This window comes from Lethenteron reissneri, chromosome 14, assembly GCF_015708825.2.
Source record: "Lethenteron reissneri isolate LAM-NWPU_2019-01 chromosome 14, ASM1570882v1, whole genome shotgun sequence".
In the NCBI taxonomy this organism is placed as follows: domain Eukaryota; kingdom Metazoa; phylum Chordata; class Hyperoartia; order Petromyzontiformes; family Petromyzontidae; genus Lethenteron; species Lethenteron reissneri.
In genome coordinates this window covers 171,339-315,517 of record NC_083792.1, presented here as the reverse complement: position 1 = coordinate 315,517, position 144,179 = coordinate 171,339, and the positions used below count along the sequence as shown (strand labels likewise).

At 50.6% G+C, this 144,179-nt stretch overlaps 1 protein-coding gene across 8 annotated transcripts; it reads left to right on the top strand.

Moving 5' to 3' along the window:
• Positions 1-35,910: 35,910 nt before the first annotated feature.
• PPP1R21 (protein phosphatase 1 regulatory subunit 21) lies at positions 35,911-143,627 on the top strand. Of its 8 annotated transcripts, XR_009755106.1 has the most exons (24): positions 35,911-36,184; positions 39,023-39,227; positions 71,888-71,956; positions 73,075-73,221; positions 77,210-77,320; positions 77,868-78,035; positions 80,588-80,646; positions 84,905-84,999; positions 86,880-86,932; positions 92,411-92,560; positions 96,938-97,039; positions 97,599-97,687; positions 98,456-98,592; positions 100,600-100,692; positions 100,928-101,055; positions 107,557-107,709; positions 109,957-110,049; positions 111,844-112,104; positions 113,758-113,793; positions 123,029-123,145; positions 127,599-127,697; positions 132,230-132,358; positions 136,961-137,064; positions 139,839-143,627. XR_009755106.1 is itself a non-coding variant. In XM_061551208.1 (23 exons), the coding sequence occupies exons 2-23, from the start codon at positions 39,174-39,176 to the stop codon at positions 136,985-136,987; spliced, it is 2,370 nt and encodes a 789-aa protein (XP_061407192.1). In that variant the 5' UTR covers positions 35,911-36,184; positions 39,029-39,173; the 3' UTR covers positions 136,988-143,627. The 8 variants fall into 8 exon arrangements, 7 of the variants coding, with proteins under 7 accessions (XP_061407192.1, XP_061407191.1, XP_061407193.1 ...); XM_061551208.1 differs by having other exon boundaries at positions 39,029-39,227; positions 136,961-143,627; XM_061551207.1 differs by having other exon boundaries at positions 39,026-39,227; positions 136,961-143,627.
• The last annotated feature ends 552 nt before the right edge of the window (positions 143,628-144,179 follow it).

Sequence of the window (144,179 nt, the reverse complement as noted above, 5' to 3'; positions counted from 1 at the left end):
CACTGACTCGACGGCCAGTCGCGCAAAACCGCCGACCGACGACGAGGATGACGACGGCTTCACCCTCGTCACCTCGTGCAAGCGCAGAATGAAGACCGGCCAAAGCGGAGGAGGCCATGCGGACCCTAACCCAAAGCACGCGGCCACCGCCGATCATGAGCCCTACCCAAAAGTCGCAGAGCAGGACAAGCAATGCCTCCCAGCGAGCAACGTCCTAGATGGCGCTGCGGGAGATGAATATGAAGATATGCTACCACCGCACGCCGCCTCAGCATCCTCAGGGCAAGAGGAACCACCACCAGCCACAGTGCGGCGCCTAACGGCACCACACTGCAGGAAGGCGATGAAGGGAAAGCAACAGAAGCTCCACTACCAGAGGGTGTGATGCCACCGCCACGGAGTCGATCGGTGGATGCCTCCACCTACGATCCCGCCGTCCCGAGCAGCGAGGCCGACGCTGCTTCCCCCTCACCACCCCCCACCTAAACAGACATACTCACGCATCTCCCCCCACACATGGAGCGCGAGGGGAGACCTCCTGGCTGACAGATTTTTACCCGAACGCTAACGCGCACCGCGGCGTCGTGGCTCGAGTGCAAAGTTGCATGGTCACGACGGGGCCGCCCAGCCACCGCGGTGAGGACGCGCACCCCCACCCCCCCACGGATCGACAAGGCAGACAGGGTATACGGCTAATTAGCGTGGCAGGGGCACGTGGAGGCCACCGTCGCCCAACTTCCCACGACGAGCCTTTTGTTATGGGAGTTACGACTAGTTAGAGTGGCAGAGGCACGCGGAGGCCCCGTTGCACAACTTCCCACGGCGAGCCTTTGTTACGGACGCCGCCGCATAATTGACATAACAAAAGGCGGCTCGGGCGCGTATGCGCCCATTGTTAGGGCAATTAAAAGATGAAGATGGGGAACGCCACGACCTGATTGGCTAGGAAGGCGTACGAGTCGGGATCTCTTTGTAGTTTTGGGTATAAAAAGAGGATACAGAGAGGTGAACTCGCTCTCACTCCAAGAAGCCAGCATTCGAGGCGGCTCCCAGCTCGGCCATCCGGACATCCGTGCGACGTGTCGAGGTGAGCAGCGAGGAAAACCAACGGAACGCCGAGTGCTTCAAACCGTGAGTAAGGAAGTAAAAGCGTATCGTAAGCAGATAAATCCGGAATAGACCCAGGGGCATCAGAGTAGGCCAGCCTTGTCGATTCACATTGATTTAACAACAATTCGCAGGCAGCCGATAATAAATCATTAATAGCTGATCGTGGCCTCGTGTGATCTCGCTGAGAAGTGTGAACGCGTGTGGTGCTGGGTATACATTTGCTCGCCACGTGTGAGCGTTTGGAGTGCGCGGTGCTGTGTGTGTGTAGTAAGTATATATGGAGGCTTGACGACAGGATCGGAGGCACACTTATTTATTACACCAACACAGTTATTACAGGTCACTTGGCTACAGGGATTTCTCGACAGCTAACCCCTCTAACCTATACCAACTCCTCCACTACGGGACTAGGGGAGGCTATCTGTCCCAGCTTGGTTAAGCTGGGATCCCGGCTCCCTGAGTCACCAGACCAGCTTCGTCTGGGCTCTCGGGGCCACGCCACCGGCTTGCCCTGGTCGGCCCTTAGAAGGACAGCGAGCCAGGGGAGCTCCGGGGCCTATATTAGCAGGTCTTCGTTCTTCTCTGGTTAAAGCTGAGTCCCGACTCCCGAGCCTTTCGGCTCATCACCTTTTATAGGACTTGCCCCCAAGGGGGGCCCGTGGGGGATACACATGCGGACGTCGGTGCGAGCGCCACCCTTGTGTACGGCCGTAACCCCGCCCCTTGTGTTTGTTGGCCATCCGTGGCCATGCATAATCACACCTCAACATTCGTAGACATGCGCAATTACACCTCTACATCACCCCCCCCTGTACAGCTCGCAGCCGTCCCCGGCTGCAAAAAAAATCAGAATAAAGGTGCATCCCTCACAAAAACCCCGTGTGTGTGCCTCGCGTAATTTTTAACAAGAACAAGAAAACTTCAACAAGAACAACGAGAGGAAGAGAGAGAGAGAGAAAAAAAATAACCCGACGCACCCTCTCCGGATAACACCCCAAAACCAACATATATATACACTCCGGACGCCACCTTTCCCATTGTCCGCAAGGCCCCCCAACGGCCGACCTCACAACACCCCTCCCCTTTTGTCCGCAAGGCCCCCCAACGGCCGACCTCACAAAAGTCTGCGCGTTTTGGCGCGCGTTCTCGCGGCGGGTCCGTCACAAGGGCCCGTCCCGGCACGCTCAGTGACGGTTGTTGACGGTCCGGGTGCAAGAGGGTCAGGCTTCGCTGCCGAGTGACCCCCGACCCCTCCGGGAGGGGTTGGTGGGCGTGGGCCCGTCACTCCTGTTTCACCTGGGGACGGAACAGTTGGCGTCAGGTTAGGCGAGTGCAGCGACGACGGGGAGTCGGCGACACCCTCACACGTTTGGCCATGCGTGTGTGTGTGTGAACCCCGGGGCGGCGTGACGAATGGTTTTAACCTTGAGGGGTGCACATACCACCGGCGCCTCCCCCATTTGACGCGAACACATTGCGGCCGCAAAACCTGCACGACCTCCACTGGCCCCCGCCACGGCCGTACCAATTTCGACGAGGTTGCCAGCGGCACCTGAGGACAGTGCAACCACGCCCTGTCCCCTGGTTCCCATTTGACCACCTGCACCCGCCCCAACCGAAGCCTCTCGTTCGCCTTCTGGCGGAGTTCAGAATTTTGCACGGCCGCTTCCCGCGCCTCAGACAATTGAGCGATGTTAAATTTAACGTGTTCGGACAAATTAGACTTCGCCTGGAGCGCCGAGAGCTTCAGCTGGGTCGCCACAGGGGGGTTAACTTCGCGCCCATACATTAAAAAGAAAGGGGAAAATCCGGTGGCCGCATGGGGAGCCATTCTGTAGGCCTGCAACACACCGGCTATGCGGAGGTCCCAATCCGTCTGGGATACCGACACCTGCTGGGACAGCATGGACGTGATGGTCCGATGCAGCCGTTCCACCATCCCGTCAGTTTGTGGGTGATACGGAGAGGTCCGAACCTTCTCCGTACCCAAGAGGTCGCACACCTCACGTAGGAGTTTACCAGAAAAATTCCTACCCTGGTCAGTAAGCAGCCGTTCCGGAGCACCCTTGTCGAGGACATAGCCCTGGACAAAGGCCTCCGCGATGGCTGCTGCCGACTGGTTCGCCAGGGGCCAGGCCATAGGCCATCTCGTGAAGTATTCAACCCCCGTTAGTAAATACCTATTGCCCCTGGGTGTAGCGGGAAATGGGCCAAGTATGTCCAGAGCGACGAGCTCGTTAACCCGGGAAACTTTTATGGACTCCAGCGGAGGGTTGGACCCCCTAGCAGGTGGCTTCCTCTGCGCGCATTGCGTGCATGACCCCAAGAGATCCCCCACGTCCTTTTCCATGCCCGGCCAGAAGAAATCTAGCTGGAGCGTGGCAAAGGTCTTATGAACCCCCAAGTGCAGAAGCCGCTCATGAACAGCCCATACCACCTTACCCCTTAAAGCAGCAGGCACCACGAGCCGCTGGCGCCGGGTTTTACCATCCCAGTGCATTAAAAGTCCCTGGAACAACCCCCACGAGTCAACGTTTTCCACCCCCTGGCCAACCCCCCCGGCGCGACGGCGCAGAGCGAGGAGGGAGGTGTCCTCCATTTGGAGGCGACCCCATTCCGCAACCGACAACCCCAGCAACGAATCCCTCCCTTCTTGCTCGATAGGACCCGAAACCGAAGGCGCATCGGCAGCGGCCACGAGGACCGAATCGGTGGTGACGTTCGGAGACCTACAACGCCCCGAACCCAAGAGGCACGCGCACTCCGAAGTGGGTGGCAATCGCGACAGGGCGTCAGCGTTCGTGTGGCGGAGACCCTTACGATATGTGGTGACAAAGTCATAGTCTTGGAGAATCTCCAACCATCGAGACAACTGGCCCGATGGTTGTTGAACCCGCAGGGCGTATTGTAGGGCCGCATGATCTGTACGGACGGTGAACCGCCGACCGTACAGATACGGGCGGTACTGCTGAATGAAATAAACAATCGCCAATAATTCCCGACGGGTAACGCAGTACCGCTGTTCGGCTGGAGACAGTACCCGACTACCGTAAGCCACCACATGCTCTACGCCCCCAATGAGCTGGGACAGCACGCCCCCGATGCCCGTGTTACTTGCATCTGTATCGAGCAAGAAGGGTTGTGAAAAATCCGGGTAATTCAACGGCGGAGCCCCCACCAAAGCATTCCGGAGGGCGCGAAAAGAAGCCTCCTCCTCCGGCCCCCAATGAAACCTGACTCCCTTGGACGTCAAGGCATGCAATGGTTTCGCAATCGTAGCAAAGTCAGCCACAAATCGCCGATAATACGACGCGAACCCAATGAAACTCCTGACCTCTCCCACAGAGGTGGGAGTCGGCCAGGAGCTGACGCATTCCGTTTTGGCGGGATCAGTGGATATCCCCGAGCGCCCAACAATGTGACCCAAATATCGCACCGATTCGCGGAGTAAATGGCACTTCTGTGGTTTAAATTTCAAATTGGCAGCCCGCATTTTGAGAAAAACAGCACGCAACCTCTGGAGGTGTTCCTCGAAGGATTTGCTAAAGACGATGACATCGTCTAAGTAAATCAAACACGAATCCCATTGCAAACCTGCCAAGACCAATTCCATTAACCGCTGAAAAGTTGCCGGCGCAGAATGTAAACCCATCGGCAAGCGGTTAAATTGGAAGAGACCTTGCGGTGTACGAAAAGCAGTCTTAGGTTTCGATTCGTCATCCAGAGGAAGCTGCCAGAATCCTGATAGCAAATCGAGGGTGGAAAAGAATCGCGCACCGGCCAAGGCGTCGAGCGACTCATCCATCCGAGGAAGCGGGTACGCATCTGCCACAGAGATTTTGTTGAGACGCCGAAAGTCGACACAAAATCTCAGTGAGCCGTCATGTTTTTTCACCAAAACGATCGGCGCGCCCCACGGGCTGTTGGAAGGGGAAATGATATCGGCGGCTAGCATGTCATCAACAGCCGATTTGACATGATCCTTTTCGGCGGGACTCAACCGAAAGGGATTTTGGCGGATTGGCGCGCTGTCACCCGTGTCAATATGGTGTCGCAGCAATTTAGTACAACCAATATCAAATTTGTGTTGACTAAAAACGTCAGCAAATTCGCTCAGGAGAACTCGCAGCTGCGCGCGCTGCGAGTTGGACAGGTCCACGAACCCGCGCAAAGCGCATCCAACCATCCGTCATCACAGTCCGAATGTGGTCGCGACGGAGGATCGGTGGATACCTGACCCACGAGTGGTTCCTCATAGGGCACCGGCGTTGCGTGTGCAAGCACGGTCCCTTGAGGAACCACGGCCGTTCGCGATCCCACATTAAGGACTGCAATGAAGGGGTCCCCATCCCCTCTCACCATGGTCTGAGCCGCGAGCAAATCGGGTCCATTGACCCCGGCCCGAGATGGACCCAACAAGACCCCCCGATCCGCAACCCCTTCATCAAACGGCCGACGCAACCTAAGAGGGATGAGCATCTGAGCCCCCGGAGGCACGCGCACCGTTTTAGTGACGAGCGCCTGCACGGTGGCAAACGCCCGACGCTCCGTGGTGGGGGAAGACAAAAATGTAACGCGTCGGCCCGATGGGAGCTCAATGCACCCCTGGTCAATAAGGATACGGATGGGCATTTTGGCCAGAAAATCCGTCCCCAACAGGCACGGGACCGCGAGTGAGGAGGAAACCAAAACAGGCCCGGATAATTTAATGTCCCCAATGCAGATAGTGGCGCGGATTTGGCCAATAATGCCCAGCGAGCCCCCGTTAGCGGCATAGCACGGCACGTCAACAGGGAGCAAGGGACGACTTTGAACGGGAAGGATGTTATAAATTAAATCAGATATAATGGTCGCCGATGCCCCTGTGTCAATTAAAATCCGCACCTCTACCCCATCAATGTGACCGACCACGACCGATGATCCCGCCGACGCAGCAACGACACGATGGGCGAGCTCCGACCACTGACCCGGTTGGAGCGCTCGCTGCATTACCGAACAATCGCGCGCGACGGATGGGGAATTTGGAGCCCTGTTTAGTTGAGCGCGTGAGTGTGTGTCGGATGTGTGCGTGGGCCAAACGTGTGAGGTGCCGCGACTCGCCGTATTTCTCTGCTGGAGCTTGGGAGGAGACGGCGTGGCGTCCTGACGAGGTGTCGCCCCGCGCTGACGGGGAGCCCGGCATCCTGACGCAACGTGGCCTTGCAGGCCACAGTTGTAGCAGCGTGTGAGCGCCCCCGATGTCCTGGGCTGCTCCTGGCGGCTCGGTCCATTCCGAGCCTGTGGTGCCGCCGCTCTCCATTCCCCTCGCCGCTCCACCCCGCAGACCTCCTCCGATGGGAGGGCGGTAGCCGCCATGGCATGGCTGGCCGCCCCCTTTGCCGCCTTTCGACGAAGGGACCGCAAGCCCCCGTGGATGTGGCGCGCGACCAGCAGGGACGACATCTCCGCGTCGTCTTGAGCCAGGACGTTGACGTCCAGCTCATCAGCGAGTAGCAGCAGCTTCTCAGCCACCATGGCATCCACTCCTTCCTCGTCCATCCGTGGAAAAGCAGCCTTCGCTAGGGCCAGGAGAGCCGTCCGGAAGGCCAGGGGCGATTCGTTGGCGCCCCGATGCCGATCGTGGAACAGCTGCCTGCAGTCCGAAGGCGGCCCATAGACGGCTGACAGCAGCTGCAACGCCAGGTGTAGAGTGGCGCGCTTTTCCCTCGGCGCCGAGGTGAGGGTAGCCAGGGCGTCGTTGTCCAGCATCGCTGGCAGCGCGCGTAGAGCCTCGGCGTCCGACCAGTTCGCCATCTCTTGATGAGCGATGAACCGCCTCTTGAAGCCGCCCCAGTCTCCGTCAGCGCCGACGAATTCTTTAAGAGGCGGCAGACGCTGCTGTAAGGCGGCGTCCGTGGCTGCAGAACGCTCTCCGTTGCTCCCCGCCGATGATACAGTGTGGGCGGGCCGTGAGCATGGCATCGCCGGTCGCTCCGATGTTGACGCGCCGGCCGGCGTTGATGATGTCACGGCTTGTGCTTGGCGCTCAGCAGACACGTGACGCGGGCCGGCCCCGCCCACCGCTCGTACTGTAGAGATGGCGGGAAATTTGACCGCGAGCCGCGTCGGGGTGGCGGGAACCGTCGCCCCGCGCCGGCTGCCGTCGTCGACCCGCGCTGCTCCTCCAGCCCCCAGCCGCGTGATCTCCTCCAACGCGGCGGCCGCGGCGTAGAGCAGGTCCGCCAGGCGGGAGTGGGCCAGCCGGAGTCCTTCGGCCGACGCATCCCCCTCCTCCTGTCGTAGCGGCGCGGGCGTACTCGGCCCTGGCTGCTCCGATTCGACCCCGGCCATCTCTGGTGGTGATTCGGCCCCGGCGTCTTCCATCTCCGACTCCCTGGTACGTGTCGTCCCTCGTGTGTCCATCGTTGGACGTTTTACTTCTGACACCAGATGTAGTAAGTATATATGGAGGCTTGACGACAGGATCGGAGGCACACTTATTTATTACACCAACACAGTTATTACAGGTCACTTGGCTACAGGGATTTCTCGACAGCTAACCCCTCTAACCTATACCAACTCCTCCACTACGGGACTAGGGGAGGCTATCTGTCCCAGCTTGGTTAAGCTGGGATCCCGGCTCCCTGAGTCACCAGACCAGCTTCGTCTGGGCTCTCGGGGCCACGCCACCGGCTTGCCCTGGTCGGCCCTTAGAAGGACAGCGAGCCAGGGGAGCTCCGGGGCCTATATTAGCAGGTCTTCGTTCTTCTCTGGTTAAAGCTGAGTCCCGACTCCCGAGCCTTTCGGCTCATCACCTTTTATAGGACTTGCCCCCAAGAGGGGGCCCGTGGGGGATACACATGCGGACGTCGGTGCGAGCGCCACCCTTGTGTACGGCCGTAACCCCGCCCCTTGTGTTTGTTGGCCATCCGTGGCCATGCATAATCACACCTCAACATTCGTAGACATGCGCAATTACACCTCTACATGTGCATAAGCTCGCGGCGTGCGTAATCGGCGTTCCACAGGTGCGCGATCATAACGTGAGTATTCAGTGTTGAGACGAGTGCCGTGTGGGGCTGCGTAAAGAGGGAGTATGAACGCGAGCGGGGCTGTGTATACATATACTCGTAGCGAGTGAGTGCTGCGCGAAGCTGCGTGAGGAGGAGTATTGCGTTTGATTGATGATGCTGTGCGTACGTACGCTCGCAGCGTAGGAGCGCTGCACGGGGCTGTATGAGTAGGGGTGTCACGGTCGAATGCCGGCGAAACCCTAGCGGGTATTAGGGCGGTGCGGTAACGCAAACGAGCTCGGAGATGCAGACGAAGGAGACCCCGGGGGCCAACGGCCCCCACAAGGGCAGCCACCCTGTTCCCCATGGGGCCCTGCCATCACCAACGGCAAAATAAGTTTCTGCCGAGTCGCAGTTTGACGACCTAGAGGACTCTGAAGACGAGGTGTCAGAGACCGAAGGAGAGGACAACGTGAGTGAGGTCAGCGACTCACAAGTCAACGTCGAGTGAGATTACTCACCTGGGGACATCCACAGCTTCCTAGGGCAAACTTTCAGGAGGCGTAAAGTCAGGGTTGGGGCTGTTTTCCCTAACCTCACCACTTTCCTAAAAGCATTCCAACCAATTTGCCGCAACTGCGACAGGTTTGGTTTCACGACACAGGAATGCTACCGCCTAAAAGCGTTCATACGCAAGGCGAAGAGGGAGCTTACTTATGCTCAGAAGTAACCCGCTCCCCTGCAGCTACTTGTTACCACTACCACCACCACTACACAAAACATGATGGCTTCAGCTATTAAGGTTGCTAGTCTGAAGTGTAACAGCGCTCGCAGCGACAAGAGGTGGGACCAGATCTGCCGCTTTGTCGGGGAACACAAAGCAGATGTGACTCTCCTCCAGGAAACTCACCTCGATGCCACTCTGGAGGCTCAACGCCAGCCTTTTCTAAGTGGCCGGGCCTTCTTCAGTCACGCCGAGGACAACCTCGCTGGCGTGGCGATTGTGCTCAGTTCGTGGTTTGTGTAGTGACATAAGAAGGGAGGGGCTGCTGGGGGCTCCGGGTTCCCGGGCGGGTCCAGATGCTTAAGCCTCTGGGCGCCAGGCGTTGGGTTCCCAGGGGTCCAGACGCTTAAGCCTCTGGGCGCCGCCAACGGGGGGGAGCTGTGTGTGCTCTGTGGGATGTCTGGTGGCGCACACGGCCCCACCCCTCGTTGGACCAGGCATAAAAGGAGAGCTCCCTGGACGATCAGGGCCCAGTTGTAACTCAAGACCCAAGACCCACGACCAGCCATCTGAAGACCCTGGGATGCTGTGAGAGCCAGTGGTGGGACTCTGGAACTCCCGACTCTACGACCTTGTGAGGGCGAGTTCCGGAGCGTAGCCAGAGTAGAGTATCTAGGCTGTGTGGCTAGGCTGTGTACCTAGGCTGTAACAGAGTATCAGGACTGTTGGAGAGTTGGACTGTTGGAGTGTTGTATTGCCATAAAGAAGTTACCTCTACAAGTGTCTCCGGAACCCGTTACATTTGCACCAAAGAACGTCTCCTTCAAAGAAATCATAAAAGGTCACTTGATTTCTGTCGACTTTGTCCTGAATAACTCCAGCCTCAGGTGCTTTAACGTGTACGCGCTGAGCAGGGCCCCCGAGAGGAAGCTCTTCTTCGGCACACTGTGAGACGTGCTTGCAACAGACGACGTGGACGACGTGCTCACCATCGTGGGGGGAGACTTCAACTGCACCCTCAACCCGGCTCTCGACCGCAACGCCGCCGAACCTCACCCTGAATCTGCACGGCTGCTAGCCGACCTTGTGCGAAGACTGGATCTGTGGGGCAACTACAGCATCCAGCCCAGCGGCAGTACTCCTGGTGCCGCTGCGGTTCTCAAGGCAGGATAAGCTTTGCCAAGCTCGACCGACTGTACATCAACGCCAGCAGCGGTAACCTGCTCGAGGACAATAAAATCGTTCTCTCTGGGTTTTTCGATCACCACTTGGTCTCCGTGCTGCTGCGAATTCCCAGAGCGGAGCAGCACAGCGCCTACTGGAGACTCAATGTACAGCTGCTTGACATCGACATAAGGGAAAACTTCAAAGCCTTTTGGGCTCAGTGGCTGCCTGCCAAGGGCAGCTTCAGCTCCCACCAGCTATGGTGGGACAACACAAAGGCGCAGGTCAGGGCTCTCTGTCAGCAGTTCATGAGCCAGCACGCCGCCGCCAAGGATGAGGTGGCACACCAACTGCAGAACGAGCTGTTGGCGCTAGAGGCGGAGCTGAGCTAATCCCACGGCACACAGCAGGGTAAGACACTATTGGAGAAGCCGCGGCTTGTCAGGTCCATCACGGACGAGCAGGCACATCGTGCTTTTGTGTGCAAAAAGATGCAACACCTGTCACAGATGGCTCTCCCTCTAAGTTTTTCTTCCACTAAAACAAAGCACTGACAAACACCAACTAAATTTCCAGTTTGCGAACCCCAGATGGACAAACAGCCACATCTGAGAGCAAGACCGCCAAGGCCGCCAGGGATTTCTACTCGCAACTTTTCGCCACCTAAACCATACACAACGAGGCTGTCCAGGAGCTACTGGACGGGGGCCCTACCTTAGGAGTTCCCGAGCGGGATTGTCTGGACAACCCCGTCACCCTGCAGGAGCTCCATACCGCTGTGAACGAGCTCGCAGCTGGTAAAGCCCCGGGGATTGACGGCTTGCCGGTTGAGTTTTATGCGGCCTTCTGGGGCGAGCTTGGCCCTCCACTCCTGCAATTGTTGATGGAGAGCCTGCAGAAGGGTGAACTCCCACAGAGCTGCAGGAGAGCACCCCAAGAAGGGGGACCTGCGCCTCATCGCGAATTGGCGACCCGTGTCCCTCTTGTGCGCCGAATACAAAATCTTCTCCAAGGTGCTGGCAAACCGTCTCAAGACAGTGCTGGGTCAGCTGATCCTGCCGGAACAGTCGTATTGCATCCCCGGACGGTGCATATACGACAACATCGGTACGGTCAGAGACATAATCTCCCTTGCAGAAGCGCACAACATGGACTTGGGCCTCCTCTTCTTGGATCAGGAGAAGGCCTTTGACAGGGTGAGCCTTCATTTCGCACATTAGGCTCCTGTACACGGGCACATACAGCCTCTTGAAGATAAACAAGTGGCTCGGCGCCCCTTTCCTTGTGACAAGGGGGGTCACACAGGGATGCCCCCTCTCGGGGCTGCTGTACACCATGTCCATTGAGCCACTGCTACGCCACTTGAGACAAAATATATCTGGCCTCAAGGTCCCGGGACCTGAGAGCACGGTCGTAAAGCTCTCGGCTTACGCAGACGACATATGCGTCGTGCTCAATGACGCGCATGACGTCTCCGTGCTCTGCCAGGTCGTTACAGTGTACGAGAGGGCCTCCTCTGCCAGGGTCAACTGGGCCAAGTGCGAGGCCCTGTGTTTGGGGTCGATAGGCGGCGTTCGCTCTGTGCTCCTCCCAGGAGGAGTCAGTTGGCAGGATGACGGAGTCAAGTATCTGGGGGTTTACCTGGAGAAACCACACGTTGTCTGAACAACTGACCCGAGCTGGCCAACACAATCGAGGCTAATTACTGACATGGGCACGCCTCGCTCTGCAGATGTCCCTCAGGGGCCGAGTGCTTGTCGCTAACACCCTGGCAGCATCCGTGCTGTGGCACAAGACCAAGACCCTCCAGCCTCTTGCTTGGCTACTCACCAGAGTCAACCGCTCTCTTGCGCACTTCGTCTGGCATGGGAAGCACCAGGCTCAGGCCGGGCATTCTCTGCCTGCCGGTGGACGAGGGTGGCCAGGGTCTGGTGGACGTCGGCCGCCAGGATCATGAGTTTCAGGCTCATGGCCGTCAGGCAGCTGCTCTATGACCGGGAGGAGCTACCCTGAAAGTCGCCGGCCCTTGCCCTGCTGAGGAATGCAGGGGGGTGCCTGGGATATGGAAAGGAGCCCTTCTTGATGGACCTGAGCCTGGTCGACTACTGCCAGGTTATCACCAGAGCCTCTTGGACGCTTGGCAGAGCTTCGAGTGGAGCAGAACGCGCTCGCTATGACCTCACGCAGTTCCTGAATGACCTCTTGTTCTGCAATGGCCTCTTCCAGGGGATCAGAGGAGAGAGGACCCTGGCTCTATGCCTCACATCAGAAGGGCTGCGTACAGTCTTCCACCTCGTGCAGTCCCACCAGTGCAAGTGGAAGACCGCAGCTGAGATCGCCAGCACCGCGGGACTCTGCTCCATGCTCGCCGGAGAGAAGCTGCTGCAGGACGTGCTCTCCACCATGAAGGAGCTGCGCCTGAAGCTGGAGGTGCCGGGGAACAGTGGCGGCACGCCCCCTCCTCCTCCTTCCCGGAATTGTGCTTCTCCTGCACGCAGTCCCCTGGCCACAGCGACTCCGGCAAGCTACTGAAGCTCCGAGGCTGCAGGAACGTGCCCCTGAAGAGCGCCCCGAACAAAGCGCTCTACACGTGCTGTGTCAAGGTGCTGCATTCTCGGAACCTGGCCGACCTAGCGGACACAAAATGGAGAGACCATTTCACACCCCTCATTGCGGCCGCCCCCCAGTGGAAACAAATGTACAAGTCTCCCGTATCCAAACGCTGCAGTGACCTCCAGTGGAGATTGGCACACTGCACGCTGACATCAGCTGTGTGGCTCAGCCGAATCTTGCCAGGGATAACAGACTTTTGCATTTCCTGCGGTGTCAGGGAGGATCTGCCCCACCAGTACTTACGCTGCCAGCGCCTCAAACCAATGTTCCGCCTTTTGGGGGACATCTTCAGGAAACTGGGGATGCCCTTCTACAACAGCAGCTTCGTATATGGGGTGCCGTACCTGGCTAACAAGCGCCATGACCTCGCCAACTTCGCCTGTGCTCAGGTGAAGATGGATGGTGGTGTACAGAACGAGGAAAAAGATGCTGGAAGGTGACACTGATGGCTGCTCTGTGCTTCCAGTGTGTAGGGGCCTAATCAAGGCACGGCTCTGGCTGGGGGGCCGGACAACCCCTCTGTACCAGCGTGGACGGCACCCTTCTGAAATGCTCGCTCGTCGCCGTGGCGCGCGCGATGGCCACCACCACCACGTGACTTTTCTTTTGTGTTGTGCGCGGAGCATTTAGTGCCACAGCACGTGGATTGATAGTGTTTGTTATTTGTTTGCTGGTGACTGTGTATTTCGTATCGGAATCGCCTCCAATGCTGTTGCTGCTGGTGGCAATAAAAGTTGTTTAAAAGTAAAAAGTCTCTCTGTGTGTGTGTCTCTCTCGGTCTCTCTCTCTCGGACTCTCTCTTTCAGTCTCTCTCTCTCGGTCTCTTTCTCTGTGTGTGTGGCTCTCTCTCCCCCCTCCTCTTTGTGCCCAGTTTCGCTTTCCGTCTTTCTCGTTCTGTGACCCCCTCTCACTGGAATCAACTTATCCTTGTACATTAGGCAGCCCCCTCCTTAACCTCCTTCCGTTCCTCTATGAAAGCCTCTGTGATGCCACAGCGGCAAAGCCGCTCTGCCGGCGCCGACGCTGCTCTTTCCTCACCACCCCCCACATGAACACACACACCCCCACATAGGGCCTCGTGGGGAAGTCACCTGACCTTTGGGTTTTTACCCGGGGGGTCCCCTCGTGGGAAAGGCTCCAACGGTTTCCTAGGGTCAGGAAATTGGCCGCTCGAACATCCGTGTGATGAGTCGAAGTGCTGTGAGCACGAGAGAGAGAGATAGTGAATAGCATAGGAACCCCTCGAGAGAGTAATTCGAAGATAGTCGGGCAAATTGGGTTCAGACTGTCGAGAGACAGAGTGGTTTCCTCGCCGATTTCAGCTCCGAGTCACGTAGAGGGTAATCCCAGTCATACGGAGAATAAACCATTAGTAATCAATAAACCGTTTCGTGTGGTTTCTGCGAGAGAGAGAGTGGTAACGTGGTGTGTGCACGGGCGTACATAGAGAGCGCGTGCGTATTCAGTGATAAAAACGACCACACGTCGGTGGTTTGCGCGCGAGGGCGTATTTACCCACGTGTTTGCGCTCGCCCATGCATGTTCACTCGGGGCTTAATGCGCATTCCTTATCATCCGTAGTGTGCGGTTGCCCTGGGAATTAACAGGCAGGTCCTCCGGCTACTGATCCACTACTGCACGGGAGCGGCAGCGTAGCGTTCACCGCCCGCGCCGCGCGGGTGTCGTGTAGAGATAAATCGACAAACGGGTATTCCGCAATCCCAGATTGCTTAATTAGTTCCGAGCCGCCCCGAGGAGGTAATCAGTAACTAAGCCGTGTTGACGCAACGGTTTAAAGTCCTGCCGGTAAAGCGCGCCGATTAATTAATAGATTCCGAACGGCTGCGACGGCGGTGGGTGCCGCGTGTCTAGAGCTGCGCCGCGAGGTATGCGGGTACACGCGGGAGTATTCATACAGAGGGTGTTGCAGTTCTGGCATTGGTAGGTGTGGTGGCGGGTATTGTGGTGGTGGGGGTTATTGTGGTTAGTCGTACGGCCAGTGGGCTCGCGCTGCGCCGCGGCCGCGCATCCTCATACTGCTATTTTTAGCGCGAGTCGTAGCGGACGAGGTGAGCAGTGCGCGGGCAGCTGCCGCGCTATTTTTAGCGTGTGCACGGGGTTGAGCAGCAGCGTGCGGGTAGTTCTTACCAATGTTTGAGGGAAGGCACGCAGAGGGTGTGTGAATGACCGAGGTGGCCAAGGGCCAGCCGAGAGTTATGTCTCACAGAGGGGAAGCGGCAGCAGCGAGGAGTGCAGAAGAAGAGGAGGAGGGAGGGGGAGAGGAATCGGGGGGCATCAGCCTCAACAGAATGTGTCAGAGGTGGTACGATTCCTCGCACCTCCAAGGGAAAGAGGTGTTTCACCCCACGCTAAGGTAAGACATGTGTAGTGGGTTCGAATTAGGTGCACACACACACAGCTTGGAGGCAACACTATTTATTAAACGGTAAGTAATATAACACTGTACATGAGGTGGTGACCACCTACCTCAACTCACTAACACTTTGGAACACGACACAGAGTGGACCAGGCAGGCAACGGGCTGCCTGGTCCAGGACGACGACCCAGGACTTGAGGACCGATGATGTCGTCTTCACTTCGGAGTTCAACAGCCCCGCTCTGCATCCACACCCCGCTTATATCTGCTCTGGCGTGGCCGGCTCTGCCCAGGCCATGCCTCCCTTCCCCCACCTCACGGGAAGGTCTGGGACCCTCCACCACGTGACCCCCCAGGCACCCCCTTGGGGCCCCCAGCCCTCGTACGGGCTGACACAGTAGTGACGTCCTATGTCACTACATCACCCCCCCCCCCTGTATAAACACACAGCCGTCCCCGGCTGTAACACAACTGTGAAACATCGAAAAGGTGTGCCTCCGAACCAGCAACATCAATAAATGACCGGCGACCGATAAGAAATACAATCACGTAATATACACAGAATCGACGAGAGTAAAAGGAAGGGAACCGCATAGAAAATGGGGAATTAACAACAACAAATATACATGTAAACTGGCTAACCCACTTACGCTCCAGCACAGCCTCCCCGTGAGAATCACGCATGCACCGACATGTGAGTGTGGCCATTTGAATGACGGCATAGGCAATGAGCAAGGCGTCTGAGAGCCATGTAGAGCAGCCAGTCTTCCACGAGTCCATGTGGCCGGGCCCCCCAGGGGAGGTGCACACACTCCCCCCTGGAGGCCCTGGGGAACCAGAAGCGGCCCAAAGACCACGACCCCTCCCCAGGAGTCAAGAACAGGAGGAGCAGGAATAGCTGACGCATGCTCCACTTCCTCCCCCCCCAGTCCATAGCCGGTCGGCATAACCGGCGACTCCAAGGTGCCAGGTAGATACTGCCTCCTGTGACGAGAAACAAACCCTCCTGAGGCATCACTCAACAAACACTCGCCTCCGCTCTTCGGACATGACAGTCACCCGGCCCCAGGGTGCACAACCAACACCGGTAATCGAACCGAAATCACACAACCACCCCATGGATGGCAGGGTTCCACACCACCCTGCCACCGTCCCATCCGTCAGGTGGTGAGAAGGCGAAGACCAACATGTCTAGCACCCCTCTACACACACTAATTAATATTCCAGACGTCTGTCTACGTCCCGGGTCGAGAAGTCGTACTTCAGGGTCGACCCATGTACTGTACTGGGCAAAGAAGTCGCACTTCAGGACTGCTCCAGTATCTACATTTTAAAATATATATATATATAAAATTGACATAACACAAACAAAATAAATCTGCCTGCTCTTGCCCAGAAATGGCGGCCAAAACGCGCGAACCGCATCTCCAAGGCACCCCGTGCTTGCGTCCCAGCAGCCCTCCCTTAGGACCACCACCGACATTACATGTCACCCGCTAGCACCCCCTGCCTTTCCGACGTGGCATCTCCATCCTAAAACCGTGCACGTCGGCCATATCTGAGGGAGGGGGGGGGGGGATTTCCATGTTACCACCCCACCGCCTTTCCGACGCGGCGTCACAACCAGTAGCACGCGTCGGCCATATCGGGGGAATTTTAACCCAGTCTCTCTCCAAGACTCGCACCGCAGCATATAGCTGTACCGACCGAGCTGAGACGACCCATTGTTCACTCACTGCACAACATGCACCCTAACAACTGAGGGATACAGTCACAACGTAACGGGACAACTCCACCTGAACACTACGAATCTTCAGTCCACTGTTTCAACAGCATGACGGGACCACAACGTTCGTGTTAGACACGCTACACTCACTGGGCCATCCTGGTCAAGATCTGCGCCCCAAGATAGGTGACAGCCAGCACCACAATTCCAAATCCCTGGCAGCATGTCACCATCACAATTGAAATGCTCCATACCAATGACGGCAGAGCCACAAACCAAGGCAGTCATCACCCACACAATCGCAATTTAACACCATCACAACACATACAATTTGAATTAGGATCCCCCACTGAACTGATCCAATGCCGAACAGGTACGCACAATTTGTGACGATCCCGAATAGTCAATGGTCACAACAATGCACCTCACATCCCGTATCCATACACATCATCTCCGAGACTCGCATTGCAGCATGCAGCTGTACCAACCGAGTTGAGAGAGCAACGCAATTTGGCGGCAATTAACTGAAACGCACCCCCGATCCATGTAGAACACATGGGGCATTCCCGCACAAAATACATAATCTGTGCAACAATGGACAGGAACCAACCAGTGAGTTTTAAACAGACCGAACCTGTCATTTCAAAATCCCCTTCAACATTAACCATGGGACTCAGGGCATTCGAATTTTGAGAGCAAAAAAAACTAGATAAAACCCAAGAATCGCCGAATTGATTAATACAGTATATGCAATATACGCAGTTCGTACAGTCAATCATTTGGAGCAATGCTCCATCCAGTCTCCACATGGCAACACACACAATCAATACTCCAGACAATCCGTACATAGTAAATAATCACAAGCAAGTACCCAACAGTCCATACATTGTTAACACTCTCAAGCAAAGCTCCATGCGGTCTGTACCTTGGCAACAATGACGATCAAAGTTTCTGACAGTTACACGTGAACAATCATGAGCGAAGCTCCATACAGTATACACAATAACAATCGCGATTTCGCAACAAAACGATGTAACAACACGAGTCATTAACACGGCAACCCACAGGATATCAACGGAGCTCGGGACACCCAACAACGAATTAATCATTAACTGTTCCCTGAAGATAACGATCTCGACGCCGTAATTAACAACAAACACTGTTACAAGCAGACACCCGCACGGACGCCGCGTCAATTTGTCACGCACACAACCGGACGAACACGCTCCGCAAACCAGCGAGTTAAAAAAAACACACGCAATCGCAACCCGGCACACGCAAGATGGGTGAAGTTATTATTATTATTTTTCGTCGGGCCAGGTGCTTATGTCATGTCACGACTCGCCTGGCAAACTGTGAATAGCGGAGGGCGGCAAGGTGGAGCACTGGGACGCCCTGAAGAATCTTGCATGGTGAATACGGCCTCCTCTTGCGAACCCATCCACCTCTCGCGCTCGAGCAGAAGAAGGGGGCGCCACCCGAACGTGTGGAACTCCCCCTCCGCAGGTGTTGATGTCGGTGGGAACGGCATTTTGGCGGGAACAGCGCCACGACCAGCCGCTGAGTTGGCGGGAGCGGCATTTTGGCGGGAACAATGCCACGACCAGCTGCCGAGTTGGCAGGAGTGACATTTTGGCGGGAACAGCGCCTCGACCAGCCACCGACGTGCCGGGAGTGGCATTTTGGTGGGAACAGCGCCACGACCCGCCGCAAAATTGGCGGGAGCGGTAATTTGGCGGGAACGGTGCCACGACCAGCCGCCGGAATTGGCGGGAGCGGCGTTTTGGCGGGAACAGCGCCCCGGCCAGCCGCCGAAATGCCGGCCCCACCATGTGGCCCGCATGCCCGGGCCTCCCCCCGCCAGCCCCCGCAGCGACGACGGTATCCTCTCCCCGCGGCTCCGTCGCTCCGTTCCCGATGGCGGCGAAGCAGCGGTGCGATGCCCTTCCCGCCGCTCCGCGTGCAGCGCCATCTCTCTCTCTGTCACCGGGGCTGCCATCCCCGGGGCTGTCCGAAGGATGATCGTCACACCGTCCCCGTCGTACAAAGGCGTCCAGGTGAGTTTTGTTTTTGTTTTTCGTGTGCCCATTTTACTTCCCGAGGATAACACCTAGCAATATTTATTTTTCCACAACTTCTGATGCCAAATGTAGTGGGTTCGAATTAGGTGCACACACACAGCTTGGAGGCAACACTATTTATTAAACGGTAAGTAATATAACACTGTACATGAGGTGGTGACCACCTTCCTAAACTCACTAACACTCTGGAACACGACACAGAGTGGACCAGGCAGGCAACGGGCTGCCTGGTCCAGGACGACGACCCGGGACTTGAGGACCAATGATGTCGTCTTCACTTCGGAGTTCAACAGCCCCGCTCTGCATCCACACCCCGCTTATATCTGCTCTGGCGTGGCCGGCTCCGCCCAGGCGTGGCCGGCTTTGCCCAGGCCACGCCTCCCTTCCCAGGCCACGCCTCCCTTCCCCCACCTCACGGGAAGGTCTGGGTCCCTCCACCACGTGACCCCCCAGGCACCCCCTTGGGGCCCTCAGCCCTCGTACGGGCCGACACAGTAGTGACGTCCTATGTCACTACACGTGTATTCACCGCACACCTCTCGTTCCGTGCCATCGTACGGGCTGTCGCACATCTGGCGGCCTCTCGCGCCTCCATAACCCGTTTAAGCGAGTCCCGCACGTGGTCAGGCAAGGAAGGGGATGGTTGTTTCCCCGCTGCACCAAGTTGCACATCAATCGGTGGTACATTCTCACGGCCATACATAAGGAAAAATGGTGAATATCCTGTGGACGTGTGCGGGACCATGCGGTATGCCGCCAGGACGCCCGGTATGTGCAAGTCCCAATCGGTTTGTTTTTCACTCACCGTGTGACAAAGCATGGCCGAAAGGGTGCGGTTAAATCGTTCCACCATACCATCCGTTTGCGGATGGTAAGGGGAAGTGCGGATTTTCTTTGTACCCAAGGCAGAGCACACGTCTTTGAGCAATTTAGAGGAGAAGTTATGTCCTTGATTCGTGAGCAGCCCTTCAGGTGCTCCCTTATCCATGACGCACCCATTCAAGAAAGCCTCGGTGATGGATGAGGCCGTTTGATCAGGTAGAGGCCAGGCCATAGGCCAGCGAGAAAAATATTTGACCCCGACCAAAAGGTATTTATTGCCCCTAGCCGATGGAGGGAACGGGCCCAGGATATCCAGAGCAACCAGCTCATTAATACGGGATACCTCGATCGATCGTAGGGGCGGGACATCATTTTGACGTGGCGGTTTCCGCTTCGCACAATCATGGCATGACCGGATATAGCTGGTGACATCCGCTGTCATGCCTGGCCAAAAGAAATCTTGCTGCATTGCGGCCAATGTTTTCTGCATTGGCCGCAATGCATCAGCTTGTCGGCGTGCAGCGCGCGGATCAGATCGTGGCGAAGGGACGTCGGCACAACCAGGCGTGAACGATCTGACAACCCATCCGTACACATTAGCAATCCCACCTGGCCCTGAAACAACTGCCATTTCCATCCTGCCAAATGAGATCTCGGTTTCCCGACCAATTCCCGCAGTGGAGCCAAAGAGGCATCAGCCTCTTGCTCGCTTAGCCACACTGAGTGCGGCAAATGCAGCGTATTGTCGGCTCCAACGGGTATATCCTGGCCTTCATCCTTTGACATCGCCCCAATGACTGGACAGGGCGGGGTAGGCAGCACTGCACAGCGGTGCGTACCCGTCAGACAGGAGCAGGGAGGGGTCGCGGGCAACCTAGAGAGAGCGTCTGCATTGCCATGGCGAGTACCCTTGCGGTACGTGATCTCGAAGGAAAACTCCTGCAGCGATTCCAACCACCGAGCCAATTGACCGGACGGTTGTTCCAATTTCAATGAATACTGCAAGGCAGCATGGTCAGTGCGCACGAGGAATTTCCTTCCATACAGGTACGGCCGGTACTGGCGAACAAAATGGACGATTGCCAGCAATTCCCGTTGCGTCACGCAATAGCGCGTCTCGGCAGGAGACAGAACCCTGGTGCCGTATGCCACCACTCGCTCGACCCCGTCTTTCCGTTGCGACAAAACGGCCCCTATGCCGATGTCGCTAGCATCCGTGTCAAGGATGAACGGTTGGGAAAAGTCTGGGTAGTCGAGTGTCGGAGCGGTGGCCAGGCGATCCCGGAGAGACTGAAAAGAGGGCTCCTCTTCCGGGCCCCATTTATATCTCTAATTCTTCCCTGTTAGAACATGCAGCGGCTTAGCCAGCGTCGCGAAATTCTTAACAAATCGGCGATAGAAGGATGCGAACCCTATAAACCTCCGTACGTCGCCCATTGAAGTGGGCGTGGGCCACTCCCGGACACAAGACGTTTTCTGGGGGTCCGTGGACACACCGTCAGAGCTAACGATGTGTCCAAGGTAGCGGACAGATCGTTACAAAAGGTGGCACTTCTTTGGTTTAAATTTTAGGTCGGCCAACCGCATCCTCTGAAAGACAGTCTCCAGCCGTTGGAGGTGTTCTTCGAAGGTGCGACTGAATACAATGATATCGTCCAAATATATGAGGCACGTTTCCCACTGCAGCCCCGTTAGCACCAGTTCCATCAGACGTTGGAACGTCGCCGGTGCTGCATTCAAGCCCATAGGTAGGCAGTTAAACTCAAAGAGGCCCTGCGGCGTGCGGAACGCCGTTTTCGGTCTGGACGCGTCTTCGAGGGGAAGCTGCCAAAACCCAGACGACATGTCGAGGGTAGAGAAGAAATTTGCCCCTGACAAAGCGTCCAACGAGTCGTCCATCCGTGGCAAGGGGTATGCGTCCGCCACGGATATCTTATTCAATCGGCGGAAGTCTACACAAAACCTCGTTCTGCCATCCTTCTTTTTAACCAACACCACCGGCGCGCCCCAAGGACTGTTGGACGGCGAAATTATATCGGCCGCCAACATGTCGTCCACCGCGCCACGCACGTGTTCCCTTTCTGCAGGGCTCATGCAATGTGGGTGCATACAAATCGGTCTCGCCGCACCGGTGTCGATATGGTGCGACAAAAGCGAGGTATGGCCCAAATCCAAATCGTTTTTACTGAAAACGTCAGCGTACTCCGACAATAGTGAATGCAAGGCGCTCCGCTGCGTGGCTGACAAGGACGTATTTTCCCGGCACAATTCGGCGATCCATCGATCGTCCAAACGATCGGATTGTGGCATGCCAGCGGCCATTTTTGTGGGTTGGTCGCCCTCAAAGCTGGTGAAATCGGTAGTGGCGTGAGCCAATACCGAGCCAGCCGGAATGACCACCTGGTCCGGGCCCCCATTTAACACTTGTATGAACGGGGCCTGACCAGGCTGAACGATAGTTTGAGCCGCCACGAGGGAAAACGATTTAGCCACAGAGTTTGACGGGGACAACAACACACCCGTCGCATCATCCGCGGCTTCCAACCGCTTCCGGTAACGCAGCGGGATAAGCATTTGTGTGCCCGATGGTATTTCTACCGTGACAGCAACAATCGCGTTAACAGTGTTTCCTGGGGGCGAACGGCCCAGCAGGGACAGCAGGAAAGACATTCTATGGCCCCCTGGCATTTCCAAGCAACCTTGATCGACGAGTATTTTAACAGGCATCTGACGAAGGAAATCGGTGCCCAATAAGCATGGGACGGCCAACGAACGCGAGATCAAAACTGGTCCCAACGCGGTGATATTCCCTATAGAAATGCGCACATCTACTCGTCCCAAAATACCCATGCTACCCCCATTCGCAGCAACGCATGCATCGTTAGCCGGTCGGATCCGCGACGTAGGAATGGACAGGAGATGAAAAATAACATCGGAAATTATGGTTGCAGACGCGCCGGTGTCCACCAAAATATGGACATAGATCCCATCAATAGTACCCCGTACCGTCGAGGACCCCGATGCGCTTCCACCACCCTTCGAGCCAATTGTTTCCATTGTGTAACCGAGTGCGGCATCGACCCAGGTGACCCACAATTCCCTTCAGGAGTGCAAACATGGGTGCGATTGGATGCGTGATGTGTCAAGACCTGCCGGGTGTCCGATGTGTGCCGACTTGCCCGTGGGTGCCGTGCATCCGCGTCCGGTGGAGGAGATGGAAGTCAGCCCGACAGGAGCTGAGGAGGTTGGAGTCGGCAGCGAAAATCCCGGGCAAAATGGCCTCGTCGGCCACACTTGAAACATGTGGCCGCCTCCGCCCTGCAGTCGGTCGCCCCGGTCCCCACTCGTGGACGTCCGGCCCCGTCGCGCTGCTCGCGCGGCCGGCATTTCAGGACCCAGCGAGGAACGGCTGCAACCACCTCGTCATCGCTGGAGTCGTTGGAGCCGTGGACGACACGACGTGGAGCCCATCCCAACGGTGGCCCGTCTATCTCAGGATCTCCCGTCCATGCCGCCATCTGGTCCCAGCGTTTGAGGTTGAACTTGGCGTCCAAACAGCGCGCCGCCCATCGAGACGTTAGCGGTTCGTGGCCGCACACCGGCAATGATATGTTAAGTTCCTGGGACAACTCAATCATTCTAGAACGGATGAGAGGATCCAGGAGATCGGCTGATGAATCGGGGTAAGTGGCCATGGCAAGCGCCAACAGCACCCCACGGTAGGCCAAAGCGATTCTTCCGCTCCTCGCGGCTGCTGCATGAATTTCCTGGTAGCCGCTGTCGGTGACTCGTAGAACTCCGCCATTTTCGCGAAAGCGTCACGCAGCGTCTTTTTCTAACTCGCCGGGATGGAGCGGAAGACCGCCAAGGAGACGTCGTCCAACAGCGTGGGCAGAGCCTCCAGCGCTTCTGCCTCCGTCCATCGCACCAACCGGAAGGCTAACTCGAACCGCCACGTGAACGCGCTCCAGTCGCCCCCGGAGACAAATTCTTTAATTTGAGGAAGGCTATGGCCACGGTAAATATCCGAGGCCTCGGGCGTGTCAGATCCCGCTCCCCGCGCAGCACGCGGCTCCGTAAATATGGTGTCCGGCGGCCGCGTGGCAGCAGCCCCGCCCAAGATGGCGTCCGGCGGCCGCGTGGCAGCAGCCCCGCCCAAGATGGAGGGCTCCCCCTCCACGGCAGGAGCAATGGCGGATGGCGTTTCCTGCTGAAGATCTTGATCGTCGGCTCTTGGGTGAGTTCCACGCGGCCGACCGAGGGCCGCAGATGACGCGACCGCCATTGCAAGATATAGCAGGATCGCACGGAGCGACTCTATCTGCTCCGCCACCCGACGCCACCCCTCGTCCACAGCCGGAGACGCCTCCTCGCTGGCCTGTCATCGATGCGCGGCGTCGGGGAGAGCGGCAGACGGCGGCAGAGGACCTGCGACTCCCAGCAGCTCGTCCTCGTCCGCCTCATCATCTTCATCCGACGGAGGATCCGGTGGGTTTCTTTTCTTCAGGTGCTTGGACATTTTCTAATAATTGTCCAAACGGTCTCAAGAAGCACTTCTGACACCAATGTAATAAAGGTCGTGGAAGCGACTTCTGGAATCCGGTCTTTATTTGTCTTTCGTTCACAACACTCCTGTCTTACTCCTTCACGCTGCGAACAGACAGCGTGAAAGGGAGAGAGAGACTCGCGCTGCCACGTGACAGGCCTGGACTCCCGCTCCAGCGTGGCCTCACCCTTTGTTCGTTCCAAATCTGACCACGTGTTGTCCGTCTCCACCCCTTTTAATACCTGGGTCACGTGGTACCTTTCCACCAGTCCTGGTTAACCTCCATGGAATCTTCCAGACTCCATTGTACAATCCCAGGACCACGCCCCTGACTCGTCCCCCCATTGGCTGTGGCTAAAGCCAGCAGATCCAATCATCTACTTACAGATGTCACCTTCCCATTACGTCAGGGCCACGCCCCTAGACTTCTCCCCATTGGCTATGGGCCAGGACTGGTAGAGCCAATCATCGTAACGAGGTGTGATCAATCAACCACCCGGATATATCCTCACATTACAAAAGGTTAGATCGCCCTGTGAGCCATTTGGCTCTTGAATCGGGTGCAACCGCAACAAAAAAAACCAAAAACACGAACAAGAAAACATCTTAAAGTGACTATGTGATTATGTGTAAACAGAAAATCTAAGAAAAGCACCGTACACCAACGCTGTGTGCAAAAATCCCAGTGGGATGCAAGTCAAACAACAACAACCACAAGACAACTTAGATTAAGGCCATCAGTCTAACTCCGTACTACAACAAACCAAAAAACTTTTCGAAATCACCAAAATAAAGCCATAACAGCAATGTAACAGTGATTATAAGAACTGTACACCATGAAAAAATTTGTAAAAAAATTTACTTTTCGGGGGGGGGGGGGGGGGGGCGCAATTATGCATATATTTTGCACGGCAAGTGAGCTGTGACGTCACATCTGTCATTTGACCAGTGTGCGGAAGCGTAACGCAGTGTGCCTGCTCATGTCCCCCCCCCCAACCCTCCGCGGGTTTAAGTGAAATACAAATGTGTTGCAGATCTAAGGCATTCTTCGCACATCATTGCTTTATTATTTCAGTCGTTTACTGCCGTACGCACCCTGAAAGTTGTGTGTCTGCAGCAAGCGCGTGTATGTGGACGCGTGCGCGTGTGTGGGGAGCGGTAGTGTAGTGGTTAGCGTGCTGCCCTACGAACCTGGCGACCCGAGTTTTATTCCTGCTCATGGCCACCACCGGCGACGATTATTTGAACCGGTCCTGGGCCTCCCCTAGGTCGACTCAGCCTCAAACGAGTAACTGGTGTGGTGTGTGAACATCGCCACTGGGGAGACAAAGGCGGCCGGGCGTGGTGCTGGCCACCCACCCCCTCGTGTGCCGTGCCGGCCTTCATAGGTGCTCGCTAACAGCACTTTCCCTCTACAGTCTCACAGGCTACACATGGGATCTTTGTCTTTATCCTGTGTGTGTGGGGGGGGCAGTGATTGCGTAGCGATTCGCGCGCTGCGCTACGAACCCACCGACCCGAGTTCCGCTCACGGTCACCACCGGTGACGATTATTTTAACCGGCCCTGGGCCTCCCCTAGGTCGACTCGGCCTCAAACGAGTAACTCGTGTGGTGTGTGAACATCGCCACTGGGGGGACAACGGCGGCCGGCCGTGGTGAATCCAAGTCCCGGGCGAAGCCGGGTAGTAAAGCTAGTACAGTACCTTATACAGGTGTAGTGGTGGTATTGACGTGCGCCGGCAGTGATGGATCACGGGGCGCGGGGTTGGGCACGCGGTGTGGGCGTGGCATGGACGCGCGCGCCGGTGGTGAGGCGCGCTCACACAAGCTGGGAAAAGAGGATCGTAGCGAGTGCGCAGTGATTGGTCAGATAAGTGGGTACTCTCAGCGACGTCCGCAGGAGGGGTATAAAGGGGGATGCGCGAGAGCACTCGTGGTCAGTGTTAACCAGTTGAAGACCGAAGACGGGGTGGAGGAGGTAGGGGCCCGAGACCCCTAGTCCCGCCGTCCTTGTGGGGACCGGGGCCCTGTGTGGCTCGGAGCCGAGACTGGGGGGACCGTAGCCCGACGCCCGTGTGGGTCGGGACGGTGGTACCCAGAGCCGAGACGGGCACCCCGGCTGGGTGTGTCCCGGAAGGCTACGGGGCGTAAGAGCCCGTGTCAGTACAGCTGAGTGGGTGTTGGTCACCCGTGTAGCTGAGTGGGTGTTAGTCACCCGTGTAGCTGAGTGGGTGTTGGTCACCCGTGTAGCTGAGTGGGTGTTAGTCACCCGTGTAGCTGAGTGGGTGTTAGTCACCCGTGTAGCTGAGTGGGTGTTGGTCACCCGTGTAGCTGAGTGGGTGTTGGTCACCCGTGTAGCTAAGTGGGTGTTGGTCACCCGTGTAATGAAGTTGTAGCTGAGTGGGTGTCCGTCACCCGTGTAGCTAAGTGGGTGTTGGTCACCCGTGTAACGAAGTAGGGTGTTAGTCATCCGTGTAACTACAAGTTGGCGAAAATAAAGAGTGTGCTACCCGTGAAGTCGTCTCCTGCCGAGTTACTACTTTACAACTGGCGTCAGAAGTAAACCTGTCTTCAAGGAGAATGGACACAAGGAAGACTTCTCGTTCCCACGTGCAAGACCGGGGAGACGACGACGTACCGGTGACACCACCCTCGGGAGGAGAGGACGAGGAGTTGCCGCCGATGCAGCACTTCGCGGAAATGGCCGATGCTCCGCCCGCCTCCGACACCAGCCTGCAGGACGCACACTCCCGCCTGGCGGAGTTGCTGCTCGCCGCCGCTGCGATCTTGGCGGAGATCTCCGTTCCAGCGGCCGGTGGAACGCCTGCGGGGTTGGAAGAGGCGGCGCGGCTGGAGGGTTCCCGCCATAAGGCGTTTCGCGCCAAAAGTTTGGGAGTTGGCGCCATTTTTGAGGGTCCGCCTCCGGTTGGCGGGAAACGCGGACACCACGTGGCCAGAGGTCTCCACACAGCGCAGCCCGCGTCATCGACAAGCGCCGGAGCTCTCCATTTTGCGCCTGCAGAGGGAGCCGACATTTTCTACAACCACAGCGGCGCGCGGGAAAATCGTTCCAACGACGACGATCGAGTTCTCCAGCAACGATTGCCCGCGCTGTCGGTGTTCAAGGCGGACGGGGGCGACTGGGGAGCCTTCCAGCGACGGTTCATCGCGCATCAAGAAATGTCGGGGTGGTCCGACACCACTGCCCTGCGCGCGCTGCCAGCGATGCTCGACGACGACGCGCTTGCGGCCTTCACGTCTGCCCCGAGGTCGTCCCGCTCAACGCTCCAGGCCGCGCTGCACCTGTTGGCCAAGGTGTTCGGGCCGCCCTCGACCTGTCGCCACCAGTTCTACGATCGGCGGAAGGTGGTTGGAGAAACAACGCTCGCCTATCGCACGGCGCTGCTCGCCCTGGCGGATTCAGCTTTTCCCCGCATGGACAAGGAGGGGAAGGACGCCATGGTGACGGAGCAGCTGCTGGCGCTGGCTCACGGATTGGGAGTTCCCATTAATACGGCGGACGAGATGGACATCTGCTCCCTGGGGATTGCCACGAGTATCCACGCTTACGAGGTCCTACAGCGGAAGCCGACGGTCGTCTGCGCATCGGTGGAGAACGGGGCACCGGCCGCCACGATCATCGGACCTCAGCCTGCTGTGCCTCGGGAGGAGGCCTTCGCTGGTTCGAGGCCGGGGGAGTGGAGAACGGGAGGTCGTTCGCCCACACGCTCCTCCCGCAAGCTGGAGCAACCGAAACCTACGACGTCCCTCGTCGTCTGCTACAACTGCGGCCTTCGGGGCCACGTCGCGTCCGGGTGCCGGGCCCCGCGTCAACGCACCGCGGGACCACGTCCGGACGACGACCAGGGACTCAAGACATCCCAACTGAACCCGGCAAGTCGCGGCACCTCACACGTTCGGTCCACACGCACGGCACGTTCGGGTCGCCGCTTAGCGGTGGGGGGACCGTGTATGGGCGCCGGGGGTTCGGTTCGGCGAGAGGGGTCCGCGTACGGCCCGAAGGCAGTCGAGTGGTCCGAATTGGCCCACAGGATTGTGGCTGCGTCGGCCGGGTCGTCCGTGGTAACGGGGTACATTGACGGGGTTGAGGTCCGGGTGCTCGTGGACACGGGTGCGTCGGCCACTATTATTTCGGACCTTATTTATAATATTCTTCCCGTACAATGTCGACCACTTCTGCCGGTGGACGTACCATTTTACGCGGCAAACGGGGGATCTTTGGGAATCATCGGCCAGATTCGGGCGAATATTTGTATTGGCGACATTAAATTGGCGGGTCCTATTTTTGTATCATCATCGTTGGCCGTTCCTTGTTTACTAGGCACGGACTTTCTGTCTAAAATGCCCATAAAAATTCTCATAGACCAGGCCTGCATTGAGCTTCCGTCGGGTCGGCGGGTTGAGTTTTTGAAGAGTCCAAATAAGATACGCACGGCTTGTGCGACGGTGCAGGCGCTGGCAACCCGGACTGTACGGGTGCCCGCGGGTTCGCAAATGTTGGTACCCCTTCGGTTGAGAAAACCCCTTGGGGCGGATGCGGGGGCGCAGGGAGTTCTATTGGGGCCGTCTAACAGGGCTAAAGGGGACCTCGACTTAGCGGTGGCCCAGACCATGGTGAGGGGGGACAGTGAGCCGTTCATTGTGGTCCTGAATACGGGGTCGCGGCCGGCCGTGATTACGCAGGGAACGGTGCTCGCTCACGCCGCGCCGCTACCCGTCGAGGAACAGCTCGTTGCTCACGCCGATTCACATGTCGATACGCATCCCCAAAGTGAGGAGGGGACGGAGTGGTTGGACTCGTTGTGTGCCGGGTCCAGTACCTTGTCCAGTGTGCAGTTGGGTGCATTGAGGGGCTTGCTGCTCGAGTTCGCTGACGTGTTTAGCAGGCACAAGTACGACATTGGCTGCACAGACCTGTTGCGCCACCACATAGAGACTGGGGACGCGGCCCCTATTCGACAGAATCCCTTCCGGCTCAGTCCAGCCGAGAAGGAGCATGTGCAGTCGGCAGTAAATGACATGTTGGCGGCCGACATCATTGCGCCCTCTTCCAGTCCGTGGGGTGCTCCTATCGTCTTGGTTAAAAAACAGGATGGATCCCTGCGGTTCTGTGTTGATTTCCGCCGCCTAAACAAAATATCAATGGCCGATGCGTATCCACTCCCCAGGATGGATGAGTCGCTGGATGCCTTGGCAGGAGCACAGTTTTTTTCGACGCTCGATTTGCTTTCGGGATTTTGGCAATTGCCCCTCGATGACGAATCAAAACCTAAAACCGCTTTCCGGACACCGGGAGGCCTATTTGAGTTCAACCGATTGCCCATGGGTTTACATTCTGCTCCTGCCACGTTCCAGAGGCTCATGGAATTGGTTTTGTCAGGCCTTCAATGGGACACCTGTTTGATTTACCTCGATGATATCATCGTTTTCAGCCGAACTTTTGAGGAGCACCTCCAGCGACTGAGGGCAGTGTTTCTCAGGATGCGTTCCGCGAAGCTTAAATTTAAACCGGCTAAATGTTTTCTGCTTCGGGAATCGGTCAGGTATTTGGGCCATATCGTTAGCCGTTTGGGGATCTCGACGGACCCTGCTAAGACGCAATGCGTCGGCTCATGGCCAACACCGACCTCTGTTACTGAAGTCCGCAGCTTCATAGGATTTGCCTCCTATTACCGTCGTTTTGTCAAACAGTTCGCCACCATAGCCAGGCCCCTGCACGCCTTGACGGCTAAAGGGGTGCGGTTTCACTGGGGGCCGGAGGAGGAGGCCGCGTTCTGCTCCCTTCGTGACGCCTTGGTGCAGGCTCCCCCCTTGTGTTACCCCGATTTCACGCAACCGTTTGTGCTCGACACGGATGCCAGTAACACGGGTATCGGGGGAGTGCTCTCACAGGTGGTCGGGGGGGTCGAACGGGTGGTCGCCTACGGTAGCAGGGTTCTGTCCCCCGCGGAACAACGCTACTGCGTGACACGGCGTGAATTGCTGGCGATTGTGTTTTTTATACAGCAATTCAGGCCGTATCTGTATGGCCGTCACTTTACGGTTCGCACGGACCATGCGGCTCTCCAATACGCTATGCGGGTGGCGCAGCCATCCGGCCAATTGTCCCGATGGTTGGAGGTCCTTCAGGACTACCAATTCACGACGATTTACCGCAAGGGGTTGCGCCACTCGAATGCGGATGCATTGTCACGGTTGCCGACGCGTACGGAATGCGCATGTCAGTTGGGATCGGCGCGGTGTAAACCTTCTGTCAATGTCCCCGCGGAAGTGGTGCTAGCCGCCACGGATACTACGGGGGTCGACGCCCCCACGGGGAGGGACTCACTGTTAGCATTGCCTCTCATCGAGTGGGGCCGTCTGCAAATGGCCGACAGCTCCCTACTCGCGCTACGTCGGAAGGTTAACGTTCCCGAGGGCGGGGAAACGCGGGTCGGTTCCTGGGTGTGCAGACAGGGCCTCTTGATGAAGTGGGACTCCATGTCCCGGCGTCACATGCTTGTGGTGCCGGTTGCTGTACGGGGTAAGGTCGTCCTGGCTGCCCATGAACGACTCATGCATCTGGGGTTTCACAAAACGCTCGCCCTCATTCAGCGAGACTACTATTGGCCTGGGATGGGCAGTGACGTGGCGAACATTCTTAAGGGGTGTGTAGGGTGCGCTAAAAGAAAACCGCCACCAATAGCGGCTAATCCACCGCTTCAATCCATTCAAGTTTCGCGCACGAACGAATTGGTCGCGCTAGACATCTTGGGGCCCTTTCCCACTACACCTCGGGGAAATAAGTTCCTGCTGGTTGGCGTAGAGTACTTCACCCGCTGGCCCATGGCGTGGACACTCGCCAACCAGTCGGCTGCGGTAGTGGCGGACGCCTTTGTCCAAGGTTACGTTTTGGACAAAGGCGCCCCCGAACGCTTGCTGACGGATCAAGGGAAAAACTTTTCGAGTGTTTTGTTGCGCGAGGTGTGCGACCTGTTGGGTACAAAGAAAGTACGTACCTCCCCGTACTACCCGCAGACTGACGGTATGGTTGAACGTCTGAACAGGACGATTACGTCTATGCTGTGCCAACAGGTATGCGACGACCAGGTGGATTGGGACTTACAGGTACCGGGGGTACTAGCGGCCTATCGGATGGCACCCCATGCGGCGACGGGGTTTTCTCCATTTTTTCTGATGTATGGGCGGGAGGCTGATCCGGCCATGGACGTCCAACTGGGGATTTCACAGCCACGGGCAAAATCTAAATTGGCAGACCACATTAAGTTTAACATCGCCAAATTGGCTGAGGCGCGAGAGGCTGCGAGATTGAATTCACGCTCTCGGCAGATTGCGAACGAGCGATTGCATGAACGGAAGGTGCATACGCACAATTGGGAACCGGGCGATAAGGCCTGGCTGCATTGTCCACACGCACCGTTGGCTACGTCCCCCAAACTGTTGAGACCATGGAGGGGACCGGTGGAAATTGTGCGGGTTGCACGACCCCAGAGTATACAGATTAAATGGGGAAAACACCGTTGGTACGTGCACCCCTCCCGACTGAAACCCTACGCGGCGCCGCGTGACCCCGGGTTGTGCCGTGACGACCGAGCGTGTGATGTGACCGTCGACTCGGGGAGGGATGTGTCGCAGGCTGATCCTCACGTGTCTCCACCTGACCCACCCCCAGGTGTCTCGGACCTGACGGCTGTTGACCGTCGGGAACCGGATCCCCGCGGCTCGCACGGAGCCCCGATGCCTGGCCCATGCCTTCCTGAACTGCCGGCGCCGCCGGATGGCCAACTGCGTCCTGTGCCGTACGACGGTCCGGCAAGGCGGACTCGGTCAAGGACGCAACACTTTTCATGAAAAAAAAAAAAAAATTCTTTTTTTGTTAAAGCCCGACTTCGTTGCCGGCTTCCCCCTCTGCCGGGGTAATGTCCCGTTCAAGGGACGCTCGGACATTGGGACGCTGCATGAGTCGGAGAGAAAAGAAGAGAAAATGATTAAAGAAATTTTTTTTTATTGTTACTCTTTCCGCATACACAGTATCGTTGCCACTCGCCGGATTGTGCATGTTGTTCTTGTTGCGGGTGTGGCGGTTGCTGGGTTTTGCGGATTGCGGTGTTCATGTTGTGTTGTTAGGGTTTGTGTTATGTTACGGGGCACACATGGGAGTGAAGGGGTGTTGTATGTTTTATTAGCAGCCGGGTCGGCTGCGAGCTATGTGGTAGGGGGTGATGTAGTGGTGGTATTGACGTGCGCCGGCAGTGATGGATCACGGGGCGCGGGGTTGGGCACGCGGTGTGGGCGTGGCATGGACGCGCGCGCCGGTGGTGAGGCGCGCTCACACAAGCTGGGAAAAGAGGATCGTAGCGAGTGCGCAGTGATTGGTCAGATAAGTGGGTACTCTCAGCGACGTCCGCAGGAGGGGTATAAAGGGGGACGCGCGAGAGCACTCGTGGTCAGTGTTAACCAGTTGAAGACCGAAGACGGGGTGGAGGAGGTAGGGGCCCGAGACCCCTAGTCCCGCCGTCCTTGTGGGGACCGGGGCCCTGTGTGGCTCGGAGCCGAGACTGGGGGGACCGTAGCCCGACGCCCGTGTGGGTCGGGACGGTGGTACCCAGAGCCGAGACGGGCACCCCGGCTGGGTGTGTCCCGGAAGGCTACGGGGCGTAAGAGCCCGTGTCAGTACAGCTGAGTGGGTGTTGGTCACCCGTGTAGCTGAGTGGGTGTTAGTCACCTGTGTAGCTGAGTGGGTGTTGGTCACCCGTGTAGCTGAGTGGGTGTTAGTCACCCGTGTAGCTGAGTGGGTGTTGGTCACCCGTGTAGCTGAGTGGGTGTTAGTCACCCGTGTAGCTGAGTGGGTGTTGGTCACCCGTGTAGCTGAGTGGGTGTTGGTCACCCGTGTAGCTAAGTGGGTGTTGGTCACCCGTGTAACGAAGTTGTAGCTGAGTGGGTGTCCGTCACCCGTGTAGCTAAGTAGGTGTTGGTCACCCATGTAACGAAGTAGGGTGTTAGTCATCCGTGTAACTACAAGTTGGCGAAAATAAAGAGTGTGCTACCCGTGAAGTCGTCTCCTGCCGAGTTACTACTTTACACAGGTAGGAACAATGTTCCACACTGCCCACCAGGGATTTATTGTCTGTCTGTCTGACTGTCTGTCGTGCATAAATAAATATATAACATAAACAGCTCTTTGATTGGTGGAGACCTACTGCCGGGTACGGAGAGGGGAAGTGCCTAAGGGAGGAAGGTCAGTGGAGGGGCCTAAGGAAGGGGGGAGTCAGGAGAGGGCCTGAGGGGGGGGGGTCAGGGGAGGGGCCTGAGGGAGGGGGGGGTCAGGGGAGGGGCCTAAGGGGGGGTCAGGGGAGGGGCCTAAGGATATGGGGGGGGGGGGGGTGCTCAGGGGAGGGGCCTAAGGGAAGGGGGGTCAGGGGAGGGGCCTAAGAATATGGGGGGTGGTCAGGGGAGGGGCCTAAGGGAAGGGGGGTCAGGGGAGGGGCCTAAGGGAGGGGTGGGGCGATAGTTAAGGGGGCTGTCTGCCTGGCTACCTAAAGTCAAGTTATCTTTTACTGGTAGGAACGAAGTGAACCAGCCTACAATAGATTATATCGTCCGTCCGTCCGATGTCCGATTAGGTGTAGCAACATCGCCCCCTACTGCAAACACTTGGCATGACCCTACAAAAACCTTTAGACTCAGTGAGGCTTTCCTGGCTGAACAAGTGTAACATTCCCTTATAATTCCCAGAGATAGCTTTTAATTAAAACATTTAAATTATGGAGGCTTTCCTGGCTAAACAAGTGTAACATTCCCTTATAATTCCCTGAGATAAATTTTAATTTAAAAGTTTTAATTAAAAGCTAACTCACAGCGGCCTAAAGCCTACAGCTAGGCCTAAAGCCTAGAACTAGACCTCAAACTCTCCCTTCGTATCGTACCCCTGCGTGTGTGCAAGGGAGTTAATGTTTAACAATGTTACATTCCCTCATGTTTTTAAATAGAAACATTTAAATTTAAAGCTTTTACGTAAATAATAACATTCAAATTAAAAATTAACTCACAGCGGCCTAAAGCCTACAGCTAGGCCTAAAGCCTAGAACTAGGCCTCAAACTCTCCCTTCGTATCGTCCGATTAGGTGTAGCAACATCGCCCCCTACTTCAAACACTTGGCAGGACCCTACAAAAACCTTTCGACTCAGTGGGGCTTTCCTGGCTAAACAAGTGTAATAATACATTGTTTATATTCTTTGGTAATTCGTTCCTACCAGCCCACCCCGCAGGGTCCTGTTATACAGGTAGGAACAACAGGTTCCACACTGCCCACCAGGGATTATTTGTCTGTCTGTCGTGCATGGCCCCGCCCCACCAGAGCCCTCCCATTGGCTCGGGGGCGCCGACCAATGGGAGCGGTGGGTTGGGGTTGGTAGAGGGGGGGGGGGTTAGTGGTTGGGAGGGGGGGCACCGCCGCGACTCGGGCCAATGAAGAGACGGGCGATGTTTCATTCACAAAATGGAACTAGGGGAGGGTGGCTCCATTCATAAAATGGAAGCCTTGAAAAGAAACAAGTATAACCCGTAAAAACAAAGTTTTTCACTCTAAATCCTTTATTTGCGTGGCGGCTAGTCCTCTCGTCCTCTGGCTTGAGATGGCTGCCACCTATGGGTCAGATGATTGCATGGCAGCATTAAGCAATTGGTAATTAAACATAATATTTTTGTCCTAAAAAGTGTAAAATTTTGAAAAAAAATTCACGAACATTAATTGTCATGCACAACGAGTCTGTGTGCAAAATGTCAGCTCGATTGGATCACGGGAAGTGGGTTAAAAAACGACCGAAAGATTTGCACGGTCGTAAGCACGCAAGCAAGCAAGTGAACTTATAATATAAAGGATTTAATAATATATTCACCTGTGGAGGACGCGGGGATCGATCCCGCGACCTTTGGCATGGGAAGCGAGGGCGCTACCAACTGCGCTACTCCGCCAGGGCCTGTGACGTTCAGCCAAAGCCATGAATGAGTTCCATTTGAATAAATGTAAAATACATTTTTTTTGCCTAGAAAGTGTAAAATTTTGGAAAAAAAATTTCACGAACATTAATTGTCACGCACAACGAGTCTGTGTGGAAAATGTCCGCTCGATTGGATCACGGGAAGTGGGTTAAAAAACGACCGCAAGATTTTCACGGTCCAAAGCAAGCAAGCAAGTGAACTTAATATAAAGGATTTAAAAAGCGGATCTTTTGCCTCGTGTTTCTTTCAACATTCCCAGCCTTAAGGTGATTCAGTTGGGGGTGGGAGGGGTGGGGCTGGGTGGAGAGGGGAGAGTGGGGAGGGGCTGGGTGGAGAGGGGGTGGGGAGGGTTGGGCTGGGTGGGACTGGGTGGGGAGGGGAGGGTGGGACTGGGTGGGGGCTGGGTGGGTTGGGGCTGGTCACCCCCATGGTGCCCTTAAAAACTCAACGTTTAACCTACACTACACTATACACGACACGATACACGACACTTATACAGGTAGGAACAACAGCTTCCACATTGCCCACCAAGGATTATATTTCTGTCTGTCGTGCACGAATGCGCTGTCCAACCAAGTTCCTACCTGCCCACTCCGAAGGAACGTGTTAAATGAAACTGAAATGAAACTGAAAAAACTCCCATCCCTTCCATCGGAGAGCATAACTCCCATCGCAGTGCGACTGGCCAATCACGGGTCTCACGCTCGCCCGCTTCACCTCGTGACCCGGATACGTCGCGGCCCGCGTCGCCAACGCCGCCGCACCCCTCGGTGTGGACGCGAGTGCGGAGCGCCTCCCCTCTGCAACCTTTTCCTCCACCGCGCCCCTCTCTGCTGGTGCCGTCATCTTTGCAGCGCGCCGATGGCGAACAGCCGCGCGCCAGTGGCCCCAAGGCGGAGAGTGTCCTGCGAAACCCGCCCCACCCCCCGTCTTGCCTAGACGCCCTGGCCGGGAGCCTGCGCCACGAACGCCGCCGCCTTGCCCAGGCCTCACCGCGCCCTCCCGGTGCGTGCTTTCTCCCTCCTCTTGAGTTCACACGGCGGCTCTCGGCGCCTTTCCGTGAACAATCGCAGCCGCGATGCGTAGTCCCGGTGATGTCGGCACGAGCCGCAGGGTTCTCTGACGAGTTCGACTTACAAGCAGCGCGCCATGGCACATCAGTGACATCTGTGCCTTGGCAATGCATGGGAGTGATGCGTGACAGTAGCCACTGCAGCGCCGTCATAGTTATAACTATTAATAATACATTAGGACTAATAATCAACATTCGTATCATGACGCGCTTGACTGGCACCTGAAACGATGTTTGCGAGCTTGCGTGAAACGGCTTGGATACAGAGCGCAACGGGTAGCTAACACGGGGTTTACATTGAAATTCATGAGCCATTGAAACCTTTATTCTCTTCAGGCTTTTGTATCTAGTGTGTAGTATTTCATTTGGCAATGTCTGTTAATGTCCCACGTGTCATTTTATTTAACATATTTTTGGTTCGCCGCACTACGTTGTTGCTTTGTTAAAATGAATGCCCTCTCTCTAAAGAAGGGTCCTCGATTCGAAACGTCAGACCTAGATTTAATATTACAAGGCAACGTTCGAAACGAAAGGCATTGTGCTAATTATTTCTATGAGTAGGCCCTGCTCTACATGTTCGTTAGAATAGTTTCTGAGTGTATTGTGGTGAAATGTGGTTAGGCTTGCAGCTTTAAGAATCCCCGCGGCTACGCACTAACCACAGTGACGTGAGTGGGGAACATCGTCTCCCTCTCTCACCGTCTCGTCATGTTTCTGTATCGCCGTCTCCCTGTCTCCCCGTCTCATCGTATAACAGTTTTGCTGTCTCCCTTTCTCACCGTCCCCCTGTCGTCTCCCTGTCTCACCGACTTTCTCTCTCACTGTCTCCCCATCTCCCTGTCTCACTGCTGCTGCTCTCGGTTGTGCTCTCTGCATTCGAGCGTGGGACATCGTTCTACTCCCCGTTGGTGTGAATTCCACGTTCCTGTGGCCGGCGTATGTGACATCCCACAAAGTAGTAATTAGTAGGTTGTACTTGAAGGGGAATAACCAGTGGCTGTACTAAAGAATCAGAATCTTTATTTAGGCTGGGGGAATCCGATGAGCTATGAAGCTGTTTTTCACAGATTGATCCCGGCCGCAGGAATGTAAAATTTTCACTACTCACCCAAGATTGAGGAGGAAATGACTGCTATGCACAACTGCTGTGAACACGAGGACGCGATTTGTGGAAGAGTTTGAGAGTTATCTTATAAGTGTGTAGGTATCCTGCTTTTCACCTCCAGGCAAAATGAATGGTCCACAAATGAGCTCATATAAATTCGCCTAACTTCTCAAGTAGCACATTATCCCTGATAAGATAGTTTGTTGTCTTAACACACAGGGTACGTACCATGCACACACTTGGAAATCGTGTTTCTTATCAAACAATACAGAAATCACGATAAGTGTTGCCAGGAAGTTACGTGCTTTGTTCAGCTCTGGAATTGAATCGTCGAGGAGTTGGATTGGATCTGAGTTGTGCTAAACTTATTCTTGGTTCTTTCGGTAAAGTCACGTAGAAGGAAAGTAATAAAATAATAAAAAATAAAACATAATTATGATTCGGACGCTGTCTTTCCGACAGCCCTGTTCTTCACCTGAGGACGGCTGCTTGCGTTGTGGGCGAAACGTCGTGAGAATTGTATTTTATTATGTTTTATTATTTTATTATTTCCCTTCTACGTGACTTTACCGAAAGAACCAAGAAGATGAATCCCTGCAGTCACGAAAACTTATCGAATGGCTGTGCCACATCCTCATCTTTGTGATGAAGTGTGAGGTGTATGCTTGTGTTTTAATGCGCTAAATTGTATCGCGTTTAGGTTACTTTACTGAATATAACATAATATTGACACTGCATACAGTATTGGGACGTGCTATTTCGACGCAAGTCCAACATTGCCCTGTCAGCTCATTGACCGATTTCTCCTTAAACTATTTTTATTACTATTTTAATTTTACCAGGTAAGGCTCACTGAGCTATGAGTCTATTTTAAGACTTTTAGCATTGTATACAGTCTGGAAGCTAGCCACATGCCAAATTTCAAGTTTGTAGCATGTTGGAAAGTATGCTAAACATTTCGAGCACACATTTCCCTTTTATATATAGATGTCAGACTGTCTTCCTCTAAACCCAATAAACAGTGCAACTAAAACAATATATAGTTCTAACCTACATATTATTGTAAAATAGTATATAAACATCCCTAGCTATATCAGTAAACGTGAGTCGAGAGAAGGAGGGGGGAGATCCATAGTCGGATCTTGCACCCCCCCCCCCGTTGAAATCTAGAGCTGTGCCCCTGCTTAAGACACAAGCACGAGTTGCTCACCTCATGTTAATGTCTCCGTTGGCACCATTGTGCGTATGTTAACACGAGTTTGCTGGAAAAATATATAACGTATTTACGTCCCATGAGGGTGGGTCTGCCAGAGAACATTTTAACTATTTGCTGGCGAATGTGCTTCGTGTGGAGTGGCAATATAAGTGGTACATGTGCACTATGCTTCACGCTTACAATCCAGGTTCGATTTCTAGCTGTGTTATGCAACATCAAATAACACGCGATTTGAAACTGCCCTGAGCCTCTCCAAGGTTAATTGAAACTAAAACGGAGATCTGGAATAACAGTATTTCGTTATCATCAGCACCGGGGAGAATAACGCAATCAGGCTGGCTATACACCTCATTCTGTGTTGCACTGTCCTTCATAGCTGCCCACTTTCAGCTGTTGTCCCTGTGGTCTGATTGCATGTGGAATGCCTGTGCTGTATCCTCTCGATTCTAGCAGCAGCAGCAGATCCTGTCGACGGCAAGAGCTAGAGTGGTACGGCCGTCTTGGGAAGTGGCTCGTCAGCTGTATTTCCCATCTCCTGGGAGAGATTCAGATTCTGGGATTGTGGGCAAGACCGAGGTGTGTGCGAGAAAACTGCCCGGCCATGGCATCGGAGACTCAAGCCAAGTATCAGAAGCTAGCACAAGAATACGCCAAGGTGAGCATGGAAATGTGAATGATGGAGACTTCAAAACAAGCAAATTTGGGTCTTGGAAGTCTCTGGGGCTGACCCATTTTGGTTGATATGCTTTTGTTTTAAACAGAAAAAATCATCAAACATGTATGTAAGGCAGTGCAGCCCCCCCTCCACCACCTGGCAGCTATGCTGGTTTGACCTCTTTTCAGAGCCGGAAGTAAAGAGTCTTCCTGTCAAGCCGCATGCAAACCATGTCGCTACTCGCTGAACCTGTATTTAGGATCATCAGGGTGGTATCTACCTGCCAGCCGACATAACAAAAAACTGTCCACCAAATCAACCCTTATTTTGGATCACAGCACTGAGGGGACTGGTTTTGGAAAGTAACCATTCTCTGGTTGATGATTAGTCGGGTTTTAAGAAGTAATCTCTTTACCGTAATTGAAATTTTTAGGTTATCAATCAGAGCTAGTCGCCAGAAATTTGCAACTTATAATGAAACGATGTATAACGGGGAATTTTTCTTCCATAAGAATAATAGGAAGTGGGGAGGGGGGATGGCGACCGTGAGAGCATAAATATTGCCTAATAGCAGGAAGTACCCGGCGTTGCCCGGGCAAAAAAGACACACACACATCGACTTACACACACACACAGACATCGACTTACACACGCACATTGGAACTTTTAGAGCAGGTTGGCAACAAATGGATAACTTCGGCACAAAACAAAGAACGCCATCAGGGTGGTATCTTGTGGAGCCCAGGGCCTGTTGTTGGTCATTTCCTTGGGTGAAGTAGATGCGTTGGCCATTTTCAAGTTGAACTGGCAAATGGACGACCTTGGGGGAACGCTCATGGATGGGGGAGCCAATAATTATCCAAATGGCCTAATTGCTGCTGATGTATCTTCCTTGGACAAAAAATTTAACCTCATCCACACTTTGCCCCTCTTTTTGTAAGGCAAAGACAGGTATGTCAGAGCCGTTGTTGATGTATTTGCAAACATATTTGATGGCTTGCACAGAATTGCAGAATTTCACATTAATGTGGGGCTCGAAGATTTTGCACAGAAGAGGGCAGTAGGGAGCGATCCACTGGCTGTCAACCTTCATTTCAGAGTTAGTGGGAGGTCTGAGCGTTGTTTGAAATCCACCATGCTCAGTATTTCTGCCACGATATAGAGGATAGCCATCATGGCCTGACTGAGTGTCTTTCAAGAAGATGCGTGGATACGTTTTGGTACACCTGCGGTCTTGCATACATGGCGAATTTGCATTGAACTGCCCACATGGGCCATGGACCATTTGCTTGCAGACGACATCAAATAGGGCAGGGTCTTGATGGCGGTCAGGTAGCTCAGCACTGACAAATGTGTAAATGTCACTTGCATGAATGTTTTCTGTCATCCATAGCAAAATGTGAGCATGAGGAAGAGCACGTTTTTGCCACTCAATGTTGTGCAAGTTACATATTGTCTTTCCAAAGACACCTCCTTAGTCGTAATAAGCCTCATGAGTTCATCAACTTTGAGTTTGAAGACCCTTGCAATGATGTCATGTGTGCCTGTTGCCTTTTGGTTTGGATAAAGCTCAACTTGGATCTCCTTCCATTTAGACTTGCAAGTGAAGGTGATAAAAAGATGGGGCCTGCCATATTGCCTGATGTACGTCATGGCATCCTGAGTCTTCTCATGCATGTATCTTGGTCCACCTGTGAAGGATGAAGGCAAAATAACTAATCTACTCACATTCTGAACGTTCGCATGTACGTCAGCATTGAATGTGTCCCTGAGATGAGCATACTGTTATATATGCAGGCGTTTTTGATTAATTTGAATGTAAAGAAAGCGCTCACTCTCAATTTTGGCATACTCATCGACAACATACTTATTGGAAGAGGTTGGCGCATCGTAATATGTGGTTACCTCCTTCTCTGTCCATGATCATGAAGGAATAGAAGTTTTTAGAGGAGACAGTTTTGTGAGGATGTCCGTCGTGTAGCTTTGATAATTTGAAGAACTGGATGTGGCACCCATTTTGGACTTGCCACAGTATAATGGGGTATTGTAGGGCATAATATGCTCTGCTTGTGTCAGAAAATCGTTTGATGGTGTTGTTTTGGTATCGAAGCACAATGTCTCATACCGACTGTGGTGGTACCTGCTTTCACTACAGCAGTGCATCCTGACTGGTGGTACCTGCTATGATTACAGCAGTGCATACTGACTGTGGTGGTACCTGCTATAATTACAGCAGTGCATACTGATTGTGGTGGTACCTGCTATGATTACAGCAGTGGATACTGACTGTGGTGGTAACCTGCTATGATTACAGCAGTGCATACTGACTGGTGGTACCTGCTATGATTCCAGCAGTGCATACTGTGGTGGTACCTGCTATGATTACAGCAGTGCATACTGACTGTGGTGGTTACCTGCTATGATTACAGCAGTGCATACTGACTGTAGTGGTACCTGCTATGATTACAGCAGTGCATACTGACTGTGGTAGTTCCTGCTATGATTATAGCAGTCGTCTCCCGACGCGTGGCGATCGCGCCACTCTCCCCGTACTGCCCAGCGTGGCCTCCTCCCGTTTCACTCCGTCTCAACTCCCCGATCCCCTTCCGGTTCTCTCCCTAAATCCTCTCCCCCACGTGACCCTAACTCCTCCCTCTCCTCACGTGACCCAGACTCTGCCCCCCTCAATCCTTGCTCGCATTACACGACCCCCCCCCCCCCCTGATGAAAACCCAGCCGTCCCCGGCTGCAACAGAATAAAATAATGCGAGCAACATTTTAACCATCTGGCATCACCGGACAACGGAGATTATAACAAAACAATCAACGAAAGGAAAGGGATTTGGAACGCGTGCGGGTCGCCGGCCCGTCCCGAACGGGCGGCGGCCCCCCCATAGACCGAGAACGCGACGGGGTTTTAAGAGCGACGGGATTAGAACTGCCCGCCGCTGTTGGAGGCCCGTCAACACCAAGGTCCCGTTCCCCAGAGAGACCCAAGTCCGGGGTCTCCCGCAACCGTGTCTGTGGTGGGGTTGGAGGGGCAGCGGGGTCAAGTGTCCCCGTCGCCGTGGTAGGCCCACCCAGAGCAGGATTCGCCGCATCCGCCTGCGTCACGGCTGGTTCGTCTGTAGAAGGCACGACAGGCGCGCTTGCAGGGTCAACAGGCAAAGGCAGAGGTGCGTCGGGTGCAACAGACACCGGCAAGGCAACATCAGGAGATGACGCATTCGTCAGCGGGGCCACGTAGGGTTTCAACCGAGACGTATGGACGTACCAGCGCCGCGATCCGAACCGAACACGCGCGGACTGCGGGTTAGGGACCTCAATAAGCTTAACCGGCCCTTGCCATGGTTTGTGAAGCTTAGGGGAGGTCCCCGGCCGCACCTGCGGGCAGTGCAGCCATGCCATGTCCCCCACTCTCCAGGGGCATTTACCGTTCGAGTGCCAGGCGCAGTGTTCGTTTCGCGCCTGGGTCTTGGCAGTAGCCAATCGGGCCCCCTCCCGTGCCTCGGTGACGCGTCGAACAGTGTCTTGAATGTACTCGGGAAGAGGCTTAACAGGACCCTTCACCCCCGTACCCAGCTGTACGTCCACCGGCGGCACATTTTCGCGGCCGTACATTAGAAAAAATGGAGAATACCCTGTGGACATATGAGGCGTCATCCGATACGCGGAGAGTACCCCAGGTATATGCAAATCCCAATCGGCTTGTTTCTCGTTAACCGTGTGACATAGCATGGCCGACAGCATCCGATTAAGCCGTTCCACCATGCCATCCGGTGGTAGGGAGACTTTCGAACCTTCTTGGTTCCCAGAGCAGCGCACACTTCCGCCAACAATTTAGAAGAAAAATTTTGCCCCTGATCCGTGAGTAGCCTTTCCGGCGCCCCTTTGTCCATTACATATCCAAACAGGAAGGCATCCATGATAGACGCCACTGACTGGTCGGGTAAGGGCCAAGCCATCGGCCAGCGGGAAAGATATTCCACCCCGACCAGCAAAAATGTATTGCCCCTAGCGGATGGCGGGAAGGGTTCCAAAATATCCAACGCCACCAACTCGTTAATCCGAGACTCCTGTATCGACTGCACTGGCGGCACATATGGGTTTTTAGGCCGCTTCCGCCGGGCACACTCGGGACACGCCCGAATGTGTCCGACGACATCCGTCGTCATGCCGTGCCAGAAGTAGTCTCGCTGCAACGTTAACAAAGTTTTCTGCACCCCGAGATGTAATAAAGTGTCCGAATCAATTTGTACCGTAACGACGACGGTACCACCAGACGCCAGCGGTCGTGCAACCCCTCCCTCCACATGAGCAACCCATCCCGGAGAGCGGCCCCCGGCGTCCCACCGGATAGCAGTTTCCCCGCTCCCTTCGCAGCCCGACTCCGTAAAGCCCCCAACGAGTCATCAAGCAATTGCTCGCGAATCCATACCGAGCGCGGCAGGTTCAGAACCCCATCGGCCGGTCCTGGGCACACCGGAGCATCAGGCACCTCGACAGCTGACACAACAGGCCGAGGGGGTAGCTGAACCAGCGTACACCTATTCGTACCCGACGCGCAAGCGCAAGGGGACCCCTGCGGTAATCTGGAGAGCGCGTCCGCGTTCGCGTGACGCGACCCCTTCTGATATTGAATGTCGAAGGAAAATTCCTGCAGGGTTTCCAACCATCGTGCTAGTTGGCCAGATGGTTGGTCAACTCTCAGGGCATATTGCAGAGCTGCATGGTCCGTGCGCACAATAAACGATCAGCCCAGCCGTATAGATAGGGCCGATATTGGCGGAGAAAATAGACAATAGCCAATAGTTTGCGGCGAGTAACGCAGTAGCGGGTTTCTGCCGGGGACAACACGCGGCTACCGTAGGCTACCACGCGTTCCACGCCGCCCTTGGACTGTGACAGAACGGCCCCGATCCCGGTGTCACTAGCGTCCGTATCCAGAATAAAAGGTCGATCAAAATCCGGATAGTCCAATGTCGGCGCCGTCGCCAACCGATCGCGTAGGCCCTTAAACGCCGCTTCCTCCGGCGGTCCCCAACTGAACCTCCGACCCTTCCCCGTAAGGAGGTGCAAGGGCCTAGCGATCATAGCAAAGTTCGGAACGAACCTGCGATAATATGAGGCGAACCCAAGGAAGCGACGTACGTCCCCAACTGAGGCCGGGGTTGGCCAGTTGCGAACGCACGCCGTCTTCTCTGGGTCCGTGGCCACCCCGTCCGCACTGACTATGTGTCCCAAATAGCGCACGGATCGTTGCAGTAGGTGACACTTTTTGGGTTTAAATTTTAGATTGGCGGAGCGCATCCTAGCAAACACCGTCTCCAATCTCTGTAAATGTTCGTCAAATGTGCGGCTAAAGACTGTTGTATGTGTTGGGTTATGAAATTTTGATAAAAATAATAAAAATTAATAATTTTCCGAAAAATGCGCAAATCGCATTAATTATGATAGTGTGTGTAATAATATGCATAAATTATGTTAATGCGTGTAATTATCTGCATACATTATGATAATCGCGGAGATAATCGTAGTAATTTATGCGGATGCTTGCGGTTATGTTAATGTGTGCGGTTGTGATAATTAGGCTTAGCTTCGTTTATCCAGAGTTATATCAATCAGGATAACACGATTATCATCGATTAAACATTTGCTGATTATCTTAGTGTGTTTGTTATTTTAGGTCTCCAGGTTCAGATCTCATCACAGGATACAGTTATCAAGAATAAGACAGTTTTGCATGGACTTGGAAAGAAGCACTCGAACAGTTGGTGTTAAGCAATTTTAATTCTAAACAAGCACATGACACTCTCTTATGCGAAAGCAGGTATACGTCAATAAATTCATGGGCAAGATCATGCAGTTAACGAAAATGAATGACTAAAAATACTTCTTCATTGGCGAAATTATGTAGTTAACGAAAATGAATGACTAAACATTTCTTATTCAGGTAACTCGACGGCAGCAACTGCTTTGCACGATCAGTTGATATTGAACGCACCACCTCGAAATGGCAACCCTTTTTGAAACGCAAAGATCACTTTTTGAAAGTCTTATTCGTGTGCGTGCTGTGTGTGCGTTGTCCCCTCGTAATATTAATTGTGTCGTTAGCTTGTGTGGTGTAGGAGGATACAAACAGCGGCCAGGTGTTCCTCTCGATTGGGCGTGGCCGCCGCAAGCTCCTGCTGCTCCCTCGCTCGGACGCGTCTCTGCTTGTGCGCTCTCTTTTTTTCCACTGCTGGATGACGAGTTGGCACGACGCTCGGTGACGCCCGGTGACGTCCGAGTCGTGCTGCTCTTGCGCTCTCTTTCCCTCTGCTGGATGACGAGTTGGCACGACGCTCGGTGACGCCCGGTGACGTCCGAGTCGTGCTGCTCTTGCGCTCTCTCTCTCTCCACAGCCGTTTGACTAGGCTTTCTCCACTGCTTCGCGCTCTCTGCTTTGCACGCTTGGTCGACGCTTGGCGATCTCCGCCCTTTTACAGGTTGATTGCTTGTCGTCACTCGTCACTCTCTCTGCTCCGTGCTTCCCTTGTTCGTGCAGCTGCCAGCTTCACTCGCACTTAACTTCGTTCTGCGAGAAGCGACACCGGCTATCGGCATCAGTGTTTTGTTTCCTCACGACGCTCCGCCAGCCGGAGCACGGCTGAAACCCAGCCCCGTCCCAGGTTGAACTCAGACTTCTGTGACTCGAACGACCCCTCCTCGTTCCATCACTTCTCGAGGCACAACCGCCCCAGCTCTCTTGCGAGCCCCCGTCGCAACGCTGCGTCGCAAGCCGAGTTGCGAGACTGAGCACGACTCAACCCAAGCTGCTCTCAGACTGTCACTTTAACGATGTCTCGTCGTTCCATCTCTCCTCGAGGCACGACGCGCCTCCGCTCTCTTGCGAGCCCTGTCGCAACACCGCGTCGCAAGCCGAGTTGCGAGACTCAGCACGACTCAACCCAGACTGCTCGTCATGTGTGTGTGCCTAACTCCAAACGTGACTCCCCTCTCTCTGCATTCCTTGCGAGCGGGCAACAAAGAAAAACACAAACAGCGAGAAGAAGCAGACACCCCCTCCTCGCGACCTTTCCTAACCCTCCAAGCATTCATGGGCCGACTGTTTGTGCTGCGGGGAGACAAAGGCGGCCGTGCTTAACTCAAACACGCGAGCACCCTCTCCTCTCTCCGCGTCTCTTGCGAGAGAAAACAACCAATGTCAGCACAAACCCCCCCCCCTTGTGACCTTTTTGCTCCCTCCTTGCTTGTCAGACCCCGCTGGAAGACAAAGGTGGCTGAGGAGATGTTTGCAATACATTTATGTGGTCCTGTGTGTTATATTTATTCTTGAATTATATTTTATGAGTTCCTTCGGTCTTAGTATCGGGGTTATCATTCGTCTATGTTTAATGAATATTCGTAATGCTCCTCGTCACATTATTATTTTGGGGCTTCGCCAAGTTTAGTTCTCCAGAGATTGGTGTTTTATTCCGAGTTATATTTTAATGTCCTGAGGTTAAATGTAACTATGTTTCCACTTAAGCTTTCTGGAATTCGTACTCTTTAGTTTTTTTGGAAGGTCGTGTAGGTAGGAAATATATAATAATAGTAAAAATATTATTGTTTGTTGGTTAATTATCTTTGTTAAGTTTCTACTTTTCGGTGAGGAAAACGTTAAGAAAACGCGAACTTTCAACCGTTATTTACTCTGCACATTATCTGTACATCTCCAGATGTCTTGGGAGGTTTAGTCCATACATCTTTTTGTCCGTCTGGATGTCTATGACCTCTTTGTGACCGAATTCTCAACATTTTAACCGCCCTCCATGTTTCATGGATTCCTGGTGTTCTTGTGAGGAGAAGTGAGTTGTTTTCATTTGTTTAATTAAAAAAAATATAGATAAAATAAAATATAAATTTTTTTTTGAATTGTTCTTAATAAAAAAAAGGGTATAGACACAACAAGACGATGACATCGTCTAAATAAATCAAACATGTCTCCCACTGCAGACCCGTTAACACCAGCTCCATCAACCGCTGAAAAGTGGCGGGGGCAGCATTCAAGCCCATCGGAAGACAATTAAACTGAAATAAGCCCTGTGGCGTACGGAAAGCCGTCTTTTCCCCCGAGGACTCATCCAGGGGAAGCTGCCAGAATCCCGAGGAGAGATCAAGCGTTGAAAAGAACTTCGCCCCGGACAAGGCATCGAGGGAATCATCCATACGCGGCAGGGGGTACGCGTCTGCCATGGACACCTTGTTTAATTTTCGAAAATTGACGCAAAATCGCAGTTTCCCATCCTTTTTCTTCACAAGGACTACCGGTGCGCCCCATGGACTGTTAGACGGGGATATTATGTCAGCAGCCAGCATGTCCTCCACTGCACTGCGAACCTGATCCCGCTCCGTCGGGCTCAACCGATGCGAGTTCAACCGAATCGGAGCGGCGTCCCCCATATCAATGTGGTGGGAAAGCAAGGAGGTGCGTCCCAAGTCAAAATCATCGGAGCTGAACACGTCGGAATAGCTTAGCAACAGCGCGCGAAGCGCGGACCGTTGTTCTCCGGTCAGGGATGAGTTCTCCCCGCACAACTCGGCAACCCATCGATCATCCTGCCCCGTGGGCCCCGAAACTCCCCCTAATGTCCCGGCGGCCCCGGTCGTCATGGGCCGTGAACGCGGTCGTGGCGTGAGCCAAAACCGTTCCGGCCGGTACGCGAACATTCTCCGCACTCCCATTCAGCACTTGTAAAAACGGAGGCTGGCCTGGCCGGACAATCGTTTGTGCCCCAACTAGCGCCGAGCTGCCCGTTATAGCCGTGGACGGCAATAACAAAACCCCCGCCGCTCCCTCAACGCCAGGCACTGGTTTAAGATATCTCAACGGGATAAGCATCTGCGAACCAGGTGGAATGTCAACAGATACCTCGGACAGCGCCTGCACCTAGCAAACAGGGGCAGACTGGCCCCAGGCCGACGGCAAGAACGAAATTTTCCGACCCCCCGGTAATTTAATGCAATTTTGATCAACCCTTATTTGAATGGCCATTTTTGCCAGGAAATCGGTCCCCAACAAACAGGGCACCACGAAGGACCTGGAGATCAAAACGGTCCCTGAAGCCGATACCCCCCCCTAATCGATATGTTAGCGTCCACCTGGCCCACAATGCCCATACTTCCCCCGTTCGCCGCTATGCACGAGTCATAAACCGGTCGCACTCTCCCCGGCGGAATGCTCAAGAGATGGAAAATGACGTCCGAAATATTGGTCGCGGACGCACCGGAGTCTACCAAAATACGCACCTCGACCCCCTGCATAGAACCCGGTACAGTGGACGACCCAGTAGTGGCCGCAACCCCCCTCCGTGCCAATCTCCGCCATTGCGTCAGCGAGCAACACGGGTCAATCGGCGGCCCCTGGTTAACGAAACACGGACCGCGCTGCGATGGTGATGCATGAGGTGACAGGCCTTGCCGGGTGTCTGATGCGCACCGACTTGCCTGTCCTGGATGGTCCTTTCGCGTCACGTCCGTGGCCGAGGCCTCTTGCTGGGGCGGCCCCGGGATGCGAGCACAACAATCCCTGGCGAAGTGGCCCTTACGGCCGCAGCGGAAACACTCCACGTCGTTTCGGCGCGCGGCACCCCCTCTGTCCCGACGCTCCCGCGTCGGCGGCCCGAACCTCAGCCCCGCTCCCCCCCGAGCAGGCCACTGGGCGGAGGCGGCCGTCAACTCCTGCGGACCCTTGTCGTCAGGAACATAGACCGCCTTCTTAGGATCCCACCCCGTAGCACCGCCTTCGACGATGGGGCCCCCCGTCCAAGCTGACACCTGTTTCCAGCGTCGGAGGTTAAATTGAGCATCCAAGCACTTAGCTGCAGCACGAGACGTCAACTTATCATGGCTGCACACCAGCATGGGGATCCCCAAGTCTAGATAATTCCAACATCTTGCCCAACACGAGGGGTTCCAACAAATCCGGCTCAGTCTCGGGATATGCGGCCATCGCCAGTTCCAGAACCGCGCCTCGGAATGCCACCGGCGATTCTTCGGGCGCCCGTTGCCGCTGTACGAATCTACGATGGGCATCGTCCGGAGGTTCATACGCATCCGCCATTTCCTCAAAGACACCCTGTAGCGTCCTATTCTTGTCGGCCTTGATGGAGCGGAAGAACCTGACGGACTCGTCGTCGAGAAGTGTTGGTAGGACTTCCAGGGCCTCCGTGTCAGTCCATTTGGCGGATCGTACAGCCGCTTCAAAACGGCAGGCGAACGCGCTCCAATCGCCGCCGATGGAGAACTCTTTAACAGTTGTTAAATGACGGCTGCGGGTCCTTGCTCCGCCGTCCTCCGCCGATGGTGACTCGCGCGGCAGCGACAAGATGGCGTCACTCCGCAACGTGTTCAAGATGGCGGCTTCCCGCGGTGGAGGGCGCAAGATGGCGGCTTCCCGCCGTTCCTCCTCGGCCACGCCCAAGATGGTGTCTTTGTGCCGCGTGGTGGAGAGGGCTGACGGCGACGGCAAGGCCCCGGCCCGCTGTTCCCCGCCGGGCCTCCCCGAAGTCGTCGCCGGCGTCACGGGGTCGCACAACTGCGCCAACACCGTCTTCAGGGCCTCCAGTTGGGCCGCCACCTGTCGCCATCCTTCATCAGTGTCCACTCGCGCGGATGGACCCACCGAAGCGGCAACGTTCTGCACCCCCGGACCGTCGCTCGTCCCAGCGTCGCTTCCCCCCTCCATCGTCGGTAGCGCCACCGCTGGAGGGAGGTCGTCTTCAGAAGATGCTGCAGAAGATGGTGCAGGGACGTTCTTCTGAGCTGTTTTAACATGCCGTTTCACTTCTGACACCAATGTAATAAAGGACTCTTTCTCAGTGTCGATCTCCGTTGTCCTTTATTTGGGTTCGTATAAATCTCGCTCACACGGCGTCCTCGCTCAGGGCCGCGTCTCCTCCGACGATCACTCCACAGCCACTCTGCTGCTCCGTTCTGCAGCCTCACTGCTGCTCCGCCCTGCAGCCACACTGCTGCTCCGTTCTGCAGCCTCACTGCTGCTCGCCCTGCAGCCACACTGCTGCTCCGTTCTGCAGCCTCACTGCTGCTCCGCCCTGCAGCCACACTGCTGCTCCGCTCTGCAGCCTCACTGCTGCTCTGCTCGGCAGCTAGCCTTCCACAGCCCGCTAGCCCTCTGCATCCTGACACCGATGGCTGACGGTGCCGACGTCTCCCGACGCGTGGCGATCGCGCCACTCTCCCCGTACTGCCCAGCGTGGCCTCCTCCCGTTTCACTCCGTCTCAACTCCCCAATCCCCTTCCGGTTCTCTCCCTAAATCCTGTCCCCCACGTGACCCTAACTCCTCCCTCTCCTCACGTGACCCAGACTTCGCCCCCCTCAATCCTTGCTCGCATTACATATATGCAGGCGTTTTTGATTAAGTTGAATGTAAAGAAAGCACTCACTCTCAATTTTGGCATACTCATCGACAACATACTTATTTGAAGAGGTTGGCACACCGTAATATGTGGTTACCTCTTTCTCTGTCCATGATCATGAAGGAATAGAAGTCTTTAGAGGAGACAGTTTTGTGAGGATGTCCGTCGTGTAGCTTTGATAATTTGAAGAACTGGACGTGGCACCCATCTTGGACTTGCCACAGTATAATGGGGTATTGTAGGGCATAATATGCTCTGCTTGTGTCAGAAAATCTTTGATGGTGTTGTTTTGGTATCGAAGCACAATGTCTCATACCGACTGTGGTGGTACCTGCTTTCACTACAGCAGTGCAAACTGACTGGTGGTACCTGCTATGATTACAGCAGTGCATACTGACTGTGGTAGTACCTGCTATGATTACAGCAGTGTATACTGATTGTGGTTGTACCTGCTATGATTACAGCAGTGGATACTGACTGTGGTGGTAACCTGCTATGATTACAGCAGTGCATAGTGTGGTGGCACCTGCTTTCACTGCAGCAGTGCATACTGACTGTGGTGGTTACCTGCTATGATTACAGCAGTGCATACTGACTGGTGATAACCTGCTATGATTACAGCAGTGCATACTGACTGTGGTGGTACCTGCTATGATTCCAGCAGTGCATACTGTGGTGGTACCTGCTGTGATTACAGCAGTGCATACTGACTGTGGTGGTTACCTGCTATGATTACAGCAGTGCATACTGACTGTGGTGGTACCTGCTATGATTACAGTAGGACATACTGAGTGTGGTGGTATCCTGCTATGATTGCAGCAGTGCATACTGACTATGGTGGTATCTGATATGATTACAGCAGTGCATACTGACTGTGGTGGTACCTGCTATGATTACAGTAGTACATACTGACTGGTGGTAACTTGCTATGATTACAGCAGTGCATACTGACTGGTGGTATCTGCTATGATTAAAGCAGTGGGTACGGACCGGTGGTACCTGCTATGATAACAGCAGTGCATACTGATTGTGGTGGGACCTGCTATGATTACAGCAATGCATAGTGATTGTGGTGGTACATGCTATGATAACAGCAGTGCATACTGTGACTGGTGGTATCTGCTATGATTACAGCAGTGCATACCCACTGTGGTGGTACCTGATATGATTACAGCAGTGCATATAGTGGTGTTTCCTCCTATGATTACAACAGTACATACTGACTGTGGTGGTACCTGCTATTATTACAGCAGTGAATTCTCACTGTGGTGGTACCTGATATGATTACAGCAGTGGCATACTGATTAAGGTGGTATCTGCTATGATTACAGCAGTGCATACTGACTGTGGTGGTACCTGATGATTCCAGCAGTGCATACTGACTGTGGTAGTACCTGCTATGATTACAGCAATGCATACTGACTATGGTGGGATCTGCTATGATTACAGCAGTGAATACTGGCTCTGGTGGTACGTGCTATGATTTCTGCAGTGCATACTGCCTGTGGTGGTGCCTGCTATGATTACAGCAGTGCATACTGACTATGGTGGTATCTGCTATGATTACAGCAGTGCATACTGACTGTGGTGGTACCTGCTATGATTAAAGCAGTGCATACTGACTGGTGGTACCTGCTATGATAACAGCAGTGCATACTGACTGGTGGTATCTGCTATGATTACAGCAGTGCATACCCACTGTGGTGGTACCTGCTATGATTACAGCAGTGCATACTGACTGTGGTGGTACCTGCTATGATTACAGCAGGGCTTAATGACTTTGGTTGTTCCTTCTATGATTACAGCAGTGCATACTGACTGGTGGTACCTGCTATGATAACAGCAGTGCATACTGATTGTGGTGGGACCTGCAATGATTACAGCAATGCATAGTGATTGTGGTGGTACATGCTATGATAACAGCAGTGCATACTGACTGGTGGTATCTGCTATGATTACAGCAGTGCATATGGTGGTGTTTCCTCCTATGATTTCAACAGTACATACTGACTGTGGTGGTACCAGCTATGATTACAGCAGTGCATACTGATTATGGTGGTATCTGCTATGATTACAGCAGTGCATACTGACTGGTGGTACCTGCTATGATTCCAGCAGTGCATACTGACTGTGGTAGTACCTGCTATGATTACAGCAGTGCATACTGACTATGTTGGTACCTGCTATGATTACAGCAGTGAATACTGACTCTGGTGGTACGTGCTATAATTACTGCAGTGCATACTGACTGTGGTGGTACCTGCTATGATTACAGCAGTGCATACTGACTATGGTGGTATCTGCTATGATTACAGCAGTGCATACTGACTGTAGTGGTACCTGCTATGATTACAGCAGTGTATACTGACTGGTGGTATCTGCTATGATTAAAGCAGTGCATACTGACTGGTGGTACCTGCTATGATAACAGCAGTGCATACTGACTGGTGGTATCTGCTATGATTACAGCAGTGCATACCCACTGTGGTGGTACCTGCTATGATTACAACAGTGCATATAGTGGTGTTTCCTCCTATCATTACAAACAGTGCATACTGACTGTGGTGGTACCTGCTATGATTACAGCAGTGAATTCTGACTGGTGGTACCTGCTATGATTACAGCAGTGCATACTGATTATGGTGGTATCTGCTATGATTACAGCAGTGCATACTGACTGTGGTGGTACCTGCTATGATTCCGGCAGTGCAAACTGACTGTGGTAGTACCTGCTATGATTACAGCAGTGAATACTGACTCTGGTGGTACATGCTATAATTACTGCAGTGCATACTGACTGTGGTGGTACCTGCTATGATTACAGCAGTGCATACTGACTATGGTGGTATCTGCTATGATTACAGCAGTGCATACTGACTGTGGTGGTAACCTGCTATGATTACAACAGTGCATACTGACTATGGTATCTGCTATGATTACAGCAGTGCATACTGACTGTGGTGGAACCTGCTATGATTACAGCAGTGCATACTGACTGTGGTGGTACCTGCTATGATTAAAGCAGTGCATTCTGACTGTGGTGATACCTGCTATGATTACAGCAGTGCATACTGACTGTGGTGGTACCTGCTATGATTACAGCAGGGCATAATGACTTTGGTTGTTCCTTCTATGATTACAGCAGTGCATACTGACTGGTGGTACCTGCTATGATTACAGCAGTGCATACAGTGGTGTTTCCTCCTATGATTTCAACAGTACATACTGACTGTGGTGGTAACTTGCTATGATTACAGCAGTGCATACTTACTTTGGTAGTACGTGCTATGATTACTGCAGTGCATACTGACTGTAGTGGTACCTGCTATGATTCCAGCAGTGCATACTGTGGTGGTTTCTGCTTTCACTGCAGCAGTGCATAGTGACTGTGGTGGTACCTGCTATGATTCCAGCAGTGCATACTGACTGTGGTGGTAACTTGCTATGATTACAGCAGTGCATACTGACTGTGGTGGTACCTGCTATGATAACAGCAGTGCATACTGATTGTGGTGGAACCTGCGATGATTACATCAGTGCATGCTGTGGTGGTACCTGCTTTCATTACAGCAGAGCATACTGACTGTGGTGGCACCTGCTATGAATACAGCAGTGCATACTGATTGTGGTGGTACCTCCTATGATTACAGCAGTGCATATTGACTGTGGTGGTAACCTGTTATGATTACAGCAGGACACACTGACTGTGGTGGTACCTGCTATTATTCCAGCAGTGCATCCTGACTGGTAGTTACCTGCTATGATTACAGCAGTGCATACTGACTATGGTGGTATCTGCTATGATTACAGCAGTGCATACTGACTGTGGTGGTACCTGCTAGGATTACAGCAGTGCATACTGACTGTGGTTTTACCTGCTATGTTTAAAGCAGTGCATACTGACTGTGGTGGTACCTGCTATGATTACAGCAGGGCATACTGACTTTGGTACCTTCTATGATTACAGCAGTAAATACTGACTGGTGGTACCTGCTATGATAACAGCAGTGCATACTGATTGTTGTGGGACCTGCTATGATTACAGCAATGCATAGTGACTGTGGTTGTACATGCCATGATAACAGCACTGCATAATGACCGTGGTATGGTACCTGCTATGATTACAGCAGTGCATACTGATTGTGGTGGAACCTGATATGATTACAGCAGTGCATGCTGTGGTGGTACCTGCTTTCACTACAGCAGAGCTTACTGACTGTGGTGGTACCAAAGTACTAACCTGACAGAGTGCCGTCGTGAGACCTATTCCAGTGCAGAGCCCCCGGCTTCTCCTCGATTGCCCAGCCGGCCACGGTGGCACCTCTTGTCAGGCTGGGGGCTCGACCGCTACCTCCCTCACCATCCCCCCACCCACGCTACAATAATGCTATGTAAGTGTACTCTTTGGTTCTTTCGGTAAAGTCACGTAGGTAGAATAAATTTCGACGTTTCGATCGCTACACAAGCAACTGTCATCAGGTGAGAAAGAACTGCTGCAACAAGAGGTTATATAAGGTAGGAGGAAAGCTGCTGATGCAGGCCATTTTTAAAGGGTAGAAATGGGCATAGCCCAAGAGTCATAAACTGCTGCTGCGCGTGAGACAAGGGGGAGATCGACGGCTAGCAAACAGAAGGCTAGCAAACATCAGCTAATTCGAGGCGGGGAGGGAGGGGAGGGGCTGCCATAACGGGCGAGCGGGTGGGGATGCAATTCACATGGGGAGCGGCGGCAGGAGGAGAGAGAGGGGGTGGGGCAGAGCTAAGAAAGGTCTGCGTGTGAATGTGACTCAGAGAGTCAAGAGAAGCTGCTAATATAGGCGGGCAGGAAGAGGACATCACAGCTAGTTATGAACTAAACTGGTTAATAACGTCTTTCCAATGATTGCTCAGTTTGTACCCATCTTCTCGGTTGAAATTTTGTCTGTCTGATTGCTTCATGGAAAAATCTTTGATTGTAGTCCGAAGGTTTGCAGAGTACCTTGGTCTTGGAAAAAACAATATCGTGTGAACCCACTGCGTTAAAACAGTGATCAGCCATGGCAGAGGTATTGGTTCTGCCATGTTTCGAATCTGCCTTTTGTCCGCGAACACGGTCTGGGACATGTCGTTTAATTTCCCCGATGTAACTTCTACCGCAGACACAACTTTGTTTGTATACACCAGGGTATTGCATGTCCGGAATCACATCCTTTACAGATGGGATCAAATCACCGATTTTGTGTACTGTGTTCAACCTGGATCTTGTGTTTGTTCAAGATTTTGGAAATATTTTTGGTAACACCTGCTATGTATGGCAAGGTGATGGTTTTGATTGGGTCCTCAGATGGTTCTCTCCCCATGGTTGGGGATACATCTTTGCGGATTGTACGGTTTGAATATCCATTCATCTTGAGGGCTTGGTGTACGTGTAGTGGGTCGGAAACCAAGGAAGACACCAGTTGCGGCAACACGGTATTGATTAAGCACTCCACTTCTTACAGGGTCCCCGACACAAGGGGTAGCGGCCCCTTCACCCGATACCTGGGGAGGTATGGCCTCCAGACTACACGGGCCTCATACTGGGACCCCACTAATTTCCAGTCCTCCGGCTAGGGGCCCTAAGGGAGGCTATGCTGACCCGACCGTGCCAGGGTCTTTGGGTCCTGACCACTGGCCTCACTCAGCTACGGCCCTTAGAAGGACGACGGAGCTTGGGGTCTAGGGTCCTATCTTCCAGGGTCCTATCTTCCGCCCATGTCTTCTGTCTTCAGCTTGGAGGGGACTGACTCTATCGTTCAGAGGTCCGACTTATATACAGGTCCGGGGCTTGCTCCGCCCCGGCCACGCCTTCCTTCCAGAACCTTCCACCAGGTCCTGGAAGGGTGACGTCATCCCCCAATCCTCCCTCCCGGGGTTTGGGGATTGTGTCCCAGGATCCGTTATCCCAGAGATCACCGTTGGCCCCTTTGGCCATAGTCCTTTAACATTGGCATAGTCACTTCCACCCCCTCTTGATCCAATGGTGATGCTACCCGCTGATAACATGGGGAGTGCGGAATAACACCTCTACATCACCCCCCCCCCCCTCGTAGCACCCAGCCGTCCCGGCTGTATCAAATTTCCAATAAAAGGCGGAAATAACAAACAGAACGCGTGTGCCTCATAAGAAAACAACACAACACTAACAAGAACCCGACATAAATACCCCAACCCCCTGTACAAATACACACTATATACATGTATACAATAGATCGCGTGCTAGCACCCACAAGACCCGCGATGAACACAGCCCGCCCGTGGCAGGAAAACAACCGTCCCTCGACATGGCACGGCAATGGGCATAGTACAAGGTGACCCTGTGGTTCCAAAGCAGGTGAGTCAAGCGGTGTGTGTGCGCGGAGAACACGGAGCGATCTCAAGAGAACCGCAAAGTCTTAGCGTGCGTGCGCATAGCTGGCTCGTCGTAGGGAACAGGAGCCCGAGTAGGTGGCGCAGGCGAGACCGGCTCTCCGGAGGGCACGTCAGGCAGGACTTGTGGCCGTCCGTTGGCAGGGCGGCCGACGGGCCCGGGCCCGAAAGGGCAACGGCGCGATCCATATGAGGGTTAGGCATCAGGGGCGCATCACTTAGCTCGTCGGACACATCACAAGTTCGGCCCCCGCGGTGTGTAAGTGGCATGGGAGTGTGCGGCGCGACGAAAGTCTTCAGACGTGAGGGGTGAACGAACCAGCATTGTGTACCCCATTTAACCTTGATGCATTGGGGACGGATAAGCTGGACGATGTCGACGGGGCCCCTCCAGGGCTTAAGCTATTTAGGTGATGTGGACAAGGTCATCTGAGGACAGTGTAGCCATGCTCTGTCCCCTGTGGTCCACGCATGTGTGGTTGACTTGGGGTTACACAGCCGCTCATTATCTTTCTGCTGGGAACCTGAATTGACGATGAAGGCCTCCCGCACCTAAGCCAATCTCCTGATGTTGAAACGCACGTGGTCTGAGATTTTGGATTTCGGCGCGGGCGATTCAACGTGCAGCCAAACATCCACAGGGGGGTCGGCGTCCCGACCATACATCAAGAAGAATGGCGAAAAGCCGGTGGCAGCGTGAGGAGCCAATCGATATGCGACCATGACCCCGGAAATCTGGAGGTCCCAATCGAGCTGGGAGTCGCTAACCTGGTGGCACAGCATTGACGTCGGTGTCCTGTGCAGACGCTCTACCATACCATCAGTTTGCTGATGGTATGGGGAAGTATGGACTTTTTTTGTTACCAACGGCGCGCAGACATCACGCAACAAGGTGCTCAAATTTTTTTTTCCCTGATCGGTCAACAGCCATTCAGGGGCACCCTTGTCCATGACGTAGCCGTAAACAAAGGCCTCAACGATGGCTGCCGCCGACTGGTTGGGAAGTGGCCAGGCCATGGGCCAACGCGTGAGGTATTCTACCCCAACCAGCAGATACTTGTTACCCCGAGGAGTGGTAGGAAAGGGCCCCAAAATATCTAAAGCCACCAACTCGTTGACGCGAGACACCGTGATGGATTGTAACGGCGGACCGTCGTCGCTGTCTTCACGTCGTAGCTGTCTTCACGTCGTAGCTGTCTTCACGTCGTAGCTGTCTTCACGTCGTAGCTGTCTTCACATCGTAGCTGTCTGCACATCGTAGCTGTCTTCACGTCGTAGCTGTCTTCACGTCGTAGCTGTCTGCACGTCGTAGCTGTCTTCACGTCGTAGCTGTCTTCACGTCGTAGCTGTCTGCTCGGTCATACCATCTCCACGTCAGCATTATCTCATGACGACGTGGTCCGAGTCTGGAGTATATACACTTGCTAGCAGAACAGTTAAAAAATGGGAATGGTTTACAGATTGGACTTTGGGACCCAGTTAAAGGGAAATGCTTTTGTAATTAATGTTTAGACAGCTCATTCAGCAGTTCTTGGGTCTTTGATGTCTGCACCACTCTTGTAAGACACACTTCGAGTCTCTGCAGCTTTTCACGTGATGCTAAAAAGGAATTTGAGCTCAGCGGCGCAGTGGCATTGTGTAGTAGGAGCGCTACACTCGCACGTTGAGAGTTTTTAAGTAGCAGTCATGGATCGCCTCGGCCTGAAATCCCTCTTAGTTTAATAAAAAGTCAACAGTGGTCGTCCCACTGGGGATACTGGCCCCTACCATGGGCACATGAAATTTCCATCGCTGGCGAAGGGCCACCGTTGAAGATTAGCAGTAGCCCATGCTCATTTGAGCCGTGAGTTATTGTAACCTGGATTTCATTGCTGTACTCTTAAGATGTGCATTTGTGTTAGTAAATTAACCAAAGTATGTTCTCATTTGCCTGAGTGTACATTAAGGACCATGCGAGGCAAGAAACATTTTATTCTGAATGGCAAAAAAATTAAAATTATTGCCATAAATGCCACTATCATTACTTCAAGCCTGAATTGTTAAAGTTAATCTCAGTTCTGTAAAAAAAAGTCCCACAATGAGCTGAAATGACATGTCATTTGTAGATGTATAACGGTTCACCTCTCCCCATTTTAATTTAATTGATGCAATTTGGAGCCGTGATTTAAATCCTCCACCACCCAATGGGGTCAATAGAATCTTGTTGTTATGTTGGCAAATGTTCCAATTTATTTGGTCTTTCAGCAAACTGAAATGTTGAAAAGCAAGCAAAATGTTGACAATTTGACACTGTAAAGTGGTATAATTGTATAGATGGTAACCATTATTTAATAAATTATACGTACATATAATTGTGTAATGCGGGCGTAAACGACCTCCCGGAGGTGACGTCATGAGGGGAGGAGTTAAGTCACGTGGGGGAGAGGGGTCAGGTCTATAGAGGGAGAGAAACCGGAAGAGGGGGAGGAGTGACGGGAGACTAGGAACGAGTGAGGCCACGTAGGGCGACAGCGGAGGGTGGCGAGATCGCCACGGACACGGGGAACGAGGTTCGGCACCGTCGGCCAACGGTGACCGACCCGGAGCAGCGAGGAGGCTGCAGGTGGCAGCGGGGGTCTGCATACGGAGTTGGCAGCGGGGGTCTGCATACGGAGTTGGCAGCGAGTCTGCATACGGAGTTAGCAGCGGGGGTCTGCACACGGAGTTAGCAGCGAGTCTGCAAGGAGAGGAAGGAGCCTACAATAGTGATAGCAGCCGGGGGCTGCAAGCAGAGTGTCTCTAAGAGAGTGCCGTGAGGGAAAAGACAAGAACCCAAATAAAGGACACGGAGTCAGAGAGAAGTGTCCGAGTCTTTTATTACACTGGAGTCAGAAGTGTAACGGCATGGCGAAACAACTGAGAAAAAAGAATATTCCGTCTCCGGCATCGGCTTCATCTTCCGACGACGATGATCTTCCTCCTGAAGTCGGCCTGACTCTGGCAGAGGAAGAGATCCGTGCTGGGACGAGTGCGGGTCCGGGAGTCCAAGAGGTCGCCGTGTCGGCGGACCCGTCTGCTCCAAAGGACGCGGATTTAAGATGGACCCAGATGGCGGAGCAACTTGTAACTCTTAAGAACGTCATTACACAGTTGTGTGACCTTGTCACGCCGAGGGCGGCGTCGGAAGGAGATGTTGGTGGTCCGCAGGAGCCCGGGTTGTCTTCGATGTCGCCGCCATCGGCCACGCGGCACGAAGACGCCATCTTGGGCGTGGCGCACGACGAAAAGCGGGAAGCCGCCATTTTGGGACCGCCGCGACGGTCAGCCGCCATCTTGTCGACACCGCGTTGCGACGCCATGTTGAATTTGCCACCGGAGGAGTCAGCGGCTGAAGGAAGCAAGCCAAGGAGTCGCAGTCGTCACCTAACAACTGTCAAGGAATTCTCCATCGGGGGCGATTGGAGTGCGTTCGCCTGTAGATTTCTGGCAGCGGTACGCTCAGCGAGGTGGACGGACGCCGAGACACTGGAGGTGCTTCCAACTCTTCTTGATGATGAGTCCGTTCGTTTTTTTCGCTCTATACAAGCCGCGAAGAAGAAGACTCTGCGAGGGGTGTTCGACGAAATGGCGGACGCGTACGAGCCGCCGGATGATGCCCATCGCCGGTTTGTGCAACGACAACGCGCACCCGAGGAGTCACCGGTAGCGTATAGGGGCGCGGTGTTGGAACTTGCTTTGGCCGCTTACCCGGAGACGGAGCCTGACCTGCTGGAACCTCTCATCCTGGGGAAAATGTTGGAATTGTCCCGGGATCTCGGCATTCCTATGCCGGTGTGCGGTCATGAAAAGCTCACGTCCCGGGCCGCTGGAAACAAGTTACGGCGTGGACAGGTGGTCCTGTCGTCGAGGGGGGTGCCTTAGGGTGGGACCCTAAAAAGGCCGTGTACGTGCCGGATGGGAGCAGCCAGCAGAAGCTGTCAGCTGCCTCCGCTCCGTGGCCGACCCGGGGTGGGCCGGGGCCGCGGGCTGCGCCGCCGGTACGGCCGCGTCGGGACGGGGTGCCCGCTGCGCGCCGCAACGACATCGAGTGCTTCCGCTGCGGGCGTCGGGGCCATTATGCCAGGGACTGCTGGGCCCGCGTTCCGGGTCCGCCCCAGCAGGAGGCCTCGACAGCGGACGCTCCCAAGAAAGATTCTTCAGCACAGGCAAGTCGGTGCGCACCAGACACCCGGCAAGGCCTGACACCTCACTCATCGCCGTTGTTGTGCGACGCGGATGTTGTTAAATACGGGAGGCCATTATCTGCGCCTTGTCGCTCGGTAACGCAGTGGCGCAAGTTGGCTCGGCGGGTTGTCGCGGCCGCTACCGGTTCGTCCATTGTACCTGGGTCGATCCAAGGGGTGGACGTATGTATTTTGGTGGATTCCGGTGCGTCCGTGACCATCATTTCGGACGTGATATTCCACCTTTTGAACATCCCACCGGGGGCCGTGAGGCCGGCTTACGCTTCCTGCGTCGCTGCGAACGGGGGTAGCATGGGCATCGTGGGCCAGGTGGACGCTAACATATCTATCGGGGGAGTGTCGGCCTCGGGAATTGTGTTAATTTCGAGGTCCCTTGCGGTTCCTTGCCTGTTGGGTACTGATTTTTTGGCCAAAATGCCCATTCTAATTCGAATCAATGAAAACTGCATTGAACTACCGGGGGGCCGTAAAATGGCATTTTTACCGTCCGCCTGGGGGCGACCTGCTCCTGTCGCCCAGGTGCAGGCGTTATCGGAAGTTTCTGTTGATATTCCACCTGGCTCGCAGATGCTCATTCCCTTACGATATCGGAAGCCGGTGCCTGGTCGGCAGGGAGCTTTTGGGGTTTTGCTGTCGCCGTCCGCCGCTATTACGGGCGGATCGGCGCTGGTGGGGGCGCAAACTATTGTCCGGCCAGATCAGCGGCCGTTTTTGCAGGTGCTTAACGCGAGTACTGAAAGCGTGTGTGTGCCGGCTGGTACCGTTGTGGCACATGCCACTACGGCGTTTACGGCTCAGAGTGATCTGCCCAGCGGGGGGCTGGTTGGTGGTGTTTCACACGATGGAGCGGTGGATGATCGTTGGATCGCTGAATTGTGTGGGGAGAATTCAGCCCTTTCCGGCGAACAGCGTTGTGCGATTCATAAATTATTATCGAGTTATTCGGATGTGTTTAGCTCCGACGATTTGGACTTGGGACGCACCTCGCTGCTTTATCATCATATCGACACAGGGGACGCTGCCCCTATTCGCTTAAACTCGCGTCGGATGAGTCCGGCTGAGCGAGAGCATGTTCGAGGGGCAGTGGATGACATGTTGAAAGCGGACATAATATCTCCGTCTAACAGCCCATGGGGCGCGCCTGTTGTGTTGGTTAAAAAGGATGGCAAATTGCGATTTTGTGTCGATTTTCGTAAGTTGAATAAAGTGTCGGTAGCAGATGCGTATCCCCTGCCGCGTATGGACGATTCTCTCGACGCCTTGTCGGGGGCCAAGTTCTTTTCAACGCTAGATCTCTCTTCGGGCTTCTGGCAGCTCCCCCTTGACGAGCCCTCGCGAGAAAAGACTGCTTTCCGTACGCTGCAGGGGTTATTCCAATTTAACTGTCTTCCGATGGGGTTGAATGCGGCCCCTGCCACTTTTCAGAGGTTGATGGAGTTGGTATTAACGGGGTTGCAGTGGGAGACATGTCTGATATATTTAGACGATATTATCGTCTTCAGCCGCACATTTGATGAGCATTTACTGCGGTTGGAGGCTGTATTCACCAGAATGCGTTCTGCTAATTTGAAATTCAAGCCAAAGAAATGTCACCTACTGCAACATTCCGTTCGATACTTGGGGCATATTGTTAGTGCGGACGGGGTGGCCACAGATCCGGAGAAAACAGCGTGTGTCCGTGATTGACCAACCCCGGCCACGGTGGGTGAGGTGCGTCGGTTTTTGGGGTTCGCCTCTTATTATCGGAGGTTTGTTCCAAATTTTGCTACGATCGCGAGGCCTTTGCATCTCCTTACGGGGAAAGGACACAAATTTGCTTGGGGACCGCCGGAGGAGGCGGCGTTTCGAAGCCTGCGCGATCTATTGGCTACGGCACCGACGTTGGATTATCCGGATTTTGAACATCCCTTCATTCTGGATACGGATGCGAGTGACACTGGTATTGGGGCGGTGTTGTCTCAGTCAAAAGGTGGAGTTGAACGCGTGGTGGCGTATGGTAGTCGGGTTTTGTCTCCCGCGGAAACCCGCTACTGCGTCACTCGCAGGGAACTTTTGGCCATTGTTTTTTTTCCTTCGCCAATTTCGACCGTATCTGTACGGTCGGTCGTTTATTGTCCGCACGGACCATGCGGCCTTGCAGTATGCTCTTAAGATGGACCAGCCATCCGGACAATTGGCAAGGTGGCTGGACACGCTGCAAGAATTTTCCTTCCAAATTCACCATCGGAAGGGTGTGCGTCACACTAATGCGGACGCACTTTCCAGGTTGCCGCAACAATCCCCTTGCGCGTGTGCGTCGGGGACGCATAGGTGTGGACCGATTCAGCTTCCCCCTCAGCCTGTCGCGCTGGCGGTTGATGTGCCTGAAGCTCCGCTTAAGCCGGGACCGGTTGATGGGGGACCGGCTGATGGGATTTTGCGTCTCCCGAGGTCTGTGTGGATTCGGGAGCAAATGTTGGATGATTCCTTGGTAACGTTACGAAAGCGACCGGAGAAGTTAAGTAGGGGACTCGGTGCGGGTGGTGTACCGGAAACCGCTCTCCGAGATGGGTTGCTGATGTGGAGGGAAGGGATACAGGAACGCTGGCGTCTTGTTGTACCGGCATCATTGCGGTACGAATTGATTAGGACTCTGCATTGTGACACACTTTTACATTTGGGGGTGCAGAAGACCCTATTGACGCTGCAGCGAGATTACTATTGGCACGGCATGACGACAGATGTCGTCGGTCACGTTCGCGCGTGTCCTGATTGTGCCCGCCGGAAGCCACCTAAACATCCATATGTGCCGCCGATACAATCTATTCAGGTATCTCGAGTTAATGAATTGGTGGCGTTAGATATTTTGGGACCCTTTCCGCCATCCGCTAGGGGAAATAAGTATTTGCTAGTGGGGGTGGAGTACCTCTCCCGCTGGCCGATGGCCTGGCCTTTGCCTGACCAGTCAGCGGCGTCTATCACAGACGCCTTTCTATTTGGGTATGTTATGGACAAGGGGGCGCCGGAGAGGCTCCTTACAGACCAAGGCCGGAATTTTTCGTCTAAATTGTTGGGGGAGGTGTGTGCGGCTCTTGGAACTAAAAAAATACGGACATCCCCCTACCACCCACAAACGGATGCTATGGTGGAACGGTTAAATCGGACCCTGTCCGCCATGCTGTGTCACACGGTCAGTGAAAAACAATCAGATTGGGATTTGCATATCCCTGGGGTGCTTTCGGCGTATCGCATGACGCCGCACGCGGCTACTGGATATTCGCCGTTCTTTCTCATGTACGGCCGTGAAAACGTGCCGCCGATTAATGAGCAGTTGGGAACCGGAGCGAGGGGACCTGCTAAACCTCTTCCTGATTATATTCAGGATAACGTTCGCCGTGTCACTGAGGCGAGGGAAGGAGCCCGTATGGCTACGGCCAAAGCCCAGGCCCGGAACGAGCGGTGTGCTCGACGTTCAAAGGGGGAGTGCCCCTGGAAAACGGGGGACCTGGCCTGGCTTCATTGCCCACAGGTGCGGCCAGGTACCTCTCCTAAATTACATAAACCATGGCAAGGACCGGTCCGCCTCATCGAGGTTCCCAACCCACAGTCGGCGCGTGTTCGGGTTGGTTCGCGGCGCTGGTTCGTCCATACATCTCGGTTGAAGCCATACGTTGCCCCGCGACCTGATGCGTCATCTCCTGAGGTTGCCTTGCCGGGGTCTGTTGCTGCCGACTCGCCCTTGCCTGTGCCTGCTGACCTTGCAAGAGCGCCTGTCGTACCCCTTACAGACAAGCCGGCCGTGACGCCGCAGGAGGGGAGGACGTTCCGCTCGCGGGATTCCGACCAGGGCCACGGAATCTACGGGACCTGCAGCCCTTCCTACCCCGCCACGGACGCGATTACGGGACGCCTCTGAACGGGACCGGGACGGTGGCAGGCCTCCAATGGCGACGGACGAACTTGCTCCTGTCGCCCTTAAAACCCTGCCACGTTCCCGCTCGGCGGGTGGGCTGCCGACCGTCCGGGACGGCCCGGCTACCCGTACTCGCTCGAAATCCCTCACATTTCGTTAACTTTGTGTTGTGTTCTTGTTATATTGTTGTTGTATGCTTCGTGTCCTTTAACGTATTGGTCTTTTACACCCGCATTACTTGTTAAGTTGTAGTTCAGCCGAGGTCGGCTGGATTTTCTCTACGGGGGAGGGTGGTGTAATGCGGGCGTAAACGACCTCCCGGAGGTGACGTCATGAGGGGAGGAGTTAAGTCACGTGGGGGAGAGGGGTCAGGTCTATAGAGGGAGAGAAACCGGAAGAGGGGGAGGAGTGACGGGAGACTAGGAACGAGTGAGGCCACGTAGGGCGACAGCGGAGGGTGGCGAGATCGCCACGGACACGGGGAACGAGGTTCGGCACCGTCGGCCAACGGTGACCGACCCGGAGCAGCGAGGAGGCTGCAGGTGGCAGCGGGGGTCTGCATACGGAGTTGGCAGCGGGGGTCTGCATACGGAGTTGGCAGCGAGTCTGCATACGGAGTTAGCAGCGGGGGTCTGCACACGGAGTTAGCAGCGAGTCTGCAAGGAGAGGAAGGAGGCTACAATAGTGATAGCAGCCGGGGGCTGCAAGCAGAGTGTCTCTAAGAGAGTGCCGTGAGGGAAAAGACAAGAATCCAAATAAAGGACACGGAGTCAGAGAGAAGCGTCCGAGTCTTTTATTACAATTGTATCAACATTCCGGTTTCATGCATGAACACATTCATTTGCATATTTGACTGTGACAACTTGGCTCATTTTCGTGGTGGAGGGTTATAGTTAAAGACTAACATTATGCCCACACGATCTTATCCAAAATGAACTAATTATCAATAATAATGCAGGCAGACATCACTTTGCGCTCAAGATGCATTCCTGGAGAAGTGAATTTGTGCTATAAGAGGTCATCGTACAATTATATACATGGGGGGGGGGGATGCATTCCCAACAGCATTTATTTATTTCGTATGAGCAATATATGAGGGCTTTATTGGGGTATCAGTAATAGCTAATAATAATGCAATTTATAACGCGCGCAAATTTGCGGATGTAACGGCCGCAACTCAGAGGCGTGGAGCCAAGCTCAGAGTTGCTCTAAAGCATGGTTATAGAGGTGAGTTTTTAAGTCTCTCTTGAAGGAGGCGATTGAGGTGATGCTGCGAATGTGCAAAGGGATAGTGTTCCAGACTGTTGGGGGCTGCCACCGAGAAGCGGCGCATAGACATGACCATCCTGGATCTTGGTATCAAGAGGAGGTCGTGAGTCGTACTGAGCAGGCATCTGCCGTGTGCTGAGCTGCAAGTTGTCAATAATGAAGAAAGGTATGGCAGGCAGGCAGATGTGAAGGCATTGTGGCAGAGGCAGGCGATCTTGTATATGACCCTACTGGCGATGGGTAGCCAGTTGAGGGCACTAAGACAGGCTAGTGAGTCGAGACGGGAATGAGTGTGGCCAATGACGACGCGTGCTAGGTTGTTTTGTAGTCTTTGAAGTTTTTTTAGGTTAGCAGTGGAGGTCCGGACTAGGACGGAGTTGCAATAGTCAAGGCGAGACCCAACTATGCAACATGCCAATGTGTTGGCAATTTCAGTGGAGATGAGGATGTAGGTGTCTGAGAGCCTTCAAGTGAAAGTTACATGAACTGATGATATGATTGGTTTGACGGTCTAAGGATAAAGTTGAATCTAGGATGACACCGAGGTAGCTAAAGTGATCAGTGAACCTGATGCTGTGACCGAAGATGTGTATGTGTGTTGGGAGTGCTGATGAGTTGAGACATTGCTTGGTACCTAACATGATGGCCACTGACTTTTTCGGATTAAGGGCTAGGTTGTGTGCAGTGAACCACTGTTGCAAGGCGGTGGTACATTCCGAGAGCCTCTCAAATCCAGATGCATTGCTAGAGTCGATGGCGGTGAATAGAATAGTGTCATCCGCGTACGAGTGGTGCTTAATCCCGAAGCTTGCGATGAGCCGGCCGATCGGGGAAGTGTAGGCTGTGAAGAGCAGGGGACCTAGTACAGAGCCCTGGGGAACCCCGCATAATGCTTTTGTTTCAGGCAATGTGGACGTGCCCACCCTGACTGAAGATCGCTCGTCAGAAAGGTACGAAACTATCCACTTGAATGCTGAGCCACATATACCGAAGTCGGATTTCAGGAGGGAAGTAAGGAGCGAGTCGTCGATTTGTGTCGAAGGCTGACGAAATGTCCAGACTTACAAGTGCAACAGTGGAGCCAGAATCAATGATCATTAAAATGTCATCGAGCACTCTAGTGAGTGCTGTTTCGTTGGAGTAGTTTTGACGGTAAGCTGACTGGAAGCAGCAGTAGTTTGCGGAGGAGGTGATGTGTGGCTTTAGCTGGGCGAGGGCTGGTTGTTCAAGGAGTTTAGAGAGGTTCGAGAGATTAGTGATGGGATGATAACTAGGTGGGTCATCTGGGTCGAGACTTGGTTTCTTTTACAAGGGAGGAACCAGTCCAGATTTGAGGTTGGACGTAAAACACCCCATAGAGAATGAGGCATTTGCCATGTTCCTGATCATGATGGCGAGTTCCAAGGCACATTGCTTGAACAAGGAACCTGGGAGCACGTCGAGTGGAGATGACTTCAATTGAAGTGATTCAATTAAAGAGAAAACGTCTTTTGTAGACACCGGCTTTAGTGTAGTTAGAAAGGTGTCTGGGTGAGTGCTTACAATTTCAGGTAACTTGAGCGGGGTACAATGGTGCGATGTGTGAGTAGATGTGCATGAGTTTGCGACGGTGATTAGCTTGTTGGTGAAGTAAGTATTAAAAGAGGTGGCAAGTTTCAGTGAGACCAGGGGATCGCTAAGGTGAGGGACCATGGTGCTACCAGGATGTAGAAGATCTTTGAGGGTTTGCCATAGAATGTGTGGTTTTATGGTTGCTGTTTTGATGCGTTCTTCAATGTAGGAGGAGCGTGAGACAAGGATAAGTTTGTTAGTTTTCCTGCAGGCAACTCTGTAGGCAAGTCGATCAGCACGTAGACCACTACGGGATGCGATACTTTCAAGGCGCCTACTGGTTCGCTTAGCAATGATGGCGTCTCTAGTGTCGTGGGAAGACTGCCTAGCGGTTCGTATTGTAATGGAGCCAGTTTGTCCAGCGCCGCCCTCATGTCAGCTTCTAGTTGGAGAGCGCAGACGGTTGGATCCGATGATGGAGATTGAAGTCGAATTTGCAAGGAGGTGGCGTAAAGCAGAAAACGCGATACCCTTGAAATTACGCGAGTTGCGGGTGAATTTGATGGTGATTAGCTTGGGAATTTGGAGGGAAAAAAGTATGAGGCAGTGGTCGGAGTAACCAGTTAGGAAAACTCCCAGTGCAGTGATGCGTCGATGCTGGTCAGGTTCCACAACCAGGTCGAGCTTGCTCTCAACATTTGTTGAGGAAGCTCTGGTGGGGCCTGAGTTTGTGATGACCAGGTTATGGCAGGCCAAAGTTGACTCAAGGTGACTATCGATGGAGGGTTGGGGTATTGCCGGGCCAATTAAAGTCACCTGTAAGCACGAGCCTGTGAGATGGGTTAGGAATCAGATAAAGGAATTCCGAAAGCTCGTTTAAGAAGGTATTGATGCTGCCATCTGGAGGGTGATAGATGGAAATGATGGAAAAGCACTCGTTAGTAGTGAGGGATACGGACTGGACCTCGAAGGTGACGGGAGCCATCGGTAGATAGAGCTCTTTAATTTTCAAGTGTGCATTGTAAACGACCGCTAAGCCACCAACCCCGCTGGTTAGTTGCGCGAGGTTTATGAAGAACCTTGTATCCCGGGGGCGTAACTTCCAGAGAGATGGCTGGCGGGGGGAGTCTTGCCTGCACCAGGTCTCGGTGATGAGCAAAAGGTCGATGTGGTCCGAGATGGTATCATGAATCGGGGCTGATTTGATGGTAATGGAGCGTGAGTTGAGTAGGCCGAGGCGGATGTGTGAAGGTGGATGTGAATATCTGTAGAGGTGAGGCATCGAGGGAATAGAGGAGATGGCTGGTTGAAGGTTGACCTGTGAACGGCGGCCCCTACCACCTCTGCAACCACGGTGCCGATGCAGTCTCTGACGTTGACCTCAAAGAAGCCCGAGGCCGGAGAGCGTCCTCAGGAGCGCGGGTTCCAGGTGCAGGTGATGAAGAGATGGTGCATGTCAAAGCCCTATTATATCAGCCCATGCTGTACCGATGGTGCTGATGAAGGGGCCCGGATTCGGGTGGAATCCAATCAGCGGCTCTGCTGCCCGGAGCAGCAAGTCAAGGTAGCGGTGTCCAAGCTCCACGCCATCAGCAAGCACTTACCCGTCTGTAGCGGATGCATACACGCCTGTGTAAACACTCGTTGAGCACGTACACGGGCGTACAATGATGCAGCAGGGTGGACGAACCTCGCAGAGCTCCCGTTCACTGGTGGTGCTGGGCAGCAGGCAAGCCAACTCTCTCGTGTTGGGGAGATGACAGTCTGCTTCACGTTCCCACTTGCTGATTGTGTTGAACAGTGGATGGAGCACGTCGAGCTCCCACTTGCTGGCGATGCTGGGGCACGCCAAGCTTACACTCACTGATGGTGCCAGAAGAGGTGCCTTGTGAGGACGTTGCTGGCAGGAACCGTACCCAGGGCGGCTGTTAAGCCGCGCTGCATGAACAATGCAGCTAGTGTCCTCCAGCCTCGTGAGTCGGAGCAGCAGGCCTCGTTTACCCGCACTGCCCCTCAGCTGTGCGATGCGACAGTTAAGCCGGGTTGTGTGACACTGCAGCAGCCAGCATTGTTCAGCTGTTGTTGCGCCGCGGGGCATGTGCAGTGAACACGGAGGCATGCGGAGTTGGGTGCAGGGATCTGCCACCACCCAAAACTCGGGCGACGCCAACGTAATAATAAAAATAATAAAACTAAATAAATTATAAGAAAAATGTAGTGGAAGATGAAAATAAGAAGAGTGGTGGTGAGTGAAGAAGGATGTGGGTAAGGTACGAGGTGTGGTTACAGTTGATAAACTCAGTCTTCAGTCTACATTTCTGTGATGAGGTTTCTTTTAGGTAGACTCTGATACTCTATCTTGGTCTCGTGAGTTGTCACCTGGTTAGATGCACTGGAATAAAATTTTATAAAATATATAAATCTTGACTTAAAGCTTTCGTGACGACAGGAATTCATACTCTTTGGGTCTTTCGGTAAATAATAAAAAATCACGACGTTTCGATAGCAACACAAGCAATTGTCCTCAGGTGAAAAAATATCACCTGAGGTCGATTGCTTGTGTTGCGATCGTGATTTTTTATTATCTTTCTGTCGACGTAACTTTACCGAAAGACCCAAAGAGAATAAAATATATGAATCGATATTTTTTTTCCCGTTAATTTAATCACGACTACAAATTAACCTCATGGCAGGACCCCGGGGTCCCGAATAAACGGAAGTCGAAATAGTAATTAATTGATTATTTTTGGGCGACTCCGTCCCACCGCGCACATAAACGCCGCGACCCACCTGGCGCGGATCATTCTGTTGTCATGTCGTCCAAGCACAGCGAGGACGAATGCGCAGAAGAAACAAAACTTTGAAACTTTGATTAGTGCATCGTGTGGAGCTCGTCGAGAGAAATAGATTGCCGTATTGTTCGCGTTCAACAGCCATATAATGACGTCGGGGGCTTATGGGTCCCCGGGGTCCCTCCATAAGGTTCAAATTGTGATCATCGAATAATAGAATCATGGGGGGCAGGGGGGTGTTCTGTTTGGCGAAGAGTGTACTTCACTCTCATTGGCTGAGCCAATGATGGTGGGTCCACTTCCCCGAGCAGCGCTGCAGCATGTTCTCACTTAAAAGCACTTTTTATAAAAATGTTCACCAGGACAAAGAGCGATTTATTGAATCGGCATTCTACGGGGTCGTGGCTAAGCGATGTCTGCCTGTATTGGTCGTGAAAACCTACCTAATAAAATTTTCATATAATATACATAAATGGCAAATACAGGAGACTCTCCATTATCCGCGTGCGTTTTATCTGATTTTCAGATTCACCGCACACCTAAGATTTTGACATGAATTAATAACTCGTGGATTTTCCCTGAAGCCCAAATGAATCATCTGAAAACAGTTATACATTGTTATTCTTGTAAATGTTTATTACAAGTCACGTGCTTAAATCGAACAAATGTGTGCTTCGGTTAATTAGAAAACCACGTGACTGCCTTTACAGTACAGTATTTGAAATATCTTTACAACAGTGGGTGGAGTTTGATTGATGTTGATTGGCATGGCTCTGCTGTCCACTTCCTGGGCTGAGTCTCTTGCACGGGAGCAGGAAAGTGTTATCATTGAGCACAGACATCGATCGGTAATTGATACCTATATCAGTGGTTTTTGGCATATAGATCTGCGCAAAATAGATGTTTTTGGATTATCAGCGATTATTATTTATCCACGGCCATCCTCCCCGTCATTAGCACAGATAATGGAGAGTGTATTGTAATGTCTTATTCCATACTCGATTTACACTTGAAATGTGAGTATATATTTCAGTGATAAAAAAGCCGCACACACAGTTATTGACAGCGGACCATCCGTAAATATTTTATGATGGCCTAGAACAATTCTCATTTTTCTGCCTCCAGCTTCGGGCACAGAACCAGGTGCTGAAGAAGGCCGTGGTGGATGAGCAGGAGGCATCCGGGGTCCTCAAGGTGAGGGAGCGAGCGACCTTCCACACACCGAAGCGCAACCCCGGTGGCAGGAAGTTCCTTCAATACCTCTTTTTCCCACTGCACAACTGAGCCATGCCAGAGCTGTGCCCTGGAGCCTGCACAGCTTCTGAGGCGCCAGATTGCTTTCCACTGCACAGAAAACAATCTTCACCGACCTGCTTTCACTCCTCCCTTAAGACCAGTCCATTCTCCTTTGCCTGTCCTACTGCTACTCCCTGCCCTGGCCCGCCAGCTATGATCAAGCCTACCCCTACACTACCCTTATCTCACTGCCCCTATCACTACCCCAACCCCTATCACTACCCCAACCCCTATTACTACCTCTTCCCCAACCCTTGCCACTACCCCAATCCCTCCTTAACTACTCCCACCTGTCCTCCTAACCGTGACCATAACTACACCACCACTTTTAATAACCCCACTCTTTTTTTAATCACTATCATCTGATGTACAATTTAATCATTATTGTAAAGACAGAGGTGCTGTATAAATCTATTTAAGATGAGATTTCTCACCCGGTTAAATATATAATGAAGGACTTCGCCACGCTTTGCTTGGTCTCCGTCACTCTTGATTTAGGTCAACACCCGCACCCCGCTGGTCCCGACACCGGACCAGCTGTTCCTCGCGATGCGCCCCGCACACGCTCTTCTGTCAGTCTTTCCAGCTCCCCCCGCTCCTTACACCGCTGGCCGATGGTGTGCTGAGCCCGTGCAGCCACGTGGCTGATGGCGCGGAATCCCTCTGGCCACCCAACGTGGTCCCGCTTCTTCACTCCAACAACTGACCCGGAGCCCTTCTGGGCTCCCACCTATATCCCCTTCACCACGTGACCCTGTCTCCTCCCTCACACCACGTGCCTTCGAACCTTCCAGATCTCGCCCCCCCATCGCGCCCTGCTGGCTCTGCCCCTAGGTTCCGCCCCCACTCACCTCCCTTCCGTTTGGACCCGAGGTGAGCGAGGACCTTCACATACGCCCCCATACTGGCTCCGCCCCCCAATACCCCGGCCTATGTGATTGGCTCAAAGGCCAGCAGCGAACCCCACTTGCGCTCACATTACAAATAGAACAAACTTGACGCGTGTGCGGGTACAGGAGCAGCTGAAGGGTCGGGAGCAGAGCGTGCGGCGTCTGGAGCAGGAGATGGACAGTCTGACATTCAGGAACCAGCAGCTCGCCAAGCGTGTGGAACTCCTGCAGGGGGAGCTGGAGTCGATGGAGACACGAGGGAAAAAGAGCAAGGTTTCAGCTTCATCACCATCTTCACATTGCCATCACCATACTCACATCATCATCACCATCTCGATTTAAAGCTTTCGTGACTGCAGGGATTCATCTTCTTGGTTCTTTCGGTAAAGTCACGTAGAAGGGAAGTAATAAAATAATAAAAATAAAACATAATATAATAATTCTCACGACGATTCGGCCACAACTCAAGCAGCCGTCCTCAGGTGAAACCAGGTCTGTCGAGGTGACAGCGTCTGAATGAAACAGCACACGTGCTTGGAGCATATATATAAGCTGGGTTGGGAGGGGGGGGGGCGTCTTGACAAAATAATTTGCATATCAAGAGGAATTTAGCATATTTATGGGAAATGCAGATAAGTGATTAGTACTACTTATGTCCGTGCATTATGCAGGATTAGCAGCATCCAAGGGAGGGGATATGGGATAGCATTAATAAAGGGAAGAAGTGTTAATAGTATGTAGCTGCAGTAACTAAAACCACCACGTAAACAACTAAAGTATAAACTACATAGTATCATCATTATACTAAATATACTCTACAATAAGCTGAGTTACTAACAGTAAGTAATACATTACAATTCTACGCCGTAAAAAAATATAATATGCTTCCATCTAAACTTTACTTTCTTACATCACACGAGTCTACACCGTACTATATACTGCCATAGACAAACCCAACATTAAATTATATACTGTATTGCTATAAACCACCTTATCCATTGTAAAATTACACTATGTATTATTCTACCCACCCTAATGTATATCACACTGCTGTATATTCACTATACAATTACGATATTATTATACATTGTACCGTTGACCGTCGTGTGAAAGATTCTAAGAGGAAGAAACAAGATATGTCAATGCAGCAGAGCAAAGAATCAATTCCCTGCGGAGAATACAATGCAAGTGAGTGGAACGCGGCCTGAAAGTCACCGTGAATGTGAACACAATCAGTTAAGATCCGAAATGGTTTATTACGTCCTTCCAATGATTGCTAAGCCAGAATCCATCTTCTCGGTTGAAATTGTCTCTGTTTGTCTCTGTTTGTATATGTGGATCGCCTCATGAACGAATCTCTCATGGTAGCCAGATGGCTTGCAGAGAACCTCTGTCTTGGAGAAGTCAATATCATGTGAGCCCACTGAATTGTAACAGTGATCTGCCACGGCTGAGGTGTTTGTCCTACCGTGTTTCAAGTCTGCTTTATGTTCACGGATACGGTCCGAGACGTGTTGTTTGGTTTCTCCAATGTAACTGCTACCACAGAGGCAACTTAGTTTGTAGACACCAGGGTACTGTATGTCTGGAACCACATGGTTCAATGAGCCACTCTGTCTACAGGAAAGCCACCCATACGGATGCTTACCTAAAACCGGATTCCCACCACCATCCATCCCAGAAGAATTCCCTCATCAAGACATACAGTACCCTGGCGTCTACAAACTAAGTTTCCTCTGTGGTAGCAGTTACATTGGAGAAACCAAACGACATGTCTTGGACCGCATCCGTGAACATAAAGCAGACTTGAAACACGGTAGGACAAACACCTCAGCCGTGGCAGATCACTGTTACAATTCAGTGGGCTCACATGATATTGACTTCTCCAAGACAGAGGTTCTCTGCAAGCCATCTGGCTACCATGAGAGATTCGTTCATGAGGCGATCCACATATACAAACAGAGACAATTTCAACCGAGAAGATGGATTCTGGCTTAGCAATCATTGGAAGGACGTAATAAACCATTTCGGATCTTAACTGATTGTGTTCACGTTCACGGTGACTTTCAGACCGCGTTCCACTCACTTGCATTGTATTCTCCGCAGGGAATGGATTCTTTGCTCTGCTGCATTGACATATCTTGTTTCTTCCTCTTAGAATCTTTCACACGACGGTCAACGGTACAATGTATAATAATATCGTAATTGTATAGTGAATATACAGCAGTGTGATATACATTAGGGTGGGTAGAATAATACATAGTGTAATATTACAATGGATAAGGTGGTTTATAGCAATACAGTATATAATTTAATGTTGGGTTTGTCTATGGCAGTATATAGTACGGTGTAGACTTGTGTGATGTAAGAGAATAAAGTTTAGATGGAAGCATATTATATTTTTTACGACGTAGAATTGTAATGTATTACTTACTGTTAGTAACTCAGCTTATTGTAGAGTATATTTAGTATAATGATGATACTATGTAGTTTATACTTTAGTTGTTTACGTGGTGGTTTTAGTTACTGCAGCTACATACTATTAACACTTCTTCCCTTTATTAATGCTACCCCTATCCCCTCCCTGTGATGCTGCTAATCCTGCATAATGCACGGGCAAAGTAGCACTAATTCACATACCTGCATTTCCCATATCCCCTCCCTTGGATACTGCTAATCCTGCATAATGCACGGACATAAGTAGTACTAATCACATACCTGCATTTCCCATAAATATGCTAAATTCCTCTTGATATGCAAATTATTTTGTCAAGACGCCCTTTCCCCCCTCCCTTCCCAACCCAGCTTATATATATGCTCCAAGCACGTGTGCTGTTTCATTCAGACGCTGTCGCCTCGACAGACCTGGTTTCACCTGAGGACGGCTGCTTGCGTTGTGGCCGAAACGTCGTGAGAATTATTTTATTATGTTTTATTTTTATTATTTTATTACTTCCCTTCTACGTGACTTTACCGAAAGAACCAAGAAGATCATCACCATCTTCACATTGTCAGTCATCATCATCTTCACATTGTCAGTCATCATCATCTTCACATTGTCATCATCATCTTCACATTGTCATCATCATCTTCACATTGTCATCATCACCTTCATATTGCCATCACCATTCTCATATTATCATCATCATCATCATCATCCCTATCTTAACATTGTCGTGATCTTCAGATCTGGTGGGATGATGGGTAGAGTCACCCCTCAACTGGAATTTTAACCTCGCAGCTTTCTGATCATGAATAGCACTATTTCGTGCAAAGGATGCCATTCAAAGTGCTGTACAGATTTTAAAAAAACATTGTTAATAGACTGATGATGCTCACTGTATCTTCGTGGTTAGCGATTGGTCACTTGGACGAGTAAAATTAGCCATTTGTGCATGGTCGTTGGACAACACCATTTAGTTCTGCGAAGGAAGCATAGTTATCAGATTAATTAGAAGCACGTGTATAATGACATAAAATTAACGCAAGACGCCAGCCACTTTACAGATATATAAGAAGCGGCGTGCTCAGCTGTTGGGTCCACAAAGGGAGGGCAGCAGACAGCCGAGTCCTCACCTGCCACCGGTGGCTTGGGAAGTAACCGAGGCGCTTTGCAGAGAATTAAGAATGGTACAATAGCGTGTGTGTGAATGTAATGGTGGAGGTGAGGTGAATGAAATAGATGAGGAAGAAATGGGGGCGAATCTGTGATGCGTGAATTCGGTGAAAGCGAAATCGATGACGGTAGGATGATGATACGTGGATTGAATTAATGTTTACGGATGAATTACCTCGCCTTCTCCATTCTCGTCACGCTTATCTGGGGTAGCTGGGATTGAAGCACAAACAACACGGTTATATTCAGTTACTGTTGTCAGCACTATGCAGTGGTGGGGGGGGGGTGGTAGGACAAAATGGGGGCAAATTTCCTCCGGGGCCTGACACAGGGGAAGGGCCCATTGCGGGCACTGCTAACAAGCGGAGGTGGGGAGGGCTCCATGCAGCATTCGGCTCAGGGCCTACGGGAACCTTTGGGCAACCCCTGATTGCAATGCCACGTGGTGTTGTAATAATAAGAAGGGTGTCTGTGCACTGTGTTTGGGCAACATGATTTTTAAGTGATTGGTGTGCTTGTTTACCTGAAGAGATAAAGGCGTGAGATGGTTAAGTGATGGGGGGTGGGGGGCTGCTGCTGGGATCGGTGTGTAAGGAGAGCCGGGATGTTTTGTCACTACTGCTCATTGATGATTTGTTGTCTCAGCCGCGTGCGGGCGAGCTGGTGGTCTCCGTCCCTGTGTTCCCGGCGCGGGAGAGCGTGTTCAACGAGGACCTACAGAAGAAGATTGGGGAGAATGAAGAGCTGCACAAACAGGTGGCCGTGCCCTCCCCCACGTCGGTCACTATCCACATTCCAGCCATCTGTGAATGGTAGAGAGAACAGCTGTACTCGCAGATACAGTCAAGGAAGGTTTGTTGTTTGGCGCTGTGAAACCTAGGCCATGACAGGCACGATCAGCTGACACTCGTCCTAACTTCCAATCTGGACGCCCACCTGTAACTGAATCAGGTTCTCATTGCAGAGTTGGTGTTCTCAGCCCAATCCCCAATAAATGCACAAAAAATTATAAATTATTAACCATCAGCAGGAGCTTTGTGGAATGATTTTACGTGGCCTTTAACTGTGCACAGTGTTCAGTTGTACTGCTGGCTGTTGTAGTTCCACAATGAACAGGGTTTTGAGAGAGAGAGGAGAGCAGGGATACAGAGAAAATTAACGCGTGCGTGAAACCGGCTGGGCCAAGTGACCAGAATGTGGGGAAGGAGCCAGTGAAACATAAGAGAAGCTCAAAGCCGTACTCTCACATGTCCTCAATAAAGCGCCATCCCGCGTGTGTCTGCTGCATTGTCATGCGATTAAGCAGCTGTATGAGGTGGCGGACAAGCACGAACGCGAGCAGGCCGCCCTGCGTGAGCGACTCGCCTGGCTGGAGGAGCAGGTGTCGAGCCAGGACAACGTAGCCCAGGCGCTGCGCTCGGCACATGCCCAGACCACGGAGCGGCTGCAGCACGACAGAGCACAGCAAGAGGTCCCAATGACTGCCACCTTGACCGCCACACGGATCCCCTAGAGCAGTGGTTCTTAACCTGGGGTGCACGCACCCCCTGGGGGGTTGCGAGATGCCCTTTTTTGGGGGTGCGAGACATGGCCAGATTTATTTAGAAGGTAAATCAGCGAAACACAAATTAAGCATGGGAATGAAGAGTCCATTATCTTCATTAATATATATATTTTTGGGTTAGATCGCATAAATATATAAATGTGTCATTAAACCCGACACAGCCAATTAGCAAGGTTTGTCATGCATGCGCATTATGCAAGCCCATTGTTCTTGTACCACCTATCGATTGTGTGTACTAAAATAGCCATACCAGTTATTGTTCAACGGTAATCCCTATTGAAGTATGGTCACCTGTATAGGCATGCATTTAAACAATGTATTTTTTGATAATTTGCTTCGAAACAGCGCTAAGTCTAGCTATCCGAACAATTAAAATTATTTTTATTTCTCTCAATTTTCATAGATTCTCTAATTAGTATTGTCCAGTAGTAACTAATTTGGCACAAAACTTCAACATTATCAAAATCAATTTAGTGTCCTTGTTGGCCCGCGTGTTCTGCCACTGCCGACAATTGTATTTGGGGGTATTTAATATTTATTTGATGTTCTTTTATTCTTTGGTTTTTTCGGTAAAGTCTCGTATAAAAATAAAATAATAAATTAAATAATAGCATACGACGTTTCGATTGCAACACAAGCAATCATCATCAGGTATAATGAAATAGCAACATAGAATATAACCAGAAAACTATAGACAGACATATAAGCAGACAGATATCACCAAGATACATAGAGAGAGCAACCCAGGCACAGAGAGAGGTGATCGATACTTTGCTAGGTTATTTAATTTAGTGTGTTATGTCTCCCTCTAAGCCTGCTTACCTTACTCCCCTCCCTTCGTACTCATTGACATGTAAATGTTTCCCCTACCCCCTCCCTCTCTCTGCCTCCGCCCCCCTCTGTCTATTTAAGGCCACCCCACAGAGACGATCACCTCTCTCTGTACCTGGGTTGCTCTCTCTATGTATCTTGGTGATATCTGTCTGCTTATATGTCTGTCTATAGTTTTCTGGTTATATTCTATGTTGCTATTTCATTATACCTGATGATGATTGCTTGTGTTGCAATCGAAACGTCGTATGCTATTATTTAATTTATTATTTTATTTTTATACGTGACTTTACCGAAACAACCAAAGAATAATTCCTGCAGTCACGAAAGCTCCAAAATTAAGATGTTCTTTTAGTTTACTGCTTATTATTTGTCCTGTTTGCCCAACATAGCATTTGCCAACAGTGCACTTAATCCAGAACACACCTTCTGTTGATAGCTTCGGTAATACATCTTTTGTACCAGATATTGATTTCTTTATTTTATGTATCGTGCCAAATCTGACTCAGACGTTTTGTTTTTACAAACATCTGGCTAATTTATCTGTTAGTCCCGCAATGTATGGTATTTTAAGTTTTAATTACTTGGTACGTTTCAACGCTCGTATTATTTGTTTTGGTTTCGGAATTCAGTGCCCTGTTGGTTTATGCATCATTGTAACTATTCAGTTGTAGCACTGCTTTAACAGCTCTTCAACACACCAGTGTGCTGTATTAGTAATGAATTGGCATCTTCTGTTTATGTGACAAACCTTACTAATTGGCTGTGACGGGTGGTGGTGGGTTTAATGACACATTTACGTGGTCTAACCCCGAAAAAACTGTATGGATGATATTGGTCGCGAAAGTTTACTTGTTAAAATCATTATCTTCCTTTAAAGCTTTCGTGACTGCAGGATTCATATTCTTGGTTCTTTCGGTAAAGTCACGTAGAAGGGAAATAATACAATAATATAAATATAAAACAATAAAAATGATCACGACGTTTCGACTGCAACACAAGCAATCATCAGGTGTGAAATCCACAGCAAGAACATCTTCTTGCGAGAATTTTTATTGTTTTATATTATTTTATTATTTCCCTTCTACGTGACTTTACCGAAAGAACCAAGAATATACATTATCTTCCCGTTGGAAATGTGGATAATTTAAAGAATGGACATGGAATTTGTTAAGAGCTTGCCAACATTGTTTCTTGGGTAAAGAGTAACTGAGTGGCTAATTCCGTGCATAATTACAGATGCAGTTGAGGGTCTGAATTAAAACGTTATTTAAGAATGTGTATTGCACTCACTTCCCACCGTACGTAGCCAATTATGCTTATAGTGTGAATGTGTCACAGACAGTTTCTCAGTGTTTTGTAAGTTACCTCTACTTCACGGTACCTGTGTACGAGCACAAACAGTTGAAGGAAGCCTTCCTCGTATAAATAAATGAAGTGACTTATGAATTAGTTCATGATATCCATAATTTATAATGTTGGCTATTCATCGATTGCAGTACCCACATTATTACAGATAATACTTTGTGCTTGAATACTGCTTGTTGACAATTTTTTTAAATAATTTTGTGCGTTTGTTATTTTGAATTATTCTTATAGGCCGTTCTTTGTTGCGCGCGGTATCACAGGTGAAAGTGCAGGCTCTGGAGAGGGAAGCCAAGGAATGTCGACTGCGTGCAGAGGAATGGTGAGCTGCAAACACACGTTAGCACATAAGTGTGTTCCCCTTTGCGTGCGTTCTCCTCTGTACGTGCCCCTATGCGTGCGTGTATGTGCCCTTCTGTGTGTGTGTCTCTGTCTATGTGTGTGCCCCTCCGAGCGTGCCTCTGTGTGACTGAGTGGGTCGGTCATTTAGCCACTTTGGGGAGTCATGAATCGCCACATGTAGCCACGTGCTTGAGCAGCTTTGCTTCAGCCATATAAATGGGACCAAACCTTATTGTGGATCTGCATGCACATTGTCTATTTATGCACATATTTATGTATGGATACCTGTTAAGGGCATATGTTTATGTACCCTCATGTGTGTATAGCTGTGTGTATGTAACTTTGTATGAATTCGAATATGTGTGTACCTGTGTGAGTGAGCGAAACAACTCCCTACCTTGTGGTGCCGGACAGGCAACGCTGTCGTGAGCAGTGCCGTGGGGGGAGGGCCAATTCTGATTGGCCTTTCCCCTCATGGCATTTGTAACCACCACAGCGGCTAAATGGGGGCTCTGGATGGGTGCGAGGGGCTGGTAACCCCTCCACCTTCAATTAATTACCACTAAACCACATCGAAAATATCTAATAAATAAGCTTGTGCCTGAGGCCCCGGGGGGACAGGCGTCTATGACGTCTCCTGGCCAAACCCCATTTGGCGGAGCAAGGAGACTGAATCTTTACCCTCGGGGCTCCTCCAGAAAGAACAAAAAACCACTACGTGTGGCCACGTGGAATGTTCGAACGTGCACTGCGATGCAGAGGTTGCGACTCCTCTGTCGGGAGCTGGACCGGTACCACCTGGATCTCTTTGGTATTCTGGAGATCCCGTGGATCGGCTCAGACTCCTGCCACCATGAGGGGTGGATAGTCCTCTACTCGGGGCAGAAGACTGCCAAACAACAGAGTGTGGCTCTTCTTCTGAATAAAAGAATGAAGGGGGCATGGGAGCGTGGCGGTGAGGTGTGGGAAGCTGTAAGCCCCAGGCTACTTTTGGCTCGCCTTCCCATCAATCAGAGGTGAGGAGTGGTGGTCGTTATTACTTATGCCCCCACTGAAGACGAACATCCGTGGAGGGATGCAGGCAAGGCCGATGAGTCAGATGCCTTCTATGACCTCCTGTCACAGGTGCTTGCTAAAGTGGCCCCTCGGGATAGAGTCATCTTGTAGGGTGACTTCAATGCCCGAGTTGGTCATGATGCTGGCACCTGGTCTGGAGTAATTGGAAGGCATGGGCCAGATCAGCTCAATAACAATGGCAGGAGGCTGCTAGATTTTTGTGCAGCCCATGAGCTTGTAATTACCAACACGCTGTTCCGGCATCAGCGCATCCACACCACATCATGGATGCATGCCGGGTCCAAGCAAGAACATCTGCTGGACTACATAGTGACGGCGAATGCGGGCCCATGTCCTTGACACCAGGACCTACCGTGGCGCTGATCTGCCCACTGACCATCGACTTGTCATCTGTAAGATGCGCCTGCCATTCTTCCACTCCGGTGGTGGTTGTACATCCAGGACCCCATTCAAACCCTTAGTGGCATGGTCTCAGCTAGCTGATGAAAGTTGCAAGCAAGAATTCATCATCACTTGCAGCTGGGGTTGGCACCGTCCCCCACTCCTCCTGATGTCGAGGGGAAATGGACGAGGTTTAGGACCGTGGCTCATGCAGCTGCAATGGCTGCTTTGGGTACACGGTCCAGACCTCCCCAGAGACCCTTGCTGACAGAGGAGGTGTTCAGGCTAGCTGAGAAAAAGCGACAGGCCCACTCTCATCGGCTACAGCATCCCACGTTGGAGAATGAGGAGGCTTACCGCAGCCTTCGCTCAGAGGTTCATAAAGCCGTACAGCGCTGCAAGGATGGGTGGTGGTTGTAGGTTGCTGAGATGGAAACTGCCTCAGTAGTGCACAATCACATATCACTCTTTAATTCCATAAAGTAACTTGTAGCACCACACCAGTTACCTTAGGGATATAATTGTGATCATATCTCTGACACCAAGGAACAGGCTGACAGGTTACTGAACATTTTTATGAGGTATTGGGGGAAGGGAAACCCCTCGGCTCAAATGACATCATGGGGCAAGGTGCCTCAAATATTATTGGAAGTAGCTGCTCCCTGTGTGTGAGTTATGGGCCATCTGATGCAGGAGTTCGAAGAGTGATCCAGAGCCTAGGACCAGCTAAAGTGCTAGGCAGGGATGATCTCTCAAGAAAACCGCAAAACAAGGGTGCCATTTTTGTGCTGACTGCCCTATATGACATCAGTACAACTTGTTTGATCCACAGGATGGGTTTTGCAAGATTGGAAGGATGCCTTGGTGGTTCCCAATTTAAAAAAATGGAGACCACATTGATTCTAACAACTACCGGGGTCATCTCCTTCCCCATTGTGCCAAGAAAGGTCCGGGCAAAGTTTATTCAACATTGCCTTGCCAGACATGTTGAGAAGAGGCGAGGGTGGTCCTGCATGCAGGGCATTATCTTCATCCGTCTCTACAGAAGAGGTGTAGGGAATTTAAATGGGACGTACATCTTTTCTTTATTGATCTGGTCAAGGCCTGTCATACCATCAATAGGTCAGAGCTTTGGGTTTTTCTTCGTGCTTTCAGGATCCTTGACCATGCTCGCAATGATGAAGAACCTTCATGATGGTGGGCAGGCTTGGGTGAAACTACATGGGTTTGAGTCTGAATAAAACTGTGTAACAAACATTTTTTTGTTCCTGGGTAGTAAGTGTTATTTTCTAATTGCTTATGCCTGAAAAGTACAGAAAATCGCTATTATTCCCCATAAACTTTGCTTTTGTGACCAGGACAGTGATATTTTGAAATGTACTTATTTTCAATGAGAAAATGTGTATATTTGTGTCATTCCTTCACATAAAGTCCTGGTCACAAAGCAAAAGTTTATGGGGAATAATAGCCATTTTCTATACTTTTGAGGCATACGCAATTATAAAATAACACTTACTACCCAGAAACAAAAATCGTGTTACATAGTGTAATGTATTGTTCACCTTGGGGTGTGACGGTGATGTCCTCCTTCTCCACACTATCTTTGTATGTATGTATATATGTTGAACTTCTTTCGTACATGCTTTCTTTGACCATGTAGATCGAGACACTTTCCATTGCTGTACCGGAGGAATTTCCATCTGGTACAGATACAGTGGGAGGCTGATCGATGCCCGGGTGCGGTTAACTGATGGCTCCGTATTGGTCAACCGTGTTATGTATGCTAATGGTCTGGTTATTGCTGCTCACTTTGAGAAGGAGTTGGAGCAGTTACTGCTGAATCTGGAGCATGCTACAAGATTGTGGCTAACCAACCAAATATTCCACCCCCTCAACTTCCAATGAGTAATGGAGCAGTTGTGGAGAGAGTGGAAAAGTTTCCATACCTCGGCAGTGTGCTTATGACCAGCTCTGGTTTGGCATTGGTGGTCTCCATATCAGTTGAGTGGTATTATCTTTTCATTAGCTGCGTAACGCTGCGTAGAAGCTTTCTGGCCCATTGCTCCATATGACGGTCCGGGTCTTCTAGGCCACAGTTATGCCCTCCCTTCTCTGTGTTTAGAAAATGTGGAGTCCTTTAGAGAAAATCTGCACCAGTTTTTTTACATTTAAGCTGGCCTGCCTACGATCCATTCCCGGTTCAACCAGACTGGATAGTGTGAGGAGCTCAAGATCCGGATATAGTCCCATTGGTGAGCTCCTCTTACAGGCAAAGCTGCATTGGTTAGGTCATATAGCCCTCATGCCCAGCCATCAGCTTCTCTTTGACCAGATAGAGGGGACTAAATGGGCGCGGTATAGGCTAGAGAAGAGATGGACTCATGCGGTACAGGAGGATGCGGAGCTGAGTGGACTTGCCGAAGACTGGTACCTGCAGTGCCAAGATCGGCCTGTGTGGTGGAGCCTCGAGAAGGACGCTATTGAGCAGTTGGAGGCAGTCACCCTCCAACAACAGCGGAGGGCATAAGAGCAATGCTCACAACAACGAGTAACATGCCTGGTGGATAAAACGCAGTAAGTGGGTGGAGTAGGGAGTACAGGTGGTGCATCTGCCAGTCATCTCAGGCAACCCATCACACCTGGCTCTGTCCTGTGACCTCATGCCAGCGAACCTTGGACACTTCACGTGGCTTTAAAGTGCACATAGCCTGGCACAAGCATCGTGGTTATGTCACCGCCACTTAGTAGGAAATGGTCATTGTTGTTGTGTGCATGTGCAGTCAGCAGCAACTGCAGGAGGTCCGCGTTGACCTGGGTGGGCGTCTGGAGGAAGCCACCGTCATCATCCAGGAGCACATCCCCTTCAATGACACCAGTAACTTAACCCTGACCTTTAGTATTCTGTCTTTTTCATCAAATGCATCCAAAACGTTATGAATTACATCACATGCGTCATGAAATCCATCCCAAATGTGATTAAAAAAAATAATTGGACTAAATACAGGCAGACCTCGATTAGCACAAACCCATAGAACGCTGATTCATGATAGTGCTCTTTTTTCTTGGAGGAAATTTTTTACGGAATAAAAAAAAAATGTAATCGCTTTCGAGTGAAAACGAGCGGCGCCGAGGAACCGCACCCGCAGCCATATTTGTTTACATTTGCTCAGCCAATATAGAGCAACATTCGCTCTAAGCCAACCGGCACACCACCCTCCACGATTTGATTATCACGATTCGTGGTCACAATTACATTTTTTAAAATAAATTTGTTAGTCAGTGTTATTACAGTACGTTCTGAGTCATGCTGCGCTCGCCAGTTATTTTTAAAAATAGACTCCATCTTCCCGTCTCCCACCGCTGCAGTTTATGAGTACAGTAGAATGCACTTGTGAGTCCAGTACATAATACTGATATAATACAAACAATATTATTTTTATTTATGGAATAATATTTACCGTTTGTATAATTATTATGATCGCTATTACCGATAACCCAATGAAGCCCTCATTGCTCATATGTAAGAAATAATGCCGTCAAGAATGCATCTCCATGTAGTATACAGTTGTAAAATTACCCCTTTTAGCACTGATTCGATTCGCGCTCACTTTTCCAAGAACACATCCTGAGCGCTAAGCGAGGTCTGCTTGTACATGGGGCAGTGACTTTGCCCAGCATCAGCATGTTCGTTGCTTGTTGCAGAGGTTCACGGGTTCAGTTCCAGCAGGCCACACTGATTAATACTGCAGGTGCATTACAGGGACTCCTCTACTTATGAACGAGTTAGGTTCCAGAGGTCTGTTCGTAAGTTGTTCGTCTAACTTTGCTCCTGTCGATTCCAAACATGATGTATGGTATGTAAACTAAACACAAGGAATGGGTTTAAAAGTTGTAGAATCTCCTGTAGACGTAGATCCCACCGGTTCTTTATGTTCTGCAGATGTAATGCCTCCACCGCCAATTATTGCACAGCAGTTGAACTTCCGATTCTCAGTCGGAACAGGCAACTGGACATACGGACTGATTTGTTCGTATCTCTGAAAGTTTATAAGTTGAAAGTTCATAAGTCGAGGTGTTCCTGTAAATGTGATTCATGGTGACACTGCAGATCCGCCTCAACATGAGCAGTAGCCTCTAATTCAGCACTTGGTAGTGCTCCATTAAGAAGTGTGAAGAGCAGGTTTGCATTGAGCAAGTCATCCAATATGCTTATTAGTTTAAGGATTTTACTTCATCAAGCCACACTAGGCTGAAATAGTTAGAATTAAATTTATAGGATGCTTTTGTAATGCAGTCATTGGTGGCTAGGCTGAAAACATCAACAAAACTACATTTAACTGTGGGGTTTAATCATGGGTGGCTGCATCCCCGATTCAAACCTAGGATCTCAATATTGTTAGCTCCGATACATTTAGGATGTAATTAGTGACAAGCTCATAAATAGACAAAACTAATTATATGGAAATCACACAAACCACATTTGGTCCTTTTCAGTTTCACCTATTAAAGCCGCTCCCAGGCTAATTTGAACAAGAAAGACATTTATTTTGATCTCATCTGTGGATAATATTTGCATTGCTCTTGTTTTTCAGCTTCAAGCATGAACCCGTAAACCCTAATAATCCTACAGGCACCATATTTGAGCTATTTTTCAGAAATCTGAAGTTGATTGCAATGTCTATTACTGGTATTGCTGTTAAAGTTATATTTACTTGATAATATAATAAGACCGCTTTTTCTGCTGTTGATCCCCAGGCATACCCGAGTTCAACACCTTAAATGTCCCAACCTATGACCGAGCACATCAGGTACGTTGTAACTATATATATGTATATTTGTATATGTTATGTGTGTAGTGGGTTCAATTGAGGCACACACTTGATCTTGGAGGCAACACGTTTATTCACTAACTCCAACAGGTAACTCTTTACTTAACTGGATAATGACTAAGGGTGGTGACCACCACGAGTAACTATACAATTTGAGGGGTGAACACCACAGGTGACTATTTACATACTGGATGGGATAACTACTAAATTGGACCAGGACAGCCAACACGCTGCCTGGTCCACGTGCACGAAGACCGGAGACCGAGGACCCACGAAGACGGAGGATTTCTTCCCAGAGATGAACAACCACGATCACCGCTGGGACTCTGCTTTTATCCGCTGCGACGTGGCCAGGCCCCGTGCTTGGCCACGCCCCTTTTCCAGATCCTTCTCGACGACTCAGGACCCACATCACGTGTTCCTGTCACCTCCTCCCTGGTCCTTGCTACCACCTCATCCGGTCATATGCCTCCTCTGGTTCACCCAGACTGCCATGACCTCACCCCGACCTTTTCCCTGGTATACTCACTCAGGTGCCAGGGAGAGGCTCCGCACATACATTACCACTCACTCGGTACTGTCGCTACACTATAGTGACATCATCTATGACACTACATCACCCCCCCCCCCCCTTTTGTAAAACACAGCCATCCCAGCTGTCAACAAACATTAACATCAATAAATAAATCTTGATTTGAAGCTTTCGTGACTGCAGGGATCTATACTCTTTGGTTCTTTCGGTAAAGTCACGTAGGTATAAAATAAAATAAATCACGACGTTTCGGGTGCAACACAAGCGTCCATCATCACTTGATGATGAAGAGTATCAATAAATAACCGGCGACCATGCAATAAATACAATATATACAAAATGTGCAGTTACTGAGAAGGGGGAAGAGAGAGATGGAGGAGAGAGAGGACAACAACAACAAACATTAAAGCAATGTAAACAACTCTGGTTACCCCCCCACCCCAAAAGCACATCCCTTGCCCTGTGTTTGTGACAGCACCCCTAAGCACGAGAAGGGCCAGGTTTAGCCAATGACCCAACCGTCTAAGGAGTGCGACAAGCAGCAAAACGGCGCAGGAACAATGCACGGCGGAGGGGAGTCACTTCAACCGGGCAGTTCTTGAACGAGTCCTTGTAGCCGGGCCCCCAGGTGAGAGGTGGGCATGAGCTCCCTGGAGGTCCCGGGGGGAACTTGAAGATGGCCTAACGGGCGCGGCCCCTCCCGAGGATCTGCAACGACGGGCAGAGAACGGATGGGTAATGGTCGTTCCGCCGACTGTCCGGGATTAGCGCAGCCGGCAATGTCGGGGGTGTCAAGCGCTTCGATCCTGTGGGCAGAATCGCAGAACTCCCCTGAGGACCTACCTCAGCAGATGCGCACCCCAGCCTGACGGGCACACCCGACACTCGGCCCTTGTGCAATGGAGATGAAGGGATTTCAGAGGGAGCAACAAAAGGCTTAAGGCGTGACGGGTGTACAAACCAACACTGGCGACCGAACCGAATTTTCACACATTGTGGCCTTTTAGCCTGAATCACGTCGACTGGCCCTAGCCAAGATTTGTACAATTTGGGCGACGTACCAATTGGGACTTGAGAGCCTTGTCAACCAGAGCCCATGTTTTACCTGATAGACGAAGCCCCACTTAGCCGCTCATTGGCCGACTGCCGTAATTTGGAATTTTCCCTGGACGCCTCCCGTGCCTCTGACACCCGTTGAAAGGTAAGGCACATGGACGCAGGCATGTTAACATTTACTTTTCTCGGGCCCGTGTTTAGTTGGACATCAATTGGGGGGTCCTGCTTCCACCCATACATAAAAAAACGGCGAGTACCAGTGGAAGCGTGAGGGGCCATTCTGTAGGCTGCGAGAACCCCGGGGACATGTAAGTTCCAGTCGCCTTGGGACTCGCTGACCTGCTGACTTAACATGGAGGTCAGAGTCCTGTGCAGTCGTTCCACAATCCCATCTGTTTTGGGATGATAGGGCGACATCCGAACTTTTTTTGTACCCAACAAGTCACACACCTCTTTCAACAATTTAGCAGATACATTTTTGCCCTGACCAGTGAGGAGGCACTTCGGAGCCCCCTTGTGCAACACGTACCTGTGGAAGAACGCCTCGGCGATAACCGCAGCCGACTGATTGGAGGGTTGCAAGTGTTTTGTGCACCCCAAGGTGCATCAGCCGCTCATGCACCGCCCAGATGATCTTACCCCTTAGGACAGTGGGCACTACGATGCTGCAGCGGCGCAACCCGCCGTCTGAGTACATTAACAGGACCCCCTTTGAAGATGATAGGGGCTACCCCAAATCGGTTTGCCTTATCCCCAGCGTCCCTAACATGACGCCGCAGTTTGAATAAAGAGGCATCCTCCGCCTGGAGGCATCCACACTCCACGTGGTTCAGACCAAGGGTGGAATCACAAGCATCCAGACCCACGGGAAGCCACAGCAGAAGGGGGCACTGCCTCGGCAGCTGGCTTACAGCACCCCGAACCAGAGAGACATGCTCACTCGTTGCTCGGTGGTAATCATGACAGTGCGTCCGTATTCGTGTGCCTCGCACCCTTACGGTAAGAACTTTTAAACGTGTAGTCCTGGAGGACTTCCAACCATCGGGATAGCTGGCCGGATGGTTGTTCAATGCGCAGCGCGTACTGGAGTGCGCACATCAAAGCTCCTGCCATCGAGGTACGGCCGATATTGCTGTACAAAAAAAACAATGGCCAGCAATTCTCGGCATGTAACGCAGTAGCGCTGCTCAGCCGGGGACAACTCTTTACTGCCGTATGCCACGACACTTTCCACCCCGTCCACCACCTGGGACAACACGGCGCCAATGCCAGTGTTGCTGGCGTCTGTGTCCAGGACGAAGGGCAGTGAAAAATTGTTAATCGGAGGGGAGGGGCATCCACCAGGCCATCCCGGAGCGTGACAAATGCTTCCTCCTCCCCCCATCGAAATATTTGACCTTTTGCCATCAGGGCATAGAGAGGTTTAGCGATGTTGGCGAACCCGGGCACGAAGCAGCGGTAGTAGGATGCGAGCCCGATAAAGCTGCATACCTCACCCACCGACTTGGGGGTTGGCCATGTGCGCACGCACGCAGTTTTATCTGGGTCCATAGCTATTCCCGACTTGCTAACGATGTGCCCCAGGTATCAAACCGACTTTTGTAACAGATGGCATTGCTGCGGCTTGAATTTTGAGGTTCGCCGCCCGAATTTTAAGAAAAACCGCGCGTAACCATCTCAAATGCTCCTCGAACGTACGACTAAAACAATCACGTCCAAATAGATTAAACAAGATTCCCACTGGAGGCCCGCCAAAACCAGCTCCATGAGCCTATGGAACATTGGAGCAAAGTGAAGGCCAATAGGGAGCCGGTTAAATTCAAATAACCCTTGTGGTGTACGAAAAGTGGTTTTGGGTTTAGAGCTGTCATCCAGAAGCAATTGCCAGAACCCCGACAGCAGGTCAAGAGTGGAAAAATAACTCGCCCCTGCCAAAGCATCTAACAAGTCATCCATTCGCGGGAGAGGGTACGTGTCAGCCACGGAGATTTTATTTAGTTTGCGGAAGTCAATGCAAAACCGCAAACTCCCATCTTGCTTTTTGACAAGAACTATGGGAGCACCCCACGGACTGTTAGATGGAGAAATTATATCGGCGGCCAACATCTCGTCGACCGCCTGGCGCAAGGCCAACACGAGTGACGATTATCCTGGGTCTCCCCTAGGTCGAGTCGGCCTCAAATGAGTACTTGATGCGGTGTGTAAACATTGCCACTGGGGAGACAAAGGTGGCCGCTCATGCACCACCCAGATGTAGCATTGAATGGTCTAATTTTTGAACATAGTGATATTTATAAATACCTTGGGTTTTATTATTTATGCTGCCTTATTCTTTCATATGCATATTCATCAGGTAATCAAAAAAGTTGAATGTAAGGTTGCCTTCTTGTGCATTAACGAGCAATGTCTTCCAAACCCAAAATTCATAGACAGATTATTGAAGCTACAGTGGTCGCGTTTACATCGGGAGGAGTGGAATGTGCTATGCAGATTGGGGGATGTGAATAAAAGCAAGGTAGTTTTGTGAGGTCCAGTTTGCAAGTTGTTCATTGTCGGCATCTACCTCTGTGTAGCCCCGGTCCACGTGGTGACTGTTGAAGTCACTGACCTTGATGGCTGCATGAATCAGACTTTGTAGAACTTGTTAGTCGCAGTTGATGCTGGCAGACTTGTAGATATTTGCAACCTGAAATCCATCGACCTGAATTACATAACAGAGGTCAGTGGATGTCAACTGTACAGCGTCCACGATGTCAAACTGGACATATGCGGCTTGCCCGTGCTTTGGGTGTGGGACATATGACTTTATGTCACATCAGCCAACATTGCAGCGTCAAGCTTCAATGGAGGGGATGGGTGGTGAACAAGAACACTGATTAGGTTTCGCGTGACATCCAAAAGACCCTCAACGGTGAATTATAAGACTCGGAGTTCAGGCTCAATGGCATGAAAGCCACAGGGTTGCACATTGAATGGTTGGTAGTGATGATGCCGTGATCCCTCCAATAGAAGTTCCAAGAATTTGGTTCACTGGGAGGTTAATTTGTTACCTCGATGTGAACCGGGTACTGACAGGTGGCATGTCGGGAATGCTGATCCATCGTCACCCGCTAACAGCACTTACTCCAAAAATCTGTTAAAGGCTATATGGGGGATCTTTGTACTTGATTGTCACGGGGAGCAGTAGTATAGTGGTTCATGCTATGTACTAAGCACTGGTTCCCACTCATGGTCACCATCATTGACACTGCTGAATCTTTCTTGGTCTCCCCTTGGTCGACTCAGTCTCATATGAATACCCGGGTTGATGTGTAAACATCACCACTGGGGAGATGAAGGTGAACTAACATGGTGCTGACCACACCATCTCATCGTTTGCTGTGATAGACTTCATCGTTGCTTGCTCACAGCACTTGTCCTGTACGAATGTATAATTACCGGCGAAACGTCACAGAACTCGAATTGTAAATGTTGGAGGTTTACTCTCCAACACACTGGTGTGCTGAACTAGTAACTAATTGGCATGTTTTGTTATCATGCCAAACATTACTAATTGGTTGCGTCAAGTGGTGGCGGGTGTAATGACACATTTATATTTCCGCGATCTAACCCAAAAAACCTCTTATGGATAATATTATACTCTTTGGTTTTTTCGGTAAAGTCAAGTAGATATAAAAAATAAAATCAAGATATGGATAATATTGGTTGGGAAAGCCTATGTGTTAAACTATATGTATTTATGATTAACTTTTTTCGCATCTTAAATTGCCAACCGTGCTAATTGGAGGTGCGGATGTAGAATGTCTTAACATTCTATAAAGGCTATGTATTTGGTTGAAAGTTGTGTATTTTTGTGTGCATGTGTGTAGCTGCGTGCACGTGAGCTGGTAGGCCAGGCGCTGTTGCTGGTGCAGGACCTGGTGTCGTCACTGCTCAACTTCCACACGTACACGGAGCAGCGCTGCCTCGTGCACCCACTCGACGCATCCACGCACCCCGTCTCGCCCGTGAACCAGAAGGTGGTAGCGCTCCCCACAACGGCCGTCCCGCAGTCTCCTCCCATCCTATGGTTTCTGACTTAGGGTGGCTCTCATGCATGCCCTCAATTTCTCCTGCACAGTTCACGTTCATGCAGTCCTTTTGTCGTGATGTTGTTACAGGCAGGTCCCGCTTAGCCCCACCACGTAAAGCGTCGATTCCTTCGAGCTCTCTATGTCCCGCAGACATTTTTTACAACAACAAAAATTATAAAATCGAAATGCGCATAAAACACTTACGCGTGAGAGCACACAGCAGTAGCAGCATCGCTGACCGAGGAAAGGTCACCGCCCCCATCATTCGCTCGGCCAATGAGAGCGACGCATGGCTCTGAGCAAACCACAGACCCGCATGATTTGTGTTCCCGATTACAGCGACTCCTCCACTTACGAACATTTGACTTAGGAACGAATCAGTCCATATTTCCAGTTGCCTGTACGGACCGAGAGTTGTAAGTTCAATTGCCACACAATAAATGGCGGTGATGGTATCTACATCTGCAGAACATGAATAACCAGTGGCATCTACATCTGCAGGCGATTGTACAACTTTGGAAGCCATTCCCCGTGTTTAGTGTACGATTCCATACAACATGTATGGAATTGACAGGAGTAAAGTTGGACTTGCGAACAAATCGATTTACAAACAGATCTCTGGAACCTAACTCGTTCGTAAGTAGAGGAGTCCCTGAAGATTGGAAATAAATCGACTTGAGTTTTTCTTTCCCATGTTATCAAGGTGAGAACTCTTGAGACCAGAATAGAGTCTCAGGTTCCACCTAAAAGAAACCTCGCCACATAAATACAGACTGAGGGCATCACTAAGAACGTCACGGAGGTCCTGGAGCTCTTCTCTGAAATGTCCCGGACTGGGAGTGCAATAGCAGCTCCAAAACCTCCTCACCACTGCCATGTAGGAGTACAGTAGAATGCACTCGAGTACACAGTGCCATAATACTTACTCATGTTATAATTACTCTTTTTAATTCTGGAATAAGATATTTATCACCTGTGTAGTCTGTGTACAGAGGGATGTACACACTATAACTTGGAGGCAACACATTTAAAAACAACTACGTAACACTCCGGGTTCTCTAGCTAGGTGTGGCTATCTGTCGCTATGTGCGTGTGCTTAAACTGTACGGACGGATCGGTAGCACACATGTTACTTGACCCATGAATCTAAACTACACAACGAACGAGGAGCGGAGAACGAAGAGCGAAGACTTTTCCAGTTGATACCCAAAAACGAGCCCCGAATCCCCTCAGCGCTCCCCCTTTATTTCCCTAGTCGCGGCCTCGATCCATCCTTGGCCACGCCCTCGGCCACGCCCTCGACCACGCCCCCTGCTGTATCAAGCAAGGGCTCCCGGGCCTCCGGTCACGTGTCTCTCAAGCCTCCCAGGGAGGTTTCTGGCGCTCAGCAGCACTTTGAATAATGGCTGGCACTAATAGCACAGTAACCGTATTTACGTCACTACACCTGTATTATTGTTAATGGTACAGTAGAACCTCTGGTCACGAACACTTCTGACCATGACCAAATCGGGTTCCGACCAAAAAATTAACAAAATGTTTGAATCTGCTCACGAACACATACTCGGGTGGCGATCAAACACGGCCGCGGCCGATTTCCCCTTCCGCGCCATTTTTTTGTTAGCGCCAAATTTCCTGTTGTTTGTTTACAAACAACAGCGACCCACTTGTGGCCGCTTGCTCATTCAGTCTCGCTTAGTAATCGGTCTCGGTCAGACGTGCGCTCATTCGCTGTGAACTCTGTGCAGTATTTTGCGTATTTTTGCATTAATTTTGCAATTAGCCATGGCCTCTAATCAAGTGAAGAGTGGTAATGTTGGTGAGAAGAAGGTTTTAAAGAAAATTTAAATCGAAGTGAAGAAGGAAATTATTGAAAAGTATGGAATGAGTGCCAGAATTTCTTTGAAAAGCACCACCCGGACAAAACTCTTATGAATAGAGTGTAGATGCGCAGGAAAAGACAAGTCACATTAGATCATTTTTTGATGACTGTTGGTCCACCAGCTAAACGGATAAAAAAACAAGAAACCCCTGACCCAGAAATTCCTGAAGACGAAACATTAGAAGACGAAGAAATCGCAAGAGAGAAAACACCTGAAGGAGAACGTCCTTCCATCGCGGAGGCGGACTCTCCCTCAAAACAGTAACCTCCTCCCCAATCATCTTCCTCCTCACTTCTTTCACGCCAGAAGGTTTTCTCAGTGTTATTCAATGTTTTTACATTTAGTTTATTATTACACTGTGAATTCTATGGCATAATTAACTATTTTTGTGCTTAAAAATCTTTAAAAAACAATATTTATATACAGTTCGTAGGAGTCTGGAATGGATTAATCGTATTTACATACAATCCAATGGGGAAATTAGGTTCGAGTCACGACCAAATTGGGTTGCGACCAAAGTTATGGAACGAATTATGGTCGTGACCAGAGGTTCTACTGTATTCCTGGTATCCCAATGAATACCTCGTGTGCATGCTCATACTAAATAAATAATGCAGTCAGGATTGCATCCCCATGTAGTATATAGTGGTATATAATGACCCCTTCTAGCGCTGATTCGATAAGTGCACACTTCTCCAGGAACACATCCTGGGCGTGAAGCGAGGTCTGCCTGTACATGGGGCGGTAACTTTGCCCAGCATCAGCATGTTCGCTGCTTGTTGCAGGGGTTCACGGGTTCAAATCCAGCAGGTATTACGCCACCGCTCCCTACTGTGAAATTACTCCACCACGCTGGTAAGTGCGGATTGAGGGTGGGGAGGGCATAGATGAGGGAGCATATCAATACAGTACAACAATGTATTTGGCCACCCTGTCCTATACTGCTGGCCGCCACGCAATTCTACAAGCCCGATCACAAACTGTGATCACCCATTCAAGCGTTATTAAGGTTCCCACTTGCTTAGCTTCCGAGGTATTTGGGCACATATTGGGTGATTACACAAAGTATTGCGCGTATACACTCACGTGGGTGCCTTTCTGTCACTCAAGTAGGCTCTAGATGGCTGTGTTATCGCTACTTGTCTGTGTGTTTCAGACTTGTGTGTGGGTCGCACTGTGTCATGAGATTCATATTTCCTGGGTCACAGCCACTCAGCCAGCACTGCTGAGATCAGAGCAATATGTTATGGTAACTTTAGGATCATGATAAGGTCGGTTATAGAAGACATGAAAAGTGGGAGAGGTAAGTAATGAGGGCAGTGTATCAATGTTGTGCCTGTTTAGAGGTATTCATCGGCACTCCCCATGCTGTTAGCGGGAAGCTCCCCCTTCTCGTCAATAGGGGGCGGAAGCGGCGTCACGCCAGTGTAAAGGATCATGGCCCAAGGGGCCAACGCCAATCCCGAAGAGAATGGATCCTGGGACACAAATCCCCAAACCCCGAGAGGGGGGATTGGGGGATGATGTCACCTTCCAAAAGGTTCTGGAAGGGAGGCGTGGCTAGGAAGGGTCCGGCTCAGTCATCTCCAAGCTGAAGACCGAAGACGGGAGCTCAAGATAGGACCCTGGACCCCAAGCTCCGCTGTCCTTCTAAGGGCCGGAGCTCAGTGAGGCCAGCGGTCAAGACCCGGTGACCTTGGGACGGTCGGGTCAGCGTGGCCTTCCCTAAGACCCCGAGCTGGAGGGCTCAGAGCGAGAGTGGTCCAGTGTTAGGTGGCAGTGTAGCCCGGAGGCCATACCTCCTTAGGTATGGGGTGAAAGGGGCCGTTACCCCTTTGTGTTAGGGACCTTGTATTCGGTGCAGTTAAATAAATATTGTGTTGCCTCGCCTACGTTCTCCTCTGGTTCCTGACCCGCTACAATTGGTGTCAGAAGTCATTATTTATCACTCTTTTGGTGAAATTATAAGACCCAATACAAACTTGATACAGCAAATCTGGCTGTGACAGTCCCAACTGATGACGGAGACTTGTGTTGCCTCCGAAACGTCGTGATTTTTATTTTTATTTTATTTTTATTAATTTTAATTTCATTTTTTACCTACGTGACTTTACCGAAAGAACTAAGAATATGAATCCTTGCAGTCACGAAAGCTTCAAATCTAGAATAAAACAATTATACTTTGCGCATTTACCACCCGTACGCATAACAATTAAACTTGTTTCTTTAACTTGGGTGGTGGAGGGTCTTACAACTCATATTTGGCAAGATGAATGTGACTGAACCCAATAGTTTGTATATTTATTCATTTATTTTATATCAAGTGAATAGAGTAAGCGGGGTGATCCGGACCAAGTCAAGAGCATGGTGACCGGGCGTCGAGAGGAAAGGTCCTTAACGCTGATGGTGGCCGTCTGCCCGTTTTGTTTTCTCACCGCAGTTTTGCCAATTTCTGCATGAGAATGCGTCGTACGTGCGTCCCCTGGACCAGGGCATGCAGCAGCTGCATGACAGCATTACAGAGGATGCAGTCACGATGCTGGTAACACCAGACCCCAACACCGCTGTGGCATGCACCCGATGACGTCAAGGTCGCAACGGTGTAATGATAGAAATTTGACAGTGATGTGCAAGCTCAACACATGGCCTGACCTGTTTAACACATAGTAGTAGGCTTTCCCGACCAATATTACCATAATTAGAGGTTTTTGCGTTAGATCGCATAAATATGAATGTGTTATTAAACCCACCACCACTCGACACGGCCAATTAGGAAGATTTGTCACGTAAACAAAACGTATAATTTGTTGCTAGTTCACCACAACGGTTGTGTTGGAGAGTAATCTACCAGAAAAACGTCACAGTACTTGAATGGTAAATGTTGTGGGTTTACTCTCCAACACACAACCGGCGTGCTGAACTCGTAACTGATTGCCACATTTTGTTTACGTGACAAACCTCACTAATTGGCTGTGTTGGGTGATGGCATGTTTAATGACACGTTTATATTTACGCGATCTAACCCTAAAAAAACTTTTATGGTTTATACTGCAGCGGTAAGTTCGGTAACCGGGAGGCATCTTTTTCTGCGTCTGTCACAGGAGACTGTCGTGTCGCTGTCGCTGTTCTCCGACAGCCTCTCTAACTATGTGTCCTACCTGTCCAAGCTCACGCCCTACCAGCTGGAGAGGTATGACAGCTCCAGTTTTGGATGCAAATCCAAATTTTTCTTGCATTTCCACATTTATTTCATACGTGCATATCTCTCTCCCCGTGGTAGTGTGGATTTTCCCTGCGTCCTCCGGTTTTTCCCTCCACATTTAGAATAAAAATGGGTTTAGAGGATTTAGCTGCTATAAATTTTCACGTGGTAAGCCACTTCGTTGAGCTATCATTTGTGGCCAAGTCACTTCTTTTTTACCTGGTAAAATGAAAAAAAAATGGTCTAGTTTTGTAAATAGTTTCGTTTATTTCAAGGATCCATTGCAAAAATTACGAAGGCCACATGCCATCTCAGGTATCCTATTGAGATGTGGTTCCCAACCTGGAGTCAGCAGAACACTGTTGGCCCATGACGCCTTGTTAAGTGGCCTAAATGTTTTACTCTATGGCAGTACGTACACTTTTTTTGTTGACAGTTGAGAGTGGCTCGGACAGGTTTGGAACCACCACCGCTGTAGTTGAATTCCTCAGAGAAGAGAGGGAGCAGGGCTCCACGCCAGCCTGCATGACTGCACGATATCCCTGTGATGTCCCCGCAATGTCCACACTCGTGTCCCCGTGGTGTCGCCCGTGATGTCCCGCCATATCCTCATTATGTCCCCCGTGGTGTCCCGACGGTGTTCCCCGCGATATCCCCACAATGTCCCCCACGATGTCTCCCGCGGTGTCCCCCGCGGTGTCCCCGTGGTGTCCCCGCAATGATCCCTGTGATGTCCCCGTGATGTCACCCATGCAGCCTGCAGGAGGAGTCTCGCTCGCCCCTGTGCAGCGAGGAGCTGCGTATCCACAATGCCGCACTGGAACAGGACGTGAGAGCCATGACAGCAGCCTTCTCCCGCACAAGCACCTACGTGGTGGCGCTCACGCTGCCCGGTAGTGCTGCTTCATTCTCCTCCTCCACGCGCCCCCACAGATGCCTCCCACACTCACGTCTTTCACCCTGACCTGGCGCTCGCTGTCTTTCAGTGAATCCTCTCCCACTCAAAAATGGGCGTGGTTCTCACCTCATTGCCATTGGTGGCCCCTTAGCCAGTGGTGGAAATTTTGCATTCCTTCGGTGGGTCTCAGCTTTTGCCCCCAGGGGCAACCACTGACTTTACCAACACCGAATCATGTGGACAGCTGCTCCAAATAAATTTTCATTTAATAAAATGCCTTTTTATAATTGAATCTTTTCACTGATTCATTGCTCCTTCCCTGGAAAGTGGGAAGCAGCCTAACCATAAGTAAAGGGCTGTTGGCTTTCTACAAAGTGATAATGCACATTACATTGGCTCCAGGGGGATGATGATGATGGACTGAGTTGATATAAAAATGTATTTGAAAGGTGCACGGCCCTAGCACCACTCCATCTAGTTGATACCAGTGTTAATAATCACATTGGTGATTTCCCTTCAGGAATTAATATATTATCTAATTGGTTTATGGAAACCCTACACATCCTTAGGATTCTACACATTTATTTTATTTAACCAGGTGAAAACTCAAGAGACTATGGGCCCGAGTACAGAAAAAGCATGTGAAATCCACCGGGCAGCAATTTTGAAAGCCCTATGTAACATGGCTGCCATAAAAGACTTATGCAAAATGGCTGCTGTGAAAGTCCAAATGCAACATGGCCACTGTGACATAATCACTCAACGGGTTAAGTTCTTCTGCGTCTGAGGTCGTTTGTACAGTAATATTATTTGTGTTTTTTATAAAGCGATGCGAGTGTGATTCTTTGTGTATTTGTGTGAGGTGTGTTGAGAGTGCATGTATGTAATTGTTAGGTTGTATTACGTTCAGTTGTGTTACTTTCTGTGTGTAAGAGAAAGAGTGTTTGTGTGTGTATCAATCATAATGGGAAGCGGTAGTGTTGTGGGTAGCACGCTGTGCTATGAACAAGGCAACCGGACTTCGATTCCCGCTCACGGCCAACACCAGTGGCGATTATCTGAATTGGTCCTGGGCCTCCCCTAGATCGACTCGGTCTCAAATGAGTACCTGGTGTGATGTGTAAACATCGCCACTGGGGAGGTGTGATGGTGGCCACCCACTCCATCATGTAATGTGCCGGCCTTCATCAGTGCTCACTAACAGCACTTAGCCCACAGTCTGTTAAGGCTATACGGGGGTTCTTTGTATTTGTCTATGTCAGAGTGAATTTCAACAGGACCTACATGTCTGTGTTATTGACCTGGTAAAAGCCTATGATATCAATAGGCTAGGGTTATGAGTTATTCTTCCTCCTTTTGGAGTCCCAGACCGTCTGCTCACAATGATTAAGGACCTTCATGATGGTGGGCAGGCCCAGATAAAGTTGTGTGACCGGGTGTCAGAGCCATTTTGTGTCCGGGTGCGGTCAAGGGATGGCTCCCTTTTGGTCAACCATATTACGTATGCGGATGATCTGGTGATTTCTGCCAACTCCGAGAAGGAGTTGGAGGTGCTACTGCGGAACCTGGAGCATGCTACTAAGGAGATGATGTCTTACCATCAGCTCCACAAAAACAAAGCACCTACCAGGGTATTTTATGTCCTCAAACGCTCCCCTCACTATGAGTGATGGGGCAGTTGTGCAGAGAGTGGAGAAGTTTCCATATTTGGGCAGTGTGCTCATCACCAGCTCTGGTTGGGCAAAGGAGGTCTCAAGCCAAATCGGCATTATCACCAGTATGACACAAGCAGTAACATAAAAGCAATGACACCAATGAACCAGATAAAATTAAGAGGAAAACAACCAAAAAACAAACCACATTACAATGCGCCCTTAATGCCAAGCAAATAATTAATTCGTAAAGTCGAATTGTGGCAGTGTTTTGTTTATAATGCGCCAAGCACTTTCGCATGTAACGAATTGGCCATTTAATGTCGCCTCTTGCCTCCCTCCATGCTAAGGAACGAGGCCTCAGGCGATGCACCCTGACAACCACGGTGCAGTGCACACACAGCTCGGAGCCGCCCTGCACAGCCTGCACCGCGCTGCCCAGGGTAAGAGCGCGATGCGTGACCCACCGTGCCGTGTCACGGGGTCTTACGTGGTGGCCCGCGTAAAGCACCGCGCTGTCGTTATTAATTGTTCCAAGAATGCTCGCGGATGAGTCTATGGGACACACGGTCTGGGCACGTGTAGACACACGATGAGGACCGCGCTCGTTGCTTTTCAGGTCGTGTCGTTTACCGTTGTGTCTGCACGGTTTGCCTGCCTGCATGCACACACACACAGGGCTCTCTAAGCACTATGGCGCCAAGGTGAGCTTGGAGCACGAACTGCCCACTTCAAGCCACAAGCTGCGCTCCACTAACGAGTGTCTCCTCTCATCCCTCGTCACCCTCGCCTGCACCACTGGCAAGGTGCGCCCGCCTGTCCAGCACTATAGCGGCCGCCTGGGGAAGATAGCAGTAGACAGTGAGGTTGCGCAACGTTGGATGACGAAAGTCGCAGCTCATGTGATTCATCGTTGATCTTTCTGGGTTTGGACCATGTGATCTGGCAAAATCTGTCTAATTGCTACATTCGATTTTTTTTATTTGCTCTTAAACTTACTGGTGAGCTGAGAGAATTAATAATTGTCGAGTTAAACACAAGCACGAGAGTTTAATTTATTTGGCTATGCGGGATGGTGGAGGGTTCTCAAGATGATGACGTGGCCTAACCTCAAAATTCAGTGAAGGACCATTGGATGACAACTTCAACAAAGTGTCTCCCGGTACAAACGAGCGTGGGTTGGTGTTCATCTCCATTGATGGCCCCAGGGCCTCTCGGAGAAATTCCACAATCCCTTGAGGGAGGGCCAAGTCTTCCCAAAGATTAACAATTCTTGGCAGGTCGAAGTCGCTATTATTAAGACTTGAGCTCAATAAATACAGACTTATACAGGTAGGAACAACAGGTTCCACACTGCCCACCAGGGATTATTTGTCTGTCTGTCGTGCATATGGGGAGGGTGGGGGGTGAGAGGGGTGGGGCTGGGTGGAGAGGGGAGGGTGGGGAGGGGCTGGGTGGGGAGGGTGGGGCTGGGTGGTGTTGTATATGTCGGGTTATGAAAATTTTATTAAAAAAAGAATAAAAATTTAATTAAGATTCGGAAAATGTGTAAATGTGAGGAAGAATGATATTTTATTTAATTATGCGCATAAATTATGCTAAGATATCCGTATTAGTTTATGCAAATGTTTGCGATTATGTTAATGAGGGCATTTATGATAATTAAGCTTAGCTTCGCTGCCCAGAGTAGTATCAATGGGGATAAAACAATTATTCTTGCTTAAACATTAATTATCTCTTAGTGTGTTTATGTTAGGTCTCCAACCGCACATACAATTATTCCACCGCGTAACACGAGCATATCTGGCGACAGGAAAAGTCCTTAAACATGCATGCAATGATATTCATATGATAGGCGATGAGCAAACTATTGTATCCCGAAGGCAAAGTATACGGCAATAGATTAATCAGCAAGATTATATATTTAACGAAATGTCTTGGAACAATGGTGTGCGACGCCGTGCGTGTCCTCTTTATGGGAGATTCGTATCTCTGGCTAAGCTTTAATGAATTCGTGGATCAGGTTCTATGACAAAGAAACAGGTTTGATACGATATTCTCTCTCTGTGAGCGTGTAGATTCATGACGAAGGTTTCAAAAGTTTAGTTTACATTGATGAATCTATTCGTAATTTATGCGATTAAAAAAAACTAAATTAAACAAAATTTCAAAAAACGACTAAGGAACTTTTAAACGACGTATTCTTATCACTCGATGAGTCACGATGCCTTCACGGCCAGTTAGTGATTCTCGTGTATGTGCGTGTGTATTGTCCCCTTGATAAATTATTGTTTTAAGCGAAGGCCGAAGGCCGGGCGCTGTGTCATGAGCTTGTGGGTGGGGGAGGGGCATACAAACAGTGGCTTCACGCCCTGCTCCCTCGTGCGGGCGTGTCTGCAGTGAGCCTTTGGCTCTCTCCACTGCTGGATGAGCGGCGTCGGCACGATGCTGTCTTTGAAGAGGCTCGTGGCGCTCGGCGATTCCGTCGTCAGATAGCGCGCGCAGCTCGTCAGCTGCTGGATGTCTTGGTTCCCAGCTGGTGCAGGTCGGTGTGTGGTCGAACACACGGCGCATTCGATGGCGCTCTCCTCTTCCTCACGGGCGGCCGGTCAGGCTCTTTCCCCTGTTGGATGATGGGTCGACAGGACGCTCGCCACTTGTCCGCTGATGGCTGACACCCTTCGGTCGGTGGCGCTCGGTGGTGCCCGGTGGCCCCCGGTGGCGCCCGATGCTTTGTGGCGATGAACGAGGCTTTCGTTCGTTGGTGGAAGGCTTGGTCGACGGTTTGCGTTTCTACCCTTCCTCGCAGCTGATTGCTCGTCAGCGCAACTCTGTCGGCTCATACCGAACTCAGCCCCTAACGACCTCTCGTCCCATCTCTCCTCAAGGCACGACACCCATGGTTGGTGTCAGTGCCTGCCGGCAAGCCTCCGCCCAAACTCCCTCGCAAGTCTTTCTCGCAAAGCTGTGTCGCAAGACTGAAACAAGACTGAGTTGCGTGATGTGCGTTTGTGCTTAAACCAAGAGAACGTGAAACTCCCTCCCCTCTCTCTGTTCACAAAAGCCCAACTTTTTTTGATGTCGCTGGCTGTGGGGAGGGGGGAGTGGTATGTGTGTGTGCATGTGTTTTATTGAGACATCTGTTACATCTCCTCCCCCAAGCCATCTTTTCATCCATGGAACACAGATGCCCAACCTGCAATAAAAACATTTGTGAGAGCCACTTCCCTCGCTCTGGGGTTCACAGTATTTCCGTCGGGGTTTGATTTTCTTTATGGAGGGATGTTTTTTCCTTGTGTGTGCAAATCTTGCTATCCGTGCTGCGGGAAGACAAAGGCGGTTGTGAGGCTCTCTTCCTATGGAGTACATTACATCTTGGTTAGGTATGACTGACTTATTTCGCCTTTAATTCTTCTAGATGACCCTTTGTCTACTATTCGTAATAATTATTTGGTTTGTTTAGAATTATTATTATATCCCGAGGTTAGAGAATTCGTTTTGGCTTAGGAAGGACCCTGACTGCCATAATTATTATTATTATTATTATTTTTTTGATCAGGTCGCGTAGAGAATTATTGAAGGTAACAATAACATTAGTATTGAATTAATAAATGAGGAGTCATGATCCACTGGTGTGGATTGTAGCCTGGTTTTTAATTGGAGTGAGTGTGAGGATTGATAATGTTCACTTAATCTTGGTCGCTAAGTTTTGGAACTTTGTTAATTAAAATAGCCCACAACCCATCTGTTTGCTTTTCGCCGTCCTGCTTGTGAGCACAGCTTTGAAGTCCGTGTTACAACACCCCCCTCTCTCTGTCCTTTGTACGAGGAGGGGCTTATTATCTTTTATGGTTCGTCTCCGGCCTTTTGTTGCGAGCGTGTCACTGCAGCTGATCGCGAAGGGGGGGGGGGGGTGGCGTTGTTTGCGCTTCCGAGTGACTATGTGAACAACAAAAAAATATTGGCAGAATTATTCTTAATATACATTTTTGGAAAAAGGGGCACATATACAACAGTGGGGAGGGGCTGGGTGGTGAGGGACTGGGTGGGGAGGGTGGGGCGTGGGAGGGGTGGGGCTGGGTGGGGAGGGGCTGGTCACCCCGTGGTGCCCTTATAAAACTCAACGTTTAACCTACACACTACACTATACACGACACGATACACTACACTTATACAGGTAGGAACAACAGGTTCCACACTGCCCACCAGGGATTATTTGTCTATCTGTCGTGCACGAATGATCTGTCCAACCAAGTTCCTACCTGTCCACTCCGAAGGAACGTGTATTGCAAAAAACTGTATCATGAGTAGATTGCATGTGCTGCATTGTACAGCATTAATTGCCATTGTCGTGACTTGTGGGAAATTAAATATATGAAACAAAAGCTCTGATTTACAGTATATAAAACATTATTTTGTGTACCTCAATTGTTGAACCTCCAGGGCTCATGCGTTACAGCAGCATTTGTTTAAGCATGCAAATTCTGAAGTGGTTTTACTCCAGAGTTTGTCTCGTCAGCAACATTACTTACTCCTCTTCGCTCCCTGTGGAGTATAACGCCACAATTTAGCAGCCTTCTCTGCTTCACCCCAAGACAGGCCCATGGTCTTTAGTTGGTCTGGAACGGTGCGTCGCCAGATGGTCTTCGGCCTGCCCTGTGGTTTTTTTCCCTTGTGGTGTCCACTGTAGGGTGGTTTTCGCTATGAACTCGGTTCTATTGTCCCAACTTACACATTTTTTATTGGTTTTTATATACAGGTCCTGGGTTGAAATCTTGTTTGGCCAGAAGATGCGACAGATTTTCCTCAGGTAGTTGTTGTAGAAGGTTGATAGGGAGTTCATGTCTATCTTGGTGGTTCTCCAACTTGCACTATTGTATCTCAGTCCTGATTTTACTTTTCCATTATAGATTCGTACCTTCCAAATATTTATGTTGGAAGACAGGTGTGTCTTGCCTTTTTAAATCCTTTATATTAAGTTCACTTGCTTGCTTGCTTGCTCGCGCGCTTACGACCGTGCAAATCTTTCGGTCGTTTTTTAACCCACTTCCCGTGATCCAATTGAGCTGACATTTTGCACACAGACTCGTTGTGCGTGACAATTTATTTTCGTGAAAATTTTTTTCCTAAATTTTCCACTTTTTAGGAACATTTTTTTTTTCATATTTAATTTAAAATACCAATGTGATAAAAATGAAACTCTTACTCAAGAAAAACAGAAATGAATAATAAAATAAAACCGATGCCACGCATATAAAGGATTTATAGTGAAAAACTTTGTTTTTACGGGTTAATTTTTTTAGTCTGGACTTGATGGCTTTTGAGGTGGAGTTTTCTTTGCTTATGACAGTGCCAAGGTATGTAAATGTTTCAACCTGTTCCAGTGAGTTGCCCTTGATTGTAGTATTTGTTGTTGTTGTTGTTTAGTTCATCTCTTGGGTCTTTTCTATATTTATTTGCAGGCCTAGTTGATCAGCAAACTGGCTAAACCGAGTTGTTTTCTCCTGCGTATGGGTTTGTTGAGAAGAGAGCAGAGCTATGTCATCTGTGAAATCAATATCTTCGAGCACTGAGCAGGGGGTCCATTGGATTCCCCTTGGGAAGTCTCTAGTGGTACATCTCATAACTAGTGACGTGCGGTGAGGTCAATGGCTGGGGAGGCACTGGCTAGTGTCAGAGCCAGATTTACACACTGAGGGGGCGTGGCTTAACGGAGGGGGCGTGGCCTCACTAAGGGGGCGTGTCCTCACTGAGGGGGGCGTGTCAGACACGTCCCCCTCAGTGAGGCAGATGTGATAGCTGCTTCCCCTGCTGCTTTTTCATTGCAGTTTCATGACGAGACCAGCGAGCCTAAATATCTTTATACACATACGTGAAATAAGTTACCTGGAGTATGGAAGGCGAGGACATGAAATGAAGGGGTCTACAAACATTACATCGGTGACATACTGAGATCGTAACAGGCACGCGCTTATTACCCACGCTCCATCCAGTTATTGAGGGGTTGCGCAATCAGAGGGGAGGCTGAGCTCGTTACTGCCTCACCTCTCATCTCTTCCTGTATTTGCAGCGGAGCTCCGCACATTTGGCGATTTTGACTATAAAAATGATTGGAATCATACAGAAAGGACATTTATAACACAGATCAGTGGAAAAATCTTAATATTTATTTTATTTGATTATTCTTTTTTTTTTACTTTTCGTAACAGCTATTTTCATTGGAGTATGAAAGGTGAGGCACTGCCTCCCTTGGCTCCCCTGACCTCACGTCCCTGCTCATAACCCAGTCAATGGTAACCAGGAAGAGAATTGGTGAAAGGATGCATCCTTGGCGTACCCCCGACGTCACAGGGTTCAAGCCTGAGGTAGTGTTGTTGACCAGGATTGCACATTCAAATTCTTCATTGAAACTCTTGATCAGCTCAATGAGTTTTAGTGGAATGCCAAAGACTGTCTCTGTGTATGCTATGGAAAGCTTTCTTAAAATTGATGAATTTGAGGTATTGTGGGGCTTTTTATTCCAGGCACTGTTCTGTGATATTGCGTAGAGTGAATATGTGGTCCATGCAGCCTCTGCCTTTCCTAAAGCCGGCTTTTTCTTTCCGCAGGGTCTGGTCAAGGGGACTGTTAATCCTGTTGAACGGCATTTTGCAGAAGACCTTGCTAGGAAGCGAGAGGAGTGTAATTCCTCGCCAGTTGTCGCAGTTTCCAAGCTCTCCCTTTTTGGAGAGTCTCACGATTAGGTCTTTTGTCTAGTCCTTGGGGATGCTGTTACTCTTCCAGATGCTTTGGAACACGTCAGCAACATTATGGTCTGTTAAATTCAATTACAATGCAGTTAGGATTTACGCAGCGTTTAAAAGGGGAATAGCAGCAGCCGTCATGGCCACGGTAAGTGTGGAGTGGAGCAATCGTGCAGCAGTCAATGCGCCGCGCTGTGAACATCGCGATGCGATTTCCGATTCCCGGCCATAGCTAACATCGGTGGCGAATTATATTTGGAACCTGCCTGGGCTTCCCTCCCACAAAAAACCCACACTGACCAGTTTTGATAAAGTATGGTCAAACAACTCCTGACTGACACGGCATGGCGAGGCATAATGAAGCAGTGAATTTATAAAGGGCTGGATGTGATCGATGCAGCCAGGGTAATGGGGGAGGGGGTGATGATGGGCTATGGTATAGTGTACTGTGGTATAATGTGCTGTGGTACGGTGTGCTGTGTTACAATGGGCTGTGGTACGATGTACTGTGGTACAGTGTACTGTGGTATAGTGTGCTGTGGTACGGTGTGCTGTGCTGAACAGATTGCCGAGTTTTTCGCTGCCAGCCTGGACTTCCTGTCAGTAGCCCCCAGCTCCGCCTTTGGCCGGCGGGGGGTGGCCGGTGGCGCTGAAGCAGCGCGGTGCGTGGCCAAGTACCGGTGGAAAGCGGCACAGTACATGTTCACCATCCAACAGGTGACCACCACCGCTAGACCACAGCCGCCAGTGTGCTCCTTGCACAATGAGACTGCTTGCTCGCTTGCTCCAACACAGAATCAGAATCGGCGATAGCGTTCGCTCCACTCACGGAGAGACCACTCGACCTAGTACCTAGGTATACCAATCCAACCAGTTACAATCAATCAATCATCCAGCTCTCACAGTGTGACTGCTCCACCCACAATTGAGTTAAACTGCTTAATTTAGCCAGGCGAGCTGCACTTTGTCACCATGTGATGTGTCGAAGGGTTGCTGGCGGGAGATCATGGGACAGACCCAGGTACCAACTTGCTGTGTTTTATCCACCCGGCACTATGCTCTTAGTTGTGAGTCTTGCTCTTCTGCCCTCTGCTGTTATTGGAGGGCGACTAACTCCAACTGCCCAGTAGCGTCCTTCATGAGCCTCCTCTACAGAAGCCGATCTTGACACCGCTGGTACCAATTAATTAGCAAGTCTAGTCAACTCCATATCCTCCTGTACAATGGCGGAGCCAGGATTTTCAGGTAGTGGGGGGCAACCCCTCCAGCAATGTAAAATTATAGGAGTTGTTAGTCAGTAAGGACTTGTTCCTTGCTTTTTATTCGACGCGCGCACGGCGATGGCGCAGCCATCGATCAAGGGTCGAATTCGAACCATGTGTGATCGGCATCGCGCTTGCTGAAGGTGTTTGCCTTCAGGAAAGTCGTGTATTGTATACGCATCTGTGCACAATTCTGTGAGCCACATATAACTGCTTTGCCGTTACTTATTGCCATTTATGGACTCAGACTATTTTCCTATCATCGCATAGAGTCCCTACATAATAATATGCTACACAGTAGCAGTGGGCGTCGCAAAATGCCGATTTATTACTAATAAACCCCAATGATCCAATCGAAATTCGGGATTTTGATGGGATCATTTGGGGGGGCATGTGCCACCCCCCCCCCCCACTGGCTCCGCCAGTGCTCCTGTACCACATCCACCCTTCTCTTTTCCAGTCTGTGCCGCACCCATGTAGCTCCCTCTGTGCGACTGAACAAAAACAGTTTTGGGCATGCGGTGACTGGGAACACAGCCTACATGCCCCAGCCAATGCAGCCTTGCTTACCGGAGGAGCTCACCAATGGGACTGTGTCCAAATCTTTCAAGAATTTGTGTAGCTCCCACAATACAGTCTGGTTAAACCGAGGATGAATCATAGGCAGGCCAGCCTGAATGTTTCTAACTATCACAGATGTTCCATTGGACGGGTCCACGTTTTGCAAGCATCGAGAAAGGAGGGCCTGACTGGCCGAGAAGACCCGAAGCTTTGTGTGGAGGGACAGACCAGGGAGCTTCCCCACAACGTGACATAGCTAATGAAAAAGTAATGCCGCCCGACTGATTCGGAGTAAGACCTCCGCTGGCAAACCACAGCTGGTCATAAGTACACTGCCAAGGTATGGAAATATCTCCACTCTCTCTATAACTCTTGGGGAGTTCAGGGGGTGCAGTGTTTGATTCCACAGAATACCCAGGCAGGTCCTTGGTTTTGGTAGAGCTGATGGTAGGGCCCCACCTCTTAGTAGCACACTCCAGGTTCAGCAGCAGAGCCTCCAACTCCTCTTAGTGAGACACGGGAAAGAGACCGCTCAATACGTACATTTCTACTGTAGGTCAGTTCTGTTAATGAGCTTGCTGAGATGTGTTTTTATACATGCCTTACTCACATTCATACAGCCAGTTATTTTATTTTTTACAAGAGTCGTGCCGAACTTCTTTTACATCAACCATGTGTGATCGGGGTTGCCGATTATTATCACTCCCCCAACCAAATGTAATCGCCCAATCAAAATTGAGCTTGAGGAAACGTCCACTGCTCTACATAATCCCAGTTCAAGCACCCCTCTACTCCTCCTCCCCCCTGACCTGACCCAGGATGGCACCCACTGAGGCACGACGAGCATTTCCTATGTCCTGTTGATAAGCATTCACAAGGCATCTCCTCGGGACCCAACCAAAAGAACTCTGTGACTGAAAAAAAAAGCACTGCGCATGTACGTGTGTGGTCAACACTCGGGCTCAAATAAGCACCTGGTGTGGTGTGTAAACATCGCCACTGGGGAGACAAAGGCGGCCGGGCGTGTTGCTGGCCACCCACCCCCTCGTGTGCTGCGCCGACCTTCATAGGTGCTACTCGCTAACCGCACTTGCCCCAACAGTCCATTAAGGCTATACGGGGGATCTTTGTCTTTGTGTAGTCGCCCCCGGACTCGGTGCCGTATGAGGAGGCTATGGCTAACCGGGCGGTGCTACTTAGCTCCACCGAGAGCCGTGAAGGCCTGGCTCAACAGGTAACTCACTCGCTCCTCACTCACTACCAATCATTGCTCACTTCTCATCCACTACTCTGTCACTACTCACCCATCCACCAATAATTCAACCAATCACTCACGCTCACTCACTATTCACACCAATAATGCACTTAATCACTCACCAGTCACTGAACCACGAACAAAACTACTAATTCACCCACTTTTCACCCACCAATCTCAACCACTCAGTACTTGTTAAATCAGTCACTCAATCTAACATGATACTCACCACTTGCTCACTCATATGCCTACCACTTGCTCACAACTCACCGATCCCCTAATTCACTACTCACCCCTAATTCACTACTCAACTACTCACTCATTCAATGGTTACTACTCACTATTCACTTAACCCCATACTCACCCACTGGTCCTTCACTCTTCCACTTACAACTCGCTAAAGCACTCAAGCACTCACTACTTGTTAAAACACTCATTCACCACCCAATCGACTACCACTCAATTGCTACTTAATCATTCATTACTCACTAATAAATCATTCACTACTTGTTCATTACTCAGTCAACCATCTACCCATTGTACGAAGTACTCACTGTGCTATGCCAGGCTCTTTGCCACGTCCTGTGTTCGGTCATCTGTTATGCCAGGTGGGATAAAGTGCTGTGTTACTTTTTTACGTACTCATAGCCTCCAGACTAGCAAGGATGGAACTACCATATTGGTCACGACAGCCTGCGTGTTAGAATGTAACAACCCTCTCGCTGTCTCTGCTCCTCTTCACATGTTTATATTTTCTATCGCGCTGAGTCTATGGTAAAGTTTCGTTAAAAATATATTTCCGTGCGTTGGAAATGATGAATTAAATATAATGTGACTCGTGGTTCCTGTATGAGTAATTTATAATCCCACGAGGTGCACCAAACACTCGCTTCGCCGACTGCCACGCATGTTTTTTTACGTCACCTCGGAGTCGGGGCACGGTATGCAAAGTTGTAATAGCGTGTTTTTGTATTATTTGTTTGTCATTGTGAGGTTCTTACCCGTCCCCCACTGGACATCTGTGAAAAAGAGCTTAATAGCTCATCGAATTCCTCCTCCATGATGAATATTTTGATTCTGAATGCAAAAGTCTCCCCCCTCATTCTGACAGACGGGAAAGACAGTCCCAGCTACTGAATTGCCATGGGTCGTAAGGTGGTGCTGCATGTCGCCTCGGAAATTGCCTTGGCTGACGCCTTGGCATCACTGCTCCCTCTCAGCCTGCTGTGTACAATAGGCTGTGGTGAGGGGATGTGCCCACAGAAGCGCGTGCCCCACGATGCGTTGCAATTCCCGCCAACGGGCTGCCTATCACGTGACGGAAAACGGCAGGAGCAGGCAACCTGCAAAGGCACCTGGGGCACCATGCAGGCACCTCGTTTTGCCGTGGATATTTCGAGCTATGGTTCATGTGTGGACAACGCACGAAGCAACGGTCCGGTGCATGAGCGCGCAAAATATATATTGTGGATTGCATTGCGTCGAGCGATTGCATTCGCTATATCACCGACTACAATCCACACTTCCATTGTGTCGGTGCGAGCACTTGCTTGTGCCATAATTCTGATTACGGTCGGTAATCCATGCAGGATCACCGCAGTGTGTCAAGCACTCGTTACAGCCTGTGCTGGTAGCTGTGTCACGTATTATTATTATTCCAGGTCTTCTGCTGTTACCCCTGTCTGTCCCCTCTACATCTGCATTGGCTGTGCTGTAGCAGTGCTGAACCAGGCTGTTCCTGTTCTGCTGCTACTTCTGCTGCTGCTGCTGCAGGTGTTACAGACCCAGGAGAAGCTGCTGCGGCTGGAGCAGGAGAAGGAGCACTGGTTACTCGAGACGCAGCTGGCGCAGGCGCGGTTTGAGAAGGAGACAGCACGCTGCCGCCAGCTGGAGACGCGCTTGCACTTGGCACTGAGCCAAGTCGGTGCCGGTGGTAGCGGCGGTAGCGGTGAGGGGCAGGAGGCAGCGACAGCGCAGGAGGGGAACATGCGAGATGCAGTGGCACAGTACGACGGTGCTGGTGCCAGCACGCCGGTGAGTGTGCGGCGAGCCAAACGCAGCGAAATCAGCAAAAGCAGTGTGAGAGCCACTCGTCTTAATATATAACACGGTGTGCTAGAGCAATGAAGGAAGCTGTGGGAGAGAAATGTTTTCAGAAGCAACAGTTCTCCAAAGAGATATGAGAGAAAAGAGATGAATTAAGAAGAGAAATGAAACATGCGCAGAGGGTAAAAGCCCCATATGTACCTGTGCAGAATTGACCAGGTTATAAACGACCCTCTGCCCTCTCCTCGGGCATGATTAAACTATTCAACTATTGTTATTTTACCAGGTAAGGCCCAATGAACTGTATAGCTCTTTTGCAGAAGTGACCTGGCCACAAACCATAGCTCAATGAAGTGGCTTATCATCATGTGGACATTTCGAGCAGCCAAATACTCTAAAAGCGTGATATTGATTCTAAATGTGGAGGGAAAAACCGGAGGACCCGGAGAAAAATCCATGTGACCATGGTCTTAGAGTAACACGTAAACTCCAAATATACAGGCGTCAGTGTCAGGATCGAACCCACAACCTGTATACCAGGTGAGGTAATTAACATCTCGCTACCTTGGCATCCATTATGCAGCTGCAAAGCTTAACGGTTCGCTAAACTGGGCAACTAAATGACTATGCACATTCGTGATTGCTAGAACCAGAAGGGATCTGTTGCTAAAAGAGTGGATGAATTACACTGGTCAACACACTTTTTCTGGCATAAGGTATTCCAACGGTTTTTTTATGTAATTTTGGGGTGCTGATTCCAAATCTGGCATCAGTTTTTGTCTATCACATCAGGTTTTTGAGATATCAAATATTGCATTTTCAATAAAAACTGCAGAAGAAAAATATTAAATAAATGTGGATATCTACATAAGATTATATTATAAACACACTATCCTAAAAATACAGCACCATATTTTAACACTAAAGCAGTGACTGACTCGCAATAACTTGCAATCATAAGTGACAGAGTTAATTTCGGGTAAAATCAATGAAAATGGGGTATGCCGATAGCATAAAAATGAGATGTGATAGAGCAAATCTGAGATCAGATTTGGAATCAGCACCCTGAAATTAGTCTAAAACAGGTGCAAAAGTCCAGGCCAGAAAAACATTTTTTTTTTGTTGACCAGTGTTAGTAGCGGACTTGAGTCGATGATTAACTGAATTTCGTGACTGCAGAGATTCATCTTCTTGGTTCTTTCGGTAAAGTCACGTAGAAGGGAAACGTCGTGAGAATTATTTTATTATGTTTTATTTTTATTATTTTATTATGTTTTATTTTTATTATTTTATTACTTCCCTTCTACGTGACTTTACCGAAAGAACCAAGAAGATGGTAGCAAATGAATAGCGGATGATTGGTTTAGTTGCTGATGTATAAGAGAAAAATAACGATTTCACTATTTGGGAGATGTACAATTTGGGTTATGATGCTGACACAGTGACCCAAGCTTTCATTGAGCAAACAAACGCCACAAATCATCCCTTGCATCTTCTTCACATTAGCAGTACCCTCAAATAAATGAAATCGCCAGGCATCTTGCGTCTAGAGTTGAACTATGGCAATAATAACCTCTTTGACGAGTATGCTGACATGGCCACCTTGCGTCTCTTAAGACACTCTTGCCTTTGTCTCCGCAGCTCGGCCGGCTGTCAAGCTCAGAGGCGGAGGAACCGGTGGGTAGCTGTCGTGTCCATGTGATACCTTTTTGGCAGTATAAAAAATGACGTGCGAAAAAATTAGAATAGGTTTTTACCCTTTCTATAAATCACGCAGGTATTGTGTTCAGATGTTCAAATACCAAATAGATCCCTTTTTGCAAGGCATCAAGTCTGCATTTGAACATCTTAACTCCACCTGCATTATTGTCAGAAAGGGTAAAACCTATACTCCTTGGTTCTTTCGGTAAAGTCATGTAGGTATAAAATAAAATAGATCACGACGTTTAGGGCGCAACACAAGCATCCGTCATCAGGTGGGAAAGCACTTCATAAAGAAGTGGCTGGGTCTAGTGAAGTTAATGTGAGAAATTAGCATGTAACTGGGCAAGGAAGTAGCTATGATAATGTGAGAGATTAGCATGATGTTAATTTGAGGAATTAGCATGTAACTGGGCACGGATGTGGCTATGTTAATGTGAGAGATTAGCATGAAATAACAGCTGACATTGGTAGGTAGCATGGAAACATCACAGTCAGTTCAGACTTTACTTGGTTAATAACGTCCTTCCAATGATTGCTCAGATTGTACCCATCATCTCGGTTGAAGTTGTGTCTGTGTTTATATATCTGGATGGCTTCATGAACAAATCAATTTCGTGTGAGCCCACAGCGTTAAAACAATGATCGGCAACGGCCGATGTATTGGTGAAACACGGTAGGACCAATACATCGGCCGTTGCCGATCATTGTTTTAACGCTGTTGGCTCACACGAAATCGATTTTTCCAAGACGGAGGTACTCTGCAAACCTACCGGCTACCTTCAGAGATTTGTTCATGAAGCCATCCAGATATCTAAACACAGACACAACTTCAACTGAAATGATGGGTATGTAGTGGCGGTACGCGCTGACAAAGGGGCGGCGTGTGTGTGAGCGCGCCGGGCGTGGCTACATCAAGAGTGGTGGTGTTGACGCGCGCCGACAGTGATGGATCGCGGGGCGGCGCGGGGTGCGTGGTTGTGCGCGCTGACACAATGTGGGAAATAGGATCGTGGGCAGCACGCAGTGATTGGTCAACTGGGGTGGGTGCTCTCAGCGACGTCCGCATGGAGGACTATAAAGAGGGACTCACGGGAGCACTCGGGGAGTTGATAACCAGTTGAAGATCGAAGACGGAGTTGAAGAGGTAGGGCCCTGAGACCCCTAGTCCCGCTGTCCTTGTAAGGGCCGGGACCCTGTGTGGCTCGGAGGCGAGACTGTGGGACCCGTGGTCTGACGTCCATGTGGGACGAGGCTGTGGGACCCAGAGTCGAGACGGACACCCCAGCCGGGTGGGTTCCGAGAAGCTACGGGGCGTAAGAGCCCGTGAGGGTGTAGCCAGGGGAACCCTGTGGGTTAGGCTGCAGTTAGCCACCCGTGTAATATAAGTTGGTGTTAATAAAGAGTGTGCAACCCGTGAAGTCGTCTCCCGCCAAGTTCATACACTACAACTGGCGTCAGAAGTAAACCTGTCTTCAAAAGGATGGATACCAGGAAGACTACCCGTACTCACGCGCAAGATCGGGAAGACGACGGCGTACCTGAACCACAAGCCTCGGGAGGCGAGGACGAAGAGATGCCGCCGCTGCAGCACTTCGCGGCGATGGCCGACGCTTTGCTCGCCTCCGACACCGGCCTCCAGGATGCACACTCCCGCCTGGCGGAGTTGCTGCTCGCCGCTTAAATTTTGGCGGAAATCACCGCTTCTGGAGGCGGGAGGACGACAACAAGGTTGGAGGAGGGAGCACGGGCCGAGGAATCCTGCCAGAACGCGCTCCGCGCCGAAAGTTTTGAAATTGGCGCCAACTTTGAGGGTCCACCATCGATTGGCGGGAAGCGTGGACACCACATGGTCGGGGACCTCCACTCTACACAGCCCGCGTCATCGGCGCGCGCCAAAACTCTCCACCATGCGCCTGCCGACAGAGCCGCCATTTTCGTCAACCACAGCGGCGCGCGGGAAAAGCATTCATCGGAGGACGACGACCAGGTCTTCCAACAAAGACTTCCCGCGCTGACGGCGTTCAAGGCGGACGGGGGCGACTGGGGGGCCTTCCAACGAAGGTTCCTCGCACATCAAGAGATGTCGGGGTGGTCCGACACCACTGCCTTACGCGCGCTGCCGGCGACGCTCGACGACGACGCACTCGCGGCCTTCACATCCGCCCCAAGGTCGTCCCGCTCAATGCTCCAGGCCGCGCTACACCTCATGGCTAAGGTGTTCGGACCGCCCTCGACCTGTCGCCACCAGTTCTACGAACGGCGTAAGGTGGAGGGAGAAACTACGCTCGCCTATCGCACGTCGCTGCTCGCCCTGGCGGACGCCGCCTTTCCCCGCATGGACAAGGAGGGGAAGGACGCCATGGTGACAGAGCAGCTGCTGGCGTTGGCTCACGACCTGGGAGTCCCCATCAATACGGCGGACGAAATGGACATCTGCTCCTTGGGGGTTGCTACAAGCATCCACGCACACGAGGTCCTCAAGCGCAAGCGGACGGTCGTCTGTGCATCGGTGGGGATCGCGACACCTGCCGCGACTGTCGCCGAGCCTCAGACTGCTACGGCTCGGGAGGAGGCCTTCACCGTGTCGAGACCGGGGGAGTGGAGATCGGGAGGTCGTTCGCCCATACGATCGTCCCGCAAGCTGGAGCAACCGAAACCTACGACGTCCCTCATCATGTGTTACAACTGTGGCCTTCGGGGTCATGTCGCAGCCGGGTGCCGGGCTCCGCGTCAGTGCGCCACGGGACCACGTCCGGACGACGACCAAGGCCCGAAGTCGTCCCAGCTAACCCCGGCAAGTCGCGGCACCCCACACGCTCGGTCCACGTACACGGCACACTCGGGTCGCCGCTTCGCGGTGGGGGGACCGCGTATGGGGGCCGGGGATTCGGTTCGGCGAGGGGGGTTCGTACACGGCCCGGGAGCAGTCGAATGGTTCGAGTTGGCCCACAGGATAGTGGCTGCGTCGGCCGGGTCGTCCGTAGTAATGGGTTTTATTGACGGGGTTGAGGTCCGGGTGCTGGTGGACACGGGTGCGTCGGCCACTATCATTTTGGACCTTATTTATAACATCCTCCCCGTCCAAAGTCGACCCCTTCTTCCGGTGGACGTACCATTTTATGCGGCGAACGGGGGATCTTTGGGAATTATCGGACAGATTCGGGCGACTATTTGTATTGGCGATATCAAATTGGCGGGTCCTATTTTTGTCTCATCATCCCTGGCAGTTCCTTGTTTACTGGGTACGGACTTTCTGGCTAAAATGCCCATTAAAATTCTCGTTGATCAGGCCTGTATTGAGCTTCCATCGGGTCGGCGTGTTGCATTTTTGACAAATCCTACCAAAATACGCGCGGTTTGTGCAACGGTTCAGGCGCTGGCAACTCAGACTGTGCGGGTGCCCCCGGGATCGCAAATGTTGGTACCCCTTCGATTGCGGAAACCCCTCGGGGTAGATGCGGGGGAACAAGGTGTTCTGTTGGGGCCGTCAAACAGAGCTGTTGGGGGCCTCGACTTAGCGGTAGCTCAGACCATGGTGCGGGCGGACAGGGATCCATTCGTTATGGTTCTGAATACGGGGTCGCGGCCAGCTGTTATCACACAGGGCACGGTGCTGGCTCACGCGGCGCCGCTGCCCGTGGATGAACAGCTCGTTGCACACGCGAATTCTAGCCTCGATACGCATCCTCCATTGGAGGAGAACGAATGGTTGGACTCGTTGTGTGCTGGGTCTAGTAACTTGTCTAGTGTGCAGTTGGGAGCGTTGAGGGGCCTTCTACTCGAATTCGCTGATGTGTTTAGCAAACACAAGTACGATATTGGCTGCACGGACCTGTTGCGCCACCACATAGCGACGGGTGACGCGGCCCCAATTCGGCAGAATCCCTTCCGGCTCAGCCCAGCCGAGAAGGAGCATGTGCAGTCGGCTGTTAATGACATGTTGGCTGCCGACATCATTTCGCCCTCTTCCAGTCCGTGGGGTGCTCCCATCGTCCTTGTTAAAAAACAGGACGGGTCCTTGCGGTTTTGTGTGGATTTCCGCCGCCTAAATAAAATCTCAATGGCCGACGCGTATCCACTCCCAAGGATGGATGAGTCGCTGGATGCCTTGGCGGGAGCACAGTTTTTTTCGACGCTTGACCTGCTTTCGGGATTTTGGCAATTGCCCCTCGATGAGGAATCGAAACCAAAGACCGCTTTCCGGACACCAGGAGGCCTATTTCAATTCAATCGATTGCCCATGGGGCTACATTCCGCTCCCGCCACGTTCCAAAGGCTCATGGAATTGGTTTTGTCAGGACTCCAATGGGACACCTGTTTGATTTACCTCGATGATATCATCGTTTTCAGCCGGACTTTCGAGGAGCACCTCCAGCGATTGAGAGGGGTGTTCCTCAGGATGCGTTCCGCTAAATTAAAATTTAAACCGGCCAAATGTCACCTGCTTCGGGAATCGGTCAGGTACTTGGGGCATATCGTTGGCCGTTCTGGGATCTCTACAGACCCTGCTAAGACGCACTGCGTCAGCTCATGGCCAACGCCAACCTCAGTCACTGAGGTCCGCAGCTTCATAGGATTCGCCTCCTACTACCGCCGTTTTGTCGAAAATTTTGCCACCATAGCCAGGCCCCTACACGCTTTGACGGCTAAAGGGGTAAGGTTTCACTAGGGGCCGGAGGAGGAGGCTGCGTTCTGCTCCCTTCGGGACGCCTTGGTGCGGGCTCCTCCCTTGTGTTACCCCGATTTCACGCAACCGTTCCTGCTTGACACGGATGCCAGTAACACGGGTATCGGGGGAGTGCTCTCACAGGTGGTCGGGGGTGTCGAATGGGTGGTCGCCTACGGTAGCAGAGTTTTGTCACCTGTGGAACAACGCTACTGTGTGACACGTCGTGAATTGCTAGCGATTGTTTTTTTTATCCAGCAATTCAGGCCGTATCTCTACGGCCGTCATTTTACTGTTCGTACGGACCACGCGGCTCTCCAATATGCAATGCGGGTGGCGCAACCCTCCGGTCAGTTGTCCCGATGGCTGGAGGTCCTCCAAGACTACCAATTCACAACAATTTACCGAAAGGGATTGCGGCACTCGAATGCGGATGCCTTGTCGCGGTTGTCGCCTCGCTCGGAATGCGCATGTCTTCTGGGATCGGCGCGGTGTAAACCCCCTGTCGCCGTCCCTGCGGGAGTTTTGCTCGCCGCCACTGACGCTCCGCGGGTCGACGCGCCCGCCGCTCCCACGGCCGGGGACTCGTTACTCACGTTGCCTCTTATTGAGTGGGGCCGTCTCCAAATGGCCGACAGCTCCCTACTCACGTTGCGTCGGAAGGCAGAGGCTCCCGGGGGGGGGGGGGGGAGACGCGGGTCAGTTCCTGGGTGGTCAGACAGGGCCTCCTGATGAAGTGGGACAATATGTCCCGGCGTCATACGCTCGTTGTGCCATCTGCTATGCGGGGTAGAGTCGTTCTGGCTGCTCACGAACGACTCATGCATTTGGGATTTTATAAGACGCTCGCCCTACTCCAACGGGACTATTATTGGCCGGGTATGGGGAGCGACGTGGCAAACATCCTCAAGGGATGTGTGGGGTGCGCTCAAAGAAAACCGCCACCAATAGCGGCTAATCCACCGCTACAATCCATCCAGATTTCGCGCACGAACGAATTGGTTGCCCTCGATATCTTGGGGCCCTTTCCCGCTACACCTAGGGGTAACAAGTACCTGCTGGTTGGCGTAGAATACTTCACCCGATGGCCCATGGCGTGGCCACTCGCCAATCAGTCGGCTGCGGCAGTGGCAGACGCCTTTGTCCAGGGCTATGTTTTGGACAAAGGCGCCCCCGAACGCTTGCTGACGGATCAGGGAAAGCATTTTTCGAGCGTTTTGTTGCGCGAGGTGTGCGACCTGCTGGGTACGAAGAAAGTGCGTACCTCCCCGTACCACCCGCAGACTGATGGCATGGTTGAACGTCTAAACAGGACGATTACTTCTATGCTGTGCCAACAGGTCTGCAACGATCAGGTTGATTGGGACTTACAGGTACCTGGGGTGCTCGCGGCCTATAGAATGGTCCCCCATGCGGCGACGGGGTTTTCCCCATTTTTTCTCATGTATGGGCGGGAGGCCGATTCGCCCATGGATGTCCAACTGGGGATTTCCCAGCCACGTGCGAAGTCTAAATTGGCCGACCACATCAAATTTAATATCGCCAAACTGGCTGAAGCGCGAGAGGTTGCGAGGTTGAATTCGAGGTCTCGCCAGATCGCTAACGAAAGATTGCATGCACAAAAGGTGTATACGCACGATTGGAAACTAGGCGATAAGGCCTGGCTGCACTGCCCACATGCACCGTCGGCTACGTCCCCTAAATTGTTGAGACCATGGAGGGGACCTGTGGAAATCGTGCATATTGCGCGACCCCAGAGTATCCAGATTAAATGGGGAAAACGCCGTTGGTACGTACACCCCTCCCGGCTGAAACCCTTCGCGGCACCGCATGGCCTCCCCTTGTGCCGTAACGACCGAGCGTGTGATGTGGCCGTCGACTCGGGGAGGGATGTGTCGCAGTCTGATCCTCACGTGTCTCCGCCTGACCCACTCCCAGGTGTCTCGGACCTGACGGCTGCTGACCGTCGTGAACCGGAACCCCGAGGCACGCGCGGATCTCCGATGCCTGGCCCGTGCCTTCCTGGACTGCCGGCGCCACCGGACGGTCAACCGCGTCTGGTGCCGTACGACGGACCGGCCAGGCAGACTCGTGCTAAGACACGACACTTTTCATGAAAATAATAAAAAAAAAAAAAAAAAAAAAAAAGGGGGGGCCGAGATTGCAGCTCGTCGCCGCGTTCCCCTTCTGCCCGGTATAATGTCCCGTTCAAGGGGCGGTCGGAAATGAAGGGACGCTGCACGAGTCATTTTCTTGTATACACATTTATTGTTGTCGCTCGCCGGTTTGTACATATTGTTCTTGTTGTTGCGGTGGCATTTTCTGGTTCTTACGGATGGCGGAGTTCTTATTGTGTTGTGTTGTGTTGTTGTGATTGTTGCTTGCGTTACGGGGCACACACGGGGGGGGGGGTAATAAAAAAATTTAGCAGCCGGGTCGGCTGCGAGCTATGTGGTAGGGGGTGATGTAGTGGCGGTACGCGCTGACAAAGGGGTGGCGTGTGTGTGAGCGCGCCGGGCGTGGCTACATCAAGAGTGGTGGTGTTGACGCGCGCCGACAGTGATGGATCATGGGGCGGCATGGGGTGCGTGGTTGTGCGCGCTGACACAATGTGGGAAATAGGATCGTGGGCAGCACGCAGTGATTGGTCAACTGGGGTGGGTGCTCTCAGCGACGTCCGCATGGAGGACTATAAAGGGTGACGCGCGGGAGCACTCGGGGAGTTGATGACCAGTTGAAGATCGAAGACGGAGTTGAAGCGGTAGGGCCCTGAGACCCCTAGTCCCGCTGTCCTTGTAAGGGCCGGGACCCTGTGTGGCTCGGAGGCGAGACTGTGGGACCCGTGGTCTGACGTCCATGTGGGACGAGGCTGTGGGACCCAGAGTCGAGACGGACACCCCAGCCGGGTGGGTTCCGAGAAGCTATGGGGCGTAAGAGCCCGTGAGGGTGTAGCCAGGGGAACCCCGTGGGTTAGGCTGCAGTTAGCCACCCGTGTAATATAAGTTGGTGTTAATAAAGAGTGTGCAACCCGTGAAGTCGTCTCCCGCCAAGGTACAATCTGAGCAATCATTGGAAGGACGTTATTAACCAGATCAAGTCTTAACTGACTGTGATGTTTCCATCCTACCTGCCTATGTCAGCTGTTATTTCATGCTAATCTCTCACATTAACATAGCCACTTCCGTGCCCAGTTACATGCTAATTCCTCACATTAACATCATGCTAATCTCTCACATTATTATAGCCACTTCCGTACCCAGTTACATGCTAATTTCTCACATTAACATCACTAGACCCAGCCACTTCTTTGACCCTTGGGCTACACCCATTTCAAACCTTTTTAAACAGTCTGCATCAGCAGCAGACCATGCTTTCCCACCTGATGACGGACGCTTGTGTTGCGCCCGAAACGTCGTGATCTATTTTATTTTATACCTACGTGACTTTACCAAAGGAACCAAAGAGTATGGATTCCTGCAGTCACGAAAGCTTCAAATCAAGGGTAAAACCTATTCAAATGTTTTCATCATTGTTGACATTGGCAAAAAGGTGCCATACATATGTAATAATACTCTTGGAGACGACTTGTGGAATCGGTCCTTTTATTTATTCCAGTTCACAAGTACTCCCCGCTGCTGGCAGGCAACGGGAAGTGGGCAGACAGACCACAAGAGACGCACCTCCACGTGGCACTCGGAGCCCCGCTCGCGCGTGGCCCCTCTCTTCCTTCGTTCTTCGTCTGACCACGTGTCGTTCATCTCTCCCCTTATTTAATGCCTGGGTCACGTGGTACGCTCCAGCCAATCCTTGGTAGCCTGCGCCGAATCTTCTAGATTCCCGATCAACTCCCGGGACCACACCCCTGACTTGTTTTCCCATTGGCTGAGGCCAAAACTAGCAGAACCAATCACCATAGCTGGCACCGCTCCATCACGCCAGGGCCATGCTCCCAGGCTCTCCCCCCATTGGCTGTAAAACAAGACCGGCAGAGCCGATAACCACGTGAGCCGGACATAGGCTCTTATTACACATATAACTGTTTGACCCGAGCTATAAGTGGTCTGATACTTGCATTGCCTTGGTACTGTTCGCCTTTTGGCGTTCTCTGGTCTAACACTGGTGGTGAGACAAGGCCATGAAGAAGACTGTCTCTGGTGTGGGCCAGTTTCAAGGAAAATGCATATATGATCAAAGAATGTTTGTATGTTTTGGCACAAGTACGTGTGGTTAATGCAGACTTGATGCCTTGCAAAAGGTATCTCTTTGGTGTTTGAACATCTTAACACAACTACTGTTTTATTGCCACAAAGGCTAAAACCTATTCTAATTTGTTCATCATGACTGTCCTGTGTCTGTGCGTTTTGGGGAGCGGTTGTATCGTGGTTAGCGCAGTGTGCTAACCACCACCCAACACGTGCGCTGGAATTTAATGCGCAAATTGTTTTTTTTTTTTGCTCACCGGTCGCCAGATCATTACGCGAACGATAATTATTGATGACAATGATGATAATAATAATGTGGCCGCTCTCCATGTCCCCCAAGTCTGTGCTGGAGGATGGGCGCGAGCAGCTGATCAAGCGCCACTACACAGCACGCGTGACTCAGCTTGCCGCTCAGCTGCAGCAGGCGGACAGCAGAGCTGTCCACTTCCACGCAGAGGTAAGACTCACGGGAGTCCTGTGGCCTTCTGGTCGTGCATATTTTCAGCATGGTTGATTCAACACAAGCAAACTCTTGACCGGTTTTAACAGAACAGTGTCTCATCAGCAAAGCCAGGCTTGCTGGTGAACTGCCAGAGGCAAGGATTTTCTCTTTCAGATATCGATCCTATTTGTTATTTTGTGATCAAACCAGGTTCTTTACATTTTTTTCTTCTGCTAGCCACGAGAGGACTCCAGGAGAGAGTTCGTGGAGATTTGCTATTCTTCTGCTGAAGGAACGCGCGCAGACTACAGTGGTTTACAATATGGTATATAGTTGGGCCACAAGTGGACTGTGGCTGTGTCTTTCATTTTCCATTTGTGGAAGAGATTTTGGCATTGGCCTGTTTATGTTCTGATGCGGTCGATGGTCACACCAGTGTCCTTGAGTAATGTCAGGAAATCCGATGTTTGGGTCTCAACAGAGGTGTTTATTCTGGATGCTCGCTCGTGAAGAACTCTGGACAAATGCCATCATATCCTAGTGCCTTGTTGGTCTTTGTGGCTCTGGGGGCCTCTTCCACTTCAGCGACAGTGCACGGTTTGCTCAGATCTGTTGCTTGCGGTAGTTGGCTCAAGGCGATGGCGAGTTGTTTACCGGACAGCTTGTTTGGTGAGCTTGTCCATGCATTCCTTTGAGCAGGACAGCAGCGTTTAGGAAGCCACGACAGTTGCTGTAGTTGTTGGTAGTCTGTGCTCTCTTGGTTTTGAGGCACCTAGGTTCCTGCGGAGCTGCAAGGCTTTAGGGCCAGAGTGAGTGAAGTCCAAATCTGCGGTGATGTCTTCCCATTGGTGTTTTTCATGCAAAATTGAGCAACTCCAGAAGTGCGATGCCCTTATCTCGGTCACCAGTTCTGACGAACTATTTCAAGTGTTCTGTTTCTGAGTGACAAATTGAAATGTACGTTTTTCCGATACTCCCTTAAGCTGTTGCCCGACAGCCGCTTTATTCGAGTTTCACCTTCGGCTTCATCATCTTCTGAGTGACCCCATTGTTTGGTGACTGTTGGAGTCACCCCACGTCTATAGCCGGGTGAGCAGCTGCTGGTAGAGGTGGTGATGTCCATTCCTTATTTGGGGGTCTTATCTACAATGATGACTGTCACAGACATCCACCCTACATCCTTCCTTGTGGAAGAGATACGGATGTAATGCGAGCGTATGTGGGGTTTCGCCGCCCCATCCCCTAAGCCAACCAGGCGCCACGAACCATTGGGGGCAGGATCTAAGGGCGGAGCCCGCGGGCGTTAAGGGGGGGGGGGTATTATCTGGAAAGTTCTTAAGAGGTCTGGGTGACGTGGGAAGAGGATATAAGGGGGAGCCGGAAGGGGCTCGGGGTCAGTTGGTGGGAGCTGGAAGCTGGGCCACGTCGGGAGTCTCCGCGAGCCATCGGCCACGTGGAGACGCGGAGACGGCTCCCAGCGCGCCGTCTGCGAGCGGTGCGCGGGAGCGGGGAAGTGAGAGAGCGGCGCGGGAGCCGGACGTTAGTTCCGCGACGTGCCGTGGAGTGACCGGGAGAGCGGAACGCGAGCTGTCCAATGACGAAGAAATAAAGAGACGGAGACACAGTCGCTTGTCGTCGACCCGTTTTATTACACGTAGATGACACGTTCGTCATCTGGCCACATGGCCTGCCAGCACTGAACCAATTTCTCAACCACATCAATTCCATACACCCATCTATCAAATTCACCATGGAAGTGGAAAAGGATGGCAAGCTACCATTCCTGGATGTGTTGATCGAGAAGAGACCTGATGGCTCGTTGGGACACTGTCTACAGGAAAGCCACCCACATGGATGCCTATCTAAAGCCTGACTCCCACCACCATCCAGCCCAGAAGAATTCCCTCATCCAAACACTACACCATAGGACCCATTGCATATCCGACCAGCATCACCTAGCCAGTAATCTGGAGAACGTACACCAAACCCTCAGGATGAAGGGATATTCTGACCGTACAATCCGCAAAGCTGTCTTCCCAGCCATGGGGAGACAACCATCTGAGGATCAAACCAATACCATCACTTTGCCATACATAGCAGGGGTTACCAAAAAGATTTCCAAAATCTTAAACAAACACAAGATCCAGGTTGGTTTCAACACAGTACACAAAATCCGTGATTTGATCCCATCTGTGAAGGATGTGATGCAATACCCGGGTGTCTACAAACTGAGTTGTGGCTGCGGCAACAATTACATTGGGGAAACGAAACCACATGTCTCGGACCGCGTTTGCGAACATAAGGCAGATCTGAAACACGGCAGGACCAATACCTCTGCCGTTGCTGATCATTGTTTATATGCAGTGGGCTCACACGAAATTGACTTTTCCAAGACGAAGGTACTCTGCAAACCCACCGGCTATTATCAGAGATTTGTTCATGGAGCCATCCAGATAGAAAACACAGACACAACTTCAACTGAGAAGATGGCTACAAACTGAGCAATCATTGGAAGGACGTTATTAACCAGATAAAGTCTGAACTGACTGATTTTTCCATCCTACCTGCCTATGTCAGCTGTTATTTCCGACTCTGTGTCTCTTTCTCTCTCTCTGCATCTCTCTCCGATCTCTACTTCAATGACCCGGGTGCTGCCGGGGGGTCCACTTTCTGTCCCACCTCCTTCTCCCCCTTCTCTCTCCCCCCCCTACTGCCAAGTCCTATATAACCTCGTGCCACGGCAGATCTCGCCTACTTCAGAAGTTTTTTCTTGCAGTGGTTGTCCCACCTGATGAGAATTGCTTGTGTTGCGATTGAAACGTCGTGATCTATTATTTTTCTACCTACGTGACTTTATCGAAAGAACCAAAGAGTATGGATTCCTGCAGTCACTAAAGCTTCAAATCAAGATTTTGAAGGGTTATTGATGATGTGTCGTCGCTTATTGCGGTGGACTTGAGAGCGTAGTCTTTTTGGCCTTGAATGACGAAGGTGGCTGAGGCCATGGTTAGGGTGGTAGATGGCAGGGTGCAACCATTTATTTTGCAACTCGCTCGTCCGCTTGATGTCCTCCTCTCCTGTACAGCGACAACGTCCGTGTTGTCTTCCCATGGGTTCTTGACCAGCACGTCACGTTAGGTCTTGAGAGTCCTTCAGTGCTTGCTTGCTTGGTCCACTCAAAGACCTTGTCCCATCAGATTCTGGTCTTTGATTTAAAGAGCCTTTTTTCAGGTATTTAAGTTCTACTGATCATATCTCGCTTTGAATCCACAACATCCATTTGTGCCTAGGTGATGGGACGAATTGTGTTTATGGTAACATGATGATGCGTAACAGGTGGGTTTACGAAAAAGTCTCCCCATCTCCCACTCATGTAGTGGATTGGGAGTGATACGTGGGTTATACAGGAAGCCACACCAGCTTATCACATTTACTCAGTTGCAATTTTAATCACAAATTAATACACAGAAATATTTAAAGTGTGTATTTTTTCCTTTAGTTCAGCATGTTATAAATATTCCGTTAGATAGCCACACAACAAACACTCATAAAATGGCATATCGGTTGTGTCATCTGGATGTTGTGTAATTTGGATGTTTTATCACCGTGTTTTTTTGCCATAGTAAGTTTGCACGATCTGGCATTGTGTAAGAAAGATCTCTCGAAAGTACCTCGAACATAGTTCTGTGACATCATCATCAGCTGGGGGCCTCTCCTGAGTATGACTTGATGTTACTGTGAGGATCTAATGTGACAAAGCCAATAGTGGTTGGGTTATCAATGGGGGGCAGGGGGTGGATGGATAATCATTCACAGACATTACTCAATTGGGATTACATACAGCAGCAATCAACCCCCCTACTGGAAGAATAATGCTCACTTGCAGGCCAGGTGCTGAAATCACCTCGTGCTGCACAGGGACAGCTGCCACTGGGGGGTGCCTTTTTGAATGTTGAGATTTAGATGTGATGCAAGTCGCTTAAACCATGGGAAGTGTTCAGAGCTGCCCCCTGGTGTACTGGAGGGCACTCTATCAGAATCACAATTGATCGTCACTATTATGATGAGTGCTACTGCCCCTCCTGTAGTCTGTGTGGCTAAGTTAAGGATGCCTTTTGCACGTTTGTGCGTATGTATGCCAATGGAGAGCGGTGATGTAGCGGTCAGTGCTACGCTGCCCTATGAACCCAGCGACCCGAGTTCGATTTCTGCTTACGGCCACCCCAACACCAGCGACAATTATATCTAAACCGATCCTGGGCCTCTGCTAGGTCGAATCAGCCTCAAATAAGCACCTGGTGCGGTGTATAACATCACCACTGGGAGGGGGGGGAGGCAACGCGGCAGGGCGTGGTGGCCACCCACTCCCTCGTGTACTGTGCTGTTCTTCATTGGTACTCGCTAACAGCGCTTGCCCCAGCAGTCTGTTAAGGCGAAATGGGGGATCTTTGTCTTTGTGTGTATGCAGTGCCGTGCTCTCAGCAAAAGGCTCCGTTTGGCAGAAAAAGCACGGCAGCAGTTTCAGAGCGAACTTCACACAGCAAACCAGAACCTCAGCAGTCTGCAGGTGAGTCGAGTCATGGAGTCACTACACTCATTAATCCATAATTCTTATGAGTCAATATCAGCGTCCTGCCAATTAAAAAATTCCTATCACTTCCAAAATTACGCACAGGTTTCAACACTGTATTGAATAACCGCACCCTAAATACCCTACCACGTTCATCGTGTATCAACGGGTTCAAACAGGTGACACTTGCATTCTTAATTACTCCATTCCTCTGTAAAATCTCTACACGTGTGGAGTGGGCTTCCAGGCTATCCCAGCGAAATCCCTTTCACGGATTGAGGTGCCTGCACTTATGTTGCTGTTTCCACTGGCAGACAGGGCTCGATTGTTCCATCGTGCTTCGTTTCAGCACTGCCGCTTCACGCGTTGTCAGTGTTCACGCTCGGTCACTGCCTGCCCGGGAAACTCTCACGGGGGGGCTACGCGGGGACGGAGAAGGCCAGAGGCATGATTGCAAAGGGGGGACCTGGACGTGCTTAATGACTGGGTACCTGCAGTGTCACGGTCGCTCTCTACATATGAGGTGTGTGAATGATGCTTCTGGGCAGTTGGCAACGGTTACCTCCCAACAACAATTGGAGGAAGAGGAGCAATTCTCACAGCATAAAGCAGAGCACCGGGTGGCTAAAACACCAAAAAGTAGGTGCAGATACTCGCCTCAGAGTCACAGTTATTCATTGTATTATATGTAGCTTATTATAAGTTTCATTATTACGATCTGCATATTCCTAATGGCTCTAGTGTGTTAACCAATGACACTTACAGGTCAGTGCCATCACCTCAAAGTACACTCAACCTGGCAAGTGCCCTCCACCGTGTAGTGGTCTGTGTTGAATTTCGATTTAAAGCTTTCGTGACTGCAGGGATTCATCTTCTTGGTTCTTTTGGTAAAGTCACGTAGAAGGGAAGTAATAAAATAATAAAAATAAAACATAATAAAATTATTCTCACGACGTTTCGGCCACAACGCAAGCAGCCGTCCTCAGGTGAAAACCAGGTCCGTCGAGGCGACAGTCTGAATGAAACAGCACACGAGCTTGGAGCATATATATAAGGTGGGTGCCTTGACAAAAGAATTTGCATATCAAGAGGAATTTAGCATATTTGTAGGGGTGTTAGAGAGAGAGCCCGTTATGCATGGCAGCCTATGGCAAACAAACACAGTGGACGGGGCTACGTAAGTGCACGGGGAGGTGCCCTCTACGACGTCCGAGCCAGGCACCCTGGGGGGGGGCTGGTTCGAACGTTATGATCCCCCGGGGCCCCACCCCTCAGGGAGGGGTTGGGTATAAAAGGGGATGTATCAAAGGGCTCGGGAGTTATGTTAAAAGCTAACCAGAGAAGACTGAAGACGTCTTAGATAGAGCCCTGGACTCCCCTGGTTCGATGTCCTTATCAGGGCCGAACAGGACTGAGCCAGCGGCGTGGTCCCGAAAGCCAGAGCCGGTGCTCTTGTAAGAGCTGGTCTGGGACTCCGGGTACCGGGCCCGACTTACCAGTGTCGGGCCAGATAGCCTCCCCTAGCCCATTAGTGGAGGACTAAGAGGCAGGCTAGGAGTAGCTAGGACGTGTATCCTTAGCTAGTCGGGTGAGGGGGCCGATACCCCCTCCAGTGCTGTATGCCACGAACGTGCTGTGTCAAATAAACCCGTGTGCCTCCAACTCCGGTGTCCAAGAGTCGTGAACGATATTACATATTTATGGGAAATGCAGGAATGTGATTAGTACTACATATGCATGTGCATTATGCAGGATTAACAGCATCAAAGGGAGCTGCAGTTGCTGCTGCTGCTGCAGTTGCTGCTGCTGCTGCTGCAGTTTCTGCTGCAGTTGCTGCTGCTGCTGCAGTTGCTGCTGCTGCTGCAGTTGCTGCTGCTGCAGTTGCTGCTGCTGCAGTTGCTGCTGCTGCTGCAGTTTCTGCTGCTGCTGCAGTTTCTGCTGCTGCTGCTGCAGTTGCTGCTGCTGCAGTTGCTGCCTTATCCATTTTAATATAACACTATGTATTATTCTACCCACCCTAATGTGTATCACACTGCTATATATCTACTATACAATTACGACACCATACATTACTCTGCACACTACACCATGCCAATGAGTGGAACGCGGTCTGAAAGTCACCGTAAACGTGAACACAATCAGTTAAGATCCGAAATGGTTTATTACGTCCTTCCAATGATTGCTAAGCCAGAATCCATCTTCTCGGTTGAAATTGTCTCTGTGTTTGTATATGTGGATCGCCTCATGAACGAATCTCTCATGATAGCCAGATGGCTTGCAGAGAACTTCTGTCTTGGAGAAGTCAATGTCATGTGAGCCCACTGCATTGTAACAGTGATCTGCCACGGCTGAGGTGTTTGTCCTACCGTGTTTCAGGTCTGCTTTATGTTCACGGATGCGGTCCGAGACATGTCGTTTGGTTTCTCCAATGTAACTGCTACCACAGAGGAAACTTAGTTTGTAGACGCCAGGGTACTGTATGTCTGGAACCACATCTTTTACAGACGGGACCAGATCACGGATTTTATGTACTGTGTTGAATCGGACCTGGATCTTGTGTTTATTCAGGATTTTCGAGATCTTTTTGTGACCCCAGCAATGTAGGGTAAGGTGATGGTCTTGAAAGGCTCCTCAACAGGATCCTTCTTGATGGTTGGGGTGATGGCCTTGCGGATTGTGTAGTCGGAGTAACCATTAGCCTTAAGAGCTTGGCGTACGTGTTTGAGTTCACTGCCAATGTGTTCCTGGTCGGAAATGCCTTGGGCTCTATGGTATAGAGTCTTGATGAGGGAATTCTTCTGGGATGGATGGTGGTGGGAATCCGGTTTACCTAAAACCGGATTCCCACCACCATCCATCCTTAAGGCTAATGGTTACTCCGACTACACAATCCGCAAGGCCATCACCCCAACCATCAAGAAGGATCCTGTTGAGGAGCCTTTCAAGACCATCACCTTACCCTACATTGCTGGGGTCACAAAAAAGATCTCGAAAATCCTGAATAAACACAAGATCCAGGTCCGATTCAACACAGTACATAAAATCCGTGATCTGGTCCCGTCTGTAAAAGATGTGGTTCCAGACATACAGTACCCTGGCGTCTACCATCTAAGTTTCCTCTGTGGTAGCAGTTACATTGGAGAAACCAAACGACATGTCTCGGACCGCATCCGTGAACATAAAGCAGACTTGAAACACGGTAGGACAAACACCTCAGCCGTGGCAGATCACTGTTATAATTCAGTGGGCTCACATGATATTGACTTCTCCAAGATAGAGGTTCTCTGCAAGCCATCTGGCTACCATGAGAGATTCGTTCATGAGGCGATCCACATATACAAACACCGAGACAATTTCAACCGAGAAGATGGATTCTGGCTTAGCAATCATTGGAAGGACGTAATAAACCATTTCGGATCTTAACTGATTGTGTTCACGTTTACGGTGACTTTCAGACCGCGTTCCACTCACTGGCATGGTGTAGTGTGCAGAGTAATGTATGGTGTCGTAATTGTATAGTAGATATATAGCAGTGTGATATACATTAGGGTGGGTAGAATAATACATAGTGTTATATTAAAATGGATAAGGCAGCAACTGCAGCAGCAGCAACTGCAGCAGCAGCAGCAGAAACTACAGCAGCAGCAGAAACTGCAGCAGCAGCAGCAACTGCAGCAGCAGCAGCAACTGCAGCAGCAGCAACTGCAGCAGCAGCAGCAGCAACTGCAGCAACTGCAGCAGCAGCAACTGCAGCAGCAGCAGCAGCAGCAACTGCAGCAGCAGCAGCAGCAACTGCAGCAGCAGCAGCAACTGCAGCAGAAACTGCAGCAGAAACTGCAGCAGCAGCAGCAGCAACTGCAGCAGCAACTGCAGCTCCCTTTGATACTGTTAATCCTGCATAATGCACATGCATATGTAGTACTAATCACATTCCTGCATTTTCCATAAATATGCTAAATTCCTCTTGATATGCAAATTCTTTTGTCAAGGCGCCCAGCTTATATATATGCTCCAAGCTCGTGTGCTGTTTCATTCAGACTGTCGCCTCGACGGACCTGGTTTTCACCTGAGGACGGCTGCTTGCGTTGTGGCCGAAACGTCGTGAGAATAATTTTATTATGTTTTATTTTTATTATTTTATTACTTCCCTTCTACGTGACTTTACCGAAAGAACCAAGAAGATGGTCTGTGTTGGGTGGTGGTGGTGGTGGTGTCATGAGCGGTTGTCTAGCAGTTAGCGCTGCACTGCGCTACGAACCCGGCGTCCCGAGTTCGATTCCCGCTCACAACCAACACCAGTGACGATTATCTAAACCCATCTTGGGCCTCCCATAGGTCGATTCAGCCTCAAATGAGTACCTGGTGCGATGTATAAACATTGCCACTGGGGAGACAAAGGCGGCCAGGCGTGGTGCTGGCCACCCACTCCCTTGTTTGCCATGCTGGCCTTCATAGGTGCTCGCTAACAGCACTTGCCCCAACAGTCCGTTAAGGCTATATGGCGGATCTTTGTCTTTGGTGTCGTGCAGGATGAGCTCGCCACCACAAAGCGGAGCTATGAGGACCAGCTGAGCATGATGAGTGATCACCTGTGCAGCGTCAACGAGACGCTCGCAACACAGAGGGACCAGATAGACGCCCTCAAGCTCGCCGGCAAGGTGTGCATGCTCATTTGCACACGTCTACGTGTACGCGTGTGTTTTCCTTTACATGTGTGTGTCTGCATGTGTATGTGTTTAGCCTGAATGCCCAGCCACCACATGCCAAGACAGATTTTGTTTAGCTGGACAGGGGTGGCACAGGCTAGCGATGAGATGGAGTGATGTAATGCAAGAGGATGTGGAACTGAGTGGACTTGGGGATGACGAGTACCAGCAGTATCAAAATCGCCCTCTGTGGAGGAGGCTCGTGAAGCATGCTCCTGGGCAGTTGGAAGCAGTCACCCTTCAGCAACAGCGGAGGGTAGAGGAACGACGCTCACAACAACGAGGGGAGCGCCGGGCGGCTAAAACACAGCAAGTTGGCACAATAGGGGGTACAGTTGGTGCATCGGCCATTCATCTCAGTCAGTCAACCCATGGCATCTGGGTATGTTCCATTACCTCATGCCAGCGAAAGACCAGCCCTTAAATACAAGTTAAGGGGGGAGGGGCTTATCTGAATGTGGTAACCAGGGAATGAAACGTGGGGGTGGTGGGCGGGGCTACAAGAGAAATTGGTCAACATCGTGTGCAAGAAAACGGAGCTACAAGAGAAATTGGTCAACGTCGTCATGGGCAAGAAAACAATCGGTGTACCTCGACCTAAACCGATGTTGGTTGAGAATCCAAATACAAAAAAGCAGTACTGTTAAACGCTGGGGATGTCAACACTCGGTAAAGTAGAAAAGTGCCTGTCAAATAAGATGGCACAAATATGTGTAGTTAAATCTTTTTTACATGGTTAATAACATCTTTCCAATGATTACTCAGTTTGAACCCATCATCACGGTTGAAGTTATGTCTATGTTTGTATATCTAGCCTGGCCTGGCACAAGCGCCATGGTGACTTCACAACCACTTAGTGGCAAATGGCAGTTGTTGTGTGTATGTAGCGCGGTGTGCTACGAACCTGACCACGTGAGTTTGATTCCCACTCACGGCCAACACTAGTGACGATTATCTGAACCGATCCTCAGCCTCCCCTATGTCAACTCTGCCTCAAATGAGTACCTAGTGAGGTGTGCAAACATCACCACTTGGGAGACAAAGGTGGCCGGGCGTGGTGCTGGCAACCCACCCCCTCATGTGCTGTGCCGGCCTTCATTGAATGTTCACGTTGGTAGCAGTAGCATAGCGGTAATAGAGTGGTTAGTGCTCTGCCCTACAAACCTGGCGAACCAGTTTTAATTCTAGGTCATGGCCAACATCAGTGACGAATATCTGAACTGTTGCTGGGCCTCCAGGAGGTCAACGTAGCCTTAAATTAGTACCTGATGCGGGGTGTAAATATCGGCACTCGGCAGATAAAGGTTACTGAGTGTCATGCTGGCCATACTATGCCTTCTTGTGTCATGCCAACCTTAATAGGAACTCACGGACAGCACTTGCCCCAACAGTCCGCAAGGCTATGATGGATATTTGTTTATTTGTTGTTTGTGCATTGACCTGAATGGTGGTGTCGTGGTTCATCGTCTACACTACTATCTTGGTCACCTGAATTAAATTTATAGCCATACACAATATCAATAGCAAGTCATATGTGAATTTGTCCTGAAATTCCCAAAGATCAACTCAGCCTTTCATCGATTCGTTATGTATTCATGAAACATCATCGCTTGGTCAGATGCATGCTGCTGGGCATGGTATTGATTACATCATCTCCGAGTGTGCCCTGTCAACATTCGTAGGTGCTTGCTAACACTTTTGCCTACATATTTACTTGATGGGTAAAGTGTGCGTGCCACACCAAGGCCCCTGCTTGTCAAATGAAATTTATTTCATCGTCATCACCTGGTAAGAAACTTATCTTTCAGCTTCTCCAGGAACCTCGGACAGCCTCCAGATCTGCTCAAATTAATTTCGGTCTCTGCAGCCACACGTCTTTTTTCGTACGGCTGCTGATGGAGACGCAGAGCAACAACTACAATTTCACATTCAGGTGGTCAAGCCAGATACGCACGTCAAGAGCAGTGGAGTGTTATCACTACGATGTCTCCGTATTTGTGGATCGGGCATTGCGTCGTTATATATTGTACTATCTGTTCTGGGTGACCACAGTTGTACACTGGAGAGTTTTTCATTATTTCATTTATGCATCAGGTAGCCACATCTGCCATGATTTGTGTGGATGCGATTTAGGGTGGAAGATTATCTTTGTGGAAGGTCAAATCTAGGATCTTCTGCGTTGGGTCTTTCACGAGTTGTTTGTTTGCGACTTCTTTTTAACTCCATTCAGCCCTCCAAGCTTGAATTTGCAATGTTTAAGGTTAAACTCATGGGTGAAAAAGGGCTTACGGCGTGACTTCAAGTGATGGACAAGGGATGTTATTGAACTCCTGATTAATGGAAAGGCGACTGTTTTCCTCAATTCGCAAGACTTCCCAGAGGGTTGCAGCAGAGGGTTCTAGTGATACACCGCATTGCAGTGTTCAGTTGGACATTAACAAGTCATGTGTGACTACTTCTGGTCCATACTGGTGCACAGTACTCGGCTACAGAGTACTCAAAGGCCATCCTTGATGTCCGTAGCACTGGTTACTAATGCTCCCCAGCCTGTGTATGCCAGTTTCTGGACCCGATTGAGCCTTGTTTTGGTCTTGGTGGCTACCTTTTTCAGGTGGTTATGGAAGGTTCGCGTACAGTCGGGCTTCACTCCGAGATAGGTTGGAGCGGTGTCGTGTCGCCACACTCCTCCTCTTGATTGTCTAATATGTATTATACTCTTTGGTTCTTTCGGTAAAGTCACTTAGGTATAAAATAAAATAAATCACGACGTTTCGATCGCAACACAAGCGGTCGTCCTCAGGCAGAAAAAATATAATCCAGCAGTGGAACTGCTGAACCAGCGAGAGAGCAGCTACAACAAGGTTATATGTGTGGCGATGGGCAAGCAAGCGGGGTCTGAACTGGAAAGGAATTCCATCCACGGATGTAAGCACGTCAGTTGTGTTAATGGGGGAGATTAGGGAGAGAGGGATTAGGGAGGGAGATTAGCATGAATGAGCTTCCGTCACCGCATACGAGTATCATACTGGCATATGCGCACAACAGCAGTGTTAATGAGAGCTTAGCACCATGAGAGTGCAATCCAAAGGACATGTGAGCATGAGAGTGCAATCCAAAGGACATGTGAGCATGAGAGTGCAATCCAAAGGACATGTGAGAGATCTAAGAGAGAGGCATCGAGAGAGAGTCGGAAATAACAGCTAACATAGGCAGGTAATATATTATATCCTTCAATTTATATTAGGCTAGGATTTAAATACGAGGTAAGCTATGTTTCAGACATACAGAAGATGTCTGGGCAAATATTATTGAATTCAATTTTGAATTTTAAAAATTTAGCGACAAGGCCTCCAATATTACCATGGACAATGTCAAGACCCTGTCTGTTTTTTTAAATCTGTTGACTTAAAGGTGAGTGCTGGAGAAGATGTGGCACCAATGGGACCAGGATTGGTTTCAACTACAGAACTAATCAACAATATACATATTCTTACTTTTTTATGTATTTTGTAATAGGGTGCTGTCCTAAACAGCTTTTCTGATACACGTAGACGCATGTCCACGAGTAATCTTTAAACTACGGGTAACAGGTGGACAGACCTTAAGAAACAAATAATATCATGGAAATGTAAATTATTGTAGACTGGCAGAAAGGAATGAACACGTATATGGGAGGTGCCATTGTTTGCGAAGGTGTGTATGGGTGTGTTGCGTGTGATGGATAACAGTGACATTGAGTTCAATGGCTTGAATGACAATGGGGGTAACACAGAACAGAGTTACAGGATAAGAGAACAGCGGCAGTCTGCTCCACTGGTTCTTAATTGTGGAATTTGATGGATTTTTTTATCAAACGTCAATGCATTGTTTTTTCGTTCACCCTGTCACCACATGGTAGCGCTACATTGCTATATTCGAGACATGTGTATTGTGTGAACTTCACTGTTTAAGTAATCCATGGTTGGTGATGATGATGATACAGTTTGTACCATGGAGGTGTAGCAATGAAATTAGTTTGTGCATTGGTGCTGCGTAGATTATTGCATCGCAAGACCATAAAAGATGGTGACAGCTTTTGGAGGCCTTCATCCAGAAGTGGATTTATTATGGCAGGTTATGATTATGATGATACAGTCGACTTACCACACGTGTCTTTTTCAGCCACTCTTATTCATATTTGATTTTCTTGGTTAGGCCACTTAACGATCTGGCCTGAAGATGCTTGGTGTTTCATCAAGTAAAATGTATCGAAAACGCAACATTTTGGTTGGAATAATTGTTCTTCAGCTTATCGGCGACCTGTAGTGATAATTCGAGCATTAAATGTGGGTACACACGGCAAGTTAATATGTTTGTCTGCAGGGTGGAGGAGAGTTTCGTTTGGCCACATCATTACGTGGGCAAACCCCTCAAAAAGTAATTTATGAATCGCAGTCTTTATAGCTAAGCTTTATATATCCATAGCTGTCAAAATAGTTATAATTGGTGATAAAATTCCCCAAAAGTTATACACTGTTAATCAACAATCCTGACTATGCTGTATCCTTTTTGAAGGCAAGCTCTAAGAAGAAGTCCCGGTGAAGAGTGATGGTGATCGTCTGCTACGGCCTCCACCGTCTACATCGCTGTGCTCACAAATGCAGCACCCCCCCGCTGAGGTCCAAGAGATAAACTCGGAGCCACGTGAACACCGTCTGCTGCATTTTAGAGGCTTGATATAAATGTGCTGACTCGTCTGATTGATGGCAATAATAAGAATAGACGTATTGTCGGGATTTTGTTTGGGCACTAAAAATGAAATGTTTAATCTGTCATATTGTTGGGCAGCCCTTGTCACAATTGGTGTTTCCCGGTTGTGATTTGTTTAAAAAAGGCTAATGCCACACTGGCTTCACAGTATTTTTGTCTCATCAGAAGTGTAAGGTTCCCTTTAACCAAAGAGGCCCTACCCCCGTGCGAAAGAAGTTCAACATACATACAAAGGCACTGGGTAAACCGATGTTATTTCAAGGAGCAATCTGTGAACACCATGGACTCAATGTAATTTTATTTGGGGGATTAACAAATCCTGAATGTTACTGGGACCAGGATGCTGAATTACAAATGCACATTTTGCCATTTGAATTAAGTTAGATATTTGATTTGTCACTGTGGGTATCAAATAATTAAGTTGTAAATGTAATTTGTATCGATGTTTGAGGCAGCAGTAATTTCTTTAAGAATAACTGGGAAATATTCTGGCCCTTATATATAAGCACATAGAGGATGTCATGAATCTTTGGGCATGATAGTGCAAGCAATTTGGACATTGGAAATCATTGTAGACAGAATCGGACAAAGGAGGATGGGATGACTGGGTTGTTTAGGGAGGGCAGGTTACGCACATGGGCGTGAGTATGGCACTAAGAGTCCGCACGCTTATGAGAAGCTCTGAAGCCAGATGGTGGATACCAATACCAGTGGAACAGACATTAAAGATTGTGTGTTCACTGTGCAGCAGTTTCAGAATCTGGCGGAAGTGATGGCTGTGTGGTGGCATTGATGATCACTGGAGTCTGATCTTTTAATAATCTCTTATCCAAGGAACCCTCACACTCTAAATAGTATCTTGCAAATGGATGTTTGGACAATTTCTGTTTTAATGAATATTGATTCAGTAAATGTGTTTGACTTTAAATAACACGAATATACCCAAGTATGCAGTTTAATTGCCTGTCACCATGAAATGTACATATTTGTCTAAATAATGTTTAGCCAGGAAAGTGTCACTGAATCACCGAGGTGTTAATGATCAGGATGCACTGCTTGGGACTTTGAGCCAATTTTTTAATGAATAACAATTAGTACATTTGATGTTTCCGCCATTATTATTGCAAATTGCTATCCTGGAGGTGCCGTGTTTCACAGACATGATCAGCAGTAGCTTCACGGGAGGGGTCATTGCTTTGTGTAATACCAAATTGAGTAATTTTGCAGCCATATTAAAAGTTGCACCGTGATGATGACACAGTACCCAAACTCTTTTCCCAATTACGTTATCGGTTCTTCGACATCCACTGCGAAGCAGACGGCGCATTATCTACAGTTAATACACACCTGCAGTAATAACCAGGGCGGCCGACTAAGTTTGAACAGTGAACCCCCTGCAACAAGCGGTGAATGTGCTCCTACTACGACTCCTGGGCTATTGCAACCGCTATTATTCTCATCTGGTAGCCATGGCCCAGCTGTGGGAAATAAGATAGCTGATGTCACATTCCCACAGTGGGACTCCTTTTTACATATCCTGTGAGGATTATTACGTGCCGACTTTAGCCCCCAGCCAGGATTTGAGATGGCAACCTTCCAAGTATGAGTTGAGCTCCCTGTCGCAGTGCTGTCCCAACCTGATGGGGGATGGCACTAGAATACGTAAAATAGTTGAGCATTCTAGTTGCTGTGCTGTCTTCTGCTGACCTCATATCCTTGGTAGGAGGAAACCCATCAGGAAGTGAATGGTTAATTTCAGCTGCACAGTCCTGTTATATACCTGAACGTATTTACAGTCTACGACCACAGACGTGGAGTGTTACAATCAGCTTTAGTGCAGGAGCCAGATTGATTGTTGCATGACAGGACCGTGAGGGATGGTGACAGCTTTGGGGATACTTTCATCCAACAGTAGATAGACCATGGCTGATAGCCTGGGCCGTACAGTGAACACTTAGTGTGGATGGATGCTGGGAGCCATGGCTGCGTGATTATGGGCTTATCGAGATGCACGTATATCCAGCAGTGTGGTAGCGGTGTGCTGGATTACATCGAGGTGATTCCTGTCATAAGCCAGTACAGCAAGTAGGTCGCTGATATCTACAGAGTTTATCATTTGTTTACTCCCACATGCTGTTTTATTTGCAAACTCCGGTTTATGACCAATATATATTAGGATACAAATTGTCAGGTTAGAGTTTGTTTGTAAAAAGCAATGTCTCATTTCACATCATGAGATCAACTCCGGTAATTTAGTATTATATGTTTTATGTTATATGCTGTGAACTAAAAAAATTGGAAAATCCTAAATATCCAGAGAAGCCTGAAAAAAAACCGGATTTCATACTGAGAGATTTGGAGAAAATGCCTGGCTCCGAGTGTGTTTTACTTGTCTTCAAAGTGAAAAGATAATTAGTGAGGAAAGTGATTTCCTAGTGATAATGATACACATTTATATAGCGCCATGAAAGTGTTAGAGGCACTCAGCCGGACATTAGTTATTAGTTATTTTCCAAACGCAAGTTAACTTGTTGGTTTAGAGTTTGTGTTTCATGCTCGCAAGGGCAGACGTTAATTGCTCGGCAGGTTGCAGAAGCTCCCAACTGAGTGAGTTCCAGCTGAGCAGCGCTGCAACGCTGTTGAGCACGATCTGTGATACGCAGGTTTTTTTTTATCGTTTTAGCACTTGGAAGGGTGGGCGACAGGGACTTGGAATGCAATCGGAAGCAGTGTGGAGATAGCCAGGCATCCCCAGTCGAGGAGACCAAACCACTCGGCTCAAGAAGAAGCAACACACAAGGTGTGAGTGATTTGCAGGAGGCCATTGATCTAATTGTTGATGGACCAAGTGCATTGTGTTTCAAGGGGACCATGTTGAAAAAAATAACACGACTTCATCCAAGGCATTCACGTTTATATTTTTATGGACTTTTTGATGCTCCCTCCTCATACTGTCAACAATTGCGACTGAGATATCTTAACGTGGAAGGGCTGACTTTTCAATTGGTTAAGTGTGAATAACGGAGGAACTCCCTTTTGTTATATTTTATATTGGGGCGACTTTGCAGGCGCTGTGTGCAGCTCTTTACGGTGCTGCTATTTCGTGACGGTTATTTTTTAAGAGATCCCACTCTCTAGTATTCACCACGTCGCATTGCGGCTCTTTAAATATCGAGGTTCTTTACCTAATTAAAAAAAAAAATTGCCATTGTTATTTTAGGTTGCCGACCCCGGTCTGAAATGTTGAGTTTTGCACAATTATTCACAAGCAGTGTGTGATTATATTATTTGAAGCGTTTTAGTCTACAATTAATTGACCAAACATCTAAGCAGGGTCTTCTTGTCACACAGTGAGGTTTAAAGAGAAAATGTATTGAGGGTCTCTGCCATCACCTCCCTTGAAAAGCGAATTGCGAATCTTGAGGCTCAACCCTAGTTAAATGTCATTGGCAAAGCAATAGACATTTTCAGATGACATTGTGAGACTTCAAATTACTATTGTGTTTACAGAATGTTGCACTGAAGCCACTAATCTTAAATGGTTTTCCCCAGGGCCTCAGAGCTGTGTTTACCTTTTTAAATTTAACTCCGAGGCTTTCGCGACCAATATTATTCATTATAAAGTTTGTTTTCAGTTAGCGTAAATATAAATGTGTCGTTAGCCCACCACCACCCGACACAACCATTTAGTAAGGTTTGTAATGGTAACAAAATGTGCCAAATAGTTAGTAGTTCAGCACACCGGTGGGTTGGAGAGTAAACCCACAACATTTACAATTGGAGTACGACGTTTCAATGTTAATTACAACCAGCCTCATCAGGCGATTTGCCAGAAACGTCACAGTACTCAAATTGTTAATGTTGTGTTTCAGTTTAATTTATTGGTATAGCCCTGTGAGCCATTCGGCTCTTGAATCGAGTGCAACCGCAACAAACAAAAACATGAACAAGAAACATCTTAAAGTGACAAACAGAAAAATCCAGGAAAAAACAGCAAAGACTTCTGGAAAAAGCACCGTATATCAATGCTGTGTGCAAAAATCCCAGTGGGATGCAAGTCAAACAATAACAACCATAAGACAATTTAGATTAAAGTTATCAGTCTAACTCTGTACTACAACAAACAAATATGGCTAAACCAAAACGTTTTCGAAATCAAAATAAAGCAATGTAACAGTGATCATAGGTACTGTTATTGAAATTTTACAATAAACGATATACATAACATGTACTACCAAATTCTGCAGCCACAGCTGGCTGCATGAGTCACTCCATAACAGCAGGAGTATCAGTAGGAGTATCAAAACATTTCAATGCAACAGAACCGGTGTGCTGAACTAGTAAATAATTGGCACGTTTTGTTCACGTGATAATGTTTACTTATTGGCTGTGCCGGGTGGTGGTGGGTTTCGCGATAAATTTATGTTTACGTGATACAACTCAAAACAACCCTTTATTATGAACACCTTTTCTTTAGTGTGAGTGCTCTGCCCTGAATTTCGTGACAGTGTTCACAACGACACTGAAAATAGTGGCTGAGAATCTTGACACGCAGTGGTTAAGATCAATTCCAAGATCTCAGTGCCTGCTGCTCAAAGGAGCGGTCGTGCACTTTGGCAGCCACGCCAGGAGGCGGCTTCTCTCGACGACGCGGACCACTATTAACTTCCCACAACCTTTCATGAGCCCAGAGCTTGATGTTTTTCCTCTATAAACCAGACTCAATGATCAGGCTCCACTACTAATTCTTGAGCTTTTTTTGCTTATTTCCATTCTGAAACCAATAGCTGCTTTGTCAAAGATCGAGGTAAAGTAGAGGATAAAGCAGAGGCAAGATCGGAGTGTGCTCATTTATTGCTTTTACTTCCCAGTTGGATATTGTTTTTCTGTGGAATGAAAAGGGGCACGGCATGTTTGACATCAATTTCACTGCTTCCTATAAAATATGGATAATTTTCATGAACACTGTGATTCATACTCTTTAGTTTTTTCGGTAAAGTCACGTAGGTATAAAATAAAATAAATCACGACGTTTCGTGCGCAACACAAGCGTCCATCATCAGGTGAAAAAGCATGGTCTGCTGCTGAGGCAGACTGTTTTAAAAGGTTTGAAAATGGGCGTAGCTCAAGGGTTAGAAAGAAGTGGTCGGGGCTAGTGATGTTAATGTGAGAATTTAGCATGTTACTGTAAGATAGGAGAGCGGCCTCCTCGACGAGGGAGTGCAACCCAACGGGTGTAATCCGAAGGGCCTGTGAGTATCAGAGTGCAATGCAACGGACATGTGAGCATGAGAGATCTAAGAGAGAGGCATAGAGAGAGAGAGACACAGAGAGTCTAAATAACTGCTGACAATATGCAGGTTGGATGGAAACATCACAGTCAGTTAAGACTTTACCTGGTTAATAACGTCCTTCCAATGATTGCTCAGTTTGTACCCATCCTCTCGGTTGAAGTTGTGTCTGTGTATATATATATCTGGATGGCTTCATGAACAAATCTCTGAAGGTAGCCGGTAGGTTTTCAGAGTACCTCCGTCTTGGAAAAATCAATTTCGTGTGAGCCCACAGCGTTAAAACAATTATCGGCAACGGCAGAGGTATTGGTCTTACCGTGTTTCAGATCTGCCTTGTGTTCACGGACGCGGTCCGACACATGTCGTTTCGTTTCCCCAATGTAACTGCAGCTCACGAGTTGCTTCAATGTCTTCATCGCTTTGTTTTGCACCTTCCTCTTAAGTTAGACACACATATTGAGATTCAACTTTACCAATTTCAGCTTCAAAAGGGAAAGGACTGATTAATCATTTGTGCCCAATTGCTCTTTGGTTTGATCTATTTCTAATCCCCATCACAATTGCACACCAACTCTGATAATTACCAGAGGCTAATCGCCGTCATTACAGTGCTTTATACGTTGTACACAGCGCAGTCTTCTTGGTCTACCTTGCAATTGTGCCAACGAACTCATTCACTGCTACAATTGAAGTGGAACGCCACGGCCGCGGTGCTCCCCGGAGGAAACTCCCTCAACTGCTTCACCATGCACACCACACACAGCTGGGTCTGGCCCTGATAAATGCCTCTCAACATCAGACCTTCAGGAGAGCATGATGACAATACATGAAGACACAATGAGGTTATACCATTTGCCATGAAACACTGCTTAGGTCGCCATAGTGGGGTGGGGGACACGACCATTACCAGATGTCCAGGCTGCATGGTGGGGTTAATGGACAAACACTCCCTCTCCCTGCCACGGCAGCCTGTGCAGGTGATCCTGTAGCTGCTCTCACTTCAAGCAGTCCGCTCATATCTGCGAGACTTGGTTGAGATTGGAGTGCATTAGATAGACAGTTCTTGCAGCACCCCAGAGTAGTTCAGTGCAGGGTGAAAGTGGAGAATCTCTCAATGGCAGTGACTTTTGCACACCCTGAAAATAAGTGGCTTTGTGTCAATAAAATCGCTAAACGTATTTGGAGGAGTGGCTTCCATTTGGCTGGAAAAGGTTACGCACCAGTTCTTCCAGTCGCGGGTTGCTAATGCAATCTAGGAGAGAACTGAAGTCTTAAGTTCCACCGATCTGTGCCGTGGAAAAACAACGGTGGGAGTGTGTATGTGCTGAGTAATTGTAGGAGTGAATGTGTGTTACACATGTCGATGGGGGAACGAATTTTGTTTGCAAGCCACGTGAAAAAGCCATGGCTGCTGCCATCTACCATTTCAACCACATCGTCAGAATGGCAGGGAAATACTCGAAGCCTTGTGCCACAACTGCTAAATGTTACTTAGAAATAATAGCGATGGGTGGACTCAAATAGGTACGGTTTATTTATCTGAGGGGCAGAGGTCCGTTAGCTTTGCCAAGGGCACTGCCATCTTATACATACGGCCGCAGTGGTACGGTAGCCTACCGAGCCATGCTAGTGGCGAATCACCCAACAGAAATCCATGGAGAAATATCTGGGGGGGGGACGTCCTGTGGTGACGGGCGAGCAACAAAGTAGCAAATATGTGGATAAACTGT

What these genes read in the sequence shown, in the direction of transcription:
- PPP1R21 (XM_061551208.1), top strand. Translation starts at nt 39,174, where the DNA reads ATGGCATCGGAGACTCAAGCCAAGTATCAGAAGCTAGCACAAGAATAC. An exon ending in TCTCGCCCGTGAACCAGAAG is followed by an intron (nt 92,561 to 96,937) that starts GTGGTAGCGCTC and finishes TTCTCACCGCAG; the next exon opens with TTTTGCCAATTTCTGCATGA. An exon ending in GTGCTGGTGCCAGCACGCCG is followed by an intron (nt 112,105 to 113,757) that starts GTGAGTGTGCGG and finishes TTGTCTCCGCAG; the next exon opens with CTCGGCCGGCTGTCAAGCTC.